A 144179-nucleotide genomic window follows, 5' to 3' on the forward strand; every position below is an offset into this window, starting at 1 on the left:
TTATAAACTATGCTAGAGTATGTGGTACAAATCTAAGTGCTGAACGCACACATGCTTTGTTGTTACATTGTTTAGGGGCGGAGGGGCAGGATGTGTTAGAAAACGTACCTGATCTTCCGCACGCAGAGGCACATGACTTGAATGAATATGAAATTGCGATTACAAAGTTAGATCAGCATTATTTACCACATGTGAGTACAATTTTAGAAAGATATAATTTTGGTTTAAGATGTCAAGGAAAGGATTAATCTGTGTAAGAGTTTGTGACTGCTTTGAGGAAATTGGCATCTAAGTGAAAACTTGGGGGTGCGACAGAAGAAAGGATTAGGGATCAGTTTGGGTTGCGCTGCAACAGTGACAAGTTACGTGAGGAACTTTGGATGAAAGATGAGCTACCTCTTGAGGATGTTCTAATTGTTGCTAAGCAAGTAGAGCATACAATGGAGTGTGTTGGCGAGCTTAAGGCTGGGAAAGAGGGACATACTTCTAATGCTTCAGATACAGATATTACTACAGAAGTTGACGCAGTTAAATCACACAGTGTCAAATCTCAAAGTGTTCCAGAAGTGAAGCAGTTCTTAGAGGTTAGAGGTGCCAGGAGTAAGGAAGATAATCACAACCTAACTAAGCATGGGCGGAAAATCCGTTCCGCTCGCGGATTTTCGGTAAATTCCCAATCCGCGAACTCTCGCGAATTTACCGAAAATCCGCAAATTCGCACGCAGTGGATTTTTTTCTCGGTGATACAATATTGCGGCGTGCGGCGTTCACTTACCGTCATTCAGCGTTTGCCGAGTTGTTTTTCTCGATATTTTGCGAGTGCTGCGCCATTTTGCATCTTGTTGCGGGATCCCGCAGAAGTTTGGCGACGCATCGCGAGAGTTCGCAATTGCGAACATGTAGGTGCGGCGGACAGCAACAATCTCGCACTCGCGAAATTACAAAATTTGCAATTCTGCACAAGAAATCCACTAGCAGGCAGCATAGACCTTTTGAAAATGATGATTTTTATCAGAATAACTCCTCAGGTTGACATTTGCCTGCACTTTTTTGGATTTGAGGCCTTTTGACTTTCTTTGGATCACTTTTGGATTAGAAATCAACTTTCACAAGTAAGTTTGTTTGGGGCATTACAGTTGCTGTTCTGCAGAAAAACGAGTTTTGCAAAACTGAAAGCACTCAGCAGGTGCAAAAGTTCACCCATCATTAGTAACCATTCCCTGTAGTACTTCCTGAGGGGCCCCTCCAGAGTTCAGTTGCCTATGTTTGTTTGGGGCATTACAGTTGCTGTTCTGCAGAAAAACGAGTTTTGCAAAACTGAAAGCACTCAGCAGGTGCAAAAGTTCAAACTCATTAGTAACCATTCCCTCTAGTGCTTCCTGACTGGGGCCCCTCCAGAGTTCAGTTGCAAGTTGCAACAATTCTATGACCCTGCTCTGACCCTCACTGCAGGCTCATAGAATAGCTACAAGTAGGCCACAAAGGTCCTGGAAAAAAAAATTGCACTGCAACAGAAAGCAAATTACAGATAAGGAAGCAGGTGCCAGACTAGAATTTTAAAACAGTGACACATTAATAAATAAACCACAAATTAATTCATGTCAGTTGAAGCAGGGCAGGTGTGCTTGCTTTCCCCCCCCCCATAATCTACAGTGATGAACCAGAGAGTGGCATTGATGTACCAGAGGGTGGCATGGGTGAAATAGGGTGGCAGTGGTGAAATAGAGGGTGCTGTGAACCTGTGATGATGAACAAGACGTAGAAACAACATAGTCGCGACCGTTGCGAGCCGACAAGTAAGTTCGCAATTGCGAACTGGTACAAAACCCTCGCAAACTGGCAGAAACCCTTGCGAACACAAAAAAAATAAATCCGCGAATTCGCGAGAATGTGCGGATTTTGCAGATTGCGAGTTCGCAAATACGCAAATTCGCGAACGCCAGATTCGCAAAATTCGCCCATGCTTAATCCTAACTTGCTTTAGGTGTGGATATGATGGACATAGAGCCAATGCTAAATTTTGTCATGCTTTGTCACAAGTTTGTAACTCCTGTGGTATCAAAGGTCATTTTAGTAAGTGTTATAGGATCAAAAACAAAAGATATAATAAGGGCAGGAACAAGGAACTGTGCCAGGAGATTATGTTGCAAGTTTGCGAGTCCAGAAGCACTTATCCATCATAAATAGTATTGATGGGAAGGACATCATAATTAAATTTGATTCTTGTTCCCGCATCACCATCATCTCTAGGCAAACACTTTTGAGTTTGTTCCCGGAAGATAAGTCTCTCACCGAAATGGATATTCAACCGGGAGGGTATGGTGGGAGCAAAATTGAAATGATGGGTTGTTTTGAAGCAACTATAGGTGTGTGTGTGGAAAAAGTATGTGTGGAAAAACGTATGTTTCTTGCAAAGGTGATGATCTTTTGGGTTGGTGTCATTAGAAGGAGTTAGGTGTTAGTTTACATCCAGGGGAAAACCCACAGACACAAGTTGACAAAGTAAATTATAATGATAACAAGTTTGTCAAGGAATTCAATGACTTGTTCAAAAACAAACTTGGTAAGTTATTAGGTTATAAACACAAGATCAGACTAAAGGACTGTGCCACTCCTGTTGTGGCAAGGGTGAGGAAGATTCCCATACATCTGCAAGAAGCGGTTGACAACGAACACAAGAGGTTGGTAGAGTGTGGAGTCATCGAAGAGATTGAAGCGACAGACTGGTTGGCTCCTATTTTCGTTGCACTTAAGGGCAATTGAGACATTCGCCTTTGCGTGGACTTGAGGGCATTGAGTAAAGAGGTTGTGGTTGACAGATTTATGTTACTCAACATAGAGGAAATTATCATGACCTTTTCCGATGCCTAAGTATTTAGTACATTAGATCTGATGTCCGCCTACCACCAGGTCGAATTACATGAGAGCTCACAGGATCTTACAGCCTTCACAACTCTTTTTAGCATCTTTTGTTTTAAAAGGATGCCATTTGGATTAATTTCTGCTGCTACAGTTTTCCAGAGTATTATGTCTGTTATTTTGAAAGATCAGCCTGGTGTTAAGTGCTTTCAGGACGACATAATTATTTATGGTTCCAATAGTGAAGAGCATGACCAGCAAGTTTGTGAGGTGTTACGGAAGCTTCAGGATGCTGGTTTAACACTTGAAGCAGAAAAATGCAGGTTTGGCGTCAATGAAGTAAGCTATTTGGTTTATAAAGTTACTTCTTCAGGAATTAGACCTAAGAATGAACTTGTGGATACGATAAGAGCTTTGAAGTAACCCAAGACAAAAGAAGAACTTTCTTCCTTTTTAGGAATGGTTGAGTATTATAATCGCCTCATAAAAGAGTTTGCAAGTAGAACTAGAACCTATTACATGAGGAAACTGTTAAAAAAGAATACCGATTTTGTATGGTGTGTAGAATGCAACAAAGAATTCACAGATGTAAAGAAGGAGTTAAGTAATGCTCCTTCATTGCAATCTTTTGAGGCTTCGTCTGAGACTGTGTGTGATGCAAGTGGTAAAGGGTTAGGTGCTCCACTTATTCAAACCAGGAATGTAAAAGAAAGTCTGATTGTGTGTATATCAAAAACTCTCAGGGATGCAGAACGTAACTATTCTGTAATAAAACGAGAGTAGCTGGCTGTGTTCTGGTCCACAATGAGGTTTAAGCAATTTCTCTGGGACATCAAATTTGTTGTGTAAACTGATCATAAACCTTTATAGGAAATATTCACTAAGAAGGGATTTGATTCCATTTCATCCCTCCGACAAAGAAGGGTGGTAAGTTTGCAGGACTTCACCTTCACTGTCCAGTATGTTCCAGGTGCAACCAACTTTTCTCCTGGCAGTTTATCTAGATGTTGACATGGATGATGCCCATTTTGATGGTAGTGATGAACTGGATCTTGAGGAGGCTGTGAGTGTGTGTGAAGTGACAGAAGGTTCCATTGGTGAAGAGGAGTGGTTGGATGAACTTCAGAAGGAGGTGACTTTGTGCAAAATCAGAGATATTGTCAGTTCGCCTACGAGGTGTAAATCTCAACTCAAGGAGTTTGCAGGATGTTGGGAGAAGATAATGGATGAACTTGCTGTTGACAAAGGGTTCTTGTTGAGAGCAGAAGAGTAATTCCTCCTGTAAAGCTGAGAGGCAAAATATTACGTTTAGCTCATGAAGGTCACATGGGTTTTGTTAAGACTAAAGGGAGGCTTTGGAGAGATTTTTGGTGGCTTTCACTGGATCGTGAGGTTGAATGTTGCATTGAGAGTTGAGTGTGCAGTCTGTGACAAGGGGCTTAAAACCGATCAGCTACCCATGGTTTGCAGAACTCTGCCCAAATATCCTTGGGAAGAGGTAGCAATGGATATTCTTGGGCCTATTAGAGATGAACATGCCACACCTTATGTCATTGTTCTCATGGACTTATATTCCAGGTGGGTTGAAGTTTCATGTGTGCAGGACATTTCTTCTTCGGCAGTTCTCACGTTTCTTAAGGTTGTGTTTAAGAGAGAGAGTTTTCCCAGGTATTTACTTACAGACAACGGAGTGCAACTTTGTTCTTTGAAATGGAGTTGTTTTTGCAGAAGTGTGGTGTTGTTCACAGAAAATCGGCACTTTATCATCCAGAGACCAATGGTGCCATTGAAAGAGTCTTCAAAACTTTAAAGGAAGGCATACAACTGGCAAGAGTGAATGGCCTGGATTGGAAGAAAGAATTGTCTAATAGACTTCATGGCTCTACTAGTAAAACTCCTTTTGAATTATTCAAAGGTAGATCTCCGTCCACTGTTGTGTCCCCTGGATTGATGTGTTGCGGCAAAAGCTGTGTTGGCAATACTCCTGGTTTGCGGAGAGAGAAAGAAATTGCTATTCAAGAGAAAAGAAAACTTTGATTCCCGCAAGTGTGTGGGAAATGTTTTAAGTCAGAGTGGGTGATTTTGTTACAATCAAAGCTCCCATGGGGTGTGAAGTTTGGTCAAAACTCACTAGGGAGTTACATGTCAAAATGTTTTAAAAATGCTGTTAAGACACATGATGGTCGCATATGGGATAAAAGCAGAGTTTCTGTTATAAGACATATGTGAGAAGTTGGCCTGATCTATAGTGCTCACTATTCTAGTGATCACTGTGTATCATACCAAACGACCCTTATTGGTGATTGGTTGTAAGTCAACCTTATAGGCCAGCTATCCTAGTAGCGTGGACAAAAGCAGTCTTTAGGCTAAACTCTAGAGGGCATGTTAAGCCAGCTGTTTTACCATCACATATACCCCTTGAACACCAAGTGAAAGGACACCACACAAGTTGTTATGAAAATAAAGTATATTTATTTATAACAAGTCTACCCTGAACTCTTTATGAGTCAGGGAGCTAAGCACAATACAAAACTCTTACGAAAATACTTCAAGTTGCACAATTTACACAAATGCCCGAGGGGCACGAAAAACCATATACACTAAAAGTGGAATGCGAAATACTAGCAGGTGAGAAACTCGATCCAGAGGCTTCAGGATCGCTAGGGCTACACTACTGAACTCTAAAGTTAGGAGCAGGAGGCCTAGGGAGATCAGGTGCAAAGTGTGCACTCTCACGCAGGATGCGGGACAAAGTCTATGGAGGCTAGTATTTCTAAAGTTACTGTTTTCGGACGAATCCGACTAGGTAGACTTAAAACGAAAAAGGATCTGGACACTTGGATAGTGAACCTGCGTTGGAGCACCGAAATGCTCGGGTTACCTAGCCCAGGGGCTGTGGCTGCATGGGGTTCAAAAGACGTCGGGAATCCTCGTTGTAGTCTATGGAGCCTGAAAGAAGAAGTTGCTGGCAGGCGACCAGTGAAGATGTTCGGTGTGATCCAAGTCTGGATCGGTGATGGAGACGACCTGAAAGCAGAGTGGACTCAGTTCTTAATCACTAGCCAGTGATTGTGTGGGCACCAGGATGGCACCGGATGAGGTCACCGTAATCAGGTGAGTGGGCGAAGCTGGACTCTGCAGCCACACGGGCCAGGAGGCGTTGTCGGCGACCAGGCTGGAGGTGTGAGCTGTCCCACGAGGGTGTCTGCTGTCGGCGATGCTGGATCCGAGATTGGAGCAACAAACCTTGGCAAAGGCAAGCCCACGCGGTGGAGTCAAGATGGCGTCTGGAGTGGACCAGGAGGGTCCGGGGTGCTTCTCTTTTGGAAGGGAGCTAGGGCCAGTCTGGAGCAACCAGACCAGCAGTGGAAATGTCGTGGTACGTCGTCAGGAGGGTCACTGGCCAACGGGCAAGTGACCGAACAACGTGGCAAGCAGCAGAAGAGCAGAAGGGCCCCACGCAGATCTCGTGGATGCTGGGGGGCTGGACTTCGGTGCTGGAGCTGCTCTGGGTCGGGGCTTCTCAAACCCCTGTGCACTCACTCGAGGATCCCTCGGAGGTCGTGCTGGTTAAGCGTCGTGCAGGTTTTGAAGATGGCCGGTCCCTCAGGTCTCGTCACACCCACGAATCTCAGCTGGGCTGATGATGCAGGTAAAGGTCAGAGATGCCAGGGAATCCGGGTCTCGTCGAGCTGGGCAGTCTTGATCCGGAGGATGGACGTGCAGCAAACCGCGATGCTTAGGTGGTGCCTGCGGGTGCAGGGTGGCTACTCCTTAGCCGCAAGGGAGAGTCTTCAGAGAAAGTCAAGACTTCCTTTCGTGGAAAGTAGTTCAAGATTCAAGATTATCTAATTTGGGAAGGGGACCCGCTCCTACCTTTATCCTAAGAAAAGGGTCTGGCACGCGACTAGGTCCTGCCTATGGGTGGGACCAGGAGGGGGGTGGTTACACCCCTCTCCTTTGTCCCGTCTCTCCCCAGCTCAGGGGCTGGGGTGCCCCTGGAACTGGTTTGAGCCGGCATATGCACAGTGAGCACCGGGGTGCCACTTGCAGTCACCTTCCTCTCAGCCCTGCCTACCTGGGATACACAAAACCCTGTCTGGGATGGTGCTAACACCGCCCCCGACAGGAAACCCTTTGTCCGAGCTCTCCTCGCTGGAAGGACTCCCAGTAGCAGGAGGTCACACTTGTGTCTGTGGTGGCAGCATCCATTTTGTGATGCTGAGGCTCGAGTTAACTTTAACCGGGGTTCACTGTTACATACATGTCGTGTCCCTCTAGAAGGGTGGAATGCTAACCCAGTCGCCAGAATTGGCGAGGGGTTAGTATTCCAATTCGTATGACACCTTACTCGACATGTTTTGATAATGCGATACCAAAGTTAGCAAATAACCGCGAGGATTATAATGCACTTAAGAGTATATGGTACGCGTTAGCATGGAACAGCTATTAGGACTTGGTTCCGCAAGCTGCAAACGGGCTCAGCTCATGCCAGAGCACCATCTCACATAATTCCAAGCACTCTGCCTTCAGGAATGATAAGGCCTGCCATAGGAGTGACTGATAGGAATCTATCTGTCCATTTTAGGGTTAGATATAGAGATACTATATCTAAAGCAAAGGGTGATTATACCACCTTGCACCAGCTGTCGTGCATCCAGTTGTGTCAGATTTGGATGGCCAGCCAGGGATGGCATAATACATGCTTCAGCCCCTGGTAGGCCCTGGGTACACCTATGCCCTGGATACCTAAGGTATGCTGTACAGGGACTGATAAGGTGACTCAGTATCCAATTAGATATGTACCTAGAGTACATGGAATACATTTTACAGAGAGAGCAGTAGGCCTGGGGCCCTGAATAGCAGGGTCCCAGGTCAACTAAGTCGAAAAACCAGCAAAACACGAGGCAAAAAGTTGGGGGCAACCATAGTCAGATATCCACCTTCCTACAACATACGTCTAATTCTTCTGACAACTCAACGTTTATATCACAACTTGGCGTAAGTGGATTCTGTAATTCTGGTTTGCGAAAGTCATTTAGTAGTACTCCTTCTGTCCACAGTAGAAGCATTAGAGAGATCAGGAAACCTGCTTATCTCAAGGATTTTGTGGTGTGATATGTTCTACATGCTGAACTTATTTGCTTATGTTGTTTAGATCTACATTCTTGCTCTGTGTTATTTCATTATCTTCTTTAAACAGTTCTTTTCTTTCTTCATTCATTTGTTCATAATGTTCTTTTATATACACTGTTGAATGGGAGGGAGAAGTGTGGCGTGGAATCTCAGGGTTATGAGGTCACTGTCATTACGCTTTGGAAGACTCTTGTGTGTGAGAATTCCAAGAGTTGACAGTTGCTGCACCATCACTGTTGGATGAGGTGTAAAGATTAAACATCTCTTACCTATAACTTTTTTTTATCTCCTTTGTGTCATGACATCACATGAGTCCGTTTGTGATTTTTAAAACGCATAAGCCTCACACTGTTATGAGCCCCCATAGTTGGAAATGTACAGAAGGGATACTGTGTGTTCTGACATTTTAAAGGAACACACACAGGAGAGAGAGATGCTCATGCAAAGGAAGGGAAAGAGAACAAGGATGTTCACAGAGCAGTGAAAACTTTGTGTGTGTTGGAGAGCTGGTAAAGATAAAGTTAGCAGGAAGAGTACATGGAAGAGTAAAATATCCAAGGTAACAAAAGTATTTCCAGTGGTTGCTAAAATGGATGATGGGCACATTTAGAACTTCACAGGATTGTAGTTGTGCATTCCGTCGAATCTATAATTTGTTTTGTTTATTCACCTCCTGCTCCCTTTTCCCTGTTTGGTTATGGGAGGGAGTGTGTGGAAATGTGTAGAAATGTTATGTCATTATTTTTCACATATTCACATTGTATGTTCTTACCTTTATTCTCCTCCAGCTTTTATCTTAGTATTAAGTTCCACATGGAATTTTTATGCTTGATTGTTGAAATGATGAGCAGCAGTTACTGGGGGAACATGAAACAAAGAAAAACTAAGAAAAGAATTGTTGGGTCCAGTGTTTTATGGGAGTACATTGATGCTTAGAGGTAACAGCATTTTTACTGTTTGATACGAGAATGTGCCAAAGCCATGAAAAAAGTGCAGCAAAATGGGGTGTTTCCAGTTTCTACTAGAAAACAAATATTGCCTTCAGTGGTGTTTTATCGGTTACAATTCGTTTTAACTGAAAACAGGAAACCCTATATTTGTCTTAATATGCATAATGATAGACTTAAGAAACTGTGGTTTCCTTTTTACATTACCACTGTATATAGTGAAGCAATAATGTGTGTCTCTTTTGCTCATTCTTCAAATAAATGTGAACAACTTGGAAATTTCTTTTGGGATAGAATTAGTGGTTATGATGTATGTACAAGTGATGATGCTCATGGTATAGGTGGGCGATTTTAACATTCATGTGGATTCCGGGAATACCACTGAAGCTACTCGTCTCAGTGAGACTTTTAGCATGGCTCATCTCACTCAATGGGTGGATGCCCCCACGCATGCGGGAGGTCACGTTCTTGACTTGGTCTGTACCAACTTTGACATCAGTCTGTCCCCCCCGATGCCTATGCTGTGGTCCGACCACTGCTTGATTAAGTTCGCTTGGCAGTTAGATAAGGATCTGAGGAAAACTCCTTCTCTGGTACATCGCCCACGGATTAATCTGGTGTCCCTATCCGAGTCCCTCTCCGGCACCCGTCCGGTTCCAATGACGGAGTTGGAAGCGACGGTTGATGCATTCAATCTCTGGATAGAGAATGGTGCCGCTGCCTCCAATAATGTGGGGGGTGTCCGTCGGATGCGATCGAGACCCTCACAACCATGGTTCACGCATGCTTTGCGGGAACAGAAGTTGGTCTGTAAGAAATTAGAGCGAGTCTGGAGACAAGCTTACCTGCCAACTGAAAAGAAGTCTTTACGTGCAGCTTAAAAGGACTATTACGCTGCGATTATGACAGCAAAAAGCAGGTACTATTCGGATAGAATCGAGAAGGCCGATAACAACAGTAAAGAGATCTTCTCGATCGTCCAAAATTTTCTATCTCCATGTGCTGCCCAACCCCTGCTCCCCTCTTCCGCTCAATGGTGCGAAGAATTGTCTTGTTACTTTACGGACAAAATTGCTAAAATTCAACTGGACTTAGAAGTGGCTCAAAAGTCCTCTGTGATTCCATCTGCCCTTTTATCATCGGATAGACGATGTTTAGAGGATCAGTTTGTTGCTTTCCTGCCGGCCTCGGAATCGGACATACGGCAAATCCTGGCAGCGTTAAAGTCCGGATCCCCTTCAGACCCCTGCCCGGCCAGGGTTTTGGGAGGGATAGCGGATATCATTAATCAAGAGGTGACTCAGATCACCAACCTCTCCCTTTCCACGGCCTTAATTCCGAGAAGTTGGAAGGAGGCAAAACTGCTCCCTCTGTTAAAAAAGGCTGGTCTAGACCCATCAATGCCATCGAGCTATCGGCCCATCTCATTGCTGCCAGCTCTGGCGAAGGTGTGCGAGAAGGTGGTTTTCAAACAGCTGGATAGTTTCATCGAGTCCTCTCACGCCCTACACCCTGCTCAGTCAGGGTTTAGAGCGGCCTACAGTACCGAGACAGCACTAGTCGAGGTCTCCGAGGCAGTTCGAGAGTGCTTGGACGGGGGTGGCAGAGCGGTCCTGATTCTACTGGACCTCTCTACCGCCTTCGATACGGTGCCCCATGCCTTGCTTATTGCAAGACTGCGAGCCGTCGGCATTTCAGGGTTGGCCGTTGACTGGTTGTCATCGTTTTTGAGCGACAGAACTCAACACGTCTGGATGCCCCCCTACTCTTCGGCCCCGAAGAGACTGACTACTGGAGTTCCGCAGGGTTCTACGTTAAGCCCTTTATTGTTTAATGTCTATATGACCCCCTTACTTTATCTGGCGGAACAGCTGGGAGCCAAGATAATAGCCTACGCAGACGGCACACAGCTGCTATTCACACTGGCCTAAGGGTGTGTCCGATCCATCAGCAGTCCAGCATTGTTTGTCGGAAGTATTTCGGTGGCTTGCACAAGTCCAACTTAAGTGCAACGAAGACAAGTCCGAGGTCCTGTTCTTTGGCTCTTTCCCTGACAACTTCAAGGACCAGATTTGGCCCACGGACCTGCCCTGCCCTAGTACGATGGGAGGCCCAGCTAAGAACTTGGGGGTCTGGTTCGGTCAGGACCTGAAGTTCTCGGACCATATTAAAAAATTGACCGGCATCTGCTTTGGTACCTTGCGAGCCTTGAGAAGATTTTTCCCTCTTTTTCCCAGGGCAGCCAAGGAGACTGTTCTTCGAGCCCTGATTTTATCTCGGCTCGATTACGCTAATGCCTTATTTAGTGGCTTGCCTGCGTACATGGTTCATCGCCTTCAGGTGATACAAAACGCTGCAGTACGTCTGCTTTTCTCTCTTCCCAGGAGGTCGAGCGTGTGGAGCCACTTACGAAGTCTGCATTGGCTCCCAGTGCCACACCGAATCTGGTTTAAAATTCTTGTGTTGGCATTCAGAGCCGCTCATGGCCAGGGACCGACGTATTTGCAGAAACGGTTCTCATTTTATACTCCCAACCGTGCCCTACGATCGGCCAACCAATGCCAATTGGCCATTCCCAAGTACAAATACACCCGATTGGGTGGCCAATCTATTTCATTTAAGGCAGCTTCTGCTTGGAATGCCCTCCCCCTGTTCCTTAGAGCCTCTCCGACCATTAATGTTTTTAAGAAAGAACTTAAGACTTATCTGTTTAATGCTCCACTCTAACAGATCTGTTCTCGATCTATCACTCTTGCTGTTAAATCACTTACAGCGCCAGGATACCCCGTGGTAATAGAGCGCGCTATAAAAGTTTTTAATAATAATAATAATAATAATATAGGAATGTGGGGAAAACTCTAATGAAGGCAGTTGTCTTGTGCAACCTCAGATGGAGGTCACCTACTTGTATTACTCTAAACAGGATTACATCTCGTACAATGCTGAAGGAATTTGAGTGGATTACTACATATTTTTGGTGACATGTGTCTATGAAGGGGGCAGACCATATATGGCCGGGATCTCCAACCCTGGATAAATACCAAACTGTGAAGAGAATTTATTTGAACAGCAATTCAACTTAAGTTAAGTGCAACATTGTCTTTAGGCAATTGGTTCAATTAGACTGGAAATTGAGATGGTACTATCACTGTACTGGACAATGCCATTTCTGTGGGATGGTTACTCATGCCTAGAATTTGAACTGGATTACAAGTCCTCTGCTAATGGGATTATGTTGCTGTTATTGTGTTAAGGGGATAAGAAGCGTGAGCCTATAACTGCCCCTCCACCCCCGCTCACCTCTCCTTGTATTTCGGAAATAACTACGAGCGCTGGCAGAAAAGTATGTGAATTCTTTGTTCTCCCTATGCCGCATTTCAAAAGTAAACATGTGGCGCGTACTGAAAGTGTTTTGCGTTAGAGCCTGTATGCGACAGGCCCTTCCCGGAGGTCGATGCTCTATATCAACAAAGGAGCCTGTGGAGAAGCCTGCTAACGTGCTTCCCAAGTAAACAAGACACTTTGATAATTTCGACTCGGGCTGGATTTGTTGGGCCAATACATTTATATAAAGGCTTTACCTTGCTGATTAATTGGCAGTAGAAGTGAACAGCAGGCGCAAGTTAATTCAAGAAAAGTCTTTGTCCAGTATTTCCAGTGACTGGCGGTGAAAACGGATAAAACACTACTTTATTAAAAAATGGAATAAGGCAGGTCTATAAAAGGAATAATAAAGAAGAAGAAAAAAGGAGACTATCATTTTAAATTGTTTTAATTAATTATTTTGTCTCATTGTATTAGTTAATTGTTTTAGCATATAATGTTAGTTTATTGATTTAGTTTCTTGTGGGCATGACTGAACAAAATAAGTATGAGAGGTCACTCCAAATGTCAGAAAGACATTGAACCCCTAAAGTGAACATTGGCTTTGAAAGACACCACTTTTTTGCCATGTGCAAAGACCTGATGAGGATATCATGAGTTATGTAGATACGCTAAGAGAGTTAGCAGAGTCCTGTCACTTGAACATTTTTACTGATTCCTTGATTCGAAATCAGATCGTTAGAGGCACAAACAAGAGAGTAAAGAACATTTTATTACACAAAGATCCAAATTTAGAAGAATCTATTCAGATTACAAGGAGTTTATAGCAGGCTGCAGTCTGGATTTAAAAAAATGGACATGAGTAAAGAAGTTACCAAAAGTATAGAGAAGGAGGAAATGGTAGAATTTAAAGAAGTTAAATTGAAAAAACCTACTACATACATGAATCCCAAAAGTGACAACACTAGTGAACGGAGAAATATTGTGTGTTACAGGTGTGGGTGTACTGGACATATTAGTTCAAAAGTCGCATGCAGAGCAAGAAATGTGATTTGTAGATCTTGTGGTAAAAGCGTGATCTTAGATAAGATCTGCAGGTCTAAAGGGAAGGCACAGGGTACTGGTGTGAAAGCAGTGGATGACCAAAGTGATGATACACAAGAAAGTTATACTTACAGTGAATGGAATATATGGTTCTGAACAGAGGAGGAATGGCAGTAATAGCAAGGGAATAATGAGAGAAACGTTAGAAAAACTGTTGAAACCACATTGTATTACCTTAGGAGACGTGAAGAAAATGATGTTGGCTGACTAAGGAAGCCTTTTCACCCTAATAGCTAAGAATACTTATGAAACTGAATCAAAAGGGGAAATTGAACTGCAACATTCAGGCATGAGGGCTAAGGGACAGGGTGGAAAATGATTAAACATAATAGGCACAAAGTGGATGGACATATTTTTCAAAGGAAATGGCATGTAATGAAGGGTATATGTAACAAGTGAGGGGTCTAATATTTTAGAATGGCATCACCAAAAGGATTTAAACATAATTCTAGATCCCAATGCCAAAGAACATGCAATGGGAGTGGAACTATTCAAAGAAAATCAGATCGAACGATGCACTAGGACTCTTGAATGTGGTGAGAAAATGATAAGATTTCCTCAAGTCTTTACTGATAAGCTGGGACTCTTAAGAAGATTCACTAATAGGGTAATTTTGAAACTTAGAGCTGTAAAGCAAAATCGATACCATTTTTAATGAAAGAACCACTCCAACAGGAATTAAACAAGCTAATTAAAGAAAATAAATAATTAAACCAATCGAATCATGCCCCTCATTATAGTATCTCCAAAGGAGTGGGGGGGGGGGGGGGAAGATTTACCTCTGTATTGATTTAAGAGATCGTAACAGAAACATATGAGTGGAAAGACAACCCCTCCTGAAATCACAGAAATGTTGAGCATTATGGGAGGCAGTAGAGTGTATAGCATGCTAGACATGTCAGCAGCCTACCACCAGGTCAATTTGCATCCCAAATCACAACCATTAACCTTTTTTATTGAGTCATTCAGGGTGTACTGATATTGCAGGATGCCGTTTGGATTAGCGTCGGCATCATCTGTATTCCAAAGGATTATGCAGAAAATCATTAAGGGTGTGATCAGGGTACTGTGTTTCAAAGATGTCATTATAGTGGTGGGTGAGTCATGGGAAGAGCACGATAAGCTGTTGGAGGAAACTGAAAAACATGGATTGACTAATGAAAGAAAAGTACCCGTTGAAAAAGCAACAAGTGGGTTTTAGGGGGTATGAAATCTCTGGGAGTGGCATGAGACCAAAGAAAAGCATTGTGAGAGCCATTGAAGATGCCCCTCAACTACAGAACAAAGGGGGGCTGATGCTAACATCTGCCAGGCTTTGGTCCTCCTGGATCTGTCGGCCGCCTGTGACACGGTCGACCACGACATCTTGGTCAGGGAGGCTGGCATCCAGGGCACTGCCCTGGACTGGGTCGTTCTTTTCTGACCCAACGCCATCAAGCAGTCAGGCTGTCCCAGTTCTCTGCTACACAGGTCGAACTGACCTGTGGTGTACCTCAGGGTTCTTCCCTATCCCCTCTTCTTTTTAATCTGTATCTGTCCCCTCTTATCCGTGCCCTTCGTCAGTTTAATGTCACCGCGTTCAATTACGCGGATGACATACAATTAGTTTTTTCCATCGATTCCTCTGCTGAATCTACTTCCACTTTTCAAAACACCCTCTGTTTTATTAGCAATTGGATGAGCTCAAATCATCTGAAGCTCAACCCCGACAAGACCGAGCTGGTTCTTGTCGGGGGACCTTCCAATCCTTGGGACTCTTCCTTCTGGCCTGCTAGCCTTGGCAGCCCTCCTTGCCCTGTCAACTGTGCCAAAAGCCTCGGAATCGTTATTAGTAGTGACCTTTCTATGACGCCCCAGATAAGTGCGGTAGTTTCCTCAAGCCATTTCCAACTCAGGAAAATGTGCAAAATCTCCCGCCTACTTACATCTGAGGCCCTAACCTTGGCCTTGCTTGGCTAGTCATGTCTAGGCTTGACTATGCCAACGCACTATATGTAGGCATTCCTGCTTACCAACTTAGGAGGCTTCAGTTGATCCAAAATCAGGCTGCCCGCCTGATCCACTTTCAACCTAGAGATCAACATGTCCGCCCTCTCTTAAAAAGTCTCCATTGGCTTCCGGTAGCTGCCCGCTGCAAATTTAAGCTTGGCTGCATCATCTCCAAATCCCTCACAGGCCATGGTCCCCTCTTCATTTCCTTCCTCCCCGTACTCTCCGGTCATCCCAGTTAGCCTTGTTATCAGTCCCTAGATACAAGAGGAAGAAACACGGCGGCCTCAAGTTTTCTTTTTTGGCCCCAACCTTCTGGAACTCCCTCCCCCTCCCTCTTAGGTTGTCCTCTCCTTACCCCAAGTTCAGATCCTCCCTCAAAACTTTTCTTTTCACTGATTCCTATAAATAGCTGTTATTTCTTGTCTCATCTGCTCTCTCCATTATAGCGCCAAGGAACCTAATGGTGTTAGTTGCGCTCAATAAATTCATTTAACATAACATAACAGAACAAAGAACACTTATAATATTTCCTAAGCCTTGCAGATTATTGTTCAAAATTCATATATAACCTATGAGAATGTTATTGAAGAAATAGTGTGTGTTTGAATGAGGAAAGGAATGTGACTCTGTATTCAACAAAATAAATAAAAAAAAACATTATCCAGGCACCCACATTAGGTTATTAGGATGTCAATACAAAAACCATTGTCACAACTGATCCTAGCAATGTTGGCTTGGAGCAGTATTGTCTCAAAGGATTAATGAGGGAGAGAATAATTGATCTTGCTTCTTGCCGACAACAGGGGGCAGAGCGGTCTTATGCATGGAATTACCATAAAGCCCATGATAAAAATTGGCAGTTGACTTCATATGTTCAGTTAATATACTAGGCAGAAGAGATAGTTTGTTGGTAGCTCTGGTGGACTATCATAGTAAGAAGTTTGTGGTCAGATCGATGGTACAAATTACCACCACTAATGTCATCAAATTATTGAGAGAGGTGTTCTTGGAGGAAAGAATACCAAAGGTTTTGGTTACCAACAACAAGGTGCAATTCAGTTCTATGTCCATGTCTGAATTCTTGTTAGGGGTAGACATCAGACTGTCAAGTGGTCCATAGGGGCATTGTGGTCTTCCCTAACTTAGCACGCTGCAGCCTGCCTGCTGCTTTGCGCACGTTACTACAAGTCTTCATTTTTGCAATCATTTCAAGGACTATTTTCACATGAGAACTCATCACTGTGTTCACTCTCTGCATGTTCCTGGGATTTTGACTGAACATTATGTGCAAGGTTGAACAACAATGCCCCTTGTTCATTTTGTTCTGGCCAGGCCTTAGCCCTTAAACAAAACATACTGATGCAGCTGTTGTTTGGACAAAACCTACTTGGGTTTTATTAGAATACACAAATACGTAGCACACACTTGGAGGGACCTTTCCAGGTAGAAGAGCGAGACAGCACATATGATGAAGATCTACCATCTACAGGTTAAGGTATGGTGTAAAATTTTAATTTTTAAAATATTTAGTCCTCATTTATACGATCTTTGTGATAGTGGCAACAGGGTCACCTCTTAATCGTGCACAGAGGAACGCCCAGGGATGCAAGGTTAAGCCATGTCATAAGAACCAGCAAATTCCATTAAGTTTGAGCGAACAGTGTCCCACCATAGAAAAACTCAAGAACTTGCTTGATCGTGTTGTTTTAAATTATTGGACTTCCCTTCCTACCCTACCACCTAGCCCTGTCCCAAAGTTCCTAATATTTTGTGTGTTTGCTGTTACCTCTCAGTTCATCCAACTTTCTAAACTTGTTCACTGCCCTAACCCAATCATCTACTTTAGGAGGTGATGGAAGAATCCAATTTTTACACACCTCACGTCTAGGTAGTAACAGATATGAATAAAAAATGGTTCTGATTTTTACTTAAATTAATGCTAAAATCAGCAGTGTCTGAAATGCCAAATATGATAGTGAAAGAGCTTACCTTGACGTTGGTATCTACAACTTTATCAATAATCTTACCAACTGCGTGCCAGTAAGCGTCAAGGTGAGTGCATGTATAGAACATGTGCATGTCGTTAGCCTTCATCTCTCCGCATTTATAACATTTTTGCATCACCTGTGTATTCATCTTTGACAATTTTTCGGGTGTACAATAAAACCTGTGCAAAGTAAAAAGATGATTTTTCCTAAGAGGTGCAGAAACAATAATATGCCATAATAAAGTGCAAAATACTTGCCAAGAATGTTGCAAATCTTGAACCGGAAAGGTTTTCTTCCAAACGTCTTCCGGTATGTCAAAATCGGCCTTGTTTCCCTCAATCAGGTACCAGTACCACATCGAAACTTCCTTTCGAGTTGGGTTTTTCTGCAAATCCTCCTCTAGCTTACTGCAAGGGTCCAGTAGTATCATTTGTCCTCTAGCCCAGCTGGCCATCTGGTAGTATTTAAATCTTGATATTTCATTATTAGTTCTTTCCGCTAAAACGTCCCAGTGTCTAAGATTCCCGTTTTCGAGAAGGTCCCCCCACTTCTCTATTCCTACTTTTTTCAGAGGACCAGCTAGGGTGTCTTTTGGACCGTCTGGAGTGCCCAGCGAGTTCCATATCGGAGACTGAGCACTATAACACGAAAACTTTCGTATTTTCCTCATCTCTGACCAAATTTTATATGCTGATCTTAATACCTTCAGTCTGATCTTTTTAAAGTATTTAGGGTGGCCGAATTTATAAAGACATTGGTCATGGTCGGTTACAGCTTTCCAGTAGGCAGGATAGGACTTACGGGCACGAAATAAAATGCTGATGTTTTTAAAATGAAAGACTTTATAATACGTGGTTAAATCTGGGCTGGCAATCTCCCTCCCCCTCTCCTCCCCCTCTCCTCCCCCCCCCCGGGCATTTGTTCTGGCAAAGCTTTCTCCAGGCTATTCTTATCCCTTTAGATGCCCAAATAAAAGTATTGATTTCACTCTGTATCGTTCTTATACCCACTGAGTTAAACTCCAGAGGGATTGAGTTAAATATAAATGTGAACTTTGGTAGAATGGCCATTTTGATGATGTTTGATCTTCCCAAGAAAGTGAGATGTAGACAGCTCCATAATTTTAACAGTTTCCTAATTTCTTTGATTTTAAGATCAAGATTGACTTGAGCAGCTTCTTCAATATTTCTTGGGACTTCGATACCCAGATATTTCATTTTGTTTTTGGACTCTGTTAGGAGCGTCGTTATGTTCCAATGCATAACCTCAGTTTTTTGGTGGTTAATTTGGTAGCTGGATATCCTCCCAAAATCCGATAAGCAATTTATGCTAACAAGAGATTCGTTCAGGCTACTCGTATAAATCATTAAGTCGTCAGCGAATAACGCCACTTTCAGGGCCCAACCATTAAAATTAAAAGGTATGATTTCTTCAGAAGACCTTATCATATTGGCTAAAGGTTCTATGTACAGGTTAAAAAGATGTGGGGAGAGTGGGCAACCCTGCCTGGTGCCGCTTTTGATCTGAAAGCTTTTTGATGCCCTACCATTTGCAAGTATTTTCCCCACTGGGCCGGAGCATATATTTGCGATGACCTTTGAGAAATTCCCCCCTAGATCAAAGTGTTGGATAACCTTCTGCAGGTATGACCAGTTTACGCGGTCGAACGCTTTTGCTGCGTCGAATGTAAAAACCGCAAGGGGGACTTTTTCCTGAGCTGCTATGTCAATGGCTCCAATAAGTTGGTGGGTCAGATCACATAGCCGTCTCCCCCTCATTAAGCCCTTCTGGTCTTGATGTATTAAATTATTGGTGATGAAAGACCCTAACCTTTGTGCCAGAATCTGAGTAAATATTTTATAATCATTGTTGAGGAGTGATATGGGCCTGTATGATTCACATTTTAAAGGTTCTTTCCCAGGTTTTAAAATCAGACAGATAGTTGCTTCATTCCACGTTTTAGGGATCTGAGAACCCTCTAAATAAATTGAGGTAAATAGGTCTGCTAGTTTAGCAGTGAAACATGTCGGCACTGTAGGTAATGGTATGCATGACTAGCTACCAGCCTTTTTAATACTCAAGAGCACGCAATCACCACCCTACGAATAAAAGTGGATAAGGGATTGATGTGTTGTGTGTGGTTTTAGGCACTCTATTATTATGTTCGTGTGTGTTTGTCACTAGCAGAATTTTCTGCACTTCACTGTAGCACTTTATACGTTGTTTGTTTTGGACACGTCTTCTTTTCTATCACCTTTATTTTCCCGAGGAGCGAGTGACCACCGATGATGAGACAGGGGCCTGTCTGGAAATTGCATACCAGTTACCCCGCTTGGTGGTGTTTCCGTGAGGGGTCACTTGCTTCTCGCACATTTTTCCTCTATTTAGAGTAAAGTCCAATGTGTGGTGTGGACTGTTGTGAACAACCAAGATTGGGGTCACTCTGAGAGCTTTGCTCTGTTGGTTGTCTTGGAGAACAGATATTTTAAATAAGGCAGAGCACAGTGCATTATCTTATTATAATGTGGATAAGAGAGTAGTGGGGAGTGGGATGTATTGGACCCCCCTTATGTCACTGATAGATTTACTCGCCATTTGGATTGGGTCTCATTGTATATTATTACTGCTAGTTTAGGGGCCAGCAGTTCCTTCAAAACTGAGTAGATCTCATTGGGGATTGCATCAGGCCCAGCCGCGTTTCCTCTTTTCAAGCTCTCAGTTACTTGCAAGACCTCTTCCACCATGATAGCTGCATTTAAAGATTCACGGGAGTCAACATCCAACTTCAAAAGTTGTGACTTGTTTAAGTATGTGTCCACCAAAGAAGGTGAAGGGGAGAGGTCTTCGTCGTACAAAAGCTGGAAGAAGTCAACAAAAGCCTCTTCTATATCAACCCTTTCTTTTACATTTTCCTTCCATTGGCCTTATAGACTGTCAAAATCCTATTTCTATTGGACTCAGTTTAAAAAAAAAATGTTTAACTTTGTTTATTGATTATGATCACATTAGTACACTACATGATTGAACGACATATTGCATATTTTCATCAAGGTGTTACAGATAACAGTAATCAAGTATTGAACTCAGTTTTAAGCTTCCATGCTACAAGTTTACCACTGGTTTCTCTGAATTCATAATTCAATAGGGAACTAGCCTGCCATCTCTTCCAGACCCTATCATCCAGATAAGAAGCTAATTCTGGTTTCTTTCTTAATATATCTTCCTTTATTTTGTTCTGATCGTCCTCATTAAGAACAGTCTCCAACCTCCCTTGTTTCTCTAGTATGTGAGCCTCTAGCTGTGCTAGTTTAATTTTCTTCTCTTTATTCTTAAATGCTGCGAGGCTGATTAAGGCTCCTCTGAAAACTGATTTAAATGCGTCCCAAATTATAGTCTTGGAGAGTTCCCCCTCAATATTATCTATAAAGTAATTTAACATGGTAGCATTTACCTTATCTATTACTTCAGGATCCAGTAAAAGTGTGCAATCTAAAGTCCACATTTTCTCTCCCTGCATGTCCTTTGTGACTAAATCAAAGTGTACTAGAGGGTGGTCTGAAAGATGAGCTGGTGTATGGGACACCTTTTTAACATTGTTGCCTAAAGTCTTGTCGATTAGAAAAAAAATCAATCCTCGATGCAGGACCGTACTTATAAGTAAAATTATTAATCATGTCTACTTTAACTCTCCAACTATCAGTTAACCCAAAGTCATCTTTAAGTCTATTCAGACATTCTCTCATTTTGGGAAGGTTCGAGGCCCTGCCAGGGGGGTGCCTATCCTTTCTGGGATCTAATAGAATATTAAAATCTCCACCTAGTATGATCGGAAGAGATACATTTATCAATTTATCATAGAGAGATTGAAGGGGCGCTGGGTTGTCTGTGCTAGGACCGTAGTACCCAACCACCGATAAGAAAATGTCGCCCGACTTTATGTTGGGTATGGCCCAAATACCCCTTGAGTCTACACTCTCCCATAGTAATGTTAGGTTCGCTGACTTTTTCATAATGATTGCTGCTCCTTTGGTGTTGCAGGATTGATTTGTACAGACACTCTCACCAACCCATTTTTCGCGTTTTATAATTTCGATCCATTCTTCCTTAAGGTGAGTTTCTTCATCTAGCCAAAGGTTTGTCATTGTGGCTTTCACCTTGACCCTGATTGCTATTAGTTTGTATATCGGACTGTTATTTTTTTGTTTTTTTCCCAAATGCTCACCACCCAAAAACATGTTTAAAGTGCACAAAAATAAAGTGAAATTCCTGAAACCCCCCTGCCAACCCAACCCCTACCCCTGCCCTGGAGAACCCTCGCTAGTGCCATTTGGGTAAGATTAATTGCCCTATTTGAGGTCCACAGTTGGGGATTATTATCTTAAAAGTTATCCGTCATGGCTCTGTAGTTTATACTATTTACTGCTTTTTATTATGTGCCCTCATTTGCTCTAGGAACAACTCTACTTCTGTCGGCTCTCTAATGTTGTATGATTTATTGTTCCACATTATTCGCAAGAGAGCTGGAAATTTCAGTTGAACAGTAGCACCTTCTTCCCTCAGATCTTGCATATATTTACCCGCCCATTGACTGTCGGCCGTGGCCTTAGAAATATCTGAGCAGATCTTGTAGTTAAAGCCATCTTTTGAGAGTGCCAGATTTTAGGGCCTTATTCAAAATATGCTCCTTTAAGGTGTAAGATTTAAAGTTAACAAGCACTCTCCGGGGATTTTTCCTATCCTCATTAAGCCTGAAGAGGTCTCTATGTACCTGTTGTACATCTTCGTCCAATGCTTTTTCATCCAGTTCAGGAGTAAACTCCTTCTAATGTTCTGATCTTCTTAACCTTTGGGATATTCAACAGGCGTAGGTTATTTCTTCTGGAGTTATTTACTAATGTCTCGACTTTGTCCCGGAGTTCCTTTTCGGCTCATGACAGCTTATCAATACCTAACTGGCAGTGTTTCACTTCCTCCCTAGTCTGTTCCAGGGTGGTCTCAACTGCCACAACTCTATCAACTAAAGCGTTGACCTTAGATTCCATGGCTTCGCAGGTGGCCTGAATGTTTTCTTGATTTCTTTCAGATTTTGCGAAACTGAGCTTCATTTCCTTTAACAGTGAGCCTACCAAATGACTAACCCCCCCCTCCGAGGATACTTCTAGGTCTTTTAGGTCTCGCTCCTTGTTGTTTAAACACTGTTGCTGGTTTCCTGCTCTCTCAGGCGTCTCCTCGACTTCAGTAACCCAGATATAATTCTCTTCATTAAGTCTTGTATCTAAGCCAGGGAGTACTTGGTATCGGTTAATGGATTCCATTATTGCTGGTGTTGGTGGGGGCCCTCCCGATTGAACACTCATTGTGGTGCTCTCGCTCTCCGTAGCTCTCCGGAGCTCTCTAATTTGGGCAACTCGTGTCTTAGGACAGATTTCTCCTGCACCTTAAAAAAAGAGCATAGTGAAGGGGTCACTTTCAGATTGGATCCTCTCTTTAACTGCTCTTTTTTGAACGTCTTAGCTGCTCTTGTTGAGATTACCGCTGATGTTCTCCCCTTATTTTTCTGGCCTCTCTGTTTTTTATTTGTGAGTTTACCTTTGCCGCCGACCTCTATCGCTGTTTGCACTCCGCACAGCTGGCCCAACTGGTCCAGTTCTTGTTCTCTTGTCAATATGATTTCTAATGGGGGGTAAATGCTAGGGGGGGCAGGGTCCCCGATCAGGCGCTTACTTCTTAAATCACTTGCTGCTTCTTGGGTTTAGTAGTGCTAACCTCGAGTATCTTAGTGCCTGTGCAAGCGTGAGACAATGGTAACAATGGAGCTAATTTGTCTTGTCAGGACCCCTCCAAAGTTGTAGCTGAAGTGGAGGCCCCCCTACGTCTACCTCTGCCCTCCTTCTTTGTGGAATTCATACAGATGGCACAATAGTCAGTTATTACTACGCTGGCTTTACAAGTTTTAACAAAGAAGTTGGATTCCAGCGCCAGGTTTCCCTTACTAACCATCCTCTGCGAATATGTGGCACTCCTAACTCCCCTGGTTGTATCAGGTGCTACTGAAATCGGCTGTAGTGGGACAGGCGAGTCACACCAAGGGCCTCTGAAACTTACCCTCAGTATAGCCCCACGCTGATGTCGAAATTCAGCCGCAGCGGTCCCCCAGAAGATTTCGGTCTCCTCCGGTGCTTTCCGCGATGTTTTCCACGCCGCAAGAGGCTCGAGCTTCTGCCTCCAGGCCAGCCACGCATCCTGCCTCGATCCGAGCATCACTACTGCCTCCGTTGTGCTGTGCTCAGCAGCCCAAACGTCGCCTCCGTCCACGCCGAGAAACACTCTCTCAGCAGCTCTCTCAGCCATTACTCCGCCCTCCGATCTCCCCGATCTCAGAGGGAAAGTCACAGAGACTCGAAGCCTCCGAGCCGCACCCCCTTAAGTTTCCTTACTTAGTAAATTATTGCTTTAAGAATTTTGCCGACAGAAGTGCTTCATCCAAGCACTCCATATCGTGCCCCAACTGCGGAGCTCGCGACCTAGGCTCTCAGCCAGCCGCCATGCTCTCCTCACTTCCTCCGCGAAGGTATGGTGTCTAATGACCGCCCATAGATCTTCTAATATAAAATAATGCCGCTTCTTAGCAAGGAGAGGGAGGTTATGCTGTTTTGTCTTCTCCTGATAACATCTCCCTTCATGATTTATGGACTAGCTGCTATGCTGACTGTATTTGTACTATGCATTTTCCAGCTTGATGTAGCATGTATACTGCATGTTAGGGCATGTAGGTTAAAATAAATATTTTAAACTATTTTGTGTCAGATCTTATTGTGGACAAGTACAAGAGTGAGCGAAAGGGTGGGTCTTGTTACTGCAATTCCTAGTGTTCTGGGGTGTCTAATCATTTGTTTCTCAGTGACTGAGGAGGGGAGCAAGTGAGACACTATAGCTAGTCGAGCCTGGGATCGTGGGTACTAAGGTGGTAGGAAGACTCAGTCCTTATACACCAAGGTCCCATAATTCTGCGCATAGTAATGTATTTGTACAGAATCCCTGCAACATGGCACCACCAACGTTTGATCTGGTACTTATTCATGAGACCCCCGAGTAGCGCTTGTCCACACTTTCCCTCTCGCCAGATACCGGAGATGTCGGTGGGGAGGAGGCTTATCCTCCTATATTTGTATATTTATAGGTTTTTCAAGCTTTAAGTTGAAAAGATTTTTCTTTACCCATTTTTGCGCCACCGTTTTCTTTGTCTTTTTCTTCCTGTCATTATAGTCATGGCACAACCGGTCGCTAATGTGGCACCTAATCGCGCAGCAGTAACAGCACATTTGCCTCATCACGGAGTTCCCAATGCAGGGGCCAACATTATTTTTGTTGTTGAGGCGAACCCGGCTTATCGCTTCAAAGTTTTTTATTCCTGGGTTACATTCCCCACGAATGATGGGAATGATAATTTGTTTCATGAATATACGAGGGCGGCTGCTCCAGCGGCTAATCGTCCTTATGCATTACTTGAATTTCCATTGACATCCTGGGAGCATACGATTTGGTTTAATGGCACACTTCCTCACCCGCTCTCTATTGTTTGCATGGCCCCTTATCAGTCGATGGGGCCGCTTGGCCGGTCTTGGCTTTTTTGACTCCACATCCTAATCATCTCAGTGTTCCTGTCGCAGAGCTACGACTGTTATATACAAAGTTGATTCATATTCATAGAAGTGTCACACAGTATATGTCACGTGCACTTCAGATGGCTCTGGCTGGAGCTATTCCTCCACCACTGGGACATGGTAGCGGTCTGAGGAAACAACCTTCACAACGCAGTCATTACATCGCACTACCTTTACATAGCAGTCATTACATCGCAACATCCTTTACATAGCATGTCATTACAACACAGCCATTACATTGCATGTCACTACAAAGCATGTCATTACAAGGCATGCCACTACAAGGCAAGCATTACATCCCAAGTCATTACAATGCATACTATTAAAACACATAGGACCCTTACACTATCCAACACTTACCCTACTGTTGCACTCACTGGAGTTAGAAAAGTAATTTTTACCCCTACACTATCCAACACTTACCCTACTGTTGCACTCACTGGAGTTAGAATAGTAATTATTACCCCAATACTATCCAACACTTACCTTAAATGCAATGTAATGGTATGCATTGTAATGGTATGCGTTGTAAAGGTATAACGTGATGTAATGGAATGCGTTGAAAAGGTAGTTTCTGAAAATAAGATATAATGGCATGCAATGTAAAAGAATGCGTTGTAAAGGATGTTGCGATGTAAAAACTTTGTTGTAAAGGCATGCATTGTAAATGTATGCGTTGTAAAGTCATACATTCGGCGGTCTGGTCATAAGTCCCTTCATGATTAATTTATGGATGGGCAAAAGTCCTCAAAATCATGAAGACATGCCATTTTGGCTTGCACAACTTGAAGCTGTTTTTCCACACACAACTCCTGTTGAAATACGCAGGATCCTTACAATGAGTTTGCAGAGTGGTCCAATTCCTGCTTTAGCTGACTGCACCACCTGAGGGATGGTGTTTGCTTTAGTGTATACACTGTGCTTTGGCACCCCCTCCAAGAGCGTTCTACCGAGTGTTCTAAAAAAGGTACACTATGAACACAGGGCTGGTCCAGCCCTGGATTTGGGGATGAAGTTAGTGGGAATGTTCCCTATTGCCTCTGATATGATTCTGACCAACATTAAAGGTGAAGCGGTTTGCTTACAAGTACGTCAACGCCAAGAGGCGGTGCCGGATGTGGATCGGCAGCATCAGTTACCGATTATTATTGCAGATGTGTATACCTCTTTAGGTCGCAATAGCTTGGGGATGCGATCATTTGCACAGGCACAAAATAAACCCCCTCCTGAAAAGGAGGGTTGTCCAGCCTTTCCTAAAAAGGCTTGGACCAAGATGAAGTGGCAGCAGCAACAGAAGCCTGGTTCATGTGCAGTTTCGCCTCTACCGGATGCTTCTGAACGTAGATATTATTTGCGTGACTGCTCGAAAATTAAGACACCTGAGAGGTTCCAGGTTCCTGATCCTCGTTCTCCTCATTCCTTTCAGGAATCGTTGGGTCAACACTTCAGCGGAGAAGGACGTCAGGATCGCAGTCAAGGTGAATCTGCACAAGCTAGACGTGACCCGCAGCGTCAGTTTGATCAAAAAGTTATCGCCTGCAGTTTCAGAAGAAAAAAGTTGCAGCTTTGACTGCTAAATATGCCTCAGACGGTGAGAACCCAGCTCCTTGACAAGAGTTGGGCGGTAACCCTCCTCAACAGTGCAGTGTAACAGTGGTTTCCATAGTGCGGTAGACACTCGACCAGCATCTGGAGGCAAAAGATACTTTCTTTACAGTAGAAACAGCTGACACTCAAGTTGCCCCTCTCGATAGGCTTTTTGAAGTGATTCTCCAAATTGAATGTGATATTAAATGCCTGAGTCAGAGTCTTTTGGGAAAATCTCACTTCCTATGATATTTTGTTGGCAGAGGTTGATTGGCCTCCCCCTTTTGTCCTAGCATCCTCTAAAGTAGGGGATGTTATTTTACCCAGTTTTTCGCAATATGTTTCTGATGACGATAAATTGGCTTATGCTTCAAAGTGAGCTTTATTTTTATCCCCGGAATTATATCGCAATCAGGCAAGTTGGGACCAGGATTCCACGGTTCATGTTATTCCTTTGCGTTCTACACCCCAACCCCAACCACAGTATTCAATCAAATGGGATGCTAAAGCGTCCGTGACATCTTGACTCAGATGGAATATGCAGTACGGCCAAACCCAAACTCGAACTGTTATCAAAGATTTGCATGTCTTTGTAGGGACATTTGCCTGTGGCACCTTCCATTCTGACCATGGTCCTGCGTTTGCCTCTAAGGCTTAACAAGATGCGAAGAAGTTTCTGGGGGTGCAGGTGCAATTCTTGTCTCCATATCGGCCTGAGGGTAATTTTGTTGTGGAACGGATGAACCATGACGTAAAGCAATACTTAACAGCAAGTATTTTAGGTACTGGCAGGGGCTGGCTGAGTCATCTTTATGGAGTCCTGCATGCACTTAATATTCTCCCGAGATCATCTCTGAGTGGGCGGACCCACAAGGCATTAAATGTTTGTTAATGTCAAAGTGACTGCTGTTCCTCTAATAATGGAACCTAGTAAAGTAGAGATATGTGTAACATCCACCAACAAAAAGATGGTGGTGGTGGTGGTGGAGGGGTACTAGGAGGGGGAGGGATTTGCAGGGGATCTCGCTATTGGGGAACTAGGGTCCTCACACACCCAGCAAGCTAGGTGTCATGCTTCATCATCTGGACCTGCTCCTCGTTGGGTCAGCACTGCAATACCCGACAGGCAGCGGCAAAGGAGCTATTTGTCAGAGATCTTTTGTTCCTTTTGCCGTTTGATGAAGTGGGGGTATCCGGCCTGTGAAAGTGTAGATACAGTGAATTGCAGTGAGTGCGTTAAAAAAGTTAGATATTCCAAATAATATGTTTATTCAGGTTGGTTATCCACCTCATTAAAAGTATGAAGAGTGGCCGCTCCCCTGACGTGAGGGTTCAGTTGAAGCTATGCTCATCTCTTGGGGTCAACATGTTTCTTGCCTTGTGGTTGCTCAATACCGTGGCAATTCTTCAGGACCGCAGCTGATCACCTACCCTCTTCGCCTGTACCGGGATGAGTGTTTTCGCCTCCGGGCGGAGCTAAAGTCTCATTTCCGGATCATGTGCGGGCTGGGGAGGGAGGCGGCGTCCGGCCCAGGTCACAGACTGCAACTCGAGGTAAAAGAGGCACATTATCGGGTCACAGTGGCGGCAATCTTGGGGTGTGTTAGGTAGCCTACTCAGTAATAGGTGCCGGTGGATCATGGCTCGACTACTGGGTGTGTAGGGCATGTTCCTAAAGCGGACAGAATTGTAGTTCCACCAGGGATTACAAAGTAGAGGCCAAGGTACCTGAAGACAATCTTAAACAGAGAGGCTATCCCGTTATATTGGTCAAAAACTCTGCCAACAGAGCTCTGAACAACCCCAGCGAGGTACTCTTTCAAAACACACAAAAAGGGCCCACGGAGTCACTTACATGTGTCACATCATACACACCAAATTCCACACACATCAAAGAGATCATCAAAAAACACTGGGACATCCTCAACACTGGTGAGATGGAGTTTCCCCCCACCTAGATTTGCCTTCAAGAGAACAAGCAATCTGAAAGATGTGATTGTGCACACTAGACCCCACACTAAGCAGAATGAGACACAAAGAACACTCTGGGGCCTCCCCTCTGTCACTGGGCACTACCCCTGTGGCGGCTGTACGGTCTGTGACCAGACAAAAGTGGTGAAAACATTAGCCCTATCAGACACCTTCACATGGACCATGAGGAAATACACCAATTGTAACACACCAAGATGCATCTATTTGGTCAAGCGAAGTGCCGGGAGAGGCATGAACTGCTTCAGGGGCGGAGACCCCTCACGGACACAAACGGAGGAAGGACAGAGCGCTGCGGAAGATGAACCGACCTCTAATGGGGGCAGAATCGGCAAGGCGACCCAGAATCAACTGAGGTGGAGATGGAAGTGGGGGGAACACCATCGCGTACCACCGCACTGGAGACGCCTTTCTCCAAAATGGCTACCCTCCCGATCTAAACCCGGCAAACTCTATGCTCACCTTGCCAGAGACTGTCTAAAAGCACCGGTGTATTGCTGACAGGAGGGGTGACCCCCGCATCGTGCTAGAGGGACGTTAAAAACAGGAAACCCTCAACTGATGTAGAGCCCCAGCTCGCACTATTGAGAAGGGCCCGCCTGACCCCAAAATGGCCACCAAAAAAAGACACAAACTCAGAAACCAAGGACACGCTTATGCCAGCGTTCTCATCTACTCGGAGATGAGCAGAGTCTTACTGCCTGCATTCTCCAACTAGACAATACAGCCCCAAGGCAGGAGACACGTGCCTCTGTTTGTTCAAACTACAAGGCCTATTTTAGAGTGAAACTCCCTAAGAAGGCCATAAGGAAGGAGGGGTGTCAAAAACTTGAAACCCCCATAGGACGCAGAGCCCCAGCTCGCACTACTGCAAAGGGGCCGCCAGACCCCAAAATTGCCACCCAAAAAGACACAAACATAGAAACCATAGATGTGCTGGTGCCAGGTATCCTATCCACTCGGATGTGAGCATAGTCCTACTGCCCGCATTCCCCAACAGGATAGCACAGCTCCCTGGCAGGAGGTTTGTGCCTCTGTTTGATCTAACTAGCAGGCCTCATTCTAGAGGGAATCATCGCAAGTTGGCCACAAGAAGGAGCTGCCTGGCTGAGCTCCTCACCTGGAAGCACTGCGCAAGACCGGGAATATCCACAGAAAGCAGGATCACCCCGACCCAGCAACACCAGGTTAGTGGGACCCTCAACACGCTGTGCACCCCAAACGGGCGAGCCTGGGGTAACATCACACTAGGAACAACATCCCCTAGAGAGTCTTCCCCTTTAACTACCCCACCTTGCACCCAGTCAAGCAGCTCTCACCCCCATGGCACAGCACTCACCCCCCCCTACACACCAGAGAATCACCTCCTCTTTCAGCCTAGCCAAGATGCCACCGGTCATGCAAATGGACTCCTACCCTCGCCCTACCCCTAACTGCCTAACACCCCATGGTCAGAATGCATTTGCTATAACGTTTCCCCACAGACTCTCTATTAAAGCAAAAAAACTCTTTAAACACAGAGTAATCGGACAACACCCCGAAACCCTAATCGTAGATACATACCACTGCTCATCTAGAGGGCAGCTGAAAATGGACTTCATCTTCCACACCGACAGACCCGACCACTGGGTCAACACCCTCAACTCACACCTCCTCGTCTCCAAAACCACCATCAAAACTCACAGCCGCAAACTAACTATCTCCCTACAGAAACACCAACCAGACCCTTACCGGCTGCATCTCCATAACCATTTTCGAGAATGACACCATCCTGATACAGGCAAAAAACGAGAACCTCGAGTTCTTGGATTCCCTTTTCCACATCACACCCCTCTAGCGGACCCCCCCCACCCTGGGAACCTTCAACAACCATCAAGACATAGGACCCCCATGCGCCTTCTACCCGAGCCCCTACCCCGCCTTCCAACAACATCTACCGCCAACTGTCCCCCGCAATGAAGATTCCATCAACCGCCCAACCCTGCTTCTCCACCAACCATAGACAGCCCACCAGAGAGGAGCCCTGCTCCCATTCACAACGGTTCCACCGACCCCCCCCCCTCAACCAGCACTATCGTAGCTAGACACTCGGCCATAGATGGCTCCCCCACTTCCCCTGAACCCTATTAGAAATAACGATACATGCGGTTCGCCCACCATCATCCAAAAAGACAGGATCGCACCTCCTCCCCAGCGCAGAGCACCATCCATCTTCCCCTTCCAACCCACACAAATAATCTGTTGCATCGCCTCAACCTTCTTGAAGCTCAGCTCTAAACCCTGGTCCGAGGCCTGAACGAAACCCTATCCTTCCTAGCTAAAATCCGAATGCCCACCCAACATTCCGCTGCCCCTCCTACCCCCTCTCTTCCCAGAAGGAGCAAATCGCCTCCCTCCAATTTGACACCCCACCCCCGCCCAGATACCGTTTGCCAGACTCTAAACCAGGGACCGAGATGCGAGCAGACAGACCAAGAAGAACTAAACCCACCCTCTCCCCACAGGAAGCGACCGCACTCGCCTCATCTTATGACCACCCCGCTATCCCCGACCCCAATTCCACACCTCCCTCACAGAAAGTGACTCCACTTGCCTTAGCACAGGACCCCCCATTGAACTCCTCACCCAAGTCCGCGATTCAAGTAATCACAGGAGTTGGGAGGGAACACCCCCCCCCCCTTAGAATCCCTAGACCCCCAGCACACCTAACCTCCCTAACCAGAGCCCAACCAAGCAAGGAGAGGTCCGAAGAAGAACCCCTCATTAAATGCAAGCTCATCAACAGCAGATCTGCTTCCAAACATGCAACAGAATTAGCAGAAGCTATCCTCTCCCATGACCTAGATGTAGCTTTCATCACGGAAACCTGGCTCAACACCTTGTCCGTTCCCATCATGGACATGCTGGTGCCGCCCGGATTTACAATCACCCACAAAGATAGACATGAGCAGAGAGACGGAGGCTTAGCTATCATTCATAAAAGTAACTTCTCTATCAAGGAAAGCTCACCGTGCCTTTATAGCTCCTTCGAATGCCTTTCAGTCAACATCAAATCACGCACGAGCAGATCGATACTTTACCATCTCTTGCACCACCCTCCAGGCAATTCTAACAAATTTGGAGAGCAGCTCTCTGACTTAAACCCCCTCTGCACGCTCAACATCGCCAACAGCATAACTCTGGGCGACCTCAACATAAGATGGAATGAAACAAAAAACCCAATCATTCAATCTCTTAACAGCCTCCTGCTAGAAAACGATCGGACAACACTGCTCAGATAAAAACTCACCACAGAGAAGCGATCCTTTCGGACAGAAACACTATCACTATGACTATATCATTCCAGTAGACTGGTCAGATCATAACATTATTCTTTTCCTTATCAGCCAACCGGCCCTAACAACCCCCTAAACAAGCTCCTCCCAAATGGGTCAGGAACACACCTCAAGTCCTGCGGGCCAACCTTGAAGAAGGACTAAGCACGCTCCTCCCAAGCACGACGGAGCACCTCTCAACCACAGAACTCACCTCTCTACCATTCCAACATGACGCTCACCTTGGACTGCCTGGCGCCCTTGAAATTAAAAAAACACAGAAGCATTCCCTCTAGGTCTTAGTTCACCTCTGACATCAATGATGAAAGAAGACATCTTGGATCCCTAGAAAGAATCTGGAGGAACAATCCCTCCTCCCTCCACCGTGATCAACTCAAGGCAGCACGCAGAAAGTACAATAAGCATATCAAGAACAAAAAGACAAGACAACTTTCTTCTGCTCCGCTTTAAACAATGCAAAAAAACAACCCAAAGAACTCTTTAACATCATTAGAAGCCAAACATCCAAACCGATGACGTCAGATTTAGTGGTTTCCAAAGATCAATGCGAAAACTTTACCAGCTTTTTCAATGAAAAAAAAAAAAATCGCCAAAATTGATCTCTCTCTCTCAGCACAAATCCCTCCTCTCACAGGGAGACCAAGACACCAGCATTTAAGGCCAGCGTCCCAGTGAGCGCACCCATTCACTGGTCCGCCTTCACCCCCATTCAGGAAGCAGGGATAGTCAATCTGATCGCCAAACCGTCATCCCACTCCCTAGATCAGCTTCCCACAAGCCTGGCCAAAGACCTGAAACCTATCTTAGTCCCAATTTGGTGCAAGATCATCAACAGCTCTCTGAGCTTGGGAACTATCCTAGATTGCCTCAAGGTAGGCCAAGTCACGCCGCTAACTAAAAAATACCAGGGAAAACACTGAGGATATGAACAACTTTAGACCTGTATCAAACCTACTTCTCTTATCTAAAATTCTGGAAAGATGTGTTCTTCCACAGCTAACCCAACACTTGGAGAACATCAAGCTCCTAGACCCACACCAATCGGGGTTCAGAAAGGGATGCAGCACCGAAACCGCAATCCTAAACGTCATAGACGATCTACACAAGTCACTTGACTCAGACCAATGCTGCCTTCTCATTCTCCTAGATTTATCTGCTGCTTTCGATACAGTTGATCACACCCTGCTCCTCAAAGTCCTTCAAGAAAGAGCAGGCATTGAAATGACGGTCCTAAACTGGTTTACCTCCTTTCTACACAACCGCTCCAAAGAATAAAAATTTTAAAAACTTTGAATCTGACCTACTGCCCGTCATCAGAGGAGTTCCACAAGGGTCAGCACTCTCTCCCCAACTCTTCAACATCTACATGGAACCCCTCACCACACTACTCAGGAATTCCAACATACCCTTCCACCTCTATGCGGATGACACTCCGCTTTATCTGGAAACCACCTCCATTAAAGACATGCACAGACTAAATGTCACGCTCAAAGAGGTCCAACAATGGCTCTCATTGAACCACCTTAAACTTAAATCAAGAGAAAACAGAAGTTCTACTCATCTCCAACAGAGACGAAAACCCCCAAATCGAAGAATGGCTTAAAGCCATGGACGCCCTCAACGGCACCCTCACGCGAACAGACTCGGTGAAATCTCTAGGTATCACCCTAGACCTCAAACTGGACATGAAAAAACACATCTCAAGATCCACCAAAAGCACATTTCTCTATCTGAAACTTCTATACAAAATAAAGCCCTTCCTTCCCCCGAAAGACCTTAAACAGGCCACCCAGGCACTGGTGCTCTCCAGAATTGATTATGAATTCGCAGCCTTGACCGGGACAGCTAAATCTCACCCAGGTCCCCTGAAAATCACCCTCAATGCCGCAGCAAGAATGGTTACTAGAACCAAGAAATTCAATCACATCTCTCCTGCACTCAAGGAGCTGAAATGGCTCCCAATTGAACAACGAGCCAGCTTCCGAACAGCATGCCTTACGCACAAAGCCCTTCACACAGGCAAACCAGAATACCTGGCCGCCAAACTTAAAAGGGCCGACCAGTCCAGGAATCCCAGAAGTTCCAACACGCTCCTTCTCATTCCATTGAAATCTCGGAAACACAAAACCGCAACTAAATCCTTTGCGGGAAATGCACCTAAGATCTTCCCACCCCACATCAGAACGACCACCTCTTTCCCAAAATTGAAGACCCTACTCAAAGCCCTCTTCCTGGAGAGCTCTTGAACTTAACGAGAAGAAATCAAGAGCCTACAGAAAGAGTTTGACACAGCACCACAACCTCGATGAGATCGAAAAACAGTTGTCTCAGAACTAGAATCGCCAGGATATCCGCCACACCTCGTCCTGTCTGATAGACACCCATCTCGCTATCAGCAAACTAACTGCTCTGTATCAAACCCCTCAACCGCAACCCTCCTGTTTGACCACAAGAACTGTATGGTAACTATGTATATAATGCTCTCAAGTTTATAAGCTGTAGATTCTGCCTCTGCCGGTAAGGAGCAAAATTGTACTTGCTGTGAAGCGCTCTGATACCCTCGGGTCCCGCTAGCGCTATACAACACTTATAAATAAATAAAAAAATAAATAAAAATATGATGGTGGGAAACTAAATAACCCCATTATGACAAACCCTTTGAGTATACACGTCATGACACCCTTTGACCACGGGTAGTAGTGGATACGTAATCCCTCTGGTACCACTATAGAAATCTGTCTACAGTCTACCTACTGCGGACATTATTTATCCCTTGAAACATTTAATATTCACACCCTGCTTCCGCTTTAGGAACATGCCCTACACACCCAGTAGTCGAGCCATGATCCACCGACTCCTATTACGGAGTAGGCTACCTAGCACACTCCGAGATGGCCGCCACTGCGACCAAATAGTGTGCCTCTTTTACCTCAAGTTGCAGTCTGTGACGTGGACCGGACGCCGCCCGCCTCCCCAGCCCGCATGTGATCCGGAAATGAGACTTTAACTCCGCCCAGAGGCAAAAACACTCACCCCAGTACAGGCGAAGAGGGTAGGTGATACGCTGTGGTCCCACGCAGGACATGTAAGTACTGTAGAGACTTAGGGGTAATGGCCCGGGACCAACCGGTTCGCTAATGTTGCACTGTCTGCAGGGCGCCGACAAGTTTGCCACTTGGACCGAGCTCCCCGTTCCCACTATCTCACTTGATGCACTCTGTGGGGCTGACCAGGTATTGTGCGATGTGATCACTCGGTCTGCCATGTGGTTTCAACGAGGGAAGTGACAACATACACATGCAGTGCCTGGCCAGAACCTCCATTTGCAGGTGGGTTACAATACAGTGGAGACGGTTTCACCTCGTGGCGACTGTCCGCCTGCAGAGAGGAGTGGACTGTTTTGACAACACAGTGGTTTTACCTTTGCTCCACTAACCCGTACCCTATGCATTTTTTACAATTGACTTTACAGGACGCCATACTCTGTGGTGTCTGATTGACTCGCCTTACCGGCAGAGGAGACCTACCCGAAATAGGGAGGAGAGTTTCATTGTGACAGTTGGCACGTTTCCTCCATTATACAGGTGCCTGACCATGCTGACAGAACTAGCCTTGCCTACATCACAGTGTTTGTTTGCCTGCTGGCTCTATGCCTGATTATAAGTACTACTACCCACAGTGACCACCAGTTCCGGACTATAGACCAGTCTTCCTGTATATGGTGGATAATTTCCGACAGTACATTTTTTATCATGTTGCCTAGTCCGAGTTTGGACTTTCTTACGTATGCAAGGAGAATACTGGGAGGTCGGATGGGAACACCAGGCGACTACTACAAGGATGTTTACAATATTTTACAGGAGAACGTATGTACAATTTTCATATTCTTTTCTCTAGGTCATCGAACAGCACTACTGGAGAGACTTGATGTAGTGTTTTTCAGTGGTAAATAGCAATTAGCTGCACCATTAAGTGTAGATAGATTTTATTCTCACATTTAAGGTCCTGAAGAATAGCCATGGTATTTAGCAACCATGAGGCAAGAAACATGTTGACCCCAAGAGATGAGCATAGCTTCAACTGAACCCTCATGTCAGGGGAGCTGCCACTCTTCACACTTTTAATGAGGTGGATAACCAACCTGAATAAAAATATTATTCGGAATATCTAACCTTTTTTAACACACTCACTGCACTTCACTGTATCTACACTTTCACAGGCCACACACCCCCACTTCATCAAACGGTAAAGGAACAAAATATCTCCAACAAAGAGACCCTTCGCGGGTGCCCGTTGGGTATTGCAGCGCCAACCCAACAAGGAGCAGGTTCAGATGATGAAGCATGACACCTATCTTGCTGGTTGTGTAAGGGCCCTAGTTCCGCAATAGTGGGATCCCCTGGGAATCCCTCCCCCTCCTAGTACCGCTCCACCACCACCATCTTCTTGTTGGTGGATGGTACACAACACATATCTCTACTTTACGGCTCCACTATTAGAGTAACATCATTCACTTTGACATTAATGATCTGACAGGGCACTTTTGCTGGACCTCTTTAAATAGCCCAACAGGCCCCCTCTTTGAGATAGAATTAAAATTTTTGAGCCAAAACCTTGAAGCTCTAGACATTGTGGCGGCTGCCACAACCTTTGACGTAGATAACCATTTGCTGTCTTACAGGAACTACAAAAATCTCACGATTCAGAAGCGAAAGCCTATTTGCTCTCTTCCACGGATGCAGCGGTACTGATTCCAGTGTCTGGCTGGCTTCCTAAAGTTGGAGATCTGGTCAGATAAAAGGTGCAGAACAAAAAATAATTTAGTCTCTCAGATCATGCACTGGTCAGAGTCCTTGGTTTGAAAGGCACCCGTACTGTGATTCTGCCTCTATACCTGGTCGTAAGGAGAATCGTTACATTTCCATCAAACATGTCAAGCTACACCATTTGGACAATACTGAATAGTATGCCTCCAAGCATCCCACGCCGAGATCTTTCACTGAATTCGATGGCTTCTGTTTCTTCAACTAGTCCCCAACAAATGGAAGGGCAGATGGAATCTTCAATTGAGTTGTTGCCCGTTGTACCTTCAACATCCACAACTGTGAGTACGGAGTATGCTTCTCCTCCAGTAGATGCTATCATTGACATTCCTGAAAGTACAATTCGTTCACAGTCTACCGAAGAACAGCTCCCATTGTTTCAGCTGGGGTGCAATGGTTAGAACATAGACCGTAACAGCTTTTCTTCAGATACATCTTCTTTGTCATCATCTGTGGCAGAGCCCCCTAAATGCACCAGTCTTTTCATCTCTTGGTTAAAAAAAAACTTACCTAGTCCCACCCTGGACATATGTCTGGTTGGTGCAGACGATGGAGTTCCTATTCATGTGTATTGGGTTTGTGACTGGTTTTGCTGCTGATAAATGGCCATTTTTTACCTGAACGCTCTGCTATTAACTTGGTTGATGGTGTTCTGGCCCCATACATGTCTTCTCATAAAATGAACCAAGATCAAGCCCTAGTTCATATTTAATCAAAGAAGAAGGGTGGCTGGGCCCAAGGGGAAGGAGGATAGGCAGGGCCACACAATATGAAATAGAAGTATTTGCCTATGCCTCCATGCTGTTTCAAGTACACACTGGTTTATGTACAAGTAAACCACACCTGTTAGTTTACAAAAAACAGTTTATGTTTTCAATCTTATACTTAGTTTACAGAAACAATTCGCAAAAAAGAAAATCAGAACTAAGACCACTATCAACCGCACGTCTTAGCCATGCGAAATTCCAAAACATTTACTATACATGTGCAATAAACCAAACGTGTGATGAACAAGTAGAAAAACAGTGATTTTGGACATTTAAAAAAACATTAACATGAATACATGGACCATACAATCTTGTGCATTAATGAAAAGGGTGCTTTCACAAACACTTTAGAACACAGGGAGAAGGTAAAACACAACTTTCTATACAGTTACACTCCCACGACCTGAACATGAGCTAATCAATTATTTATCAGGAGCATTGCCAGTGTCAGCAAAAAATAACAATGGCCAACTGGCCAGACACAACAAAAGGGGATGCCGACGCGTTTCGAATCCTGATTAGCGACTTGCAGAATTCTCGTCAGGGCAGACTGAATCTAGTCCATGGGAACTGTTAAAATGAAAAAAAAAAATAGGGTATTTACTATCTAGCAGGTTCTCTTCCCACTACTCTCCGAACAGTGAGTTTATGAAATTCATACCTTGTGTAAATCCTGCCCACTGTCAATCCTGTTTAGGTGGGAAATGTCGTCTATGCATTGGTGGCCTACGCTGCAACAGAGTGATAGGATGGGTAAGAACCTTCGAAGGTCCACGGGGAGGAATTGCTTACTGAAAGAAGTCTCCTATTGCTCATTTACCTGTCTTAATTCTGGAAGCTAAGCCACGTCTTCGCCACGTGTGGTGAAGTTCTTATGTTTTCTGAAACAAGGTAACAAGATGCAACTTAGAACCCTGCTCGCTCGATACCACGCTAATCGCGTGTACATTTAGAGGCTTGAAAAAATGCACTTACTTAGACACCGATCTGCGGTGGCCTCAATGGGGGTTCCGATTTCAGGGCCGCTTATCTCCACACTGGGAGCAGTTTAGAAAATTTTCTGTAAGGGTAAGGAAGGGGGATTGTGTTACCGCGTACCGTTTCTGTACTTTCAATGTAACCAGTGGCAACAACAGCGCTAGTCGCGTGTGGGTAATTTACAGAAAAAGCACTTACATAAACACCGGTCCGCGGTGGCCTTAGTGGGGGTTCCAATTTTAAGTCCGCATTTCACCACACAGAGGCCAGTAACTGTGGGGGTAGGAAAAGGAGGGAAAACTTGTTACCGCGTTATTCTTTCTGTGCTTAAAACCATTATGTGGCAGTTTGAAAATGACCACTCCCGTGCTTACCGCAAGTTGTTTAGAAAGTCTCCGATCAGTGTACTCGCTCCACCACGACAAACCTAGGGGTATGAGTGTCCCTGGGCGTCGCCGGTCTTGAAGCTCAGAACGTATGGTTGGAGAAGGAGCCAATCAGACCGCCGGCCAGGTGCTGATGTATTATGGGACCTGTAGTCTCAGAAAAATATTCCAGAAGTTTTTAGGACCAATATGGTGCATTATGGGACATGTAGTGTCCGCCAACAGGCGCGAAGTGATTTTACGCCCTATTTATTTCACTGAGGCTGTTTAGACCCTTATTAACGCTGTCAAATTTTAGGATTAGGTACGCCTCCTTGCGCAACAGCATTGTCTCCACATCTTGGAAGTGTTTGGGGTCAATCCATGCCAGTGTGGTCCATTTAAAGTCATTCTCAGAATGGCCATGAGACATAAAATGTTCCACCATTGGGGCAGTCTGGACTTTTTTCTTAAGCCGGGAGCGATGTTGGGTAATCCGAACATTAATGGGCTGATTTGTTTTGCCTATATATACTCTGTTACACGGGCAAACCACCGCATAGACGACATTCCGAGTCTTGCAATTCGTGAAGCAATCATGCTTCCATCTAATGCCATTGTGTACAAAAGTGTCACCCTCTATGGTGCTGGAACATGAAACACAATTGCCACATTTGTGGTGTCCGCATATGGGTTTCAATTTCCACTGAGTGGCGAGGTCGCTTTTAGGTGCTGTGATATGACTATCAGCTTTGATGAGGTGTTGCCCTATGCTTCTGTTCTTGCGCATAGCGAAGATGGGCTTAGAGAGGGGATGCTCCAAAGTCTCAAGGAGATGCCAATTGTTTCGAATTATGTTTTTGAATTGATTCGTATGTTGGCCAAATGTTGTCACACAAACCAATTGATCCAGATCTTTCTTTTCTTTCTTTTCGAGGAGTGTGTCTCTTGGGGTAAATTTGGCCCTATTTTTCGAGTGCTTGAGCAGTTTTTTTGGGTAACCCCTCTCTGCCATCTCACTGCAGAATCTATTTGCATGGGAGTCAAAATCACAAAGATTAGTACAATTTCGCCGTATCCTCAGCAATTGCCCAAAAGGCAAATTGTTTTTCAGGGATTGAGGATGCGAACTGCTGTAATGCAGGATGGTATTCCGGTCAGTTTCCTTCTTGTGCAAGGAGGTAGTCAACTTGCCATCGCAGGAGCCTACAGTGACGTCCAGGAAAGTCATTTCTTTTGGACTGTAGTTAAGAGTGAATTGAATGTCTGGATGCCTGGAGTTCAACCATAAATGGAACTGCTCGAGGTCCGCCTGGCTCCCCTGCCACAGGAGCCAGACGTCATCGATATATCTAAGCCACTGAGTGATATGTCCAGAAAAAGGATTGTCATTAAGGACAAATCGCTCCTCATATTGTGCCATGTACAGCACGGCCAACTCCGGTGCATAGGGACAACCCATGGCTGTCCCCTTGACTTGAACAAAAAAACTATTTTCGAACTTGAAATAATTACTGCGAAGAGTGATCTCAGCTAATGCCACAATGAAGTTGGTAGGCACCCGGTGGGGTCTGTCCCTTTGTTCTAAATACAGTTCAATGACCTCTAGAGCTTCGTCCTGCGGTATTTGTGTGTAGAGCGAAGCCACATCTAGAGTCACCATCAACTCGGTCTGGTCATTGAATGCGCGCCCCTCAATTTGTTTAATGAAGGCTGTTGTGTCACCGAGATGCGATCGGACTTTTGCAATGACCAGACCGAGTTGATGGTGACTCTAGATGTGGCTTCGCTCTACACACAAATACCGCAGGACGAAGCTCTAGAGGTCATTGAACTGTATTTAGAACAAAGGGACAGACCCCACCGGGTGCCTACCAACTTCATTGTGGCATTAGCTGAGATCACTCTTCGCAGTAATTATTTCAAGTTCGAAAATAGTTTTTTTGTTCAAGTCAAGGGGACAGCCATGGGTTGTCCCTATGCACCGGAGTTGGCCGTGCTGTACATGGCACAATATGAGGAGCGATTTGTCCTTAATGACAATCCTTTTTCTGGACACATCACTCAGTGGCTTAGATATATCGATGACGTCTGGCTCCTGTGGCAGGGGAGCCAGGCGGACCTCGAGCAGTTCCATTTATGGTTGAACTCCAGGCATCCAGACATTCAATTCACTCTTAACTACAGTCCAAAAGAAATGACTTTCCTGGACGTCACTGTAGGCTCCTGCGATGGCAAGTTGACTACCTCCTTGCACAAGAAGGAAACTGACCGGAATACCATCCTGCATTACAGCAGTTCGCATCCTCAATCCCTGAAAAACAATTTGCCTTTTGGGCAATTGCTGAGGATACGGCGAAATTGTACTAATCTTTGTGATTTTGACTCCCATGCAAATAGATTCTGCAGTGAGATGGCAGAGAGGGGTTACCCAAAAAAACTGCTCAAGCACTCGAAAAATAGGGCCAAATTTACCCCAAGAGACACACTCCTCGAAAAGAAAGAAAAGAAAGATCTGGATCAATTGGTTTGTGTGACAACATTTGGCAAACATACGAATCAATTCAAAAACATAATTCGAAACAATTGGCATCTCCTTGAGACTTTGGAGCATCCCCTCTCTAAGCCCATCTTCGCTATGCGCAAGAACAGAAGCATAGGGCAACACCTCATCAAAGCTGATAGTCATATCACAGCACCTAAAAGCGACCTCGTCACTCAGTGGAAATTGAAACCCATATGCGGACACCACAAATGTGGCAATTGTGTTTCATGTTCCAGCACCATAGAGGGTGACACTTTTGTACACAATGGCATTAGATGGAAGCATGATTGCTTCACGAATTGCAAGACTCGGAATGTCGTCTATGCGGTGGTTTGCCCGTGTAACAGAGTATATATAGGCAAAACAAATCAGCCCATTAATGTTCGGATTACCCAACATCGCTCCCGGCTTAAGAAAAAAGTCCAGACTGCCCCAATGGTGGAACATTTTATGTCTCATGGCCATTCTGAGAATGACTTTAAATGGACCACACTGGCATGGATTGACCCCAAACACTTCCAAGATGTGGAGACAATGCTGTTGCGCAAGGAGGCGTACCTAATCCTAAAATTTGACAGCGTTAATAAGGGTCTAAACAGCCTGAGTGAAATAAATAGGGCGTAAAATCACTTCGCCTGTTGGCGGACACTACATGTCCCATAATGCACCATATTGGTCCTAAAAACTTCTGGAATATTTTTCTGAGACTACAGGTCCCATAATACATCAGCACCTGGCCGGCGGTCTGATTGGCTCCTTCTCCAACCATACGTTCTGAGCTTCAAGACCGGCGACGCCCAGGGACACTCATACCCCTAGGTTTGTCGTGGTGGAGCGAGTACACTGATCGGAGACTTTCTAAACAACTTGCGGTAAGCACGGGAGTGGTCATTTTCAAACTGCCACATAATGGTTTTAAGCACAGAAAGAATAACGCGGTAACACGTTTCCCCTCCTTTTCCTACCCCCACAGTTACTGGCCTCTGTGTGGTGAAATGCGGACTTAAAATTGGAACCCCCACTAAGGCCACCGCGGACCGGTGTTTATGTAAGTGCTTTTTCTGTAAATTACCCACACGCGACTAGCGCTGTTGTTGCCACTGGTTACATTGAAAGTACAGAAACGGTACGCGGTAACACAATCCCCCTTCCTTACCCTTACAGAAAATTTTCTAAACTGCTCCCAGTGTGGAGATAAGCGGCCCTGAAATCGGAACCCCCATTGAGGCCACCGCAGATCGGTGTCTAAGTAAGTGCATTTTTTCAAGCCTCTAAATGTACACGCGATTAGCGTGGTATCGAGCGAGCAGGGTTCTAAGTTGCATCTTGTTACCTTGTTTCAGAAAACATAAGAACTTCACCACACGTGGCGAAGACGTGGCTTAGCTTCCAGAATTAAGACAGGTAAATGAGCAATAGGAGACTTCTTTCAGTAAGCAATTCCTCCCCGTGGACCTTCGAAGGTACTTACCCATCCTATTACTCTGTTGCTGCGTAGGCCACCAATGCATAGACGACATTTCCCACCTAAACAGGATTGACAGTGGGCAGGATTTACACAAGGTATGAATTTCATAAACTCACTGTTCGGAGAGTAGTGGGAAGAGGACCTGCTAGATAGTAAATACCCTATTTTGTTTTTCATTTTAACAGTTCCCATGGACTAGATTCAGTCTGCCCTGACGAGAATTCTGCAAGTCGCTAATCAGGATTCGAAACGCGTCGGCATCCCCTTTTGTTGTGTCTGGCCAGTTGGCCATTGTTATTTTTTGCTGACACTGGCAATGCTCCTGATAAATAATTGATTAGCTCATGTTCAGGTCGTGGGAGTGTAACTGTATAGAAAGTTGTGTTTTACCTTCTCCCTGTGTTCTAAAGTGTTTGTGAAAGCACCTTTTTCATTAATGCACAAGATTGTATGGTCCATGTATTCATGGTAATGTTTTTTTAAATGTCCAAAATCACTGTTTTTCTACTTGTTCATCACACGTTTGGTTTATTGCACATGTATAGTAAATGTTTTGGAATTTCGCATGGCTAAGACGTGCGGTTGATAGTGGTCTTAGTTCTGATTTTCTTTTTTGCGAATTGTTTCTGTAAACTAAGTATAAAATTGAAAACATAAACTGTTTTTTGTAAACTAACAGGTGTGGTTTACTTGTACATAAACCAGTGTGTACTTGAAACAGCATGGAGGCATAGGCAAATACTTCTATTCCTAGTTCATATTTAAGCATTCCCAGTTGTTGATAGCATTGTTTGGGATAAGGTAGCATTCGATATCCATGGCTCGACCGAACCTTTGAACATTCCATACATTTCCGCATTTCCTCAGGAGAAGTAGTTTTGCCCGGCATACATGGATGACTGAGATATTCAAATTGGCAGGTGCGGGGCACAGAGTCATTGCATCATGCATGTCTGATACGTCTCAGATCATATTTATAAAGGAAACGGCGCAACAGAATACTTGTTTTGGTTTAGCTATGGCCAAAAATCTAAATATTCTGTCCATTCCGTTATTGGCTCCTTATGAAACATGGCATGAAACACATACCAACTACACAATTGAAGACTTAGCTGTCATGTTTCAGAATGGCACACTTCATTCTTCTACTATTGACCCCATAGAATGGTTAAGGTGGTCAAGGAGCTCCAATGCATGTCAGGTGCGTTTTCTGAATACCACACAAGAGTTTACACAAAGTAGACCTAATCCACGTTTCCCACATTCCCATACAGTAACCACATATTCAGTGGGTAAATTATGTCAGCAATGGTTGGAGAAACTCATCTGCGAAACACCTTTCTCTCGTCGGTTGACATAGATGTGGCAGAGTTTCTTTTTGGTCCAAAGTCTTCTTGAGCATAACGTTTTGTTTATGCAGCATATAATGAATTTTGGTAGCTATTGCAGATGGAAGCAGCAGTGTATCTGCACCAAATTGACCAAGCTAATTTAGAAAAAGTTCTTGCAGTTGGCGATAACAGAATTAATAAACTGTTATTGTATATATACTTTGGATAATATTGTATCATCAGTTATTGACATTGTTCAACATGAAGTGTCTGTTTCCTATCATGGTCTAAATCAGTTACATTCTGTAATGTAATTTGCATGGCCCTTACTAACGCTTAAAAGTGGAAAAGTACAGTGGGATTACCTGAATGCTTCTGCACTGTTTTTATCATCAAATTCGACCGATATAGAGAAATTAATGTAAATGAAAGACGCCACATAAACATTGTTACATATTGAACAATTAGAACAGTTACCATTTTCTGTAGCATAAACTGATTCAACTGTGTGGTTAATACACAAGGTTATTTCACTGACAAGCTCCCTTTTTCAGTTTACAGCCTGCATGAAACATTATCCGGTTGGTAGATGGAGGCCCTCGGCAGTAGCTATATTCATGAATTATGGCAGTTGCTTTCACATTTAGATGTCAACGCGCGGAAAAGGACGGGTTCCTTACAGGGGAGGATTGTGATTCCACAGTAGGACACTGCCTAGTCTGTAAACAAGTTAAACATAACAGCGCCTGGAACATTTTGGCCCCTAATCTGGCTTGTTTTTTTAAAAGGTACACCTGTCCCGGCTATTATTCCCGCATTAACTTTGCTTTCTAATGGTAGTTATCTTATTTTGAATAACCACGATTGCTGCGGCTTACGGGCTGGCATCCTGTATACAGTAGTTTCTCAACGATTTACATGTTGCAGCAATGTCCTGTTCCCACCCCCGCATGGGATTGTGGATAGTTCGCTTTGGTCTTCTATTCCAACTTTGAAAACAAATTTCAATAAACTAAGCGGACTAAAAGCGCTATTGTTTCAGCAAGAAGTGGTTCTCACATCAGCTCTAGAAACCTTTGAATTGCAAGTAGCGAAAACCGCAAGTGAGATTCACTCACTGCTAATCTCGAATCTCCCACTCCATTTTGGAGAATTAATTCACCAAATATTTAATGCGTCTGATACAGAGGGCTTAGCCCACTTTTTTAAAGTTGTGAGATCCAGCCTTGTCACTTTCTATCAGATTATTTTTGGCGTAATACCGCTTTTATTCATTCCATTTTTTTCCAGCGCCTTCGGAAGGTTTCCCCTGGTGCTCCTGCCAATTTGTGGCATGCTTGTATTGTTATTGCTACTTCACAATGGCTGCTCGATTTGTGGAGCTTCCAAACCTGGTCCAGTTGCAGCTGTATCATGAACAAATGCCTTCCACCATGCCTAATTCACCTGCGTGCAACCTGTGTTCCACTGCCTCCGGTGCCCTTTGCTATTGGCCCTGGATGTCTGACTCTCCAATACAACCCACGATTACGAACAGTTAATGGATCAGTTAGAGGCCCATGACCAGGAATGTTCCACGGGTAGGCGCCTGGTGTGCGATCCTCTACTTGGACCAACGGACGACTTGAGTACCTGTGCTCGTGCGCAGCATCTCATAGACCGGAGTTTCATCGAAGTAACGCAGGTTGCCCTGATATGCTACTAACAGCTTCTGGATAGGGCATGTGTGCTTGTATGACTTGCTCAATTTGATGGCATACCTCTTTACTATGGAAGGTTCAGACAATATACTGGAGTTTATGGCATACTGATTTTCCTGTGACATTTCTGAATCTGAAGATTCGCTATCAACGGATATGTTTTTAAGTACATTTTTTACATTTGCAACCATAATTTTTTTTGGTTGGGTTTTTTGGTTTACAAAAATCCAACTTCAGATACCACTAAGAAACTTTGCCTCTGCTTACCTCTGATTCATGTCTTAGCATGGTGCTACCGACCTGGCCAAGGGGAGGGTGTCACGTGGCCCATAGGGACATTGTCGTCTTCACTAACTTAGCATGAGCATGCTGCAGCCTGCCTGCTGCTTTGCACACGTTACTACATGTCTGTTTTGTCAATAATTTCAATGACTATTTTCACTTGAGAACTGATCACTGTGTTCACTCTCTGCATGTTCTTGGGATTTTGACTGAACATTATGTGCAAAGTCGAACAACAATGCCCCTTCTGGCCAGGCCTTAGCCCTTAAACAAAACATACAGCTGCAGCTGTTTGGACAAAACGCACTTGGGTTTTATTAGAATACACGAATAGGTAGCACACACTTGGAGAGGAACCTTTCCAGGGAGAAGAACGAGAAAGCACCTAAGATGTAGATCTATCATCAATAGATGGAAGGTATGGGGTCTGCTGATAAAGCCCAGAGATCTTTGAATATATAATACTGCTTCTTAGCAAGGGAAGTGAGGTTAGGCTCTATAGTCTTCTCATGATGACATATCCCATCATGATTTATGGACTAGCTGCTATGCAGACTGTATTTGTACTATGCATTTTCCTGCTTGTTGGGGGCAAGTATACTGCAGGTTAGGGTACGTTAGTTAAAATAAATATTTTAAACTATTTTGTGTGTCTGTCAGATCTACCACCTTAGTGCCACGAGCCCTAGGACCGACTCGCTATAAAGTCTCACTTGCTCCCCTACTCGCTCACAGAGAAACAAATGATTAGACACCCCAGAACACAACACACCACACCCACTGGTACACCCACTGGTACACTGGGGCGGGGCGGAGCCGAGGCGGAGGTGATCCGTCTCGGCTCCCGACCTGTGTCCCCTATTCGGGGGGATAACGCTGTCATTCAGCCTACAGACTGCGCCATAGAGGGGACTTCTACTGTCCGATACCCCAGAGCATGTCTGGCTCGAGTCTCAGGGCAAGTGGAGCAGTGGTGTCTGTAACGGAGGGTGATATCTGTGGACGCCGTGGACAAAGACCGCCATCTTGGCAGCAACGGCAGGGAATGGCCGCAACGGACCGCGCCTGAGGTAATCGGCGTAACAAGCAGCCCTCGCTATAAAATAACCGGAGCACCGGAGGGACCCTGACCTCTGAGGGTCATCAGGAGGGCATAGTCAGCAGAGCGGTGTGTGTCCCAACGCGTGTGCACAGGGAGCGCACCGGCGGACTACGGCGATCCTCCGCGGAGGCGATCTGGGAAGAGAACGCCCGTCGGGTGCTGGAACGGAGCGCACACCAGCTGCAGCGGTGAGCCAGACTTGGAGGGCAGTTGCGGGGCGGACCGGGGCACCGGAGTATTGCCGTTATTGTAAAAAGGAGAGAGTTTTCCCAAACAAACCCAGAAAGGACTGGGAAATATCACAACAAAAGGGGGGTGGTTCCTTTCTGTGGTTACCAAAATTAAAGCACGAAGTGCTTGCTGAGATTAGACACCAAAAAACTTTTTACCTCAATGACATTTCGATGTACAAGGGGCCTGTTCATAACTTGTCTGTTTTCATGAAAAAGACTAACTGCAAAACATATTCATGTGTGCATACAGGTCACAAGTCAGTTTTTAAAGGAAAGAAATTGAAAGAGAACAGTGGATAAGAATTTTCTATCCCCAGGATTTATGCTGCCGCACATTGAATAATGCGAATCATGTAAGATTTGATGTACCTTAGACACTGCAAATCCCTGAAAAAAACTTTTTGTTAATTCAAGAAAATCCTCTTTGAATGTACACTAACTGACTGTTCCATATACTTTTTAGAATGAAGAATTCATTGTAGTCCTGAGGAAGGTGTACCATCTACCCTAAAACACCGAAACGCGTCGACACTCTTGCTATTTTTAATTACTGTTTTATGCTTTGAAGTTGAATGTAATGTGTTTATGTTTTTATATACTGCCTATATGTAAAACTGTTATGAATTTCATGCTATTATCAGAAGCTTTTTAATAAATATGAATTTTTAAGAAAAATATGTTTATATAATAATTCTGGGACTGACTAGGGTACATGTCATTGAGGTAAAAAGTTTTTTGGTGTCTAATCTCAGCAAGCACTTCGTGCTTTAATTTTGGTAACCACAGAAAGGAACCACCCCCCTTTTGTTGTGATGTTTACCGGAGTATTGCCCCCACACAGTGCCTGACTTTAAGATGGCGGGCGGTGGCTGACATTGCAACAAAGGCACTCTTGGGCTGAATACTGATTGAAGCGGAGGTCACGCACAGCACGGAGCATACAGGGAGCCCGCTCCGGTGATCACACTGAGGATTGACATAGCACTGCAAGGGGGGACACCGGAGGCTCAAAGGCAGATGACACAAGGTCTGCCTGCTTCCAAGATGGCCGAGACCACACATGATGAGCTCGATTTCATGTAGCACCAGAGTGCACCTTTACAAGCAGGCATCAGGCCGGACAGGGCACCTTATTTTGATTAGGGGCACTCCTATAAGACGCTTTGGAGAATTGTATGACCATAATTACAGCTCCCGACGCAGGCTACGGGAACACGAACGCAGAGGATAGTGCCCTGGTGGACTCTGGAGGACTTTTTCGTTGAACTAGTCCCTCCCTCCATACCCTGCATCCTACCCACCCTTCCTCTATGCGGTGAATGCTGCTGTTTTTCTCTTGGACAGTTCTCGCTGGACTCTAGCCCTTCCTTCCCTCCAGACCTTTGCATCCCACCCACCCCTCCTCTATGCTGGTACTCGTGTAGTGTTTGCAGCGGTCCTTTGTACTCTCTACCACCCCTATATTACCCCTAGAGTGTTTCCAGTCACATCCCTCCTGTCAAGATAGAAGATAACTCTAATGACTAGTATACTATTTGATTTTTAGATTGTGTCCATGTGTATCCCCTCCCTGTGTTAGAATCATAGCTTTTACGACTAATCGCCGGTGGAACTGTTGGAATATAGCCAGGTGTACCCCTTCCCCCGTGTGAAGAGATAACCCTATCCACTAGAGCAAAAAGAAAGGTGTTCCTGAAATGTGTAACATAACTGATTTTATGTAAAGTGCCTTGTAAAGGGGCAGCTGAAATTCCAGGAGCCTAGTCCCGACAGCTCGACGACTTCGGAGGGCTGGAAGTGGTCCCCCGCTACACGGCGGAGGAGGGCACTGGACATCGAATGCTGTCTTATGTAAAGCGCTCTGATAACCTAATCGGTTCAAGATCCTGAAATGTGCAACGTAACTGATTCTATGTAAACTGCTGTGATAACATGTAACGGAACTGGTGCTATGTAAAGCGCTCTGATAACCTAATCGGTTCAAGTTCGCGCTATAGAAAACTCTAAAAATAAATAAAATAAATATTGTGAACAAGTACAAGAGTGAGAGTGAAAGGTTGTGTCTTGTTACCGCGATTCCTGAGAGATCTGGGTGTGGTGTGTTGTGTTCTGGGGTGTCTAATCATTTGTTTCTCTGTGAGCGAGTAGGGGAGCAAGTGAGACTTTATAGCGAGTCGGTCCTAGGGCTCATGGCACTAAGGTGGTAGGAAGACTCAGTCCTTATACACCAAGGCCCCCCAATCCTGGCATAGTTCTGCATTTGTGCAGAATCCTTCAACAAGACATGCGAAGATAGCATTGTTCAGGCCACAAGCCAATGGTCTGGTCGATAGAGTGAATCATATTATAACATTAAACATACAACTGCCTTCGGCAAATGGTTTGCTGTGGAGGAAGGAGTGACAAGAAGATTTGGGCCCTTAGAGTGACTCCTCATTCCATGAGCTCTCAAGGGAAGGAAACCAGCTACAGAAAGACCAAATATAATTTGACTGTGAAGGTATGAAATAGAGAGTGAAAGGTTTGCAATGGGGTTGGGTAAGAAATGATGACAACAGAGAGGGTTCAAAGAATCTGAATTTGAAATGAGGAGATTGGGTGGTAGTGAAGAGAGCAGGGTTTGCGAACTAAGGAGAAAGTAAATTCTCTCATTAGCAAAATAATGAAGGTAAAGAGTTCAGGGATTACACTAGATGATGGGAAGGAGCGAATGCTTGGACATTTGTGTAAAGTAATGGAAGCAAGGCAGTCATTTTATGCTAATGTGTCTTTCGATTTATTGTCATCTTTGACTGTCAACATGTCATAAGTTACTGTGTGTGTGCTATTATTTTAGGCAGTCAGTTTCAGTTCGTTATTGTAGTTAGTTTATAAGGAACCTTCAATGATTTGATGTTTTTTCCCTGTAATTTTCTATCTATGTATGTATAAAGAGGAAATGTTATGGGGGATAGAATTAGTGATTATGGTGTATGTACAAGAGATGATGCACATTGAATGGGAATGTGGGGGAAACGCTAACGAAGGTAGTTGTCTTTTGCATCTCAGCTGGAGATCACCTACTTGTATTACTCTGAAAGAGAATACATCTACTACAATACTGAAGGAAATTGAGTGGGGAACTACATATTTCTAAAGGCATGGGGATGCCTGTGGATCCTTATACTAGTCTCTTCAATAGCAAACCATACTCCTGCTCTGCAGCTCTCAGTGGCAGCTGCTGATTCACTTACTGTATCGCTCTATCCAGCTGGCTTCTCTTTCGTTCCACTCTTGCTTTACCTTTCCTAAGGTTGGTTTCTCTAAACACCATAGTTATCATCCACAGAGGCATAACAAAGGGAATCATGCATTTTATATTTTTTTGACTTGTGTATTTGGGAATGCCTGGACGTTGGGATACAAAGCAAAGACATTAAACATGTGCTAAACTTTCCAAACTGGTCAAGACAGTAACCTAAAAGGTGACGTTTCTGAGGCAACTCGTCTGGTAGCAAGCATTTCTAGTGCATAAACATACATTTAGGGCTTTCAGCGGCACTGCCGACACCACATCCCAGTCACAGAACTCTGATGTGTGGCTAGTCTGAAGTGCTGTGTCACTAGGCTGTGCAGAACCTTAAATCAAGTTTTTCTGAGGAGAACAAAATAATCAAATAACCAAATGATCCAAATTGCCTGGTTGGTAAAATCCACTGAAAGCTCATATTAGGGACTTTGCAGTGCTAGTGTCAAAATAAGAGAATCCCCCACAGCTTGTATTTTGCAGGAGGGGCGTTCCAGCTTCACCCACATCGAATGAATTACAAACAAGCCACTCCTCCCAAAGAAAAAAAGCAAGGAGTTTTCAATCGATATTCAGCTCTTATTTTTTATAAATCTTCCTTTTTCTGCTTCATGTTCAAACATGATTTACTGGTCATATGGCCATCCTGTAGTCCCAGCCAACTCCCTTCTATTTCAATACATCATTGAATAATAAGATAAGCACAATTCTGATATATGACACAGAGGACCTTTGTTTATCCATCATGAAAAGGCGTTCAGAGTAGATGTAATGAAAGAATGACAGGCTGCGCACCTTCCACACTCGAATGTTAATTCAAATAAAATAAATTAAATAAAAAAGGGGAAGCAGCTAAGCCAGTAAAATAGTCGCATTCCACTTCATTTCAAAAAGACTTTAAGTTATGGTGTCAGGGACTTTCCTGATGTAGTCGGTGACAAAGACTCGACATAAACTACAAAGTTCAATGGAACACTACAGAGTAGCATCTATATATTATTTACAAAATAAATTAGGCAGACAGCTTCTAAGTAAACCTTCAAAAAAACAAAAACATGAATAAAAAGATCAAATGTTGAGGTCTGAGGCACATGACTCATATCTAAGTGACAACATTCGAAGAGGGGGTGGGAGGGATTTCTGTAGTTGCATATTTCCTGGCCACAAAGCCTCAAATTACCTCACTGCCAATGTTCTTTTTATGTTCCCCTACACACCTCACAGCATCAGAAGGCTCAACAAGAGATTTAGAACCAACTAGAATCATCTCACCTACCACACAAAAGTGGACAATCTCTTTTCCAACTTCAATCAGCAGATACAAGGCACTCCGCACTTCAGAGAGGAAGAAATAATGAATAATCTAGGAGAAAAAATGTGTCTTCGGTTTGCACAGATATGATAACCAGAAATAAAAATATTACTAAAGCGAAAATCCACCCCAGAGTAATTAACTCATTTTCCTCACACACACACACACTAATGTGGAGCTGCAATATTCAGTTAAGAAAACAGAGGTGTCTTTCAACCCCTTCGGAGGCTTCTACACTACTAGATTTTTTTTCATTGTGCTAAATCTTTCTGCAGTGCTGCAGCCCTTCTACACTTCATCATTCTCTCCTGGACACCTCGACTGCATACACTACAGCAGTAGTATGCTTCACAATGTGCTTCCCTGTGATATATAGGCTCTCCAGTCCATAGGTGGAATCTACAGGGAAGGGGGCAGTCTAAACAACCCGCCCCTTCAGCAGATCCAGACAATCCTCTCACTCATTCGACGAATTAACAAAAATAAATATGTTTTCCCAAAAAGATAAAGCTATTTGTACCGAACTTGGCAAATCACTGAACACACTCAAATACAAATAATCAAAATCTGCCAATAGTGCTGCTCCAATCAAAACCAGTGGTTTCCAGTGATAAAGAGATTCTCAACCATCATGCCTACAATTGGGTCAATGACATAGCCAGGACTGGGCACCTGTGTCACTGCTGCCAAGAGGCTATCGGCCAAGCCATCTTTGATTCCTTTCCTTTGTGTACCTTCACGATTCTCCACAAATTTGAAAAATGCAGTGCCCATCAGGTGCGTTCACAGCGCACAAACGTCTATCACTGTCCTCCATGTGCCCAATCGACCAATACTGTGTGTCGTATTTGTGTAAAATCTTAGGACTGACTGAAAAGCGGTGGTGCAGTTTGAATGTAACACAGCAGGGCTGGGTAGTTCCGAAGAAGTAAAATACTAACTGTAAAATCCACACATCTCCGAGAGCAAGGCGACCCTCTTGGCAAGCACGACTCATTCAGAATGATAACCTATGAATGGCACTCCAGAATTAGGGCCCTGGGGAGAGCATAAGGACAGAAGGCAAGCCGTTAGAAATACAATTCGTCCAACATAAAAAGGGGTGATAGAAAAAGATTCAGTGGCGCGAAGAGTGCGCCAGGAGTGAACGGAGGAGACCCCCGTGGCTCCCAGCAGTCAGTGCAGCTAGGCCTTGGTGTCCAGTAAGGAGGTGCGCCTGTACTGAGGAGAGGCGCTTCTCCAGCCGCGCACAACCTGATAAAAGAAAAAAAACAAGCATTAGAAATGCAAACGGTCTCGCATTTGCTTAAGTTACAGCGATTTGCGTTGTAAATGGCGTAGTTAACGACAATGTATTTTATCACATACAAACATTTGAAATGAAAGACCATGACGATTAACCCTTCGCTGTCAAGCTCTTCCCAAAGTACAACGTTTAAAATTTGGCCTACTTGTAAAACGTTGTGTGTTAGATCGCCCAGTGGGTTTGTGTGCCTGCTACAGAGGTGTGTTTGTAATTTGAAGAGCACAGGGCACAATCTTGACAATTTACTCTGCCTTTCTTCTTCCCCAGTAAATAAAAGGAGTACCACTGAGCTGGTAAAATGGCATGATAAAGTCTACACACCATGCAAGTCCAAGTATTCACTTCTCTTCCTCAGACTCCGATTTTCCCAGGCCGGTAGATGGTCACATGGTCGTTTGCAGGCTTCATTGTGCAGCAGGCGAGCTGGGCTCGGCCTGCACAGACCCTGTTGGAAACGGTGTGTGCTTGGCGCAGTCAGTCCTAGATCTAAACCACTTCAAGGCCATGCGCGGAGCTGCACCGCGTTTGCAGACTGCAACGCAACACAATCATTTGCAATGCAATAGGTCTCGCATTAGGAAAGTTTGAGCTATTGGTATTGTAAATGATTTTTTTAAATTTATATGTTGGTTTTGAAAATAGTGAAATAATAGCTTTGTCATTTACAATGCCAATAGTTTTAACTTTCGCAAATGTGACACCTATAGCATTTGTAATGCAATAGGTGTTGTATTTACGTGACTTAGATGTATTGATATTACAAATAACAATGGCTTTAATTTTTTTTTAAATAATTAATACTTAAATAAAAGCTATTGCAATTTATAATGGCAATAGCTTAAACTTTTGTAAATAACTTTTGGGAAGATTATGTTCAGTGTATTTTATTGTGACGAAAATCTAAGAACAGAAGTGAAATATTAACATCTTTTGTGACATTTGTAATAAAGCTTGAAACATTGAGAGAACATATTTGAACCAGTTGCTGTTGAATGGTTGCGCAGATTGATGCGAATAGATAGATAGATAGATAGATAGATGGCGAGTGAAGTGGCCTCGTGGTGGAGGCCGTGGTGGTGGACATGGTGGTGGAGGTGGTGGTGGTGGTGGTGGACATGGTGGTGGTGGACATGGTGGTGGTGGTGGACATGGTGGTGGCGGAGGCCGTGGTGGTGGACATGGTGGTGGCGGAGGCCGTGGTGGTGGACATGGTGGTGGTGGTGGAGGCCGTGGTGGTGGACATGGTGGTGGAGGCCGTGGTGGTGGACATGGTGGTGGTGGTGGAGGCCGTGGTGGTGGACATGGTGGTGGTGGTGGAGGCCGTGGTGGTGGACGTGGTGGTGCTGGTGGACGTGGTGGTGCTGGTGGACGTGGTGGTGCTGGTGGACGTGGTGGACGTGGTGGTGCTGGTGGACGTGGTGGTGGGTGTGGACGTGGTGGTGGGTGTGGACATGGTGGTGGTGGGTGTGGACATGGTGGTGGTGGGTGTGGACATGGTGGTGGTGGGTGTGGACATGGTGGCTGGTGGACGTGGTGGTGCTGGTGGACGTGGTGGTGCATGTGGACGTGGTGGTGCGTGTGGACGTGGTGGTGCGTGTGGACGTGGTGGTGGTGGGTGTGGACATGGTGGTGGTGGGTGTGGACATGGTGGTGGTGGGTGTGGACATGGTGGTGGTGGTGGGTGTGGACATGGTGGTGGTGGGTGTGGACATGGTGGTGGTGGTGGAGGCCGTGGTGGTGGACGTGGTGGTGGATGTGTTGGACGTGGTGGTGCTGGTGGACGTGGTGGTGCTGGTGGACGTGGTGGTGCTGGTGGACGTGGTGGTGCTGGTGGACGTGGTGGTGCTGGTGGGTGTGGACGTGGTGGTGGTGGGTGTGGACATGGTGGTGGTGGGTGTGGACATGGTGGTGGTGGGTGTGGACATGGTGGTGGATGTGGTGGTTCCCAATGTTCAGAGGGGACTGGCCCCTTCAAGCAACAATAGTTGTGTTTACACAACAGAGCTGTCGGTTGCTCCGTCAGTTGTTGTCAAAGATTGTTTGGGTTTAGAAACCGGTTCCGCGGCACTTCAAACAAGTTGTGCCTTGTTAGAAATTACGATACATATGAAGGGGTCAGTGTCATTAGCTTTAAGGACATCAAATGACAAAGAAATTTTTACATTATATAGATGAAATCTTAGCCAATCCAATCTATTAAATGCACAATTTATTAAGTACAATAATTGGTGGAGAAAAAGCATCCATCAATAAATTCCAAACATCATGTATTCAGCGTCATACATAATGAAATCATAAATCAATTAGACACAAAATTATAAACACTTGTGTCCATCTAAATTTGAACATAATATTTTCATTGGTGCACTCTCAGTGATAAAGAGAAAAGGTAATCAGGTGGGATAGGTGTGATGGGATAAGTGTGGGGACTGGGTAAAGGTGTTGTGACCATAAAACAATCGCAATAAAACTGTATAAAACCTTTACAGTCTGAATTAGATCAAAAAGTTCCATATAGCTCTCGTTACATAGGATGAGTTTAATTCCATCTATTGTCTTCCTATGTGTGGAAAAGTAAAGAAGTTCGGTCGACGTTTCGACCCCGTAGGTTGTAAGGGTTGGTTGAAACCTCATTTTGGGGTCTTCATCAGGACACAGTAGAGGAGAGAGTGCTTATCGTTGGGCCATTCACTGGCCATTAGATTATGACCATCATTGGTTCCTGTGATGAGAAAATTCAACTAGGATAGTGCATCCATCCAATCCAAATACTCGTCAGAGGTTGGAAGGTCGTGGGGGGAGCAGGCAAAACGTCACCGTTCCCTGATGATTCTATTATCCAAGCTGCGTGTCTGACGGCATGTTAGCAGGTCAGAGTCGACCTGCTAACATGCCGTCAGACATGCACGAAGGTTTTAATGACGGCGTAATGGCCAGAGCTGCCGACTTCGGGAACCAGGCTCGAGCATCGGCACTGGATCAACATAGTGTGATTCCGGGCAATTCACTTAATTTCCCCGTGCTGCCTACCAAAAATGAATGTGTCCTTGTGCAACGTAAAGGGGTGCTCATGTAAAGCGCTATAATTCGTGCTATATAAAACTGCACAAAATAAAAATAAAAAAGCACGCAAGTCTTGTACCTCAAAGCCCCAGCCAAAGGAATTTAGAGAGAAAGAGCGGCTTATGTGACACGGGGACAGAAGGTCAGCACTGCCGGCTCTCACCTTCCCCGAGGCCTGATGAGGTTTTCAGAAGCGGTGTCCTTGCAATGGTGGCAGCATGGAGGCTCCGGCGCCTAGGTCATTCTGATCCTGCAGGCCTTGGAGCCATCTTCGGATTGCAAGGTATGCGAGACAGTGGGCAGCAGTGCAGTAAGATGGCCAGCGCTGTGGTGACGCAACTTTGTTTGGACGTTTCAGCACCGTGTCCGCTAACAATCTATGAACGGATGCTCTTGTAAAGCGCTATATTTCGTGCTAGATCAAACTGCAAAACGTACAAATAAACAAGCAACACAAGGGAGGCGAGGGTAAAAAGTTATACAACACAGATTGGGCGGTTGGAGAGAAGGTAAACAAGCGATGAGCGCTCTGTGGTGGGGAGGGGGAGGGCGAGGGCCATTAGCCTGAGAGAAGTCACGGTGAGATCAAAGGAACGGTGGGAGGGACATTGGTGAGCGAGGGGTGAGGGGGTGTGCAGCCTGGTGAGCTGAAGTGGCAGCAGAGGCGGAATGCGCGTGGTTGTGCACACATGCACTGTACCCGATCTGCAGTTTGGGTAGACTTTTGAAAGCCTTACTATAATCTCGCCAACAAGCATTGCTAAAGCAATGCCTTAGGCTCGACCTAAAAAAGGAGAGGATGGTGGCGGGTTCCATCACAGGCCCAGAATCCCACAATCACTGGAGAAATAAAATAAATCAAAGATCCATACCAGCACCATCCTGCAACTATTGAGGAAGGGCCTTGGAAAAGCAGAACTACACCTTGTGTGTGATGAGCAAGGGAGTATAAGAGGTACAAGTTGCTTTAAAATGAGTTGTAGGAATACGATGTGCCAGCTAGGTCGCTTTCTTCACCGCCATGACTGTGTACTGTGCACCCCCCCGATCTTTGCACTCAGCCGGGATTACGGTTTGTGCACCAAAAAAGAGATGCAGTGCACAGCATCACTAGCAGAGAGCTGTACACAGAGGGGTCCAAAGAATCATTGACGGAGGTGGGCCACTGTGCCACAACTCTTTGCGTTAGAAGGCAGTATTGAGGACTTCATCCCTCTATTCCGAAACACCGCACGAAAAGGGGGCTGATGACAGCTGCCCTCGCTTTACTGCACTCTGGCCCTACAGCTGCTTGGCTCAGCATCCCATCGGCGGTAGGATAGAACTAACCACCTCAGCATCTTGTGTCACTACCACCACTTTCAAAAGCAAGGGCTGAGTACACTTTTCAAACCCTCGGACCACCCTATCAACAGTTCCTGCAGCATCCAACCCGGCGTTCAAGTATAAAAGTAAAAGGAAGGGACCCCACACCCTGGGGCAGTGGTGATGAGAGGTAGCAGCAGACTGTCAGACACAACTCCTTCACACACCCTCACACCAGTAGGCCTGGCGCCTAATTGCAGGTGCCGGTGTTGCTCGGCGGCTGCAGCAGGGCGGGGGCCAGCACTCCTGTGGCTGTGTCGGGCTGCTGTTTCCAAGGCTCCTGGGGGTTCCCAGGGACCGTCGGGGATTTGGCCGGTCGCTGCCACCAGGAGGGAGGACGCACAATGCCGCTCAGCTTCACCGGAGCTGCCACCGCTGGCAGGCAGGGGCGGCTCTAGGCTGATGGCTACCCTGAGAAGCGAGCGTAGGTAGGGGGCCCTTGAAGAGGGGGTCGGGCCGAGTCCCTCGGAGCTCAGGTCGGGGGTCAGGGTGTTTGGAAGTGGAACAGAGATGGAGGCCGCCAAATCCCTGCCAGGGGCCACCACGCAAATATGTATCCATCCTCAGAGGATTATATTATTAAGGATATATATTGGCGTTGCAGCCCCTGGGGTTTGGCGGCCCCTGGGGTTAGGCGGGCCTGTGCAGGTGCACAGCTTGTACATGCCTAAGGACGCCCCTGCAGGGGGAGGCGTGGACAGCCTGGGGCTCCAGCTCATGTGGGAGCACCGGGGCTCGGGAGGCACCGCTCCAGGGATGGATGTCGGGGTGAGAGGGAGAACGGTCACCGGAGCGAGGCTACAGGGGGGCGGGGGCTCGGCTGAAAGCGATTTCAGAACAGCAAATGTAAAAGCAGCACGCACAATTCGGAGCCCACAACGCCAGCTCAAAGCGATCCCAGAACAGACAATATAAAAGCGGCACACACGATTCGGAGCCCACAAAGCAGCAAAAATATCAATAAAGTGAGCGCGGTGTCCCTAGCGGGCGCCACGCTCATTAAAGTAATTTAAAAAACAAAACATACAACTTAGAGCATAGCGCTTCGCAGCCGGAATGACAAAAAGAAAGTGCTCACCCAGTAATTAAAGGAGACAGTATAACGCCGCAAGTAAAGGATCCAGTCCAGGTGGGCGGGGCCAAAAGTGGACAGGGCGGTAACAAGGAGGGACTAAGAAGCCTCCTTTACACTAGAAAGCCAGCGTTTAGCCCGAACTATGACACAAGCCAATGGGAAGAAGGGGCGCGGTTTCAAGTCCTCTTAGGAAAGCGAAAGGATTACAAAAAGCCCTTGCAGAACGTGGAGCGCATGCGCGCTCCAGCGCTAGGTCTGCGAGACCTAAAAACAGAGAAAGCGGTGTGAGGACACCGGACAGGAGAGCATGCATTTCTTAACGGAACAAGTAGATAGTCAGATGTAATACTGCATTTATATTATTCTGAGCCTCAATCTACAGATTACTATTTAATCACAGAGCACATATACAATGGAAGAAACAGGGCAAGCTTATGTGTACAAATGAATATGTAAAGTACAGAAAGATGCAACACACACGCACACAGATTCGAGCGCGCGCCCAGGAAAATCAAGGAACCTGGGGGAGCAAAGGCAATCTCCCTTCCAGGTGTCTTTGTGCAAGTGGCACAGGACACACAGTCAAGGGCAGGGGATGGGTTAGGGACAATCAGCGGGCAGGGACCAGAAGGAATTTAGGGACAGCGAGATGAGGCGTTCAGCCAGTTGCGGACCATCACCACGTGAGAAGGCAGGTAACGTTCTGAGGGAAGGGGAGTGGGGTAGTGGTTAGTTTTCAAATAAAGTATCAGTGAAGATGAAGTAAAATAATTTGTAGAGAAACCGACACGGTTAGGGAAGCACTGTACGCATTATGTGCAGCGGGGCACGAAGATTTAATTAAACCTGGCGTGATGAGCCAGGCTCTGAGGCTGGTAGGGGGAGGCCCCAGAAGAGCAGCAGCGGACGGGCATGGAGCAGCAGTGGCGGCGTGTTCCCCACCACGGGGAATATGTAGATGTGTAGGGAGTGAAGCAGCAGCGAGTAGGAAGGCGCATGAAGAATCACCTGTTACTGTTATCACTGCATAAAAGGAGGGGGGGGGGGGAATACCAGTAACAGAGGGGGGCAGAAGCGGAAGAAGTTCTGCAGGTGCATGGGGGTAGGAGAAACGCATTTCCAATTAAATCAGCGCTGTGCCGTCTGAGGCACCGAGCATGTATGCAATGGCTGCAGGGGACAGAAGAAAGGAGAACGCGGGTGGGCATGGTGGCAGAGCTTCAATGGGCAGCAGAGTGGAGCCGTCACAGAGGCTGGTGGAGACAGCACTAGCTTGATGTGGCTGGGTGGTGGTGAATAGGTCGCGCATGGCGACCTGTGTAGAAGAGGGAGATATGCAGTTGAACAAGACAGGATCTATCATGGGGGTTGGGGACAAAGCAGGAACACAGACAAACATGTAATGTTCAAGGTAAAAATATAGTGAGCAAAGAATCACTTCAGAAATAATGGAGGCAAATTGGACAGAGTTATGAGAAAGCTCGGGAGAGGACAGCAGGGCAAGGCAGCAGGTGACTAATTTAAGCAGAACAAATATAGCAGACTCTAATCTTAGATCACAAAGAGTCATGGTTTGAAGCTAATATGCCAAGAAGAATAGAGACAAATGGATTTGGGTGTCCAAAGAGGAGTAGCGGGAAACATGTTTTCAGAAAGCTGGAATGACTTCTGGGTCACATGGTGATGAGGGAGCTTCAGGTTGGAGCAACAGGGATGCAAATCAAGATGCAATGCTGGCAAAAGAGGCCAATGACAAATTGGATGGAGGTGCCAGCTGGGCTTGAGGCAGCTCCTGAGTGTTGGTCAGAAGAGGTGATGAGGCCACTGGCTGCCATGTCTACATTGATGGAAAGAAAATGTGCGGTCTTGCTCACTAAAATGCCCATGAAAGATTGGAAAACATATAATGCAGGTGTTCAGGGATGATGAATGTCTAGGGTCTAGTGGTATGGATGCAGAGGATGAATTTGCGTTGTATGATGATGATGGAATGCGATGAATGGGTAGAGAGAAATAAAAAAAGTGCAGAAAGCAATCAAAGAGGGAGAAGGGAATTTAAGGAGAATCAAGAGGAACTGGCTGAAGAAAGTCAGGGTATTGGTGCTCTTCAGAGGTTGACAGTGTACAAGCACACAAATATGGATTTGGAGGAAAGGACACAAGAGGTGAATTGGAAGGATCATGGAAAGCAAACGCTACAGTGAATGAGGTACCAGTGGTGGTCACTCTTGATGTGGGCAGGGGAGAAGGATAAGAGAAAACATTGAAACCAATTGGAGTAGGAGAAGGGCTAACTGAGAAGGAAAAATTCAACCATGTTTAAGGCACAAGAGACAAGGTTCATGAAGGGAGTATATCTGATGGTAATAAAACAGATGAAAAGGAAATATTTAACAAAAGTACAAATATTGGAAAAAAGGCTAAATAAAATGAGGAAAGTGAAATGGAGAAACGGGAGGGAGTGAAAAAGCTAAAGTGAATAATAAAAAGAAGTTTTCCGGTTTGAGAATTACTATGCCATTGGTCTAACCTTTATCCAAGTATAGGATTTGCAAGAATGTATTTGTAGAGGTTTTTAAATTGTTACAAAGAGATGTGCAATCAAAAGTCAAATAGTGGGAGCTGGCAAGACATCCAAGGGTTCCCATCACAATTCAGAACTGGACAACGGTCTTTTTAATTTATGCCTGGGTGTATTGTAATTAACATGCAGAATGAGCAGAAACATTTTCTAATATATAGATTTGATCAGAAAAGCTCAAATGCTCTTTGAAGGTTACACTTGGCAAAGTTTAGATGAGGAATTAAGGTCTGGGTGGAGTTCAAACCCAGATAAACCACGTGGAGAAGTACATTCCAAAATATGGCTGCAATGGATGTCATCTACACAGCTGCCACCAACAACACACATGGCTAGCGAATTGCAAGTAACAGAGGTACTTTATATATTGCTTTGTCCATCAAGGGATGGGGAAAATGCAAGAGGATAAGTAAGCATTAGGAGTTCTTGCTGGAATTTCAACACCAGTTTCTGCTCCTGTCAGTTTTGCAGTTTAAAACATAAATGTCAACTGTGGGGGTACGCCTCCAATAAAACAGTATATTGCAATGGCAAACATGGGAGAGCTATGATGGCCAGCAAGAGGGGGCCAGGCAGGACACCCTTCACCAAAAGGCTCATACACCGGTAAATTTACATATCCTGAGTGTATGCTGCAAGATTACCCGGAAAGAGAAGTTGCAGTAAAATTTAAATGGGCGTTTGGAGAAGGTTTTTGTTGGGGGTTACAAGGACCTAGGGGGCAACAGTCGGCAGACAAAATAGAGTTCAGCTAAAGGCTTAATATATTTTGGCAGGAAAACTGAGTAAATTAAGTTTGTAAGTTAGAACTGCTGGGCCACAATTTCATTGGCCTTTAACAAACTTAATGATATCTGCTTTGGGAGGAATTCTTAAAAAAAAGAAGGGTAAATACCGTTTGATACATCACTTATCGTGGCCAGAAGGGGCATCTGTAAATTAAAAAACATGAAAAAAGATAAAAGGCAGTGGGGGCTTATAGTTCACCACACAAATCGGCAGTTCCAGAATTCCACAAATGTGGAGCTCAACCCCCTGAGGTACCACCGCCTACAGACCCCCTGACATGTATTTGTTGAGCATCAGTATATTACTTTATAGGAATGGAAGATGTGTTAAGTATACAATGGTGGATGGTGCAATAAAGTTGGTAACAGAGGGAGAGGTAGCAGCCAAGTAACAGTCTACTTTCAGTTTATTACTAGTCTATCCAGTTGATTTTTCTTTGTTAGAGGCTATTTATGTAGATAGGGTGTTCCATATGGGTTGCGCTGCCACTTGTTCAATATTTGAATATTTGAGACATTTAGCACTTTTTGGTTTTGTTTAAAGAAAATCCGGACGCAATATAAGTGTCATTATCTTGATTTATTGTTTATAGGGAGACCTTATACAGGAGAATGTACAAGGGCATTAAAAAAAATTTCAAGAAACAACAGCTGAACTTGGAGTATTATTGGCTCCTGATAAAACTGAAAGGCGAAGTCAATTGTTGACTTTTCTAGGTATCAAACTAAACACCAAGAAGATGGTAGCACGGCTAACTGAAATTAAATTTGCAGAAATCAAGACCATTTTGGAACAGGTGGTAAGGAAATATGTATTCAATTTAGGTATTTACAGAGGTTTTTAGGCCATTTGAATTTATTTGACTTTTCATGTGGAGAAGGCCAGGAGAATTTTCTGTAGAAGGTTAGGGTTAACAATATTAAGAGTTGTGTTACCACATCATAGAGTGAGGATAATAATGGTAGAAAGAGCAAATTTTTGTGACATTCTTGGAGAATATGAATGATGTTTCTATGTATTTTTTGGCAGCAGACACAGTTTGACAACTCTTTTCGGATGCTTTGGTATCAAGTGGTTTTGGCCTATTTTGGGAGGGAGATGATGGAGTAGCCCTATCGTTGGTTAAAACAAGGAAGGAGTATAGCTTTCTTAAGAGTATTTTTATGTGGAAAAAGCTTTAAAAAAAAATAAGAGTACTATTTAATGTAGGCAACATGACAGTGGTTGAACTGGTGAATAAAACGAAAGCTCATGGCCTGAGGATTTTGCGATTAAGTAATTTCTTGTTAAAATGCTTACAATTGAGCATTGTAGGTAAGGCAAGACAGTGCCAGGTGCAAGGTGCAAACAAAAATTTAGTGGCTGCTTATTCTCGTTATCATTGGTAACGAATTTGCAAGCTGGCACCAGGAGCAGAGGCTGCGAAGACTCAATTACTGGACAATATTTGGGCCTAGGGAGAGAGAGTTGTCGAATTGGTTGAGAAGTAAACTGCTGAGTCCACTAATTAAACATATTTGCTGGAATTTAAACATTATATTAACACTGAATTGAGAAAAGAAGTTTTTAAAAGAGTGATCCGAGTGTTCTGTTAGAATTTGTTATGCATTTAATAGGCAAAAAGGTACGTCACATTCTAAAATATCTGGAAATGAGCAGCCACTTAATTCTGTGGACAATTGTGGTGGAGTTATAACCCTATTGAAAGCGAACAGGTACGGAGAGTGTGGAGGGATTCTGAGAGAGAGAGCAAGAGAGCAAGAGAGCGATCCAAAGAAAAATTTTAGGGAACCTGTGACAATACCAGCTCCGCTGCACTTGCAGGCGTGGTAGCACACAGGTGGGGATAGTCGGCCCCACCTGTGACCGAACCCCATGATGAAGCATGTCACCTCTAGGGTGAGTGAGGGTTGTTTTAGAAAATAATACATTTTTCTATCTTCACTGCCTCTCTTATTGTTTAATGACCACTTAAATTAAGGTAGATTTAACTTTTTTCACTGTGACATAGGGTTTCACTCGTGTCGTATTGGCGCTCTTTTGTTGATAATAGAACCTGTGACAATTGCAATTTTGCAAAGTTAGTTGACAGTTTTACCCGAAGCCTGTTATATTGATTTTGAGCCTAGTATTTTTAGATTATATATGTTTTGGATGCTAGGGTCTAGTTTAAAGGCAGTCTCACATCATCAAGAGGTAATACTTGATAGACGGAGATTAAGAACTTGGTCGAGGACATTAAAATGGATATGGTTGAAAAGCAGTGAACAGGAGCATCCATGCCCTGTGATAGAATCAAAGAGTTTCACATGGACAGAGGGAAAATGTTTTGACTTTTTTGTCATGCGAATGATTTTTGGATGACTGCTTTCGATTTGATGGCAGTGATGAGGACATCATTGATCAAAATAGGTTTGGAAACTCACTCTTTCCGAAGAGGGGCAGCCACTGAAGCAGCAAGGGTAGGTACTAACTGGAATGAGATTAACCGCATAGGTAGATGGAAATCAAAATGTGAGAAAGTAGGCAGAGATTGATTATCTATCCAACGGAATTTGTTTTAAATTTTATGTTTTAATTAATTACAGGTTGTGTTAAGGGCCCATCAGCAAGCTAGGTTACGCGAATAGTTGGATATTCATTTGGTTGTTGGTCTACAAAATGTGTGATATATGCAGCAATAAGGCCACTCTCTCGGGTTGCCTAGCAGCAGGCATGAAGTGATATGGTGGGGAAAGAGGAATCAGATGGGGCAAGCTTTTACAGTTGCTCAGAAGTTTATGTGAATAGTCCATGGGTACTCGCAAACATTTTCCCAGTGGCCAAATCATTTGGTTTGTAATGTTATCGAGGTGCCAGCAGGGTGGCAGTGGGAGGTTTGGAGATAAGAGGGGTTGGCGGTAAGGTGGGTATAGGGAATTGAAGCATGCACATCTAGTGGCTGAACAGCGCAATGTGATACCAGAAAACATGGTATTAATCCGGCTTCCCCACTAAAAAAAAATTGCCTAGGATCACACAATTTGGTTGTCTCTTTCCATCATTTTTCTTCATTATCACATATAAGAGGACCGCAAAATACATGAATTTAGGATGTGCACTGTAGAAAACCTTCTCCTGTGCTTCTTTTAATGACCTATAATATTGTTTGTATATGATAGGAACCTTGGCCACCAAAAGAGTGCATTCAACAACCGACTTGAGTGAATGTAATATTTCATTTTAAAAAAACTCCTCAATGCACGGATAATCTGATATACTAAGATGAAATGGTTATGCAAGTTAATGAAATACACTTTTTAAATTCTGAAGAGTCTTTACCATGTTTTTTTTATACTTTTGCTGCAAGAGGTCTTTAAAAATGAAGGCTATCCTAACGTTAAGGGGTGCAGGGCACCCTGTTTGCTTCTTTTCTTTACGTTTAATTATCTGCAAAACAAAAGCTTGCCTGTTTATTGAACATGTGTAATAGTGCTGAGACAAATAAACAGCAGCCCAGTGCTGCCGTTGTCCAGGGGGCAGCATGTGAAGATAAGGAGGGCCACATGCAGTCCCTGGGCCATACTTGGAGTATCACTGGAATAGAGGATGCCCAGATATGTTGGCGATACATCCTGAAGAGAACAATCTAGTAGTCATCTGGTTGTACTTTATTGAAACAAATGAAGGAAGATTTGGAGCTGCTGTCTAAGCGAAGGGAACATGTTTAGTTTGGACGGAATTAGAGCCAAGGAGACAGAAGAAGGGAGCTAAGAAACACATGGTAATGGACAAGGCAAGGAGAAGTTGAACAGGGCAATGAGGGCGTTTTACAAACGTACTTGTATTAATGTTTTATCACATATCAATATTAGGGAGGAAGACAAATACATAGACAGGATTGTGTTTTTTGTCACGATTTTAAAATGCATATTGGCCTGCCCGCCTGAGAATTGGCACGGATGGGGCCTGCAAGATTTTCAACAACCTGAGGGCTTCCATGGAACATGCTACATCATTGAAAAAGCGTTGCAGTGAAACCGCTAGGAATCCAGATGAGGAGGAACAGTGAGTCTCTGTCTGTGTCTACAAAATGTAACTGTATGGTTGCAGCCTGGATGTCATCACCTGATCGCTTTGGGGGGGTGGGATGTTTGCTGGCGCTGGACAACATCATGTGAAATATCATATGCCGAGGTGGTTACATCTTGGTCCCACAATCTGTTGTTCATGCAAGTACTGCTAAAGGTCGTGATGCTGTGCCCTCATGGGCATTGAACACTGACTGGGATGTCATGTCACGTTATTACTATGGACAAGTTGGGCCACCTCCCTTTTCACTGGGAGGCTGTATGCACTCTAGTGCTCTCTAATGGGTGTACCCCGACTATTTCTCTTGGTTATGATCTCATGGGGGCCTTGTTTGTATTTCATTGGGATGTCATTAGCATGTTGGGGTTGCTGAATTGGGTGTGGAGATTGGGTGGGAAGGGGGATGATTTGGCAGGCACCGTGTAATGCAACTGCAGTTTATTTGTTAAGACAATGGTCCTATCTAGGAAGTTCACAATGTGGGATCTTGCAAGTTATGATGGGTAAATGCATGTCCGGGTGGTACTGTTACGTTAATAACATGGAATGTACGCAGGCTTAACAAACCCAAAAAGATCTGTAATGTGCTAGCGTTTCTGGATAGGCAGAATGTGCAGGTCGCGTTTCTTCAGGAGACGCATCTCACTACACATACAGAGCAAAATCTGGGGGCTCGTTGGGTTGTGGTGCATGTGACCGCATCATATTCCTCCTATTCTAGAGGAGTGTGTGTTCTGGTCAAGAAAGGTACCCTGTTCACTTTACTTAAGTCTGAGGCTGATGAGCAGGGAAGGGTGATTCTGGTTTTGGGAAAATTGGGTGGCATTGCTGTTCTATTTGGTAATACCTATGGGCCTAACATAAACGATCCCGCATTTTTCAATGATGTCTGGAGGTGCATCTCCTCCTTCCCTCCCTCTGTAGTAATATGGGGTGGGGATCTAAATGTGTGTCTGGATCCTCTACTCGACTGCTCTGTAATGTGGTGGGGCGGGGGAAACAGGCTACTCATGTGCTGGTAGAGCTGATGGAGGCTGAGGGACTTCTAGATGTGAAGAGGTCCCAAAATCCGCTGGGAGAGAGGGTACATTTGTGTCCACGGTGCATTGTTCCCGGTCCAGGTTGGACTACTGGTTGGTCTCCGGGGGAAGTGTGCCCCTAGACTGTCTCTATTAAGCACCTGGCAAAAACGCTCTGACCACTCTCCTGTGCTCCTAGAACTGAATGTGCCTGTATTAGGCCGCCGTTTCAGTGGCAGCTACAGCAGTCTTCTCTGCTAGACCCAGTGTTTTGGTCCACGATTGGTGATGCCATTTCTAACTTTTTCACTAAAAATGAGGGCTCAGTTGACAGTTTGGGAGGTCTTTAAAGTCACCATTAGGTGGGAATGTATCAGGGCACAGGCTGGTGTATTAAAGGATCTCCGGAATAGGATCAGTGGTTTAGCTGATAAGATTAGTGCGCTGGAGCGCGAGTATGAGCAGTGTCCATCGCCCACACTCCTGGTTCAAATCAGGGAACCGATATCTGAACACAATCGCGTAGCAGATCAGGATGTACTGCATAGGTCAAGGAGATGTAAGGTGTGCTATTATGGAGAGGGTGTTACACCCAGTCGATCGATGGCACATAAATGGTCTCTTCCTAAGGATCAGGGGCATGTTGTTGAGATGGTGGATGAGGACTCCATTGCTCGAAACTCCACCCCAGAGTTAGCAAAGTGTTTCTTGACTTGTTCACCAATTTATATGGAACCAGGCCGTCAGCTAGTGATGGCGAGATCGCAAGCTACTTGGATGATATCACTCTGGGGTGGCTCTCTCATGGCCAGCGTGAATATTTGACTCAGCCCTTTGATGTGGAGGATGTCAAAGAAGCTATAATGGCCCTGCCGTCCAGCAAGGCATTGGGTCTGGATGGGCTGCCCAGTGAGTTTTACAAGGCATATATTGAAGTTCTGGCCCTGCGGCTTTTGGAGGTCTTTACTGAGGACTACAAGACTGGTATTCTGCCCCCCACCCTTAGGGAAGCTCTGATTGTCACACTCCTAAAGCAGGATAAAGTTGCAACTAAGTGAGTTGTATAGGCCACTGTCCCTAATAAATATGGACACAAAAATGTTGGCAAAAATAGACTACAGCCCCTGATCCTAAATTTGATCCTCACTGACCATTCGGGATTTGATCCCAAGCGAACGGCCATACATAACCTACAGACTATTTTTGCTGTGCGGCACCAGTTGGACCCAGACCTCCTTGCTGCGACGGTGCTTCTGGATGTGGCGAAAGCCTTTGATTCATTACTATGGGGGTACATGTTCGTCATCTTGCAAAGAATGGGAATGCTGCCGTTTTTCTTCAAGTGAGTGCAGCTCTTGTGTACAGGCACGGTTGCCAGATTGTGCGTTAATGGGTGGGTATCTGGTACAGTCTCAATTTGCAGGGGCCCCAGGCAAGGCTGCCCCCTTTCCCTGATGCTCTTTTCTCTGGAGCTCGAGTCATTAGCGTGTAAAATCCGACAAAAGCGTGCTGATGCCGCTTTGGGCTTTTGGCTGCATCCGCTGGCTATCTTGCTTTATGCGAACGATATGATGCTATACATCCGTGAGCCGGCCACGCATTTTGCATCCCTACTACGTGAATACGTTCTATTTGATAGACATTCAGGGTTGGGAATAAATTGGGCAACGTCTACGGTCCTCCTATTAACGGACTATACTCAAGAGACTGCCCTGGAGCATTTGCTCTACTGCTCAATGGACCCGGTTAAGTACTTGGGGATCTGGGTGCACAGGGACCCTGATACGGTGCTAAGTATGAATTATGGGTTTGTCATTACCAAAATTACTGAACAAGTCTCCCGATGGACTTGCCTACCATTGCCATATAGGATTGCTGTAGTGAAGATGACTATTCTTCCCAAACTCCTCCATTAGTTTGTGAACTTTCCAATAACGCTGATTGTAGTACTTTTTAAAACTTTGCAGTCCTGCCTGCTGGCTCTGGTGTGGGCTGGCAAGCAGCCTAGATGCAGCTGGAACACTCTGGCTCTACCGTTTGAGCAAGGTCGGGTTGAAGCGTCTGATTTGCGTTTGTACTACATGTGCGCTCAGGCGTAATTTGCACACTATTGGCATTTCCCACAGCGATATCTAGCAAACTTAGCTGTGCAGGTGGACACTGCATTTCCAACACCCTTAACCTCCTATGATCCTGCATGGCGAAGAGGATGGCACCAGGAAGGAGCTTAATCCGGTCAGGTGCACTGTCTGGGCATGGAGGGCCCTTGCTACTAGAGTGGGGAGGGACTATATGTACGCGCCAGACATGCAGATTGCTGCACACCCGGGTCTCTCTACGGCGCAGGAGCGTGGGGCTCTGAATGTCCTGCAACACGCAGGTTTTACTAACCTTGGGGACATGTACCCGAATGGATCATTTTTATCCTTGGGCGGTTTTCTGGCCGGTCAAACATACAAAGCAAAGCACTGTTTCAAGTACACTAGACTGCGCTTGGCAGAGCGTACTCTATACCCAGATTTCCCTCTTGAGCCCAGATTGCTGAAAGCGCTACATATGGTTTTAAGGGGGGGGGGGGACATAAGGAGCTGATTACCAGATTATAGAATACTTCCCAAATGGAAAATTGCTGGTCTGGCTACTCCTCATTCGATAAATGGAACAATGAGCTTCATGTGTCCATGACCTGGGAAAACAGAGTCCTGCTGTAAGTTGACTGGGCGCCTGACTGCCAATTGCAATCTTCGCATTACAGATTTTAAATATCTGCATCAGATATATTACACCCCAGCGCAACTGTTGAAATTGGATTGCGGTAGATGCGAGCTGTACTACATGTGGGCAGGATGGGGCTAATTTTATGCACCTGTTGTGGGGCTGTGTTACTATACATCGCTTCTGGCAGCGTGTTGTGAAGATACTTACCGACATGACACTAAATAGGATTGAATGTACACCAGAATTGTGTCTGCTAGAGCTACTGGAGAAGGTTAAACCATGCAATAGATGCACTGTTGCTATCTCTACTCTGTTTGCTAAACGTGTTGTTGCAATGCATTGGGGTGATAAAACGGTGCCAACCTTGGGGAAGTGGATCAGAGACCTTGTTTACTGCAAAGAACAAAAGGAGGTATATGCTGAGGAGCTGCCTAAGGACTTTTGGTCCCCACTGACTGCATACCTGTTGGAACATCCGGACATGTCATAATCGCCTGTAGTCAGACAAAAATACTTTTATTTGATCTCGTTTAAATCATAAAAGAATGGAGAAAATTCAATAATACAAACATGTTAAAAAAAACAGTTACTTAATTGGATAAAATGTTGAGGGTTAAAAAGGAGCTAACAGAAAAGAAATGAAAACACAATGCTGTCATGACCAGAATAATCGTCCATAGAGAATACATTAAGTAAAACTTTCATGTTAAAAGAAGTTTTGAACAGAGAGAGGCGGTGCTGTACACCAGGGGCCCAGAATTTGTGTTAATGCAGGAGAAGAACAAGGGTCCAAGTGGTCTAAACTGAACCACTCCAGTTCATTCTTGTTTGTTGTCTAATTCTTTGGCTGCCATTTTCCAAAGCATAATGGCTTTGCAAGAAAGTTCAATGGAGTGGCCTCCAAGACAATGTATGACTGCCGCTCTGCATGTCCGTAGCTGATTTTTTATCAGCAACTTGCGGAGGACCCTTTTCCGAATTTCTAGTAGTGTAGGGCAGATGCATAGTAGATGTAAGAGACTCTCTTCTCCTTGTCCACACAGCCGGCATTCTTTTGTTGACCATACTGGTTTCCATTTTGGGGTTAGGTCCTTCGTAGGGAATGACCCCAGCCGTAGCATGGTCAGATAGTGTTTTTTATGTTGTGAAAAATGGTCTAACAAGTATGGTTGTGGTTTGAGCGACTGGTAAGAACTAATCACTGCCCAGAGGTGTTTTTTCTTTGAGAATGCAGTTTTATCCATTAGCTGTGAAATTTGTTTGGTTGCGCTGTTTACTGCCTTTTTGAAGCCAGAAAAAGGGGTGTTTGTATGCCATGCCCCTTCGAGGTGTAAGTCCTTGAGTGAACCTTTTAGGACCGTGACGATGGAATTATTTAACATCGCTTGCTTTTCGATTTCTTCCCAGCAGGAGTGGGCTAATGTGTTATCTTCTGCTTGCCTCATCCGCCAGTAGTATTTAATGACCGCCCCTTGTCTGGCTGGTTTCTGGTTTTTTAGCCCGTATTCCAGTCGAATCTGGGCTTGAGAAATGTGCTGGGGGATTAAGAACAACCTCTTGAAAAAGCTTGATTGGGCTTGATTAAGGGCGGCTGCGTCTATTGTATGCATTATTTCTGACCCGTATGATATGGTTGGTATAAATTTGGCTGCAATTACCTTCAACACATGGCCTGTTGAGCTGCCTTTTAATTTCCTATGTAAAGTTTTAAAGGCGTAGAGAAGTTGTTTTGCTTTCGTTCTCACTTGATTCAGCTGGTGTTTGAAGTTAAGGTTTTGGTCAAGTTGAAACCCTAGATATTTGTAAGATTCCACCTGGGTTATTGGTTTGTCACCCAGGTTCCAGATGAATTTGCCTTTTGACCCTTTTTTATGATGTTTTGAGAAGCACAGCACCTTAGTTTTCTTGCGATTGATTGTTAATTGGGATGCAATGGTGTATGCTCCTAGTTGGGTCATTGATCGTTGAAGGCCTATCGGTGTTTGTGATAGAAGGACGATATCATCTGCGTATTGAAGGCTGGTGATTGGTATTTTGCCCAGTTTTGGGGGGGTCGGTTTGGACTTGTTGAAGGTATTTCTCGAGGTCGGCGGTGTAGATGTTAAAGAGGCAGGGGGCCAGCACGAAACGGTGCCCACCTTGGGGAAGTGGATCAGAGACCTTGTTTACTGCAAAGAACAAAAGGAGGTATATGCCGAGGAGCTGCCAATGTCTTCTAGGCCTAAGGACTTTTGGTCCCCACTGACTGCATACCTGTTGGAACATCCGGACATGTCATAATCGCCTGTAGATAAACTGCCTACATGGGTTGTATGGCTTTTGTAAGATCCGTTACTGTACACTGATTTCAACTGTGATGCAAATGTGCTATCCTGCTTTGCACGGTCTGCCTTCTATTTTTGGGTGGTAAAATGACTGCATCCTATTTGTCACTCTGTTTTTTGTGTGGCGTGGGCTCCTCTGCACACTTTTTGATGTACCTTGCAGTACAATAAATACAAATTAAATTTATTAAAAAAAATAGATGCCACTTGCTCTCCCGCCTGGACATCTAGTGGTATAACAGGGAGTCTACAATGAGCTCATAGCAGGCCATCAGCCAGATGTCTTGATAGACTCGGGCACAATTATCACCTGGACGCAGCTATCCCTGGCTGCACATGACACCGGCTGTATGTAGCAAGGAGAATGCCAATGGCTGGCTGAGCCCGCAGCAGCCAGTGTGCCACTATCGTCCATCTCTGTAATAGGAGTAGGGTGATGCATTACATGGGTCGTCAAGAATGGGCACCCCACCCCACAAAGTAGGGAAAAATAGATGTATATGCGACATTAACCTGCCGAGACACAGAGGCAGACACCAATTATGGCTCCTCCGAGGGCACATGCCTTTTCGTTACTGAATAAAACCGTGCGCATTTCATTTAAAATTTAAATACTGAACAAAGCAGTATGTATTCCATTCCATTACTGAAGAAACAGTGCACAGCCATGTTATTTCAGGAGCAAAACAGCGCACATGCCACTCCATCTCACAACTGTGTCTGTTCCTTGTCTTTAATGTATAAAAGCTGTCTGTGCTCCTCTTCCAACAATGAATACAACAGTGAAGGTTTCCTATTTCATAAACCTGTCAAAACTGAAGAGTGCTATCGCCCCTAGTGGACACCCGCCTCTCTAACGTGCTCTTTACTGAAGTAGAGTGCATGGTTCGCGCATTCAGTAACAAATAACACACGCCCAATTAATGATGTTGCACCTAGGACTATCCCCATACAGAGAGAGGTTGACGTCGTTTGCCATCGTCCCAACAGAGAGCATGTTGGACACAGGACTGAACAATACGATTGTCAACATATACGGTTTCATCTTCACCAATAATCAGCGGTAGAAGTGGGCGGGGACGGAAGGGCACGGCGTGCCCCTACTTCTAAAAATGATTTCAATCCGTTCCCCTACTTCTTTCTTTTAAAAAAGCATCCCGGGACGGCAGAATAGTCCTACTTAACCCCTTCCACACTCATGACGAGCTGGGCTCGTCATGGTGTAGCCTCCTCAAACACTGATGACGAGCCCAGCTCGTCAAAAAACAATGTAAAAAAAGAATTTTCAGCACAGAGGGGGAAAACGCATAGCAGCCATGGAGTTAAAAACAAGAACTTTTTTTTCAGCTTCCAGGGGCTGCTCGCACTTCTCTGATGAACTCTAGAGGCTGCAGGAGCCCCTCCCTGAACTCGCACAGACTGCAGGCAGACCCATTGTCATTCCGATTGAGGCTGATTATCCCCTTTGGAATGACAATGCGCCCGCCCGCTGCCTGCCGTTAGCATATGCCAGGGAGATCTGCATGAGGAGTCTCTGGTATCTGGGTGCAGGCCATGACTCGTTGTGCAACAAATATACCAATGTACACTCAACTGTGATTGGAACCAAAACAAGGGCTTTTTTCCAGTGACTCTGTAGGAAGGCAAGAGATTGAGAGCGAAAAGGGGAATAAATCAACTCCTAGGCAAAAACAAATATTGGGAATTTCTGCTGTGTGTATATGTGCTGTGGTGTGTATGCTGCTGCTGTGTGTGCTTGGTGTGTCTGTGTGTGTGCTGTGTACATTTGTATGTGTGTGTGTGTGTGTTTTTATTTTGTGAAACATGATGCGTGTGTTGTGTTTATATGTGTGCACATTCTGGTTTTTATTGTGGGTGTATTTGCGTTGTTTATGTTGTGATTTGTGTGCGAGAGTGGATTGTGTGCATTTGTGTGTGCGTAGCACATTATACAGCGGTACAAAATGATGTGGGGCTCCTACTGCCCCCACCTTCCTCTTCACCAGCATCAAGCTATGAATAATGAACATCGACCAACTTTTGCTCCTTCTGCTCCCAGGACTCCACTTCTGCCTTCCCTTTTGGGTGGGCACGGCTCAACCTTAAATGCCCCTTTCATGCAGCATGAATGAACTTAATTTTCCCAAAAATAACTTTGTATTGATGGGGAGAAAAAAGGCACGTTGTTTGGCAAGGAAGCACAGACAATTGGGACAAAATGAAGAGGTTTCTATTTTCATTAGGAGCAGATCGCTCCTTTATTCTCTATTGTTTATACATTCCCAGCACAATGATGCCTCTTTGCAGTAATATGCTTTCCCTTTTACACTAGGAGCATTCTCATGCCCTCCCATCATGACCATGGCAATAAAATACTAAATGTGGGTATAATGTCGATTTGCATTCGGCGAAAACGCTCAAGGTACACATAGACAGGCAAAAAAAATATTCTGCTAATACACATTTATCATTCGCATGAGGAAAACCAGAGTATACCTGTGAAAGGAAAAAACGAGAAGCAGACTATAATGATGAAAGCAGGCGCAGCGCTAGCCTTAAACTATAGTGCAGAGCCCGTGCATTTTTTAGATATGTGCATGGCGACCCATGAAGGGGGCGCCATGTTGATAGATTAAAAAAAAAAGAAAATAACATGAAACCGGGTGCAACGTTTGGCGCTGTCGTGATAAAATCCTGCAAGTACAAAACAGAATAAATAGTCCCAAACGAAAGACCTAGACACTGAACTGCGTAACAAAACCGTAGTTGGTCGGTGCTGCTTCCGATACAACGGTAGTGATGTATCCCAACAGCCAACCTATTCAGAGCCAAGAAAGAAGAGCATCGGAGGAGTTAGCCAACAGCAAGCAGTAGGCGGGATTCCACGCCAGTATACTGCTTACTCCAGGTCTTGCAACAGCGCACTGTTTAGCCTCGACCTAAAAAAGTACCTGTACGTTGCCAAACATAAGTGGCAGCCCTCGCATATGTCTAACTCGAAGTCATCAGCATGGACTCGGTGCTGCTCCCAAGGCTGTTCCTGCTAGAAGGTTACCTTCGGAAAGTCAAAAATGTAAAGTCCAAATGCAAAAACAATCTATGAAGTAGGATTCAACCCTACTACATCACTGTTCAAAGAGAAGGTACATGGGCGCCACAATGTCAAGTCAGTCTACCTTAAGGACATGGGTCGTGAAGCAGATTCCCCAGCCGATTCCGATGCGCCCCGAGTTTTCTGGGCTATCGATAATGGCTCAACAAATTGATGCCTTAAAGAAGGCTATGCTGCAGATTTTTGGCAGCCTCTGTTGGGCATGCATTCAGACCCCAAGGAACATCAGGAGCCTCCAGTTGGGTTTCTATCAGCAGATTTGTCTTCAGCAGCAACCGACATTTTGGAAGCCACGTCAGGCCACGTACTAACTTAATTAAAAACCTCAAATCCTTCTCCAAGACCTGCACCAGGCTATCATGAACGACTCTGGTGCCTTTGTGGCCAGCGTCGGGAGAGAATCTGGTGCTATTTCTGATGTCAAACACTGTACTGATTCCAGTTTGATTCAGCAGACGTCTCAATTTAAGATTTCAAAAGAGCTCTACATACAGCTTGACTCTGAACCAGTGTATGTACCAAGGCGGACGCAACAGCAGAGGCTTCATTAGCTTTTTTGGCTGTCATTCCGTGTCCCAAGATGGAGATGATAATGGGGATGTTTTTGATAGGCACTTGGTGAAAGCCCTGTTTCTGCTCACAGATAGATAGGGAGGTGGTATGTTATGTTATAATTTTATTTGTATAGGCGCACGGCTACTCAGTGAGAGTGTCCTGGCGCTTTATATAGGCTGCTCAGTGTGAAAAAAACATAACACCATAAAACAGAGACAGATAAGGAAAGGAAAGAGGTCCTAAAGGTTAAAAAGCCAGGTCTTGAGGCTCTTCCTAAACAGGACAGATTGGGAGTACGCCGCAAGGCCAGAGGTAAGGTGTTCCACAACTGAGGGGCCCCAAGACCAAAGGAGCGACCCCCGGTGCGGGCCTTCCTCACTCGAGGGACCACGGCCAAGAACAGAGATTCCGACCGAAGAGATCGAGCCGGGCGATAAAAGGCGAGCCTTCGCTGTAGGTACCTTGCTCCCGAGCCAAAAAGTGCTTTGTGAGTCAGAGTCAGAGCTTTAAACATGATCAACTTCCGGATGGGCAGCCAGTGAAGCGACTGCACTAACCCTGATGCTCTAGCTCGCCTATGAAGGCCGAAGATGGCGCGAGCCGCAGAGTTCTGCACCACCTGCAGCCGCTGAACAAGATAGTCCGGAAGCCCTAAATATAGGACGTTGGCATAGTCCAGTCTGGAGCCTATTAAGGCTTGTGGCCTGTGGTGTCCAGGCATCACAGACCAGTTACTGACAAGCCTGATTTTTTTTTTTTCACTAAACATACTATTCCAGAGGAGAGGCTTCAGTCAGCAAGAAGAATCGTATTTCATTCCCTACAACTTCTCTGGACTGGGTGAATTGGGAGTCTGAGATGAAAGCAGCTCTCCGAAAACATGTTATCTTCTGCTAGCCAGGCATTGATATCAGTCAATGTTGTTTGTTTATAAGGTCGCTACACACATGTTCTCTGGGACATGGCCATTGGAATCTTACTGGATGTCATGGAAAACCTTAGGACCCCTCTTGCTCAGACGAATCATTGCTGACGAGACGCAGGCAAGTATGTGATTCATGCCGTCCTAGATACTTCTGATAACGGACTCTCTTGAAATGTTTTCTTGTAACTGATGTAATTTGTAACTGATGTAATTTTGTGGAACCTTATGTAAAGCGCTCTGATACCTCCGGGTCTAGCCAGCGCTATATAAAACTCAAAATAATAAAAATAAAAAAAAAATCCTAGTTAGTGATTACAGAGCTTTCCCCAAGCAGAGTACTGTGTGAAACTTGCCACCTTGTGTAATTTGTCAATGTTGTACACAGAGTGAACTGGGCAGGAGCAGTGATGGGAAAGAAGAGGCGACCGGGACAGGAGAGGAGACAGGAAAGGAGCAGTGAACGGGCAGGAGCAGTGACGGGGCAGCAGAAATGACAGGGAAGCAGCGGTGACAGGGTAGGAGAAGTGACCGGGCAGGAGAAAGTGACAGGGCAGGAGAAAGTGACTTGTACTTATGTTCCTTGCCTATTTATTTATATACTATTGCATGACATCTACTGATGTGTTTGCAAAGCATACCTGTTGCCCCAAATTTTTGTCCTGAATGTTTACCCCTTGTCCTGAACTCTTACACTCACCATCCTGAATTTGCACCCATGCCAGTTGGCCACCCTAGTCTGGAGTGCCCACAACCTCCTCTTCCTTCCCTTCTATCTACAGGCAAACAAACTAGTTTATTTTAACAAACGGACTACACTGAACTGAGTAACTGTGCGTCCTAAACTGGAAACACATTGAATAACACAAGAGACTTGGGATTAGACAGTGCTCCCAAATCTGGGACTAGTAGAAAGGCCATGAAGAGGCAGAACACACGGCTCCTATTCTAAAGAGCTGAGTGATCCTCTGCCTTGACAAAGCACCATCTGGGTCCCGCTGCTTCCAATCCACTATTGGCAAGCGTGTCTCTGAACCAGCAAGAGGAGAGCTTAGCCTGTGGCGCAACACAGGAACCTCTGCCTCAGTAAGGGTTCGGCTGGAAGTTTCCCCGGCCTGGACCCAAACCCATCTCTGCACAATACAACTTCTCTTCAACTCACAGTCACAGGACTGCAGATGCCATGAATGCATTCTGCCTTTACTTCTGTTCTGTTCGGCATGGCCCTAAAAAATTCACAAAATTGGCTAGAAGTTAAAAAACATTATATTGCTGGTTAGAAAAATTATGTTTAAGGTGCAAACTTTAAAACATCTGCCAAAAGATTATGCATAGTTAAGCACAGGCAGGAATTGTACAGGAAGATCAAAAGGGTAAGTGGTCCTGTGCGAGGGTCCTTATGAATAACATTAATGTGCTTACCTCAGAGGTCTACCCAGATACCTTCTTTTGTGTACCAAACATGCTCATGTGCATCATTCAGGCAGGAACCCAATTCAAAGGTTATACAGGAAGAATCTGTATCTTACATCAACAGTGATCCATGATGTTTATATCTAATAAGTATACATATCTACAGTATTGCGTTGAAGAAGGTAACTATGCAGGACTGGCCGTTCCAGGCATCAGGCGTTTCCCAGGGCTACTGGAAGGGTAGGGGCCAGTTTAGTTTGGGGGACCGGTTTTGTACAAGTGCAGGAGTTTTAGAAACACAGCAAAGTTCTTTGTATATTCAGCAGGTTTTGGTCAATAATACAAGTGCCAAGATAACTTTGGTGATCAATGTACCTGCTGGATAGAGATGGGAGTGTGTTTTGTCTAGTGGCTGTTTTACTCATCTAAGGTAGCGCAGAGGGTAATATGCCTGCTGCAAACAACATGTACCATGCATATCGAAGAGCAATATTTTATGTGCATAGTTCAGTGGGTACTGCTTTGTGTTCACTTCTCGAATGAAAGGACATTTGAATACATATGACCTGGCAGTTTGGGCTGGACTGGTCCCATTGGGTGCAGGATCAAGACTGATTTGCATATGGCTGGGTCCAAACTGGAATGGCGAGCAAAAAACAATGGATTTAGGTCCAGATCTCTGTACTGGGGTGAATGTATGACATTGTTCTGCATTTAAAACTCATGCCAAAAAGACTGCTGGCGTGTGCTTTGGCCTGCTCCGCGCAGCCCAGAAGATTCTGCCTCTGCTCCCAGTGGCCACCCGTAGGCTTCTCATCCAGGGACTTATCATCTCGCGGCTGGATTTCAGCAATGCGTTATTCCTGGGCGCACCCGAATCTACCCTGAACAAACTGCAGCAAGTGCAGAACGCGGCGGCCAGGCTTTTGACGGGTCTCCCCAGGCGTCAATCTGCTCGCCCGGCGTTGAGGGCACTGCACTGGCTCCCTGTGAGGGACAGGGTGAAATTCAAGTCACTGTGTATCGCCCACAAAGTTCTGCACGGGGTAGGCCCACCTATTCTGGAGGAGATGGTCCAGCCTTACAAGGCCCCTCGTTCTCTTCGCTCTGACCATCAACATCTCCTCCAGGTTGGCAGGGTGAAAAAGGCAAGAACGGGTGGCAGAAGGTTTTCAATAAATGTGGCCTCCTTGTGGAACTCATTGCCCCTACAACTGCGCTCGGAAGCTAGTCTTCTTCGGTTCCGTAAACTTTTAAAAACTTTTTTGTTCTCCGTTTAATCCCTTCATTCTTTAGTAGTGTTATGTTCTGGTAAGCGCTGGGATGCCTATTGGTAACCAGGCGCTATACAAAACTCAGAATATTAATAATAATAATAATTATGTCCATCAGTTGTTCTTTTTGCTTATGTCACCACAAGTGGGACGGGTATGCCCAGACGTGGGTCTCGTGCTCTCCATGCCACTGGAATCAAGCTATCCTGGCTTATGAGGGCTGAAAGCCCGAAACCGCTCCCAAGATGCTTGTTTCCAGTCCAGGGAGGACCTGGTCTGGCAGTTTGGGCTGGACTGCTCCCATTGGGCGCAGGATCAAGACTGATTTGCATATGTTGCACGCTTTACATAAACCTGCATTCTCTATGAGTATTTGCTTTTTCCTGCATTAAACCCCATTTGATTCCTTGAAACTGAGCTGACTCCTCCTCCCCCTCGTGGATGGCGGCTGCTAGCGGCTGGCATTCCTGATACCTCCGTGCTGAGTTTTGCTCTGCCTACGAACTTTGCCTCAGTTCGGCGTGTGAACTCGGCGGGGGCTGCTGTGGTTTCTTATCCTTCGGCAGAGCTGTATGGGGCCCTCATTCTGACGGGCTGAAGAGCTATGGCTGATCGGTGTCTGCTCCGGTGAAAAGACAGCGGCTTGGTCCGGCTCGTGAAATCATTTGGTTGCCTTCGCTGGTTTCTGCCTCAGGGGCTCACGGATTCCGGTCTAAGGAAGATACTGTTTTTGGTCTTGGCAGCTGCAATCACACCTGGTGAATTCCTCTCCCCCTGGAAGTTTCCTCTTTTGGACTTCAGTTACCTATTATTCACGGGCTGCAGGTGGTTTCTCCGTCTGTTCAGGTGCTTCAGGGCAAGTTACGGACTTCATTATCCAGAGTCCTTTGCCTGCTTGTCGCTTGTACTTTGGACTTGATTTGGGGGGCAGCACAAATCAGCGGACACGCCGTGAGAGGAACGGCTCTGACATCTCTGTTGCTGGTCACGCCGTTAGGGAACGGCTTCCGGACTACCACTCCCAGCAGCACGAGGGAGAAGCGCTGCGACCGCGTCACGCCAACAGCGCGCCCGGAGGCGCATAAGTGAACGGAGCGACTCTTGCAGCGCGAGACACGCGCGGGAGAAGCCCGGGACAAGGGCGGGACAGTCTGCGACAGTCAGGGACTGGGCTTGGCCAGTGACCCTGACTCCCGTAAACTGGAAATATTTGATGTGTGAATTGATTATTTTATTTTAACCTGAGACTATACCAATCGGTGGTGTGATATATTTGTCTTTTCATTTCTGTGTGAAATCTAAGAAGCTTAATATTGGTACTTTTAAATAGCGTGTGATGTCTAAACTAAAAGTTACCCAGGCACCTCACACCATAGACAACTATCTGGTGAAGGTTGTCAGTAAAATTAATAATGAGAGGCGGCAGTCCTTGGGCATAGTTAGCCCTCCCATACAAACCAACATGGAAACAGGGCCGGTTTCATTAGTACTGGGTGAAAGTAACCACAGCAATGATCTTGAGGTTTCTGCTAAAGATACATCTGAGCAGGACATCCCTAATCTGGTTGACTTGGACGATTTTATTGATACTGCATCTCAGCACCTACCTACCCCAGTCCCTAGAGTGGTGAGGGCATGCAAAAAAGGTCAGATTAAACGGGGAGTGCCACGGACAACCAGGAAAAGAGCAGTAACCCCTCCTAATAGTATGAATAAGGATGATAGCACCATGGCTAACGACGATGCTGTTAGTCTGAATGCCTAACTAATTAACAGTCTAGTGAGTATTTTTGACTCTAAGATTAAGGGCATTGTTAAACCCCTCATGATTAAAATGGAGCAGTTAACTGCTGAAGTCAATAGACTAGGGGGACTACTTAAGAATTCGGTAGAATCAGTGGGTAGCCAAACGACATTACCACCAAGCAGTTGTGAAAATGTTGCCCCTCAGAGTGACGTAGGCCCCAGTGATAACTGGTAGTGGCAATCCTCTAACTCCTGCGCCTCTAGCCAGTAATAATAGTCAGGCTGTAATTAAAGCCGACGGTAACGAACACTGGACCGAGGTAGGATATAGGCGCACTACTAATCTTCCTCCTGAATGTGCCCCATACGTGGTAGTTTTAACTAATGTCCCCCCAGTTGAGCAGGGCAAATACCAAGAATCACATGAAACTCTTAAAACGAAAACGGTTTCCTGGCTGCACAGATACTGTGGCTTCCCAACTTCTTTTGCTGACCAGGTTTTGACGTCCAGAAGGGTGCACTGGATTGGGAGCTCCAGGAAAAGTTTTAGGGGTGACTGTATTATAATCAATTTTAAGCATCCTCAACACGCAGCCACCGTACTACTGAGGGCGGCATCTCTACCAATAACTGATGGCAATGTGTGTGCTCGTTCACTTGGGTTTTTCTATAGTCCACTAGGTATCCCCCCCCCCAACGATGGTTGAAGAGGTAAACCCTGGCCGGCTGTGCAAAGGCCACACCCAGATCTTGTGATGCAAAATCGATTTCAGATTCTAAAAATTCTATGGATGCCAACGATTGACCCGAGCAGACAGGGAAATCTCGGTTCCAGGAGCCTATTAATTCTCTTATGGCGGTCTGAAAAGGGCAATAGAGTGGCCCAGGAATCTATAGTCTGTACGGCGCCAGAGTCTATAACTAGTTCAGATATCGATCTGGAGTTGGGTGACAGTGTTGTAACCGTACGTGGGGACTTAAAGTAATTCGGACAGAGTGTGGCGTGAGAAACGCTAGCCTGGTGTATAACACTGATTGTATTATGACAAAAGACACAAAAATGATTTGTTGGAATGTGGCGGGACTGAAGTCTATGGAGAAAGACCCGGGTTGGACAGATTTCATCAATGCCTAGGATATCATATGTTTTCAGGAGACGTGGAGTACGACTGAAGTTAATTATGATGGATTTGTGTCCTACAACTTGCTAGCAATGTGAGGGGGACCAGGTAGACCCAAAAGGGGTCTCCTTACACTTGTAACTATCTCACGCCCTATCCTGGTTAAAAAGTATATATCTGTAAATGATCTTGTACAGATCCTATGGCTAACAGAGGGTAAAGAGCATAATATTCTGTTGATCAATTATTACAACAATGTTTTTGATGGCACTAGGACTAAATTAGTGATAGATTTGGCCACAACTATTGACAATCTGTGCCAGGAAGCCAATGTTGTATTTGATTTTATCTGGGTGGGGGATTTTAATATTGGACTATGTGAAATGTCAGCACAGAAGGTATGTGGGGTTACCAATAATGCGGGGTTTTATATTCTGCATTTTGGACACAGTGGTTCTGGCGAAGAACTGCATAAGCTTATGGCCTGTTATGGTCTGGAAATAATGGAGTGCTGTAAAGACGATAATGGACTGGCAATTCCTACTTTCAAAAACTGGCATGCCACTTCTGTCATTGACCATGTGATCGTTCATCAAATATAATCCCTTATTGTGCCCCCCCCCCCCGCAAATATAAGCTACTACACTAAGCGATCATAATCAAATTATCATGAATACCAGTTTTTGGGAAGGTAGTTCGGTTGCTGTAGGTAATACAATTACTGATGTAGAACCTCATAGGAACAATGGGGTTAGGCTAAGATGGGTAGGGGGAAAGGCCGACGAACTATCTAGTTCTATAATCAAGGAGAGCCTGCCGAATATTATTTATATTTTAGAAAATAGATTTGACCTTGAAAGAGTACTACTACTTTTTAACGTAATCAACAAAGCTATTCATGCCAAATTTACTGGACGTAATAACAGACGATGTATTAGTGGACCGGGTTGGTTCAACCATCAATGCACTGCCGCATTAACTAAACTCAAGCAGGCATTAGGAGACAAGCCCAAGGACAAAAATGTAATAATTAATTTGAGAATGGAGTATAAGCGTGAGCTCAAATTGAGGAAACGTGAATTACAGCAATTGGCTTGGGAATCTTTGAACCAAGCGGCAGAACTCTCAAACTGTACCCTATTTTGGGCCACTGTTAATTCCCCCTTCCTAAAAGAAGACAAAACTCTAGAGTTAACATCTAATGTATCGAGTGAAGGGTGGATTGCCCATTTCTCTTATATTTTTGATACCAATAGACCTTTAGTGAACGATCAGAATCAGTGGGCAGTCTTGCCGCTTGACATTTCAGTCCAGGAGGTTTAATGCGGAATACGTAACAGTAAAGGAGGGAAAGCCCAGGGCCCTGACGGAGTCCCTATAGAATAGATGTTTATAAGGCAGCACCAGAAGTATGGGGACCTCTTCTTACTACTGTTTTTAATGCAGCTGTGTGTACCAAGCCACCTGCAACCTGGGGTGAATCAATTATAGTACCAATTTATAAAAAGGGTACGAGGTCTGACGCAAAGATTTATTGCCCAATCTCTCTCCTTGACTCTTCTGTCAAGGTGATGAGTAGAGTCATGCTCGTAAGATTGGAGGATTGGGTTGAGCAGAATGGAATACTAGCTGATAGTCAGTTTGGATTCAGAAAGGGTCGCGGTACGCTCGATCAATGTGTCAATCTTGACCTATTGATCGGGAAGTATACCGAAGCCAGACAAGGTTCAATGTATCTCTGCTTTGCAGACCTGAGTAGTGCTTTCGATATGGTGGACCATGCACCACTGTGGCCTACGCTGCTGAAACTAGGCACACCCGAAAGGTATAATTTTTTTCCTGGCCAGGTTATACGAGAAGCTGAAAACCAGTGTGCGCTTCGGTACTAGAGGAGAATGCACCCAAAAATTTAGTGTCAGAAGAGGAATTAGACAGGGCTGCGTTTTGGCTCCCCTTTTATTTATTTTATTCATTAATGAAATTGATGTCATTTTAAAAAAAGTTAATGCTGATGCCCCTCAGATCAACGGTGTACCTGTGCTTTTATACGCCGATGACGCTGTTTTATTATCAAGAACTCCGGTAGGACTACAGCGATTAATGGACTGTTTTTCTTCCTTCATTAAAGAAAGAAAGCTGGTAATCAATAAAGGGAAGACATACACAATGACCTGTGGAGCTAAAGCTAGAGTTTTAAAGACATTTTTCATAGATAGAGAGAAGGTGCAACAGGTGGAAAAATGTTGTTACCTAGGTATTACTTTTTCTAACGACAGGAAATGGAAAAATGAATTTACTAATATCCGAAATAAAATGGCAAAAAATGCCCACGTTATTTACAGATTTGCCGCTAAGATAGGGGATCGTCGTTCAAGGGATATGTTAAAAATTTACCAGGCTAGATGTGCTACAATAGCTCTGTATGGGGCAGGAGTTTGGGGTCACAGTAGCGCCTCTGATTTACAACTGGAGGAAAATCTATTTTTAAAAAGGCTACTCTGTTTGCCCAAGTCAGCCTCGACTGAGTTAATCCATCGAGAGCTTGCAGTCAATCACTTAACTGATCTATTAGGCCTTAGGCCTTTGATGACTTGGCGGTTTATTTGGCTGGAGGATGAAAAGCAATTTAATAGATCTATCGTTGAAGATTGCTTACGCCTGGATAATTATCAAAACATTCCCTGGCTAAAATATGTCGTTGGCTGTTTTTCGGCCATTTTTAACCTCAATCTTTTAGATGATCCTGGTGCTGCATCTATGATCTCTAAATCTGAAAGGAAAACTATCTTCCTGACATTTATGGGGAGAAAGCGGGCAATTGCAGCCGGATCTTTGTCTACCGTCATTTTCTACAACAAATATACCACTGTTATAGGTTTTCCTTTCTATTTAACCATGGTGACTAGGTATTCCCACAAATTTGTATTAACCAGACTCTGATTCGGAATGGCTCACTGTCTGGTGGCCCATCCTAATATCAAGAATCATCTGACTGGGCCCTGTATGTGTGATAATGTATCCACCCAAAGCACTGTACATTTTCTGTTGTTCTGCAAACTGAACACTTACTTTCGTATTGCTTTCCTGAAACCTATGTTTATTAAGTACGGAGTACGAACAGTTGCACATGCTATGAACTTAATTTTTAATTTGGAATCAGCTGACATCTGTTTTTATACTGCAACGTTTTTAAATTGGTGCATCAATGCTAGGAAAAGCATGATTTTTTAGAAATATAATTGTTTTTCTGGTTAATTGATTAGATATGCCTTTTTAACATAAATAACTACACCGTATCTGATGTGATGATTATGAATTATGTATTAACTGTATTTATTATTTTATTTTTATCATGTTGTTGTATGTGCTTTTATGGTCATCTATTTGAACCAAATAAAGCCTCATGAAATTATGAAATGACCTGGCAGGTTGGGCTGGACTGGTCCCATTGGGTGCAGGATCAAGGATGATTTGCATAAGGCTGGGTCCAAACTGGAATGGCATGGTGAGCAAAAAACAATGGATTTAGGTCCAGATCTCTGTACTGGGGTGAATGTATGACATTGTTCTGCATTCTGTCCATCAGTTGTTCTTTTTGCTTATGTCACCACAAGTGGGACGGGTATGCCCAGACGTGGGTCTCGTGCTCTCCATGCCACTGGAATCAAGCTACCTTGGCTGATGAGGGCTGAAAGCCCGAAACCGGTCCCAAGATGCTAGTTTCCAGTCCAGGGAGGACCTGGCCTGGCAGTTGGGGCTGGACTGCTCCCATTGGGCGCAGGATCAAGACTGATTTGCATATGTTGCACGCTTTACATAAACCTGCATTCTCTAGGAGTGCTTGCTTTTTCCTGCATTAAACCTAAAATAAACAGGTTTATCCATTGTTTCAATTAAATAACGTTATAAGCTGTAACTGGTCAGTGAAATGCTAAACGTACTACAAATTGGAATGTTTTGCTATTTCTAGCCACACCCCTGACTCCGCCCACTGATCCAATCTTCGGTTATTCCCGCCCCGTAATTCTCCACACACAGTTCCCCTGCTTTTTTTCCCCCACTTCGACCACTGGCAATAATATAATAAAAAACGTTCAAACAATTGATTTGTATGTTGTTAATTATGGCATCATAGAACGAGTATGTTAGAAGAGGAAACTAGGTTTTGTTACGGTGCATAAGAAATCCAGGAGAGCGGCAGTTCATTACACAGATGCTGGTTACTTCTGAAATGCCTACCATTGCATGGACAAAGCTGCTGGGCTCCACCTAACACGCTGAAAACATGGCGCTAGCACACAGAGACGTCACGGCGAAAAACTTAGCAGCTGTGATTTGGTTGAATTCCCAGTCCCGTCCACCAGGGGGTGCAAATGGGCAAACAATGCCAACCCAGAGTGTAGTGATCTTCTCTCTCCACTGTGCTTAGTTAGTATTAGAGTGCTTTATTATATCTCACCTTTGTCTCCTCGGTGTCCACCAAGAGCTCCTGCTCCGCCTCTTGGAGCTCCTCTGCGGGGTCATAACTGTACACTGGTAGCAGGTGGTGCCGCAACCGATCCACCCTGAGGCAAACCAAAGGAGAGTGTCACAGGCTGCTCTGACAAAACAGTACGAGACGCTGCACGTTCAGTCCGAGGCGGACTGGGGTGGCAGTAGTGGTGCAGGGCAGGTGCACTTGACTGGTAGCAGCGGAAGTACACTGGGGTGCCGCAGTCTAGATCACTGTGCTGGCCTGGGTGCTTAACATTAGATTCACCGACGAATCAGGGGTGCTAAGGGTCAGGTCTAAAGGTGCCCTGGAGAGCAATGGGCCCTGCCGTTCATTGTGAGCTACACTTCAAAGCAGGAGACGGTGCACTGGTATTTGCAGCAGCGCACGTTTACACAACTGGGAGATGCAGAGGGAACGGTGCGCGCTACTGCACACTAGGCCCAAGGCGCTGCAGGTTAACAGTGCAGCGCACTGCACTGGAATCCAGGCTAGATCGCAAATGGATTACGCCTGGTGTTCAAGGTTATTTCCCGAGCACACTGTGAAAGAAGGGCTGTAGGGATACAAAGGGGGGTTGAAAGTCAATTCTCAGGTTTCTTAAGATCTCGGTGGTAATGGAAGTCAGGAACAGCAGAAGATCGTGCAGAGTAATGATCATTGTTCTTCCCCTCTACCCACAGTTCTTTTCCTTCAGCCTTCAAAATGTTACTCAGATCCTTTCACCCCCTACACAATCTGTTACTCATCTTCCCTCATTCTGTACCCTGCAGCTCACACTTTTCCATTCCACTACAACTAGTAATAGGAGCTGGTCAATTAAGTTAGCCGCCTTCTCACCCAATGAGAAATTAGCTCACCTTTTCCTCTTCTGGACATACATGAACTGTAAAAAAAACAAATAAAATAGTTAAAAAATGACACATGGCAAAACAGTCTTTACCACAGGATAAAGAGGCCGGATCTAAACAACAAGAGTGCCCCGTCATATTTACTAATAATCAAACCATCTGCATCATCTCTCCAGAGGCAGACACCTGCCCGCAGCATCCCTACCATGCCCCCACTCACACCAGCAATAGTTTGGAGAGGGTAGTCCAAGCAATATAAAGTATTATAACCTTGAGTCTCAATGTGGCCTATTGCTTATCATGAATACAGAGAGTTCCGAATTACATATTTTTAGAAGCCATCACAGTATTTTATTTAAGTTATTATTTTAGACCTCTTTAGCCTTGGCCAGGCCTGCACACCACTGAGGGGGTGGATCACGTGCTCGCTGACCCATGCCTCTTTTTGTGATGGTCACTAAAAATCTCTAATTCGGTTGACCGTATTAATGAGAAGCAATAGACAGCATTGACATTATATGTTTAATGCTACTTTAAATAGCTTACCCTACCCTGTTCAAACTGCTTCTGCGTTGGGGGCACAAGGGTATTGCCCTTCTTGGGGTAAACAATCAGCATGGTATATTGAGTCAATATAAGTCAGGATTCCTACCCCGACCGACAGTTCTACACACCAGCAATAGGTGTCCTCTCCATGGATGCTAGGGTGAAACCAGCACACTAACTCCATTTCCAAGTGGCAACATCATGGGAAAAGGTCCCTCCCTCCACTACCGCTAAAAAGAGATGAGCCCCCCTCATTACTCTGAGGAAGTTGTGAAAGCGGTTCTTAGATCTCACCATAAGGGGGTGCTGCTGAACACCATGCACAAGTTTTCCCTGCCCCTCTTTCCCACATCTACCTCCTGCAGTGATGCCATCCACCCACTTCCCGTGCCCCACACGGAGAGGTATGGTCTGTCTGACCCACCACCCTTCACCACATCACCAGGACCCTCAGGCGAAGGGGGTGGGGGCACCTCCCCTCCTGGTCACCCAGTCCTGTCTCGAGGAGAGTTGGGCAGGCAGATCCAGGCTCTGTCCCCGGAATGCCAACCCCCGCCCCAGGTGAGGTGGTCACTGGTGTCCTATGGGAACTAGTGTCGGCTTCTGCTGTGACAGCTTCAACTCAGGACTTTTGTTTCTGGAACGAAGAGTCTGCCCTACACCACACCCAGACCCCGCAGAGGGCTCTTACCACGGCCACGACGACGCCGACGACGGTGAAGAGGAAGAATGGCACCAGGATGAAGCCGCCCATGGAGTCCCCAGCAGCCTCCCCCGCGGCTGGGGTGGTGGTGTTACTCATGGCGCCGGGGAGCGCGGCCTCCAGTGGGTCTCCGAGTGCCAGAGACGGCTCCTCATGGGCCCAGGTCCCGCACTGTCCTCGGCGTCCACAAGGCCGCTCTTCCCGGGAGGAGGCGTCTCCGTTCTTGGGAGGGGCTGCAGGAGTATCGTTTGATCTGGGAATGAGCACACAAGTCATGGGTCAATCCGTGAACAGCCACAAGACCACGCACACAGGCTGCCTTTCATGTCCCACGCGGGCAGGTCACGCGCTCATTCTCTCCTAGTTACCGAGCCCTACAGGGTCTCGGAGATTGCTCTTACAGGGAAAACACAAAACATCCTCTAATGACACAGAATGGTTACTGGCCTGAACCATCAAGTAAACATTACCACCAGATACCCCTCCTTTATGGTCTGCTGACTTCTATCATTAGCCACCCACGAACAAATTAAGGGTCAATGTAAGCACCGCCTGGGTAAAGTCCCTGGTGCACTGAGAATAAACTGATCTCCGGTGACGCTGGGGTTAGTAGATGGATTTACTAACAAACGACTCACGAGCGTAAAGACAAACCGCCATCTAAAGGTATACTGCAGTAAACGCAAAAAAAAACATAAAGCCCATACTATGTAAGGGGAGCTCTTAAGACCCCTTCCTACTTACAAAGTTGTCAATCAGCTCAAAGTTATAAAGGTAACGGAGTGATTCCTGGTTACTCAGCCCACAACGCTAAGCATGCTGGGATCTAAGTATTTTACACACACTAGGATTCGCAAGTCTATGCCTTCAATGGGAAAATAAAACTACAGGTCCCAGACAGCCTAACGGTGTTGGCTGAAAAACCAGCTTGACTCAAAGTAACCATCAAGACATGTGGCCAGGTGACACTTACCCCAAATTCAATACTTAACTAACATATTGTATAACTAATCTACAATAGGTACTGCAGCAAAATACCGACTGGGTTTCAATAATAAATATATAAATTATTATCACGAGGCCCAGGAACAGATTGAACCTGCGACCCCCTATAGCACCATTAGCCCTAGATGGACATGGTCATTTAGGTGTAACTCCGGTCTGAAGCCCCAGTGGACAAAGGCTGTGCCTAGTAGGAATTCAAGTTACAACCTGCTATTTCCACTGCATGCTTTACGTTCTGCCGGGCTTTTTATACAGACACTATATCTGGTCTCATACTGCTACTCTGGCTACAGAGTTCCTTGTATTTTACATTATGCACTTGTACATTCCATTCTTTATTCCAAGATTGGGGATTCCCAGTCTGTGCAGCGCACATCAAAACCAACATCTAGAAGGTTCTTTATCTGTGCAGGGCACGTTTTCCATACCTATTGCTCCCATTCATTTGCGGGGACTTTATAGAAGTGTGTCCGCTGTCTGTGCAGTCTATCCCCGCATATTACACTATCTCTGTATGCGAAGGCACCGTCAGCTGTGGGAACTCAACAGTAATCACTCGGCTTGGCTGCAGAACAGTTCTGACAGGAGACGGGGGGGAGGGAGTAGCAACATATCGTCCTGCCCTAGCATTTCTCGAGGAGCACAATATCAGGATAGTTAGCTCTCCATCACACCCTGCTCCCCCCAGTTGTCACGCCTCAGTTGGCCTCGAGATGGATCCAGCAAATATATTAGTGTAAACCCGAAGGGCCTTTATAGCTCCGTTCTTATGAATAAATAATAACGTTCTCCATTTTCATGATTGTGGTACTGTTTTCCCTTGAAAAACTTGCGAGAAAATGGCTTTAGTCATAAATGATCACTATAAAGGTTTATTCTACAGTATGTTTACACAGGAGCTTTAGATTTTTTTACCATACCAAAAATGAGGAACACGGGATGCAAAGGCAAAATCACATTGTTTCCCCATTTACTCTTCTGGGAATATGCTACCTTTTTTCAGAGAGGATGGCAGTTACGAAGTGGTTGGTAGGGGTTAGGGGGGCTGAATAACATTCATGGCAACAGACCCTATACAGATGGGCGACTACCGATTTTTATAGCAAAATTGCTTTATTTTTAGCAGACGCACGCCTGAAATGCACACTGCTTCGATATAAGTCAACGGGGAAAATACATTTCCCCCAATTTTTTATTTCAAAATCACCCACTTTCCTTTTCTAAAATGTTACCATGTATGGAATATGCAGAGCATACACACTTCAACGTCCACTCCAAAGTACACAGGTTCATCTTACCGGGTTGATTAGGGTAGATACGCTGGTAATTACGCGCCCCCAGACTTCCTCTAAGCACTATAACGCACTCATGCACCCAACCTAGCGCCAATAAGTTAAGAAGTCCCCAGACTTCAGCCTTACCTCCAGACAAGGAACCTTACATCGGGTGGTACTTCGGCCGAGTCCGATATATGAAACCTTAAATTAAATGTATACTAAAACAGAGAAGTGGTCGCAAGTTTATTCTGACTGACAAGCTCTGGGCGGTTCTGGGAGTGTCCTCGGTGTTGTAGTGTCTTGTAAAACCTGCGATTGGTGTTAAATAAATAAATTACAAACCCCGGAAAAAGATGCCCCGCCCACTCCGGAAGAAGCTGTTGCTGCTGCCCCGGAAGAAACTACAATAGAGCTAGAAACTGCTCCCGCTGCCCCGGAAGTAATTACTCCGCTGTTTTGCTGTTGTTACTTTAGTACTGTTCTCGCTGCCGATTTTAGGGAACGGGGATGTGCGGATTAACGGTAGGGGATTTCTGAAAAATGGCTTTCGTAAAGTGAGCTTCACCGGTTGCAGACAGCAGCTGTCAGACTGAGCGGCAGCAGAGAGGGGAAGGTAGAGCGTGAATAGGTTAGAGTCTCGGGGCTTGTCAGCCCGAGGCGGGGCAGCAGAACTCAGGTACAGCAGGGTCCCACTGGTGATCCGAGACACGTGGAAGAATCAATCAGAATTTGTTGAGCGCCGCACTTTCACCCCTGGGAATAACTATGCGTCATCTTTGTTAAGAACTCCGACACAGAAATGTAGTCAAGTTCTATTTATTTCTTTAGACCAACACGAGTGCTCCTACAGTGGCTGGAGCGAACTGCCGCCGGTTCGTGATCAGCTGATAACTGCATACATGCCAACATTTCAGGAGAGCAGAGTTAAAATGGGAGATGTTAAAAAGAATATCGGGAGAAGGGGACTTTGAATCGGGTTCTTGGGATGTATGGGCTTTGGAAGTGTGCTGCTGTAGGCTCGGACATTTGAAACGTAAATGCACGTTTTTTTCTTACCTTTCAGAAGCATGGAGCGCAATGGCAGGCAGAGAGGGTGATGCAACTGTTGGGCACTGTCCTGGCAGGTTGTTGGCAGTGCATGCACCCCCCAGTACTTCGCAGGTTTTTAAGAGACAATTCCCTTGTTAATGATGCTTTGTTGGTTTTTCACCCCTTCGAGATCCCCTGCATCGCCACTCTTTGTTGGAAGAATGAGCACTTTACACAATACCAAGCCCTGTCAGCTGAAACCCCCGAGGAATCGGGTTTTTGCTTGTAGGAATCGGGAGGCACGAGACTAGCCTTCAAATCGGTAGTCTCACGCCTGAATCGGGAGGGTTGGCATGTCTGTAACTGTCCGCCGCCGGCTCGGTGATCAGCTGATAACTGTCAGAAGTGACAGTTCCCAGCTGATGACCTCACTGCCGTATGGTGTCGCCACAGGGACACTAACCTGCACACTTGATACGGTGTCCCGGGAGGGACACAAGTATCATAAACATAACACATCCTCCCCCTTAGGGAACAAGAACCAACAAAAACAAGAAAGAGCTTTAAGCTTTTTTTTTTTTTTTTTGTGTCCTCATATTTGCCACCAGTTAATGTATGCTCTAAAATAGGCGCTCTTCAAGCCACTGTCACAAACTGTCCTTTCCAGCCCTCGTGTTTTTGGATAGCTGTAGAAGATTGCCCAGAGGAATGGTCGTTACCCGTCCAACTTCCTTTCGAATTGGTACTTGCTGCTAAGGAAGGACAGGACCACTTACCTCTGGCATAATCATTGGACTATTATTACTTTTCGATCCAGGCATTCAATGCTGACCACAACCTGACAGCTTTATCACCCCCACATAAAATATCAAATTTACTCACCGCAACGATGTATTTAAGACAATCTGCATATTTCGGGGGGGGGATACAGACTTCTATGCTTTGCAGATCTCTCTTCTAGCAATGGCCATTACATAAAAAATAAACTGTGACAAGTTACTGTTTAACACGTAATCAGGCATTAGGCCAAAGAAAACCAATCTGGATGTACATTGAATTGGGACCGACAGTACCTCTTCTAAAACCTTACACAATTGTTCCCAAAAATTAGCTATGTTAGGACATTCAAAAAACATGTGAATATCATTTGCGCTCCTTAGATTACACCTAGGGCAAAAGTATTGCACCCCAGAGATCCTAGAAAGTTTCGCTGGGGTCCAATACACTCTGTGCAATGTGTATAAGTGATTTCTTCTTAGATTAGAAGGTTTGATTATCTTTTGGGATAATGAGAAAGAATCTATCCATAATTTCTCTACTTCCTCGGCTATCTGGACTGAGGAAGGGTCCCATGTATTCGCAATCTCTGTTTCCAAATGGTCTTTATTGTTCAGTAATATATTATACCATTGTGCCGTTTCCCTTTTCATTTCTCTAGAATTACTAAATAACTCTAAGAACGATTCCTCATCATTTATGTCCCAATTTTGACTTCCCCACCAGGCCGATAGTTGATAAAACTTGAACCTTGTTAACGTCCGTCCAGTTACGCCCTCTAGAAATTCCCACTTTAAATCTTTCGATGCATCACATAAGTCCCCCCATTTCAGGAGACCTGCTCTTTTTAAGGGTAGAGCCAGTTGGTCCCTTAAACACTCCGGGGTGCCCGGTGAGTCCCAAATTGGGGAGTATTGGTGGTAATATTGAATACACAGCAACCTACATATCTGCGACCAATAGTATAAAGCAGCCTTTAAAACTTTCAGCCTGACTTTAAAAAAAAAAAATTTTGTCACCAAATTTAAACAGAAAATAATCAGTACCAAAAGGGAGATCCTGCAGCATAGCCTGGAATAGTAAACTATTTGAAGTAAAATCCAATTTATTAGCTAATATCCTAAAGTTTTTAAGCTGGAAAGCGTAACAGTAAAATAATAAGTCAGGGAGAGCTAAACCACCTGATTTTAATCCTCTCCTTAGCTTCTTCCAAGCTATCCTCAGAGATTTTGTTGCCCAAATAAAAGACCCTATTCTACCTTGCAAATTAAGAATATCTTTTCTACTAAAAACTAAGGGAATGGAATTAAACAAAAACGTAACCTTAGGTAGGATGATCATTTTGACAAGATTCACTCTGCCATAGATGTTTAAATGCAGAGTGTTCCATCTAGACAGAAGTTTTTTGATCTCCTTTATCACAGTTTCCCAACTAACCTTCGGAGTATCATCTATATTCTGGGTCAAATAAATACCTAAATATCTCATCTTACATTTAGCTTCTGGAATAGGGAGTAATTTATTCCAACACATTGCCTCGGTTTTCTCCTTGTTAATAGTGTAACCTGAGACCGAGCCAAAACTCTCCGCAAGCATAAATAACTTAGGAATTGCTACAAGGGGGTTTGAAGTATACAACAGAAGATCATCTGCATAGAGCGCTGTCCTGATTGATAATTCCCCAATTTTAAACGAAGAAATAATAGAATCTTGCCTTAAAGAACAGACAAAAGGCTCAATGTAGACATCAAATAACAGTGGAGACAAGGGGCATCCTTGCCTTGTTCCTCTGCCAACACTGAACCATTCTGACAGTCCTCCGTTAACCAGAATCTTGGCTCTGGGACCTCTATATAAAGACACCACACTTTTAATATAAATTTCAGGAAAACCAAATTTCTTCATCGTTGACCATAAATATTTCCAGTTTACTTGGTCAAAAGCTTTCGCAGCGTCTATTGCGACTATGGCCAATGGTTTTTTATTTTGAACTGCATAGTCAATAGCTCCAATTGCCTGAAATGTGAGTTCATTTAATTGTCTGCCCGGGATAAATCCGCGTTGGTCTGGATGTATAATGGTTTTAATCACCTTAGCGAGCCTGTTTGCCAAGATACCTGAATAAACTTTTAAGTCCGAGTTCAGTAAAGATATGGGTCGGTATGATTCTATCCTTTGTGGGTCTTTGTTCGGCTTCGCTATTAATGAAATGGTTGCGTCCAGTCAAGAAGACGGGATTTGCTGACCTTGGATGAAAATTTCATTGAAAAGTTTAAGCATTGGAACAATGAATTCATCCAAATTATCCTTGTAGATTTCTGTTGGGAGCCCATCCGGACCTGCAGCTTTCTTTCTTGCCATTTTCTCGACTTGAGATCTGATTTCCCCCTCAGTGATTTCTTTTCCTAAAAAAGATATTTCTTCATTGCTCAGACGAGTTAGATTTCTCAGAATATCTAGATTTTCTATTTCATCCGATGAGCTATTCACTTTTTCACGATAAAGATCTTCATAGAAAGATCTGGCCTCCTCTTTAATATCTTCATCCTCAGATAGGACAGCGCCAGTTCCTCGTTGTATTAGAGTTTTAATGTTGTTTCTGGACCTGTCAGATCTGGCTTTCCAGGCAAGTAATGATCCACATTTCTCCCCATATTCAAAATTACGCAACTTGCTTACCTCCCACTTATCTCTTAGTATTTTTTCAGAACATAGTCTGTGGTGAATTTGTAAGTCATCCAATTCTTTTTCCAACCTCAATATTTCTGTTCGATCATTAGAGATGGCATGTAAAAGTTGCTGCTCTTTTATTTTAATTAAATTGAGATTGTTTACATCTTTTTCTTTAATTAGCTTTCTATTCAATTCCATTTGGGAACCGTATATGCCTCTTAGAAAAGATTTAAGAGTGTCCCATATGATCCGGTTCGGGGCTGAATCATTATTAAATAGGAAAAACTCTCCTATACTTTTCTTAGTGCTAGTATTGAAATCTGCTTTCAGTAGAATAGTCCTATCCAAAGTCCACCTATATTCTAAAGGGTTCCTTTTTTGAATGCTAATGCACAACTTAACCACGGAGTGGTCTGATAATCCATTCGGGATATATGCAATAGAATGTATATTTGATAACATCGCTCTATCAAGCAAAAAATAATCTATCCTAGAAAACTGGTGTTTTTTTTTGCTGTAGAACGAATACTCTCTCTGGGAGCCATGTTTAACTCTCCAGACATCGCACAACACATACTCCTTAAGAATATTTTGCAGCGTACCAATCGATTTTTTTGGGCAATTGTATCTAGCCTTTGAAGTGCGGTCTAGTTCTGCATCCAGTAACAAGTTAAAGTCTCCCCCTAACACTATAGGGATAGAAAATTGTAGTAAATAGCTTGCTAGTTTATGAAGGAAACATGGATTATCTTCATTTGGGCCATAATAAACCCCACATAAAAGTTTAACAGTGCCCACTGATACCACTACCGCCAACCACGCCCTGACTGATCTGTAGCCCAATCATGGACAACTATTCCTTTATTGGCACAAATAATGATTGCCACCCCTCTCGTGGTACCCGATTGTTTGGAGCAAAAAATTTCCTGAACCCACTTGTGTTTTATAAAGACATCTCTACATTTATTTGCTTCCAAGTGAGTCTCCTGCAGAAAGATTAATGACGCTCCGGCATTTTCTAAGAAGTGAGATACATTAAATTGTTTCTTATAACTCCCTAATCCATTCACATTCCAGGAGAGGATTATAGTTTGGCTAGCTTGAGTCATACTCAAATTTTAAATTTTGAATGTGGCTGATAGCAAAACGTAGTACCTTATAAGAATAATAATTAACAAAAAGGAAAAACTTTTTTATGGTGCATGAGGACATTTTTTGTTTTTTTTACCCCTTCCCCTGGACCACCCACCCACCCACCCACCCTGCGGGGAACCCTTCCCTCCTGATTGGCTAGAATACGCCCTAGGAGGCCCTGTTTCGTGATTGCCCCACTCTGAAGTAAAGAAAGCATATGTACGGGTCTCATTTCCCTGTCTTACCTATTTATTTCATGCAAACTCTTAAAAAAACTCTTAACTAAGTATGTGTAGTGAATTTTTTTTTTTTTGTGTTCTTCTTTTTTTTCCCGTGTTTATTTATTTATTTTTCCCTGCACCCCACTCACAAACATACTCTACCCTCCGCTGAATGCGGAGAAGATAGATTTGAGAAATCCAAACCATCTCTAATTATGCTATTCCTCCTGGGCCTTCATTCTATCAAGAACAGCATCTACTTCCTCTGGAAATTGGCACGTGTACATTTTATTGTTCCACATGATTTTAAGAAGTGCTGGAAATTTCATCTGTACATTTGCCCCCATGGAACGTAATTCTGGCATTCTAGACCCTAACTCCCACTGCCTTTGAGCAGTTTTACCACCTATATCAGATCTGATATGGTATGGATTAGCTCGAAAATGTAGGGAAGTGCGTGATAAACATCTATTCAGGATCAGTTCTTTCACACTATATGTTTGGAAGTATACCAAAATCTTCCTGGTGGCCTTCCTGTCTGGATGCAACCTATATGGGTCTCTATGTACCCTCTGAATTTCCGTTTCTAGGTCGATATCCGGACGGTCCTTGAGAATATCTTCACGTAATAATCTGCAAACAAAACCTTTTATATCCTCCACCTCGGCCCCTTCCGGAATTTTTAGAATCCTCAAATTGTTCCGGCGAGATTGGGTTTCCAGTCTCTCCAGATCCATAGCCAGAGATCGATTCTGGGCCTTCAAGGCTGTTAAATCTTTAGAATTCATGTTTGAGGTCTCTGAAAGTGTTGAAACCTTCCCTTCCAGTGTACTAGTTCTAGTACTGATACCTTCAATTTTTGCCTCTAGTAGATCAAATCTATCATGCAGACGCTGTTGATTTTTTTCAGAAGTCTCAAATCTGCTTAGTAGATCTCCTCTTAAGGACTGCAGTAAGGATCCGAGGCTTTTATCTGAAAAATCACTACCTCCACAAGCCCCTTCTTCCTCTGTGTGGAGAAGTTGGGGTACAGCATCCTGCGTAATATTTTCTGACAAGTCACTTCCATGACTGGTTTCTTGGTTAATGACTCTAGTAAGGCTAACTGAAGACTGTGCAGTTGCATCAATTACCTTGGTTGCGGAGACTACTTCAACTGTTATCGCTGAAATGTTAGCTGATTCCAAAGCCCCATATTTATTACTCAAGGGAAAAGAGGCCAAAAGCGGGGAAACTGCTACCTGAGTCAGATTATTTAAATTCCGTTCCCCTCCACCCCCTCCATCCATTCCTATGTTGTCCGTTTTAGAGGACAGTGCATGCTCCATTATCTTGAAATAACTCTTAAGTGACGAGTACCTTTAAGCGAATTAGATTTGGATTGTTTTAAGTCTTTAGCCTTACCCCTCTTCGCACCCCCTTTTCTACTTTGTTTGCCAGGTGAAATTGGCTCTGGACCCTTACTTCCAGCCTCGACCAAGTCAGCAGTATTTAGGACCCCCTTTATCTTAAGTTCCTTTCTAGAGCGAAGTTGGTATCTATTTTTGATAGCACTCTTTTGCTCGCCAATAGTTACTCCTGCCTTGGGAGGTTGTACAGGTACATTTGCTGAAATGAGCCCTTTCGCTGTATCCCCCTTCCTAGAGGGGCTTGTGTTCCCCAAGGTAAATTGCTGTGTTGCAGGAATTCCCCTGTCTGCATCCATACAAACTATAGAGTCCCAACAAGATACAGACACAGGGAAATGTAAGAAGTATTCGCGGCTTATGACCCCTGTTAACCGATACCATAGGGCTGCTCTCGTGCGGAGCCCGATATTATTACAGCTTACCCTAGGTTTCACGCGGACTATAGTCTGCTCTGCCTGGGATCGTACAACGCTACCACTGCATCCATTCTCGATACGCTGAAGTCCCGCTCCTGATGCCGACAGTAACGCTCCACCAGAGACGCGATACAGCTGACCGGTAGCCGGCTCCCTGGCGTACCGCCGTTCGCGAGTCCAATCGTGTTGCTCTCTCATCCGACCTGCCAAGTGGTCCGCGTTGGTCCTAGAGCCTTCTCCTTCCGTTTCAGCGCTCCCTGCTTCGCGCTCGTAGTCTCAGCGTTTGTTTCTCCGCAGTCACCCTCGGTCCGTGAGCGCGGGGGGAAAGGTAAGAGAGAGAACTAAGTTGCCGTACGTCTGAAGAGAAAACAAAGTACGACTTCTCACTCACCTATACAACCAGCATAATGATCCGTTGTTAATCCGCTTGAAAAGTAGAGGGAAGAGACCCGTAGTAACTCGAACTAGGGCTTCAGGATCGGAGCCTCGCAGCAGCCGCTAGCCTGCCGCCGCCATGTTCCCCTAACTCCACCCAAAGTGAATGAAGAGAGCTTCTGTGTGCTCAAGCTTTACTATTCACAAACATAGTCCTTTAGTTTGGCAGGTGGTCCCAACAGTCTTCCTGCCCTGCTTCTGTCGATAGGTTGTGCAGGCTCACACTGCGGAATGGTAGGTAACATGCGTCTGGTGCCTTCTGGTCAGACCCGTTCAGTTGCAAAGTTCTCTGGCTTGGTGTCCTCAAGCATACAGCTTCCACTCCTCTCTTCTGAAGGTGCTGGCCATTCACAGTCCGAATCCGTGTCTGAAAAGTATTGTTTGACAACACTATCTCCTCGCACTCCAGGTTGTACTCCAGTAGATACGATAGGTGTGTTATCTTCCGTCTCAGCCGGGGGATGTTTGTAGGCAGAAAGAGCTGAGAAGTGCCAGACTTTACCATCGCTTAAGCATGCGGAATTACAGTACACCTCCTGTACAGTCAAGGGTTTGGTATACCTTTCTTGACCCTTGCCAATGTGTCCGCTCTTCTTCACCTTGACAACATCTCCTGCCTTGATAGCTACATCCTTGCTTCCGTGCTTTTTATCATATATGCTCTTGCTCCTGGATTGTTCTTGAGTTAGCCTCTCCTTCACTATCTTTGATGACCAATGTACCCTGCGAGCAGCCTTAACCCAGCCTACATTGTCTTTTGTGAGTAGAGTCCGCCCCGCATGAGTTCAAACGGACTGTGACCTGTAGTTTCACATGGTGTTATTCTATAGGCCCATACTGTCTTCAGTATTTCCTTCTTCCAGTCCAGCTGGTTAGAATTGGATATTTGGATGACACCTTTGAGGACTCTAATAAATCTTTCCACTGCTCCATTTCCTGCGGGATGGTAGAGTGACGTTGTTTTATGCTCAATGTTGTGCTTCAACATGTAATCCTTGAATAAATCAGACGTGAACTGCACTCCATTGTCGCTCACCACCTGTTTGGGCAGTCCCTCGCGTGTGAAGGTATCTTCCAGGAATTGGACTACAAGCCGTGTGTCTGCTTTCTTTGTAATTCTTATTTCTGGCCACTTGGTGTAATGATCAATGATGACAATTACATATTGTTGTTCATCGTCACTGTGCACAGGTCCCATTATGTCAATGCCTATTCTCTCCCATGGCATGGACGGACTTGGTATGGGATGTAGTGGTGGCTTGAATGTTACTTGGGTCTTGTCAGGATCCATGCATAACCTGCAATTTCTTATTTTCCTCTCCACGTCCAGACTAACCCCTGGCCACCAATACATGTTCTTTACTCTGCTTTTGGTTTTTGCTATGCCTAAGTGTCCCTCATGGCATATCTCCAGTATTGCCTTCCTGAGGGCGGTAGGTGGTACAAACCTTCCGCTCCTCACTAGCAGTCCTTCCTCCATTTATAACTCGTCTTTCACTTCCCAGAAATGCATCAATTGTTCATTTAACTTGTTTTTGCTTATCCAGACTTCTTTGATCATTTTAATTACTGTTTCCACCTCCTTGTCTTTACTCTGTTCCATCAGCCACCTCTCCTTCGTTATTCCGCTAGTACACTCCCATATGTTTGCTACACATGGTTCATCTACTTCTTTGGTCTCAGTGTTGTTTTCCAATTCTAATGGCATTCTGCTTAAAAAATCAGCCACCACATTCTTTACGCCTGGTACATATTGTGTGTCATAGATGTAGTCAAACGGACGCATCGAAATCCTCGCCAACCGTGGTGATAATCCGTTAGTGGTGAGCACCTTTGGTAAGGGTTTCTGGTCCGTGCAAAGTTTGACTTTTCTTCCCCATATGTACTTTCGGGAGTGCTCGAGCGTCCAGACGCAAGCCAGAGCCTCCCGTTCTATCACAGATAATTTTTCCTCTGCTGTCGTTAGTGATCTTGATGCAAATGCAATTCTGTACTCCACTCCTTTAGTATCTTTCTATGTGAGTACAGCTCCTATGCCCTTGTTGCTGGCGTCGGTTGTTACAAAGTTTTGGAGATTGGGGTCAAATCCCTGTAGAGGCAGTGTTTTGCACATTTCGTTTTTCAGGTCCTGAAAGGTTTGTTCACATTCTTCATTCCATTCAAATTTGTTCTTGAGTTTCAATTGCTGTCTCAATGTATATGTTTTTGTTGAAAATTTTCTGATGACATTAGAGTAGCATTCCACTAGCCCGATGAATGATCTTAGCTCATCTCTGTTGGTGGGTACAGGTGAGTCCTTTATGGCTTGGATCAGTTCGTTCTTTGGGCTGATGCCCTCTCCAGTTATGTGATGGCCTAGATAATTCACTGAGTTGCTTGCAAACTTGCATTTTGAGTGCTCTGCAGTTAATCCTTTTCCGTTCAATGTTTCCAGAACCTGCTCCACTCGGCTGTCATGTTCCTCTCTCGTCTTACCCATCACTAGGATGTCATCCTGGAACAATAATATACCGGTGACGCCCTCAAATAAGTTGTTCATTAATCGTTGGAACATTGCGGCCGCAGAAGCCAAACCGAACGGCACTCTAGTGAATCTAAAGCGCCCAAACGGCGTCACAAAGGTTGTCCGTGATTTGCTTTCACGATGAAGCTGTACCTGATGGTATGCCGATTTTAGATCGATGGTGGTAAACCATTTGACACCCTTGGTCGTTGACAACATCTCATTAATTTTTGGGAGAGGGTACTGTTCCACTATGATGTTTTGGTTCAAGTCACGAAGGTCTATGCAGGGTCTCAGCTTGCCATTGGGACGTTTTGCGACGAAAAGCGGTGCAACCCACTCTGATGCCTCCACTCTTTCTATTATTCCATCAATCAGTAGCTTGTCTAGTTGGTTTCTGACTTACTCCCTTATAGCAAATGGTATGTTCCTTGCTTAGCACACTGTAGGTGTGGAGATAGGTTTCACTTTTATTTTGTATTGGTACCCCTTCAACACACCCACATTTCCACTGAATACTTTAGGGTATTTTGTTTGTATTTTACTAGCATAGTCGCTGGTGTCTGATACGCTCAGCACTGGTTCGCTACTGTTCGCAGTCGTAACCTCGTACCCCAGCGCCCGCTGAATCGCTACACATACTACATTTATGAAAGATCAATATGATCAGCGTTTTACTAAGTCGTGGGCTTCGTTCCCTTTCATAATGACCGACGTGCCCAATGAAGAGAGAACAGAGATTTCCAATTTCACCCATTAGTAGCCTATTCATTGTGGTAGCGAGCCTGTTTGCCAAGATACCTGAATAAACTTTTAAGTCCGAGTTCAGTAAAGATATGGGTCGGTATGATTCTATCCTTTGTGGGTCTTTGTTCGGCTTCGCTATTAATGAAATGGTTGCGTCCAGTCAAGAAGACGGGATTTGCTGACCTTGGATGAAAATTTCATTGAAAAGTTTAAGCATTGGAACAATGAATTCATCCAAATTATCCTTGTAGATTTCTGTTGGGAGCCCATCCGGACCTGCAGCTTTCTTTCTTGCCATTTTCTCGACTTGAGATCTGATTTCCCCCTCAGTGATTTCTTTTCCTAAAAAAGATATTTCTTCATTGCTCAGACGAGTTAGATTTCTCAGAATATCTAGATTTTCTATTTCATCCGATGAGCTATTCACTTTTTCACGATAAAGATCTTCATAGAAAGATCTGGCCTCCTCTTTAATATCTTCATCCTCAGATAGGACAGCGCCAGTTCCTCGTTGTATTAGAGTTTTAATGTTGTTTCTGGACCTGTCAGATCTGGCTTTCCAGGCAAGTAATGATCCACATTTCTCCCCATATTCAAAATTGCGCAACTTGCTTACCTCCCACTTATCTCTTAGTATTTTTTCAGAACATAGTCTGTGGTGAATTTGTAAGTCATCCAATTCTTTTTCCAACCTCAATATTTCTGTTCGATCATTAGAGATGGCATGTAAAAGTTGCTGCTCTTTTATTTTAATTAAATTGAGATTGTTTACATCTTTTTCTTTAATTAGCTTTCTATTCAATTCCATTTGGGAACCGTATATGCCTCTTAGAAAAGATTTAAGAGTGTCCCATATGATCCGGTTCGGGGCTGAATCATTATTAAATAGGAAAAACTCTCCTATACTTTTCTTTTTTTTTTTTTTTTAATTTTTGAAAACCTTTATTGTGCACATGAAGGAAACAAATACGGGCCTACAACCATCAGGCCGGCCACGTGACATTGAGCACCAGTGCTAGTAATACGGTCCCCTAGCGGCATCAGGTGGCATAGCATTACATATCAACGGTTACACTGGTAAAGTCATGCCGTCTAGGAGAAGGAGCGCTGAAGGTTAAATTTTAAAGTTTTTTCCCGATTCAAAAAATCAATGAAGAATAGATACAAGGAGAGCTGAGTCCGTACAATAATTCCCCAACATGAGTAGGCAGCAGAAATAATAGCAACATTTGGGTTAAACTTCTCGTCAGAGTGACAATACAATAGAAAAACAAACCGAAGCTGGAATCATGTATGTGCCACCCCCCGCGCCACCCACTCCCCACTAGCCCCTATCGCAGACCCAGAACAGAAAATAGGAAAAGAAAGCGCAGAGAATTGAGAAAAAGGCCCATAGAACTAAAAAGAAAAATAAAATCTACCCCCCCCACCCTACACCAACGCGGAGGCTACGGCCTACCCCCCCCCCGACAATGTGCCTGTCGCCCATTAACGAACCCGAAATGCAGTCCAAGAGAAGAAAGAGAAGAAAAGGAAAAAGAAGAGAAAAATAAAGAAAAATTGACTCTTATATATAGAGAGTGAGAAAAGGCCATCCTAATCTACAACTCTCACAAAATACGAATAAAGCGGGAGGAGGAGCACTTCCGAACATTCCCAGCCCCCAGCCAAAGGCACTATCCCCACACAGTATACTACAGATCTGAAATAGGATAATACGAAAGCAGTGGGGAAAAGGCATCACAACGTGTATAACTGAACAATATTACAGGTCCTAATCCCACCCAATTACCATATTACATACACAGCAGTAAATGCGAGAAAACATTGCTTCAGGTGAGAGTCGGAAGAATGTGCCCCCGGACCCCCCATACCGCACAGAACCGCCCTCCCAACCACAAAAGAACAACAGCCTGACCCCTTACTTTTTATCCGTAAAGAGGAGAAAACTGCGCACACATCACAATCAACATTTGCAGGATGTAGTCAAGCCTGGGTCCCCCCTCGTCGAGTGGAGGGCAGGAGACGCCACTACCACATACTATCGGTAACACCGGTTGCGAAGGCATCCACTACCCCAACCATCATCCTATACTTTTCTTAGTGCTAGTATTGAAATCTGCTTTCAGTAGAATAGTCCTATCCAAAGTCCACCTATATTCTAAAGGGTTCCTTTTTTGAATGCTAATGCACAACTTAACCACGGAGTGGTCTGATAATCCATTCGGGATATATGCAATAGAATGTATATTTGATAACATCGCTCTATCAAGCAAAAAATAATCTATCCTAGAAAACTGGTGGTTTTTTTTTGCTGTAGAACGAATACTCTCTCTGGGAGCCATGTTTAACTCTCCAGACATCGCACAACACATACTCCTTAATAATATTTTGCAGCGTACCAATCGATTTTTTTGGGCAATTGTATCTAGCCTTTGAAGTGCGGTCTAGTTCTGCATCCAGTAACAAGTTAAAGTCTCCCCCTAACACTATAGGGATAGAAAATTGTAGTAAATAGCTTGCTAGTTTATGAAGGAAACATGGATTATCTTCATTTGGGCCATAATAAACCCCACATAAAAGTTTAACAGTGCCCACTGATACCACTACCGCCAACCACGCCCTGACTGATCTGTAGCCCAATCATGGACAACTATTCCTTTATTGGCACAAATAATGATTGCCACCCCTCTCGTGGTACCCGATTGTTTGGAGCAAAAAATTTCCTGAACCCACTTGTGTTTTATAAAGACATCTCTACATTTATTTGCTTCCAAGTGAGTCTCCTGCAGAAAGATTAATGACGCTCCGGCATTTTCTAAGAAGTGAGATACATTAAATTGTTTCTTATAACTCCCTAATCCATTCACATTCCAGGAGAGGATTATAGTTTGGCTAGCTTGAGTCATACTCAAATTTTAAATTTTGAATGTGGCTGATAGCAAAACGTAGTACCTTATAAGAATAATAATTAACAAAAAGGAAAAACTTTTTTATGGTGCATGAGGACATTTTTTGTTTTTTTTACCCCTTCCCCTGGACCAAAGGGGAACCCTTCCCTCCTGATTGGCTAGAATACGCCCTAGGAGGCCCTGTTTCGTGATTGCCCCACTCTGAAGTAAAGAAAGCATATGTACGGGTCTCATTTCCCTGTCTTACCTATTTATTTCATGCAAACTCTTAAAAAAACTCTTAACTAAGTATGTGTAGTGAATTTTTTTTTTGTGTTCTTTTTTTTTTCCGTGTTTATTTATTTATTTATTTATTTATTTTTCCCTGCACCCCACTCACAAACATACTCTACCCTCCGCTGAATGCGGAGAAGATAGATTTGAGAAATCTAAACCATCTCTAATTATGCTATTCCTCCTGGGCCTTCATTCTATCAAGAACAGCATCTACTTCCTCTGGAAATTGGCACGCGTACATTTTATTGTTCCACATGATTTTAAGAAGTGCTGGAAATTTCATCTGTACATTTGCCCCCATGGAATGTAATTCTGGCATTCTAGACCCTAACTCCCACTGCCTTTGAGCAGTTTTACCACCTATATCAGATCTGATATGGTATGGATTAGCTCGAAAATGTAGGGAAGTGCGTGATAAACATCTATTCAGGATCAGTTCTTTCACACTATATGTTTGGAAGTATACCAAAATCTTCCTGGGGGCCTTCCTGTCTGGATGCAACCTATATGGGTCTCTATGTACCCTCTGAATTTCCGTTTCTAGGTCGATATCCGGACGGTCCTTGAGAATATCTTCACGTAATAATCTGCAAACAAAACCTTTTATATCCTCCACCTCGGCCCCTTCCGGAATTTTTAGAATCCTCAAATTGTTCCGGCGAGATTGGGTTTCCAGTCTCTCCAGATCCATAGCCAGAGATCGATTCTGGGCCTTCAAGGCTGTTATATCTTTAGAATTCATGTTTGAGGTCTCTGAAAGTGTTGAAACCTTCCCTTCCAGTGTACTAGTTCTAGTACTGATACCTTCAATTTTTGCCTCTAGTAGATCAAATCTATCATGCAGACGCTGTTGATTTTTTTCAGAAGTCTCAAATCTGCTTAGTAGATCTCCTCTTAAGGACTGCAGTAAGGATCCGAGGCTTTTATCTGAAAAATCACTACCTCCACAAGCCCCTTCTTCCTCGGTGTGGAGAAGTTGGGGTACAGCATCCTGCGTAATATTTTCTGACAAGTCACTTCCATGACTGGTTTCTTGGTTAATGACTCTAGTAAGGCTAACTGAAGACTGTGCAGTTGCATCAATTACCTTGGTTGCGGAGACTACTTCAATTGTTATCGCTGAAATGTTAGCTGATTCCAAAGCCCCATATTTATTACTCAAGGGAAAAGAGGCCAAAAGCGGGGAAACTGCTACCTGAGTCAGATTATTTAAATTCCGTTCCCCTCCACCCCCTCCATCCATTCCTATGTTGTCCGTTTTAGAGGACAGTGCATGCTCCATTATCTTGAAATAACTCTTAAGTGACGGAGTACCTTTAAGCGAATTAGATTTGGATTGTTTTAAGTCTTTAGCCTTACCCCTCTTCGCACCCCCTTTTCTACTTTGTTTGCCAGGTGAAATTGGCTCTGGACCCTTACTTCCAGCCTCGACCAAGTCAGCAGTATTTAGGACCCCCTTTATCTTAAGTTCCTTTCTAGAGCGAAGTTGGTATCTATTTTTGATAGCACTCTTTTGCTCGCCAATAGTTACTCCTGCCTTGGGAGGTTGTACAGGTACATTTGCTGAAATGAGCCCTTTCGCTGTATCCCCCTTCCTAGATGGGCTTGTGTTCCCCAAGGTAAATTGCTGTGTTGCAGGAATTCCCCTGTCTGCATCCATACAAACTATAGAGTCCCAACAAGATACAGACACAGGGAAATGTAAGAAGTATTCGCGGCTTATGACCCCTGTTAACCGATACCATAGGGCTGCTCTCGTGCGGAGCCCGATATTATTACAGCTTACCCTAGGTTTCACGCGGACTATAGTCTGCTCTGCCTGGGATCGTACAACGCTACCACTGCATCCATTCTCGATACGCTGAAGTCCCGCTCCTGATGCCGACAGTAACGCTCCACCAGAGACGCGATACAGCTGACCGGTAGCCGGCTCCCTGGCGTACCGCCGTTCGCGAGTCCAATCGTGTTGCTCTCTCATCCGACCTGCCAAGTGGTCCGCGTGGGTCCTAGAGCCTTCTCCTTCTGTTTCAGCGCTCCCTGCTTCGCGCTCGTAGCCTCAGCGTTTGTTTCTCCGCAGTCACCCTCGGTCCGTGAGCGCGGGGGGAAAGGTAAGAGAGAGAACTAAGTTGCCGTACGTCTGAAGAGAAAACAAAGTACGACTTCTCACTCACCTATACAACCAGCATAATGATCCGTTGTTAATCCGCTTGAAAAGTAGAGGGAAGAGACCCGTAGTAACTCTAACTAGGGCTTCAGGATCGGAGCCTCGCAGCAGCCGCTAGCCTGCCGCCGCCATGTTCCCCTAACTCCACCCAAAGTGAATGAAGAGAGCTTCTGTGTGCTCAAGCTTTACTATTCACAAACATAGTCCTTTAGTTTGGCAGGTGGTCCCAACAGTCTTCCTGCCCTGCTTCTGTCGATAGGTTGTGCAGGCTCACACTGCGGAATGGTAGGTAACATGCGTCTGGTGCCTTCTGGTCAGACCCGTTCAGTTGCAAAGTTCTCTGGCTTGGTGTCCTCAAGCATACAGCTTCCACTCCTCTCTTCTGAAGGTGCTGGCCATTCACAGTCCGAATCCGTGTCTGAAAAGTATTGTTTGACAACACTATCTCCTCGCACTCCAGGTTGTACTCCAGTAGATACGATAGGTGTGTTATCTTCCGTCTCAGCCGGGGGATGTTTGTAGGCAGAAAGAGCTGAGAAGTGCCAGACTTTACCATCGCTTAAGCGTGCGGAATTACAGTACACCTCCTGTACAGTCAAGGGTTTGGTATACCTTTCTTGACCCTTGCCAATGTGTCCGCTCTTCTTCACCTTGACAACATCTCCTGCCTTGATAGCTACATCCTTGCATCCGTGCTTTTTATCATATATGCTCTTGCTCCTGGATTGCTCTTGAGTTAGCCTCTCCTTCACTATCTTTGATGACCAGTGTACCCTGCGAGCAGCCTTAACCCAGCCTACATTGTCTTTTGTGAGTAGAGTCCGCCCCGCATGAGTTCAAACGGACTGTGGGGCGTGGCTAAGCACGCAATGGCGGAGGACGCGTTAGGGTAGAGCTCCGTGCCAAGCTCCCCTTCCCTGAGCCGTTTCTCCGCCAAGTTAAATCCTAGCCGCCCGAAACTGCTGGCGGACCCTCCCGGAGCTCTCCTCGGCAATCTGGCCGACTTTCATTTCGGGGCTCCGACGAGGCTGACCCCGACCTATCCTGCGGACCTCCTGCGGGATCCGCTGACACCTGGCCGGCGGGGCAACTGCGGGAGTCCGAGGCTTGGGCCCAGCTCACAGGCCCCAACTGGTAGGCCACGCCACACTGTCCGTGGCCCCCTGGCCGGCTGCTGCCGCGCTGAGAGCAACCTCCGGTGGCCCGGCGATCACCTTGACCTGCAGCAGGACTCCAGCGGAGGGCCCGGACCAAGCGGGAAGTGGGCCCCCAGCCCCCACATCGCGGCCGTCGCGCGACTGCTGCCCTGCTCCTTGGACCTCCGGAGGACACACCTGGGGCACATCTGGGGCAGGCGAGGCGTGGAGATCTGCCCCGGAGAGGCGCCGGTGACGTGGCGGCCCCGACCAGCGGGGGCCCCTCTACGAGACGCAGTGCAGCCATCGGAGCCACCCGGTGAGTCCCTCCTGCGCCCGCCAGCATAGAGGAGCCCACGCGGAGCGACGGCCCGGGCATTGCGGCCCCAAGACCCGCAGCACAGCAGACCGTCCCTCCCCTCGCCTGGACGCCACACCACTGCCGGAGACAGGCTGACCGCCCCCCCCTGAGGCGGAGACACGCGACGGTGTGCCTCACGCCGGGCCCGCCTGCGGAGCCCCCCCGCGGGGACACTCACTGCCTGAAGGTCGGCGAGGCACACGAGAGGCTGTGACCCGGGCCGGAACCGGTGGTCGGACCCGTTCACGACGCCTGGACCCCTCGGACTCACGCACAGTGCCGGCCCCCCCGGCCCCCACTACAACTGGGGCGGAGTGACTGGGCCACGACCCGCTAGCAATCCGGGGGGCAGTCGGCGCGGCCGCGGACCGCCAGGGACGAGCACGGGCGAAGGAGGGGACAGGGCACCCCCGCCTGCGCCGAGGCCCCGCGCAAGGCCGCCCGCTGGAGGACCCCCCCCCCTAGGGGACAACAATGACGGCCTAACCAAAGGGACCTGCCAGCACTCGCGGGGCCCCAACCCAGGGACGTAGCGCCTCAGGGGACACCGTCACTGGAGCAGCGCCAGGGGCCGACCCCGCAGGACAGGCGCCACCCGCACATGTCCGGGGGAGTGCGGACCCGCACCGGGACCGGAGGGGCCCTGCCGAAGGGGAAGACGGACAAGCGGGCACACAAAATGGCCGCCGAGCAACTGGCTGCGAGGCTTGACAGCGTGCTGGCAGCGGTGGAACGGATGGAGCAGTCACTCCAGCAAACTAGAACCTCCCTGGAGTCCAAAATTGATGGGGTCGCAGTGGACCTGACCCTCCTGCGTGATGACCATAGGAAATTGTCCGACCGAACCAAGACCCTGGAAGGCGCAGTGAAGGAGATCGAGCCCAAGGTCACCCAGACTGACAGACACGTACAGGACCTCCTGAACAGAGTGGAGTTCCTGGAGGACAGGGCTGAGGACGCGGAAGGGAGGGCGAGACGCAACAACATTAGACTTGTGGGGGTTCCGGAGAAATGGGAAGGGAACCGCCCGGCCGAACATGTGGAAGAATGGCTACGGACACTTTTGCCCGAAGGCTCGCTGTCACCGCACTTCGTCGTGGAGCGCGCACATCGGGTGCCAACGAGACCCTACACCACCGGCACCAACCCGAGGCCGCTGCTCTTCAGGATACTGAACTATAGGGACAGAGACACGGTGCTGCGTGAGGCACGGCGACTGGGCGAGGTGCGCATTGATAACGCGTCGATCATGTTCTTCCCCGACTACACCATCCAGGTGCAGCGCCAGAGGCACGACTTCATGGCAGTGAAGAGGAGACTGCGCACCGCGGGCCTCAAGTACTCCCTACTATTCCCTGCCAAGCTGAGAGTGGTGGCGGGAGCTAGCACTTACTTCTTCAACACACCCGAGGAGGCCGACGAGTGGCTGGACGGAGGCACGGACACGGCACCGAAACACTCTCGCGGAGGCGAGACGAGGACCAGGCCACGAGCACCACGACGACGCCGCAGGCACAGGACCCAACAGTCCCAACGCGCGGAGGAGGGGGCGGGACTCTCCCCCACACTGGACCAGATGCTCCGAGAACAACGCGATGCACTGCAGAAGGTCTCCCAAATAAGTAACTCATCCTCCCATGAGACGGCCCAGGAGGACGGCCGACAGCCGGTACCCAGCGACGACGACGAGGCCATATACGGGATCCCGAACTCACAGATCTCGATGGAACTGCCCATCGTCACGCCGCAAACATCAGACCTGATCCACTGACCCTACGGGGGATGTCTGCATTGGCCTTGCCATGACGAGGGAGGGGTTGGCAGTGGTCGCCTGGACGATGGTGCGCAATCGGCGCCCGCCACTGCTGGGGCCGCCCCCCCCCCCCCCCCCCCCCCCCTGCCAGCTGATCGAACTGTGGACACCTGGAACAGTGAGTAATGCCCTTATGGCACTAGTGGTAGGCTGGGAGGGCGCTGAAGGGGTGGTCCTTTAGCGCGCATCTGCGCCTGGTCGCATACAGGATGGGCGATTTGGAGCATTGGACCGCAGTGGGCGGCCACTATTGTCCTGTATTGTATGGCTCAGGGAAGCGGCCTGCTTCCCCTAAAACTGACTATACATACATCCTGTCGAACTTGTGCTTAGCACACACTGCCCCTTGAACAAAGCGAGACTGTTCCTCTCTCTTGAGAGTATGGACGGTGGCCCGTTCCGCCACTGCCCTTTTGGTATTTTAGTGGGGTTAGCCCGCTGTTGGTTGTTGTTCTTTACTGTTTTTTTTCCCTGTCCTTATGTTTACCCAAACTTTGCTGAGTGTAATGTGGGGGGTGGGAACGGAAGAGCTGGGGGAGCCACTGCTGGGGCCTTTGGTGATGCCGCTGCTATTGGGAGGGTCAGGGGGGAATGTATATTGCTGCAATGTCTGCCATAAAAATATGCACGTGGAACATTAGAGGTATGCACACACCCGCGCGCAGGTACCAAATCTACTCCTACTTGAAGAGGCAGAACGTGCAGGTCGCGCTATTGCAGGAAACACACCTGAGTGGGGCGGAGGTGACAGCGCTGAGGCGGAGATGGAGGGGACAACTGTATGCCACTGAATACTCCTCGTACGCCCGCGGGGCGCTGCTATGGGTAAAACCGGGAACCCCCTTCGTGATGTCGGACGTACACATAGATGCGGAGGGGAGGTATGTCCTGGTGAAGGGTCGCATAGACGGGCAACCAGTGGTCCTGGCGTCCATTTACGCCCCTAACACGGATCAGGGCACCTTCCTGGCGCGTATCTCAGGGAAATTAGCGCCCTGGCACGGCGTCCCATGGATCCTGGGGGGCGACTATAACGCGGTACTAGACCCAGTGCTGGACCGTTCGGTCCCGCCGAGGCCAGAGGCGACACCCCAGGGGGCCACGAGGGCACTCACACAGTGGGCGACCCAGTGGGGTCTGAAAGATGCATGGCGTGCGCACAATCCGAACACTAGGGTGTACTCGTACTTCTCAGGAGCACATGCATTACATGTCCGCCTCGACAGATACATGGTGTCAGCGGACATGTTGCCCCATATCACTGACTCACAATACCTGGGTAGGACACACTCCGACCACAACCCCCATACACTGCACATGGCCTGGGAACGCCCGCGCCCGCCAATCCCCACGTGGCGACTGCAACCTGCATTACTGCTAGACGCCCCCTTTAGAGATTCCCTACAGGCCAGCGTAGCGCAATACTTCGAAGATAACTCAGATACAGCATCATCCCCGAGAGTAGAGTGGGACGCATTCAAGGTGGTGGTACGGGGACATTGCCTGAGCACTCAGGGGAGCATACGGTGGAAGTTGGAGGAGGACTTGCGCAGGGTGGAGGCGGACCTACTCGGCGGGGAGCAGGAGGCGGTGGAGGGTGCAGGTGACCGGCTGCAGGCGGCCCGGGCGGAGCACGAAACGCTACTGGAACGGCTGCGGCACGTCAACTTTGCGGCCCATTCGGCGCGAGTACACCAGCACGGTGACAAGCCCGGCAGGCTATTGGCCTGGTTAGTCAGGCAGGAGGAACGCACGGAGCCGGTCTCCGTCATCCGCACAGCTGAGGGAGACCTAGTGTACACCCAAAATAGGATACACCAAGCGTTTGTGGGACACTACCGGGCCCTATACAAGTCGCAACTGAGAGTAACTGCGGCCTACATAGCAGAATACCTGTCGGACATCCCGCTGCCCTCCCTTATAGGCCCGCAACAGGACGCCCTGGGAGCGCCATTCTCCGCGGATGAAATACGCGAGGCCATCTTCGCACTGTCCAACGGCAAGTCACCTGGCCCGGATGGACTGCCCGCCGAATTTTTTAAGGCGTGTTCAGACACGCTGGTTCCGGAGTTGCTCAAGTTGTACAACACAGCAATGGAAGAATCAACACTCCCAGACTCGCTTAACGAGGCAAACTTGGTCTCGCTGCTGAAGCCAGGCAGGGATGGCGCACTCATGGGGTCCTACAGACCGTTGGCCATGCTAAATACCGATTATAAAATTTTCACCTCACTCCTGGCCCGCCGCCTGGCCCTGGAGGCACCTACTCTGATACACGCCGATCAAAATGGCTTCATGCCGGCGCGGAGCACGTCTCGTAATCTACGCCGCCTCTTCCGGATTCAGGAAGCGGCTCTGACGCATTGGCCTAGATCGGGGTGCCTGGTCCTGGACCTGGAGAAGGCCTTCGATTCGGTGGAGTGGCCATACCTGGGAGCCGTGCTGGACAGATTTGAGGTGGGAGATGCATATGCCGACATGGTCGGTCTGCTCTACCAGAGACCCAGTGTCCGAGTGCGGACGGGAAGGCTGCTGTCGGAGAAGATCGAGGTGCGCAGAGGCACCAGGCAAGGCTGCCCCCTGTCCCCCCTCCTCTTCTCCTTAGCCATCGAACCACTAGCAGCTCTGCTACGGGACAGAGGAGCGGAATGGGGGATCCCATTGGCTGACGGAACGCACATAGTCTCACTCTACGCAGACGACCTGCTGCTTTATGTGCGGGACCTCACCGCGGTGCCAGCCGAGCTATCGGACGTCTTCCAGAACTTCGCAGAGGTCTCGGGCCTCAGGGTCAACTGGGCCAAGTCCGGGGCATACTCGTTTAACCGTGATCAGGAGGAATGCGATGTGCATCTTGGAGGGGCCAGGCTCGCTTGGTACCCGACCACGTTTAAATACCTAGGACTGCACATCTACAGAGACCCACAGGATTTACTAGAGGGCAACCTGGTGCGCGCCATTTCTTCTCTGCGAGCCCAGATGTCCTTCTGGAAAACCCTTCCGCTGAACGTGCCCAGCCGCATCGCTCTTACTAAAATGATAGCGCTCCCTAGGCTGCTATACTACTTCGCGAATATCCCCACGTATGTCCCCACGCGGATATTCCGCGATCTGGAATCAATGCTCCGTGGCTTGATCTGGAACACGGGGCGACCTCGAGTGGCGCTGGCTAAACTGTACTCCCCGACCGCGGAGGGCGGACTGGCTGTCCCCAACATGGAGCTGTATTACCTGGCCGCGCAGCTCCAATGGGTGACGTACTGGCTCAGCGATGCACATCTGGACGATACGGCCACTGCGGACTACCAGTGGACACATCCCCAGACCTGCGCCCTGTTTCACCCATTGACCAAGGGACCCCGTCCCCTGCCCATGCATGTGGCCGTGGCCCGCAAATGCTTTCTCCGCAGCCTGAAGCTGACGCACAATACCAGGCCATATGCTCCTGCCCTCCCCCTGCTGGGCACCCCCAGGAGGAGCGGGATGGTTACGCAGCGCAAACTGGACCACTGGGTCGCGGCTGGAGTAGAGACCATGGGTGACCTGTATTCTGACGGAGCCCTGCTCTCATTTGCGGAGTTATCTGACACCACGGGACTCCCGGCCGGGCAGTTCCTACTCCATGCATCGGTACTGCGGGCATACACTGACTCCTGGGGTGACATCCAGGATGAACCGCCAATGCACCACCTGGTCCAATATCTACATGTAATGGGCAGAGGCTCGCACATCACGCATTGGTTGGCGCAGGCGCTTCTTATCCACACGCAAAAACCCACGCAGCAGATTAGGGCTAAATGGGCGGCGCACCGTGGGAGGGACTGGACGGACAAGGAGTGGAACCTAGTACTGGCTAGCCCCGTGAACATCCCCCGCAATTCCCGCTTCCGTGTCATCCAACTATACATCTTGCACCAGGCATACCTAACGCCAGACAGAATAAACAGATACTTCGCAGTCGACACTGCTGCTTGTCCCAGATGTGACCTGTTAGGCGCAGACATCCTGCACATGCTTTGGCACTGCCCAACCCTGACCGCGTACTGGGGGGAGGTGACCTCACTCCTGAATCACAGCACGGGCCCGGGCCTGCCGGACACGTGGGAGGCGTGCATCCTCGGCCTCTATAAAAGAACCAAGCTAAACAAAACGCAGGCACGGTTCTGGGATCTGGGCCTCGTTACGGCCAAACGGCTGATTACGCGACACTGGAAGCGACGGGAACCACCCACCCCAAAACACTGGTTCGCATCCTTTACCAACTGGGCCGGGGCGGAAGGCACGGCGCTCCGCCGGGAAGAAATAGCGGGCCTGCGGCAGTTCCCAATAGCTCAGCTCTGGGATGGCATCCTGGGGTCCCTGAAGGGGGAGGGCACTGTCAGAGGGCTCACGTAGACTAGGTGAAGCCGGAGGTGGGTCACAGGGGCTAATGCTGTATCGCAGGAATCATCGCAAGCGGCGCCACCCCCCCCCCACCCTACCCCCCCCCCCTGACGCAGACAAGAAACAGCCAGCGCGTAAACCTCGGATACGACCCAACGCCCACGCAGGCGCCCGTCAGCGGCCATTGCCCAGCAGCGCGCCCCAAGCATAAAACTGCTGACATCGCCCCCGCAAGCACACTCCACCCCCCCCCCACCCACTATCACATATATGTTTACATGTTTGTAGTATCGGACCCCTGCTCACGGACGGTGGCCTCTCTGCCCCCTCGTGTTGAAGTGGGCAGGAGCCGCTGACGGCGCTACGGATGGCGACTGCAGGCGTGGACGCTGATAGCCACACCGGCAGCGAGGCTCCTCCACCTGAACGCCACATGCTCCACTAACAAGGCCGGCGACCGATGGCACATCATGGCCCGCAGGGGCTATCCCACTCCAAGTTCAGGCACACTTGCGCGCGCACACCTCTGACCTCCAGTTGCACTGTAACAGCATCGGCAAACGACACACCGTACAGAGGTGGCACCTACTAACACCGTGCCTGTGGGACAGACTTCGAGTGGGGAAGCCGCGATAGGAACATTGGGACGCACCGATACGAACTGTTTTGTTTAGTTTGCCGATTTTATGGCTCAGTTCTAGGAAAAATGAAAAATGAGGCGTCATTTATGGACTTTCCCTTTCTTGACCTAAGAAATTGTGATTATCTTCTCCATGTCCTAGCACACCGGGGACACAAGGGACGCAATGACATGCCCTTTTTGTGATGGCCCACACACCCACGATTTACCGTTCATTTGCAGCCGGCCCGCAGGGTTGTAGGCTTTGCTATGTGTACTGTACCTTTGAACATTAATAAACGTCTTCAAAAAAAAAAAAAAAAAAAAAAAAAAATGAGTTCAAACGGACTGTGACCTGTAGTTTCACATGGTGTTATTCTATAGGCCCATACTGTCTTCAGTGTTTCCTTCTTCCAGTCCAGCTGGTTAGAATTGGATATTTGGATGACACCTTTGAGGACTCTATTAAATCTTTCCACTGCTCCATTTCCTGCGGGATGGTAGAGTGACGTTGTTTTATGCTCAATGTTGTGCTTCAACATGTAATCCTTGAATAAATCAGACGTGAACTGCACTCCATTGTCGCTCACCACCTGTTTGGGCAGTCCCTCGCGTGTGAAGGTATCTTCCAGGAATTGGACTACAAGCCGTGTGTCTGCTTTCTTTGTAATTCTTATTTCTGGCCACTTGGTGTAATGATCAATGATGACAATTACATATTGTTGTTCATCGTCACTGTGCACAGGTCCCATTATGTCAATGCCTATTCTCTCCCATGGCATGGACGGACTTGGTATGGGATGTAGTGGTGGCTTGAATGTTACTTGGGTCTTGTCAGGATCCATGCATAACCTGCAATTTCTTATTTTCCTCTCCACGTCCAGACTAACCCCTGGCCACCAATACATGTTCTTTACTCTGCTTTTGGTTTTTGCTATGCCTAAGTGTCCCTCATGGCATATCTCCAGTATTGCCTTCCTGAGGGCGGTAGGTGGTACAAACCTTCCGCTCCTCACTAGCAGTCCTTCCTCCATTTATAACTCGTCTTTCACTTCCCAGAAATGCATCAATTGTTCATTTAACTTGTTTTTGCTTATCCAGACTTCTTTGATCATTTTAATGACTGTTTCCACCTCCTTGTCTTTACTCTGTTCCATCAGCCACCTCTCCTTCGTTATTCCGCTAGTACACTCCCATATGTTTGCTACACATGGTTCATCTACTTCTTTGGTCTCAGTGTTGTTTTCCAATTCTAATGGCATTCTGCTTAAAAAATCAGCCACCACATTCTTTACGCCTGGTACATATTGTGTGTCATAGATGTAGTCAAACGGACGCATCGAAATCCTCGCCAACCGTGGTGATGCTGTGTATAATCCGTTAGTGGTGAGCACCTTTGGTAAGGGTTTCTGGTCCGTGCAAAGTTTGACTTTTCTTCCCCATATGTACTTTCGGGAGTGCTCGAGCGTCCAGACGCAAGCCAGAGCCTCCCGTTCTATCACAGATAATTTTTCCTCTGCTGTCGTTAGTGATCTTGATGCAAATGCAATTGTGTACTCCACTCCTTTAGTATCTTTCTATGTGAGTACAGCTCCTATGCCCTTGTTGCTGGCGTCGGTTGTTACAAAGTTTTGGAGATTGGGGTCAAATCCCTGTAGAGGCAGTGTTTTGCACATTTCGTTTTTCAGGTCCTGAAAGGTTTGTTCACATTCTTCATTCCATTCAAATTTGTTCTTGAGTTTCAATTGCTGTCTCAATGTATATGTTTTTGTTGAAAAATTTCTGATGACATTCGAGTAGCATTCCACTAGCCCGAGGAATGATCTTAGCTCATCTCTGTTGGTGGGTACAGGTGAGTCCTTTATGGCTTGGATCAGTTTGTTCTTTGGGCTGATGCCCTCTCCAGTTATGTGATGGCCTAGATAATTCACTGAGTTGCCTGCAAACTTAAATTTTGAGTGCTCTGCAGTTAATCCTTTTCCGTTCAATGTTTCCAGAACCTGCTCCACTCGGCTGTCATGTTCCTCTCTCGTCTTACCCATCACTAGGATGTCATCCTGGAACAATAATATACCGGTGACGCCCTCAAATAAGTTGTTCATTAATCGTTGGAACATTGCGGCCGCAGAAGCCAAACCGAACGGCACTCTAGTGAATCTAAAGCGCCCAAACGGCGTCACAAAGGTTGTCCGTGATTTGCTTTCACGATGAAGCTGTACCTGATGGTATGCCGATTTTAGATCGATGGTGGTAAACCATTTGACACCCTTGGTCGTTGACAACATCTCATTAATTTTTGGGGGAGGGTACTGTTCCACTATGATGTTTTGGTTCAAGTCACGAAGGTCTATGCAGGGTCTCAGCTTGCCATTGGGACGTTTTGCGACGAAAAGCGGTGCAACCCACTCTGATGCCTCCACTCTTTCTATTATTCCATCAATCAGTAGCTTGTCTAGTTGGTTTCTGACTTACTCCCTTATAGCAAATGGTATGTTCCTTGCTTAGTACACTGTAGGTGTGGAGATAGGTTTCACTTTTATTTTGTATTGGTACCCCTTCAACACACCCACATTTCCACTGAATACTTTAGGGTATTTTGTTAGTATTTTACTAGCATAGTCGCTGGTGTCTGATACGCTCAGCACTGGTTCGCTACTGTTCGCAGTCGTAACCTCGTACCCCAGCGCCCGCTGAATCGCTACACATACTACATTTATGAAAGATCAATATGATCAGCGTTTTACTAAGTCGTGGGCTTCGTTCCCTTTCATAATGACCGACGTGCCCAATGAAGAGAGAACAGAGATTTCCAATTTCACCCATTAGTAGCCTATTCATTGTGGGTTTTGTATGCCGGGGTGTTTAGTGTTGCTATTTGTAGTAATGCAAAAACATAAATGTTAGAAACCAAATGATTACAAGCATTGGCCAAGACAACAGTGTAGTGTCATGCTGGACACGTTCTACAATCTCAGCAGGCTCTTAGTTTGCCTGCCACTCCCTGTGCTGAAAGCTCACAAAGCAACAGTGGTTATATGTTAAGTAATCTGGATAATGTTGCATCTGATCCTGTTGTTGACAGTCGTAGGGAGGTGCGTGGTGGTGATGCCTGTAATGCTAGCAGCATTGTCCACAACACTCTTGTGCCCTTAATGATCAGAAGTTCGAGGTCTCGCAGAGCCCCTGCCTATTTAAATGATTACTGTTGTTAACACTGTATAAAATTACTCCATACTCTCAAGGATGTAGAGTTATGTTCTTCATTTCAGGAAGAAACACCACCCACGAAAGGAGCGGCTGTCCAGCAACCAGCAAGGAAAGCAACTGACATCCCCCAATATTCCAAATGGAATCAACCCACGTAGATCTGTGCAGCTCGAGCCTACCCGCAAAGTACAAGGCAGGTCGAGCTGAGTAACACTAAAAACCCACAACACTACACCCCTTCCATCTCCATGCACAAAAGAAAACAAAACAAAATAAGAAATGTAATCAGACATTAATTAAGGTGTCTTTTTGACTCTCTTACCTAAGGAAGTAGACACATCACAATTGACCTCAGTAAGACCAAAGTTGAAGGATGTAGACTCCTCGGGAGGAGGACGAGAAGAGGAAGTCTTTTGAGGACTTTACTGTAGTTTAGTTTATTAGTCAATTAAAACCATAAACAAAAAATCACACGGTTAAAAAGTACATAACGAATAAAAAGTAAAATGGATGTAAAACAGGGCTGTCATACAGCTAGTACAACCTCGACTCTTCACGCTACATACCATTTGCTTTCTTCAACATTCCTTCCTAGAAATTTTAGTCAGGATGCCACACTAGTCTATGTTAGATAAAAAGAGACTAAACAGGAATCGTTTGTTACCCTAATGCATGGGTACTCACAAACTTTCTCTCGGGGGCCAAATTTACAGTGTGGTTTGTGTCTGAGGGCCGCACCAGTAGGGTCAGTGGGGGAGGGGGCGGGGCTAGAGCAACAAAAAAAACTGTGACCATGAGGTTGATCACAGGTCCCTGCAGCGGAAACCTTCGTCCACTGAGCCACCAGACTCGGCATACACACATCTCTCTCTCTCTCTTTCTTTATCTCTATCTCGCTCCATCTCTCTCTCCCTCCCTCTCTCTCTCTCTCTAGCTCTCACTCCCTCTCTCTCCTTCTGTCTCACTCTGACTGTCTCACTCCCTCTCGCTCCCTCTATCACACTCAGTCCGACTGTCTCACTCCTTCCCTCTCCGTCTCCCTCTGTCTGTCTCCCTCTTTCTCTCTGTCTCCCTCCCTCCCCCTCTCTCTGTCTCCCTCCCTCCATCTGTCTGTCTCCCTTTCCCTCCCTCCACCTGTCTGTCTCGCTCTGTCACCCTCTGCCTCCCTCCCTCTGTCTCCATATGCCCGTCTCCTTCCCTCTGTCTCCACATGCCTGTCTCCCTCCCTGTCTCCTTCCCTGTCTCTCTTCTCCCTCCATCTGTCTCCCTCCGTCTGTCTCCCTTCTCCCTCCATCTGTCTCCCTCCCTCTTTCTGTCACCCTCCCTCTGTCTCCCTCTCCCTCCCTCCCTCTGTCTCCCTTCTCCCTCCATCTGTCTCCCTCCATCTGTCACCCTCCTCCCTCTGTCTGTCTCCCTGTCAGTCTCCCTCACACTGTTTGTCTCCCTCCCTCTGTCTGTCTCCCTCTTTCTGTCTGTCTCCCTCTTTCTGTCTGTCTCCCTCGCCCTCCCTCCCTCCCCCTCTCACTGTCTGTCTCCCTACCCCCTCTCTGTCTGTCTGTCTCCCTCTCTATTCCTTTCCCTCCTTCTCCTTCTGTCTCCCTTCCTTTTCCTCCCTCCCAGTGCCCCAGCACATGTATCTGTGAGGGGCTGGCATTACCATAATTCCCCTAAAAGGGAGCGCCAGCATCTTGTTCATTGTGACACCGGGACTGAGAAACGTTGCCTGTTTTAAAAACAATGTGGTTTCTAAAGACACTGCCCTAAGCACTAGTGCTGCTTGTCTGAAGGACCGCAATAATTTGGCAGTTTCCATTGCTTACCTGCATTGGACTGAGTGGTCCCAATACTCCTGCACTGCAGGAATTGCCAGCAATAACATAATTACTCGAACGGAAGCGCACCAGCGCCTCAACATGCACTGACTGCAGGCAAGTTTGGAATGCGTCTATGTAACTAAGAAACCTTTTTGATTTGAACAACAGACGGTGTTTCTGGATTCTGCACTTGCTGCTGCTCTTGCCAAGCATGTGCTATTTGATCAGTGTAATTAAGATTAACAGTAAAGTAATCTCGATATAAGCTCTGTCATTAAATAAACACTTGATGACTACATTAGAGACAGCAGGCGAGATACACATAGGTGGTGTATATCTACCTAAAGTATCTATGTTAAACTGTTTTCATTAGCTCATGGTACAAGCCCCGATGTTTCTTTCTGTCTCCTTTCCCTCCCTCCCTCTCCCTCTCTCCGTCCCACTACCTCCCTTTGTCACCCTGCGTGTGTCAACCTGGGCCGAGACAGCCTCCTGGCACACACAGCCCCACCCAGCACTTCACAGGTCTTTAGAAAGACCATTTGTATGTTAATGAGGCCTTGCTGTACTTAACCTCTTCTTAGGCCCCTGCAGCTCCACTATCATTGGAATCACCCGGCGGCCAGCCCCCACAGAGCAGCAGAGTCTCCCAGACTCGCGCTGCAGCAACCAGCAGTGTTTGAAGACACGATTACATTTTCATTTAAATACAACACGGGTACGATGTCAGGAAGGTCAGCGGGCCGCCAGGGAAGGCTTGCCGGGCCGCCACTGGCCCGCGGGCCGTACTATGAGTACCCGTGCCCTAATGTATAAAAAAAGTAAGCTTTTTACACAGATAACTAAAATGTCTCTTAAGTACAATAATATATATAATTAAAATGCCTATAAGTGGTACTAAGAATGGTATGAATATGGTGCCAGATGGACTGTGAAACCCACTATTAAAACAATTATACAAATATTCACATCATTAAAAATACAGAAATAAAGTAGTTATCTGAGTCTAATGGGATGAGGAACTACTAGTTTCAGTCCATAGCAGCCCGTCCTTCTCAGTTACTGTGCATGCTCGGTTAACATTAAGGGTTTCGGAGTTATCACAATTTAGGATTACGTTCAGGGACCACCTTCAGATTACACATCACATATCCTGTTAGTTGATAATTTTCTTAAAACAGATCAATAACTGAGTCCGTCTAATGGTCAGCATGGTGTTGATTGGGTCCATGGACTCCACCAGTGCATGCCTGCAGGACCTAATTCCCCTTTCAGGGAACTCCCGTTGTTAGAAAGGCGGGCTTAGGGGGGAGGCAGAGGCTATCTGGCCGACCACCCCGAGACCCACCTCTCCTTATGGAACTGGCCGAGCGCCGTCGAGAGGCCTCCTGGCGAGGTTCCTCTCCTAGGATCGTACAGGTGAACAATCACACCACTACAGAAGGACACTACACAAGGATAGATTCTTAACGTCTTTATCAGCAATCCAGGGAGGTTATCTCAGCAATATGTACAAATAGATCGAGAGATCTTCAAAGTCTTAGTAACTGTGGGAAGGGGGTAGCGGGACAGTCTTAGTACCAGCCGGGTACAGGGATACCCTACGCTCAGCTCTCAATCCTCGAGCTGGGGGATTCTTCGGGGTCGGGCCGCGGCAGCGCCAACAGGGCTCCGAAGGTGGTTTCAGCGAGGTTGGGCCGCAGCAGCGCCAGCAGGGCTCCAAAGAGGATTTCAGTGAGGTCGGGCCTCGGCAGCGCCAGCAGGGCTCCAAAGATGGTTTCAGCGAGGTTGGGCCACGGCAGCGCCAGCAGGGCCCCAAAGATAGTTTCAGCGTTCAAAGTAGGCGAGTTCTTCTCAGGGTCTCTCGACTCCAGGATACAACTCCCGACCCATTTCAGAGCTGCCCCAGATATAGGTCTGAAGTCCTTTGATGTTCGGACCCTCGCACCTGGGGGGTCAGAGGGGCCGGGATGAGTGTCCAGACACCCAGACGGGGGGTGGAGCCAGCTCCCAAGGAGGCCGGAGGCGATCAAAACCAGGCATCCGGGGACGGCTGGAGAGCCATCGAAACTCCCCTCCTTCCTTGATCCGTCAAGTGGCCGCTTTACCACCTGGTCGGATCTTGGTGCCTCGATGTCGGGGCTTAGCTGGGGCCGCGGGCGAGGTCGGGTTGAGGCCATGGGGCCCGGACGTGGAAGGCCCAAGATGGAGTCGGGGCCTGAGAGAGTGGACCGGGATAGGGATCGGACCAGCAGCGTGGGGCGAGTAGGGGTCGCCATGAGTGGCGGCTCTCGTGAAGGTTGGAAGGGGTAGCCTCAGGCCGGAGGACAGGGGTCGATGTCGTCCAGGGCCCGCCATGCGGGAGGAGGTGAACCACGCCATGAGGCCGGGTCCAACACACGTCCCCCCCAGCTGAAGGCAGGGAGAGTCACCCATCTTCTTGGGGGTTCTCCTCGCTGAGGCGGCAGAAGCGGGACAGGCCGTCAGCGTTGGCGTGGTCGCTGCCGGGGCGATGCTCCACAGTGAAGTCCATCCCTTGTAGGGAGATGGACCATCGTAGCAACTTCGGGCTCTCCCCTCGCATCTGCATCAACCACCGCAGGGGGCGGTGGTCCGTTTGCACCCGGAAGTGGGTGCCGAAGAGATAGGGTCGGAGTTTCTTGAGGGCCCACACCACGGCGAAGGCCTCTCGTTCAATGGTGCTCCAGCGTCGCTCTCGGGCCAGCAGACGTCGGCTGATGAAGGCCACCAGCTGATCAACTCCTTCGGCGTTGATTTGGGACAGGACCGCCCCTACACCGTGATTGGAGGCATCTGTTTGGACTACGAACTCCCGGCTGTAGTCAGGGGCTTGGAGCATGGGGGCGGTACACATCGCTGTCTTAACGGTCTCAAAGGCGACCTGACACTCTGGTGTCCAGTGTACCTCCTGTGGCTGCTTCTTGGAAGTGAGTGCAGTGAGGGGGCCCACAATGCTGCCATAATCCGTTACAAAGCGCCGGTAATACCCAGTGAGCCCCAGGAAGGCTCGGACCTCTGTCTGGGTGACCGGGGGCTCCCAGGCCAAGATGGCGTCGATCTTGGGTTGGAGGGGGGCCACCTGGCCGCTCCCCACTTGGTGTCCCAGATAGGTCACAGAACCTTGACCGATCAGGTATTTTTGCTGGCTTTTATGGTCAATCCGGCCTGGCAGAGGGCCGCCAAGACCTCCCGGAGGTGCTGGAGGTGTTCGGCCCAGTGGAGGCTGTACACCGCGATATCGTCCAGATTTGCGGCGCTGAACTCTTCTAGCCCCACCAGTACCCTATTCACCAGCCTCTGGAACGTTGCGGGGGCGTTTTTCATCCCGAAGTGCATCACCCTGAAGTGGTAGTGGCCATCGGGGGTTGAGAAAGCGGAGCGCTCTTGGGCGCCTGGTGTGAGTCCGATCTGCCAGTAGCCGAAGGTTAGGTCGAATGTGCTCAGGTAGCGGGCCGCCCCCAGGCGGTCGATCAGTTCATCAGCCCGGGGAATGGGGTGGGCGTCGGTCCGGGTGATGGCGTTCAATCCCCGGTAGTCTACACAAAACCTTAGTTCGGGCGAAGCGCCAGGGACGGCGGCTTTGGGGACCAGGACGACAGGGCTGGCCCATGGACTGTCAGAGGGTTCGACCACCCCCAGAGCCAGCATCTGGAGACCTCCGATTGAATGCAGGTCCGAACTCGATCGGGAACTCGGTAGGCCCGGTGTCGCACAGGCGGGCTGTCCCCGGTGTCGACATCGTGGACGCACCACGGGGTGACTCCGGGGGTGAGAGAAAACAAGTCTGCAAATTGTCCCAACAGCTTTTGGCGGTCTCTGCGTTGTTCTGGGGTCAAGGCGGAGGAGAGGTTGACTCCCTCCATGGAGCCGTCTTTCTCGGAGGCGTTCAGGAGGTCCGGTAGGGGCTCGGAGTCGTCTTCGGCCCCGCTGTCCGTAGCCAACAGGAGGCTAAGTTCCGTCCGGACAAAGTGAGGTTTGAGCCTGTTGGCGTGGAGGACCCGGAGGATGTTCCTGGGGGACTCCATGTCCACCAGGTATGTGACAGGGCTCTTGCGCTCCACCACTTTGAAGGGGCCCGTCCACTTGTCCTGGAGGGCGCAGGGTTCGACCGGGGACATGACCCAGACCTGTTGGCCTGGCTCGAATTCAATGGAAGAGACGTTTTGATCATACCAGCATTTCATCTCTTCTTGGCTGGCCTCGAGGTTGTTTTTGGCGAGCTCCCGGAACCGGCAAATCTGGTTACGGAGGGTCAGGAGGTACCGGTATACGCCTGGGGGAGCATCTTGTGCGGCGACCTCCCAGCCTTCTTTGACCAGGCTTAGGGGACCCCGGACGGGGTGCCCGTACAATAGTTCGAAGGGGCTGAACCCCAGGGACTTCTGAGGGACTTCCCGGTAGGGGAAGATGAGGCAGGGCAGCAGCACGTCCCATTGGCCTCGAAAGGGCTCTTCCAGGCCTTTGATCATCCCCTTGAGGGTTCGATTGAAACGTTCCACCAGTCCGTTCCCTTGGGGGTGGTAGGGAGTCGTAAATTTGTACGTGACCCCGTATTGTTGCCACAGGGACTTCATGTAGCGGGAAATGAAGTTTGTGCCCTGGTCACTGACGCCTTCTCGGGGGAAGCCCACCCGGGAGAAAATCCCCATTAGCGCCCGGCCCACCACGGGAGCCGTCACGGTCCAGAGAGGGATGGCTTCGGGATAACGGGTTGCATGGTCCACCAGGACGAGAATAAAACTGTGACCGTGAGATGTTCGGGGCTCCAGGGGTCCCACGATGTCGATCCCCACTCACTCGAAGGGGGTGTTGACGACGGGGAATGGTTGCAGGGGGACCTTGTGCTTCCCGCCGCTCTTCCCGCTGGCTTGGCAGGTGGGGCAAGTCCGGCAGTGATTGCTTACATCATTCCTCATCTTGGGCCAGTAGAAATGGGTCACCAGGTATGTCTTGTCCTGCCCCAGGTGCCCGGCGAGGGGCACATCGTGTGCCAGATTCAGGAGGAAGTCTCGGAACCGGAGGGGGACCACCAGCACCCGGCTGGCCCCCAGCTCGGCAATCTTTTGTTCACTGTAGAGGAGATCGTTGTCCCAATAGACCCAGTGGGACCCCGAGGGGTCTCCAGCGGTTTGAGCGGCAGCTTGCTGTTGGATCCCCTCGAGGGAGGGACACGTTTTCTGTTCTTGTCGGAACTGCTCCCGTGTGGGGCCACCTTCTTGCCGCCATTGGGCCAGTTCCGGGAGGTCGCTGAGTGGGGCGATTTCTTCACGGTTGGGCCCCAGGGGACCGGGCTCAGGGTCGGAGTCTTCGGAGACGGCGGCCGGTGGAGGCTCGGGCCACTCGGGTTCTTCGGTTGGGGTGGTGTCTCGGGTGGCCATGGATCGGGTGGTCGCACAGGCCCACTCAGGGAGGCCTAGCATCCCCAGATGCTCTCTCCGCTCGACTTCGGCCCAGGGAGAACTTTCCAGGTCGTTCCCGAGGAGGCAGTCTACGGGGGCATCGTCCCGGACGGTCACTTTCAGCATGCCCGACACTCTCTCCCCCCCCCCCCCCCCCCCCCTCTCAAACAAAGGGGATTCGGGCCATCTGGCACAGGCTCTCTGAATTGTCCGCAGACCGCACGGGGCATAGTACATTGGGCAGGATTTGGTCAGGGGTCACCAGGTGGCAACGGACGGCCGTCACGCTGGCTCCCGTGTCGCGGAGGGCCTCGGCCCGGTGCCCATTAATGGTGACCCACTGGCAGTACTTCTGAGTGTTGGCCGGGATTGGGGCCCGAGGGCCCATGTCTCTTTCGCCCAGACATACCAGGGACATGGCGGCGGGCTCCCACTCGGTCTGGTCTTGGTCATAGTCCTCTTCTTCGCCTCTCTCCTCTCCCAGGGAGGCGGCGGCGGTTTGGCGCACCGGTGAGGCTGGATCGCTGGTTCATGGGGCAGTTGGGGTCATTGGCATAGTGACCGGGTCGCTGGCATTTGTGGCAGATAACGTTCGAGCGGGGCCCCGGCTGTGCTGGAGGGGCCCCTCTTCTGGCCAGGGAGGGCGAAGTGTTGGTCGGGGGAGGTACCGCAGGGGCGTCCCGGTCCCGGTTCCGGTTCTGGCCGCCTCGCGGACGGTGGAGCCCCGGGGTAGCTCGGCCGTGGTCTCCCATCGAGTTCCGGGGGACCCGGGTGCTCTCCCAACGATCGGCCTTAACGGCGAGTTTCCGTGGCTCGGTCAGCTTGCTGTCGAGGAGATGTTGCCTGAGTTCGACAAAACAGTTGTTGGAGAGGTGCTCCCACACAATGAGGTCGAACAGCTTCTCGTAGGTGGTGACTTGGCTGCCTTTGATCCACCCCTCTAGGGCTCTACTATAGAAGTTCACATACTCCACGCATGTAGTACCGGGGATTCTCTTACAGTCTCAGAATCGCTGCCGGTACATCTCGGGGGTGAGCCCATAGCGGGTAAGGAGGGCAGCTTTCATGTGTTCGTAAGAGGTCATCTTGGCGTCGGGGAGCTGCAGCAGGGCGTCTCTCCCCTCGTTGACGAACTTCCCCCACAAGCCGGCACCCCAGTCTTTTTGCGGCACCCGGTGCGAGGTCATAGCTACCTCGTAGGCCTTAAACCATTGTTGGATGTCGTCGTTTTTATAGTACTCTCTGACGACATCTTTGGGGATGTGGACCTTTGTGTCCACAGGAGGAGTTGGGCTCCGGTACCCGGAGGCGCTGGCCTCCCCGCTTTTAGCCTTGATTTCAAGATCTTTTAAACCACGCTCGTGCTCGTACGTGAGCTTCTTCTCCTCTAAGTCCCTCTGCCTTCATTTCTCCTCCAGGTCCCCTTGTAGCCGTAGTTGCTTAAGGGCTATCTTTTTCTCGGCCAGCTGTAGTTCTCCATCCAGACGGAGTCGGGCCAGCTCCAATTCGTAGAGCCGGCTCTTTTCTCGCTCTCTGGCGTCTTCGTGGGAGAGGCCCATGTTTATATTGGTATTTCTTTCCTCTGCTGTGGTTGTGATGGTTTCCGGATGCCTATCTGGGATTGCGATATCCTTGTTCTGGGGCGTTGTTGCTCCTGTCTCTACCCATGTTTGCAGGGCCTGCTTGAAATCGTTTTTGGTGCTTAGTCCAGTGGTAGCGATGCCCAGGTCCTTGCAGAACTGTTTCAATTCTTTGTGGTTATAGTCTTCCAACCGTTCCTTCTGGAACTTTGCGGTCGGTCTGGTTTCCTTGGTAGTCATGGTCGTAGTGTGTTTCTGTCAGTAGTGGGTGAGTCACTCTCTGTACGATTTGCGTTGGCTCAGATCGCACCGCCTTCCACCAATGTTAGAAAGGCGGGCTTAGGGGGGAGGCAGAGGCGTTCTGGCCGACCACCCCGAGACCCACCTCTCCTTATGGAACTGGCCGAGCGCCGTCTAGAGGCCCTGGCGAGGTTCCTCTCCTAGGATCGTACAGGTGAACAATCACACCACTACAGAAGGACACTACTCAAGGATAGATTCTTAACGTCTTTATCAGCAATCAAGGCATGTTATCTCAGCAATATGTACAAATAGATCGAGAGATCTTCAAAGTCTTAGTAGCTGTGGAAAGGGGGTAGCGGGGCAGTCTTAGTACCAGCCGGGTACAGGGATACCCTACGCTCAGCTCTCAATCCTCGAGGTGGGGGGTTCCTCGGGGTCGGGCTGCGGCAGCGCCAGCAGGGCTCCGAAGGTGGTTTCAGCGAGGTTAGGCCGCGGCAGCGCCAGCAAGGCTCCAAAGATGATTTCAGCGAGTTCGGGCCGCGGCAGCGCCAGCAGGGCCCCAAAGATAGTTTCAGCGTTCGAAGTAGGAGAGTTCTTCTCAGGGTCTCTCGACTCCAGGATACAACACCTGACCCATTTCAGAGCTGCCCCAGATATAGGTCTGAAGTCATTTGATGTCCGGACCCTCGCACCTTGGGGGTCAGAGGGGCCGGGATGAGAGTGTCCAGACACCCAGCAGGGGGGTGGAGCCAGCGCCCAGGGAGGCCGGAGGCGATCGAAACCAGGCGTCCGGGGACGGCTGGAGGGCCATCGAAACTCCCCTCCTTCCTTGATCCGTCAAGTGGCTGCTTTACCACCTAGTCCGATCTTGGTGCCTCGATGTCGGGGCTTAGCTGGGGCCGCGGCAGAGGTCGGGCCGAGGCCACGGGGCCCGGACGTGGAAGGCCCAAGATGGAGTCGGGCCTGAGAGAGTGGACCGGGATAGGGATCGGACCAGCAGCGTGGGGCGAGTAGGGGTCGCCATGAGTGGTGGCTCTCGTGAAGGTTGGAATGGGTAGCCTCAGGCCGAAGGACAGGGGTCGATGTCGTCCAGGGCCCGCCATGCGGGAGGAGGTGGACCACGCCACGAGGCCGGGTCCAACACCCGTCTTAATAGAACTCTTCGTTGAACCATCAAAGAGGGACAAACACAGACAATGTGAAGCATAGACTCAGGCCACTGGTGGCATAGACGGCAAGACTGTTCTTCACTTTGACCGGACATCCTCCATTTTGGCACGAGGTCTAGCGTGGGTATTTCTCCAAATCTTGGGGCCAAAAACAACTGTTTGATTCTTTTGAGGACTTGCTAAATCTCCACAGGAAAAGTGCACTTCATTCAAACAATTGCCCTTTATAGGAGTGGAAGAGTCAAGAAAAATATTTTTGTCACTTTTAAGAACAGCAATGCGTTTAAGGTTCCAAATGTTGCCATCTTTTAACATAACAGCATTTTTCAAAACTTTAGGGACTTCGAAAAGACCGAAAAACTGACTAACACCCTTTTTCACTTTACAAGGTTTCTTAACTTTAACTAAAGTACCAATTGAAATGTCAGTAAAGTGTTTTAAATCTCTTTTGCAATCAAAGGAACACTTATACTTGTTATGAGTACCCAGAATGTTTTGTTTAACAACATCCGAATCTAGGTAGGAAGATGTACTCGGAGCCAGCCATGAGGGGTTAATTTTGGTCCTAGCTAATCTGACCCTCATAATTTCAAAAGGAGAACATCCAGTCATGTCATTAAAAGTGGTGCGATAAGTCCAAACAGTTTTAAGAACCTGCCACTCCCATTTACTACCCTCAGTACCAACAGATTGTATGGCACCCTTGAGCACTCTATTAAAGCGCTCAATCATGCCATTGCTACGAGGATTGTAAAGAGAAGTTGTGCAATGTTTAATGCCTAATCTTTAAAACAATTGAGCTTAGTAAAAAAGAAACTATACACCATTGTCAGTAATCACCTGGATAGCTAAACCCTCCTCAGTAAAAATAGAGTCCAGAAAAAACAAAACTGTATCAGTGTCAATCTTGTCCACAACTTGATGGAAGACCACATAGAAAAATAACAATGGCAGAAATAATGTACTTCGATTCCTGTTCTATGGGACATATGATGTCAACAGCAATAGTTTCCCAGGGACCATTTGGTATACAAGGAATAGACCTATTAGGCCGCAAAGTTTTGAGAGACTTGTCAGCATTGGCACAAATTACACAATTCCTAACAATAGGCTCCACAAAAAAATCGAGACCAGGCCACCAGAAACTATTCTTAACAGTTTTTTTAGTCTTAACGATGCCACAATGCCCCTCATGGTATAATTTATTAATGGAATCTCTAAGCTTGGCAGGAGGAAAGGCTTTATCACCCCTCCAAAGAATACCATCCGTAAAAGAAAGCTCATTGCGAACTTCCCAGAAACGCCTTAAATCAGGACTCAGAAAACTTTAAAATGTCCACTCATTGTTGATAAAGGTCAAAACTCTCTGTACCACTAGATCCTCGGAATAAGAATCCAACCAAACTTGCTTACTGAAACAGGGAATACCTTCATCATGGACTAAAGCAATGTGGTAGTCATCACAAGAATTGGTAGAAATTTCTTTCATTCTCAAAGGCATCCTAGATAAAAAAAAAATCAGCCGAAACATTGTCCTTGCCTGGATCATAAAAAATCTTGTAAACAAAATCTTGAAGACACAGACATTCTGGCAATGTGTGCAGACGCTTTAATCATGCCATTAGTAGTAAGATGATTAACTAAAGGTTTGTGATCACTTCTGATGTGGCACTCTTTACACCACACAAAAGCTCTGAAATGTTCCAAGGCCCAGACACCAGCCAAAGTATCCCTCTCAATAATGGAAACGTTTTCTTCAGCTGAAGTAAGAGATCTTGAATCATAGGCAATGGTGGCTTCACCACCCTCGACTTGTTTCTGAGACAAAACTGCGCCCAAACCCTTTGAGCTAGCATCCGTAGTGAGAATACTTAACAGATTGGGGTTAAAACCTAATAGGGTAGTAGATTCAGCAATGGCGGATTTGACATCTTTGAGTTCTTTTTCACAATCACAACACTAAAAGAACTTGGATTTATTTTTTAGAAGTTGTCTGATTTGAAAAACCCTGCATGAAAAGTTTATAATGTACTTAGCGTAAAATTCAGTGAGACCTAAAACAGAACAAACATCATCTTTACTTTTAGGAGCTGGCGCTGAAAGAATGGCATCAACTAGCTCAGACTTGGGTCAGAATATAGAACATGGCGAAGATAAGACACGGAGGTTTCAGCAAACTTGCATTTAGAAAAGTTAACAGTGAGACCCCTGGATTCTAAAATTTCCAAAACCGTGTAGAGAATTGTGTGGTGTTCAACTTTATCTTTACCCTACAAAATAATGTCATCTTGAAAGCACTGTACATTATTGTGATGGCCAAATAAAGAGTGCATTAAGCACTGAAAAACTGCAGCGGCAGACGCAAGTCCAAAAGGCATTCTTTTGTACTGATAACCCCCTACAAGAGTGATAAAAGCTGTCAACATTTTGCATTTATCATGTAAAACAATTTGGTGATAAGCTGCAGATAGATCAATGGATGAGAAAAACTTAGCACCCTTGACAGATGAAAGCATCTCAGAGATGCGAGGCAATGTAAACTGATCAACCAGAATGTTATTAAGATGTCTTAAATCAATGCATAAACAAATATTGCCATTAGCACGTCTGGCAATAATAACAGGTGAAACCCACTCAGAGGATTCAATTTCTTCAATAATATCCTCAGAGAACAAATTATCAAATTATTTCTGGACATCACTCCTGACAGTAATGGGGATATTCCTAGCTTTAAGAACTTTAGGGCAAGCATCATTTTTTAGAACAATTTTGTGAACACATTCAGTCAATTTGCTTATCTTCTCATTGAAAACATTTGGGAACCTTTTAAGCATGCTTTGGCAGTAATTTCACTATCGGCAAGGCCCATAACAGATTCAGGGCTGTTGGGGTCTAAAAGAATGCCAAGTTCACATTGGTCGAACCACCCCAACTCAGAAGGACCTTTTTTTGAAACATATAACTTACCAAGGCTTTCACGGTTCTTGAACCTAAAAACAAAACTTATGAAAACCAATAAATCAATTCTTTCCCCAGAATACCCCTCATGAGAAATGTCAGGTTCTTCCAGGTCAGCATCAAGTTTTGTAGACTATAAAGTATTCGAAACATTTTCGTTAACTATGCAGGGCTCGAAAATGCACTTGACCGCTCGCATAGTCGAGCTAAATTTAACATGGTCGAGCTGTTTTTAGGTCCTACTTGCCCTTTCTGGCGAGTAGGAAAACGGAGCAAATGTGACAAGATAATAAGATTTAAAAGCATTTTTATTGCTCATAAAGTTAATGAGCAATAAAGATGCCTTTAAATCTTGCTATCTTGTCACATTTGCTCCGCTTTCACAGACGGAGGTCAAATAGGTTGCAGTTAGGTCGAGGACATTTTTTAAGGTACTAGTCCTGCAGGACTAGTACATTTTTTTTTATTTTTCGAGCCCTGCTATGGAATGAGGAGATCTAGAATCAGCATAGATTTGAATACTAATGTAGGGGAGTAGGATCTGCTTACTATGGTTACCCCCACTTTTTGCTGGTGTTTCACTGTTTCTCAACTTTAGTCTGGCTGGGGCCCTGCTATTCAGAACCCCAGCCTATCTGCCTACTTTTTAAAATGATTGCATGTACTTTAGGTACACTCCAGATTGGTTACTGGGTTACCCTTGTGAGTCCCTGGTATATGGTACCTTGGGTACTAAGGGCATAGGTATCCCAGAGGCCTACCGAAACTCTGGAACACCTTGACACACGCATTCAAAACAAGCACCTCCCTATGGTCTTTCCGTAAGCAACTTAAGACCTGGCTTTTTAATCAATGAACTCCAGCCACCCTTGTTGGTTAAACACTGCAGTAACTTCAACGCCGAGATGCCTAAGGGCCTTCGTTCGCGCTTTATAAGTGTTTTTATAAATAAATAAATATAAATAAATACCAGGGGCTGAAGCATGTATTATGCCACCCCTGGGAAGTCTTCCAAAATGGCACCACAGGTCTGCTACTGCAGCCTGGGTAAGGTGGTGCATGCACCCCTTACTAAGATATAGGTTACCTATACCTACCTTTAATCACTGATGCATATAAACCTATAAGTCACTCCTATGGCAGGCCATATCAATCCTGAAGGCAGAGTGCTTGGTTTTGTGTGAGAGTGTGCCCATGCATGAGCAGGACCCCTCTGCAGCTTTCGGAATCTATTCTCTGAAGCTGTTCTGTGATACAGCCAGACCATATACTCTTAAGTGCATTATAACCTTGCGGTAAATGCTAACTTTGGAATGGCTGCATGGAAACATGTCGTGTTTGGTGTCAAACACTTTGGAATCCTACCCCTCTACCAGCCCTGGCGGTGGGGGTAGAATTCCACCCTTGTAGAGGGAGAGACATGTACACATTGACCTAACCTAATAGTTTAAAAGAACCCTAGAATCACAAAATGGATGCTGCAGCCACAGACACAAATCTGACCTCCTGCTGCTGGACGAAATTCCGTCCGGGGAGGCCTGGACAATAGGTTTCCTGTCACAGGCTTTAGTGTATTGGGGCTGGGTGGGTGCATTCAGAGAATGCTTTTCAGACAGTGCTGGGAGCACACTTGGTGTTCCTGTGCATACCCCAGTTCAAACCGGTTGTAGGGGCACTCAGCCCCTGCTCTCGTGTGAAACTGGACAAATGGAAAGGGGTGTACCCACCCCTCTACCCAGACCCTCCCATATGTGGGTCCCCTAGTATGTCCAACCCCCTTTCTTAGTAAAAGTATGGGACCCCAGTCCTTAGGACTTCAGATTACACCTGGACGAAACTGATACATATTTCCTGGAACTTCGGCATTCTACACGACTAGAAGACGGAAGAATCCCCTTCGGGTCAAGGAGTGACTCCCCTGTTCAAACAGGCACCAAAGAAGCAACTTGCCGGTCTGCATTTCCGAGGCTCCTGCCGGATCCCAAAGTATTTGCGACCCAGGACACGGACTTCCAGACTTCTCTGAGACCTGCAGCCCTCATGAGTGATGTAGGACCGGAACTCCTGGACACCGTGCACATTTGTTAGTGCAGACAGACAAGGCAGACAGACAAGGCAGACAAATGGGTCAGAACCAGGGTGAAGCAGAAGGTACAGAACCAAGGTGGTGACCAGAAGAAACAAGATCCTAATAAGGGTGGGGAGAATGGTAAAGATCAGGGACCAGATGTAGGTGGCCATTTACCGGCCGGTAACGGCCGATTTCCGCCGTTACCGACCGGTAAATGGGTTTTTGGGATGTAGGGGGCCAATTTTACTGATTCAGTAAATTTACTTATTCAGTAAAATACACCGATTCGGTAAAATACCGAATCGGTATTTCTACCGATTCGGTAACTTCTAGATTTAGGTGGTACTCTTCTGAGTCCCAAAGGCCTTTCAGATTCGGTATTTTACTAGCCAATCCAATTGGGTGGTAAAATACCGAATCCAGGTGTGCATGCACATGTGTGCATGCACACCTATGCCATGTGACAGACAGGCATGCCCTTAGGGCATGTCTGTGTGCCACATGGCACACATGCCTGTATTTGGGGTGCTGGAGGGTGTCAAAATGACACCCCCTGCACCCTTGCTGGAATCGGTATTTACCGAATCGGTAACTACCGATACGGTAATGCCCATTGATTCCTATGGGCTTCAATGCCCATAGGAATCAATGGGCATTATCGAATCGGTATTTACAGAATCGGTAAATACCGAATCTTAGCGATTCGGCATTGACCGATTCTGTAATACCTACATCCCCTCCCCCCCACCCTCCCCCTCTATTTTACCACTTCTTAAATACAGAATCGGTACAATTCGGTATTTAAGAAGTGGTAAAATAAAATTACCTACATATAGGCCCAGAAGTCTTCACAAGGCCCCCAAAAAGCTTCTAATGGTGTGGATTTCCAATCTTCCAAAAAGAAAGGCCAAAAGAAACCATGGTGTGAAGTCTGTAAACAGAACAGCCATTGGACTATTGATTGCAATAGAAATAAAGACTCAACTCCAGCCACCATTGCCCCTAAGGCAACTGTTCCCCCTAGTTCAGCTCCAGGTGGTGGTACTCAGCAAAAGGGTGTAGTAGGGTTAACCTTGGGTACTGAGGTGGACTCTGGCCTAGTCAGAGTACCAACTCAGGCTGTCCTGATCTGTGATGGAGGCATGGATATGTCCTCCTTTGTGAGTCCCAGTAACATGGGCAAATACAGACAGCAGCCTTTGATAAATGCAGCGACGGTCCTCTCCCTCACTGTCGGGCCATGCACTACGCTGGTGGGTGGCAGCTGTCTAGTTCACACATGGACTTCAGGTGCCAAGAGTCACTTTGAGCCAGTGAGGCCAGGCAGTTTGTCTTCTACCAGTCTTAACCCTGGTCGGCGCCGCCACACACACGTCACCCTGGTAAGTGGTGCCTCTTTAAGTGTAGGTCATGGCAGCCTTCCTAGTGATGTGGGCTGTGCCTTACAATGCAGGAGCTGTCCTTCTCACCGTGGGGGTGAGTCACTAATTTTCGACGCTGCAGTCTGTCTGCACTTCCTTCATCTGTGGGGGCATTTTCTCGCTGTGGCAGATGACTATGTGCAGACACCTCGGATGCAGCCCTGGCCGTGACACGTATGCAAATTTCTCTTCGCTTGGTGCATACAGTTCTAACTGCAGGGCTGTGGTTGAACACAGCTATCGGTCTGCTTCTGCTTTACAGGGGTCTTGGCAGGCAGACGACTGCAGAGCAGGGATACTGGATGCCAACTTGTGGCTCATGGGGTGGCAGTCATGCTGGCAGCAGGTCCGGGTTGCCATAGGCAAAGGCTATACTCCCTCCACGAGGAACTGTGTTGTGGCTGCTGTCTCACACGCGGATAAGATCCACCCATTGCCAGGGTAGTGATGTGGGCCCTAGGCCCACACACTACTAAAATAATGCATACCGGCACATGAAGTGTACTTCGTTAACCAGCCACTAGAACGTGCACTTGGGCCCTTTTATTTGCAGGATCACGTCACTCATGACGTCTGTGGTGGATGGGTGTGGGGTGCAAGTGTGTCCAGTGTCGTAAATAGAGGTAGCAGACTGGAGACTCTATAAGGTAAGGCACGCTGGTTTATTGACAGAAACAGCTGAGCAAACACTTCACCAGCTGACCAGACCGGCATCTGACATTCATGGAACCAAGATCACAAGGTGCTAGAATACTCGCAGGTATTCTAGAAGGGGAAAGGAACGGGTAACATAGAGGAAAGGCTTTACAGTGGCTGTAGACCAAGCTGAAATAGGTGAAGATGTACAACACATCTTCCTCCTTTACACACAAAAGAAAAATAGAGACAAAAGGAATTAACACTGCAGAGTGTGGTGTTATGGGTTTCTAGTGTTACTCGGCTTGAGCTGCCTTGTAATTTGTGGGTAGGCTCGAGCTGCACTGTTCTACGTGGGTTGATTCCTTTTGGAATATTGGGTATTTGTCAGTTGCTTTCCTTCACTGTTACTGGACAGCCGCTCCTTTCGTGGGTGGTGTTTCTTTCTGAAATAAAGAACCTAACTCTACATCCAGGAGAGTATGGATTAACTTTACAAAGTTCTCAACTTGGCAAAGTGGAGAAGTGTGGCTCACTGGTTAGAGGAGGCAGACCTGGAAGCAGAGGTCAGCCCAGGACCAGGGTTCAATTCCTGGCTCGGCGGGGTCTTGAGTCCTAAAATGTCCATGGACTCGACAATTCTCGCTCCAGTGCCTACTCGATTCACGGGTTCACACTCTGCGACTCTGGGCAATAGCTTGCTTAATCTCCACAACGGCCCCTCGCGGCGGGATGCCTGGCTTTCACCTTGCGGATACCCTGTCGGGGTTATCTCACAGGGGAATACCAGGACGGGTTCCCTAAGCAAGCGCTTAGAAACCGGTTGGTGATTTGCGCTATATAAATTCCTGTACAAATTCCTGTACAACGAGTTGCCACACCCTCCGACGGACCTCGCAGTTCCGGATACCTGTTTTCTGCTACCTTTCTTGTTACGGTGTCTGGATTCCTGTTCTTCAAGTCTTTCGTCCGCTGATACTGGCAGTGGTTTTCTCCGCTTCCTGGCAGTCTGCAATCATAAGTTAGACATTTTCACACAATTCTGCTGATTTTAAGTCCAACGAAGTCTTTCCTCTCTCCATTGTCGTGACGTCAGCACTGCTTTGTCTTCTTCCCTTCCTGCGGATGATGTCAGACGTCCAACGTTGTAACCCTGCTTACAACTAACTCTTCCAACTTGATTTACGTCGTAGCATGCTTACGACCAACGTCCTGGTTTCCCTTTGAGGCTACTGTTCTAGTCCTTCTTGCACACGCATCACATTACATGACTCCATTTTGGGGTTTTTTCTCCTTCACTTTCGGGACAAACTTACAGTTGGAGTTTCTTTGTGAGTGGTTCTCCTGCACAGTAAGCTCGTTTTTTCTTTTACTTATTCTGCTAACTATTCAAAGTAAATGTGTGTCATCCTGGGAGCATTATACTTTTTGAGGGTGTAGTTAAGAAACTTTATTTGATGCATTTTCTTCCGGTAATACTGTGAACTGCCTTCTTTTGGTTTTCTTCATTTCCACCATGTGTGCACAAAATTACTCACTTAATCTTTCACAATTGTTCTGGACAGCTGGAGGAGTCCCATGTATGAAATGGGTTGAATGGAAGGCTTTCTTCATCAATTATATTGAAACTATGGATGATCAAAGTAAAATGTCTCCTGAACAAAAGAAATTGATTTTCTTGCATTGTCTCAGTCCGGAAGGTTTGAAAGCTTTCAGTCAACTGTCCAAAGCTATTGGTGGTGAAGGAGACACTAACATTTTTGATTGTGCTATTGCCGATTTTGATAGACATTTTTCGCCTAAAGTGTGCATTGGCATTACCAGATACAAGTTCTACCATAGGAAACAAGAGCCCAATGAAACTGTTGATAACTATGTTGCCGCTTTAAGAACTTTATCACTTGATTGTCAATTTGGTTCCCTTCAAGAAGATCTTATTAGAGATCAAGTGGTCATGCATGCTAATGATTCATCTATTCAAGAAAGACTATGGGTTAATGGAGATTTGTTCCTACAACCTATTTTTTTTTGATAATCAACTTTATTGATTTTACATAAACGAACAAAATTCATTGGTTGCAGCTCAATAATTAGCACATGTATTAGGTCAATGGTAGTAAATGATACAGATAGGGTCAGTCCATTCCAGTCCAGCACCACACCTTGCATAGCAGTTGCAGCATAGCGTAGAACCTACAACATATTTTAGCTTTAGTTAGAAAGACTGAAATGTCCAGTAGAAGTGCCAAAGTAATTCAAGGTGCTTCTGCACCTAAACAGATTGATGTTGTAGTAAAGTTAACCATAGTCCTCGCCCTGTAAAAAATAAGAATAAAGTAGATCCTAAAGCAGATGCTACTAAAGAAAAAGATAAGGCTTGCACAAAAGAGAATTTTAAATGCTACAGGTGTGGTAGTTCCTCACATCTTCCTAACAACAAATTTGGTCCTGCTCTCAAGCAGAAATGTTTCACATGTCAATTAATTGACCATTGTTTGAAGGTCTGTAATAGGAAAACCAAACCTAAGGTCAAATGTGTTGAAGAGGGTGAATACAGTGATGAGGAGCGTAATTCTATTGCTAATGAAAGATTTGTTCTCAATGTTAAGGATAAAGAGGTTGAGAACGTTTATAGTGTTTCCAACAAAAAGAAACCTATTTGTGATATGACTATTGGTGGTGTTAGTTGTGAGAAGTTGGCCAGGCATATACTGTCCACTATTCTAGTGAGCACTTTGCACCAGTTCAAACGACCCTTATTGATGGTAGGTTTAAAGACAACCTATATAGAAAGCTATCCTGGTGGTAGCTGTGGAGAGCAGCCTTCAGGCTAAGTCTTGAAGGAATATAAAGCAGCTTGTTTTACCAGTCTATGATCTCATAAATGACCAAATGAAATGAGAACCGCACCGGGTATATATATAAAATATATGTATTTATTCTAAACACATCCGTCTAGTCTCTTTATGAGGCTGGAGGCAAAAGTACATTCAGTAAACTTAATTCTATGTCAGGACCGGAGGCTTCAGATTATGCTATATCTTCCTTCGCTTTATTAACATAAAGAAACCACAGCAGCTTAGGAAAAGATATAATAAGAACAAAAAATGCTTTAAACATAAAGCATTGACGTAATGTTCAACAAAAAATCAACAACAACTCCCAAGAGTCTCTTTGTTATAATCATAGTCCACAGTCCTTTGTCACTGTTCATCATCCCTATATAACCGGACTTCCCATCATCTTCCTCCTCTTTCTTCGCTGCTCCCGCAGCCAGATAAGTGCTTTTCTATTTGTCTTCTTTTATTGTGATTGATTGTCTTGCGGTCTTTGGGGACTCCTTGCATGGTTTATTTCCTTTCAGAGTCCCCTGGTTGCGGGAACGTTCTACCGTTCCTACGCGACTTTTTTCCCACTTGTGTGCGGTGTGTACATAGACCGCAAGGGGGCGGCCTGTCGCCTCGCCGACCCTCCGGCGCGCCTCCGCGATACGAGGAGCCGCGCCGTGGGGTCTGCTTGCGCAGGGGCCGACCCTCGCGTACCCCTCTGACACCTGGTGACCCGGGTCTGTACTTTCACAAACTTGACGCCCTTTGGGGTCTGTATGGCGGTTTTGACCGCGTGAATCGCCTTCGGGCGAGATCTGTGCACCTCTTTATTCGTGTGTGGCCTAGCGCGCTTGAGGGGTACGTAGACCCGGTCCCGGCGTGGAGGGTCTGCGCGCTTGGGGGTTGGTGCAGCCCACCTGCCACGTCAGCTGGCCCAAAACGTGATCGCAGCCGCTGGGCCTGCCCACATTCGAGAACTTTCTCAGTTGCCGCCCTCCTGGGTGCCCCGCATTTGCCCTTGGTTCCGAGATGGAAGGGGAGTATGAGGAGGAGGCCTGCCCCTATCTGCAGGATGATGAGTTTTATCAGGCGGTGGACAACTCCATCTATCGTTGTGTGACGGAGGTGGTAGGGCCCATGGAGGACCGCCTTTCGGCCCGCATCGTGGAGGAGTGTGCCAAGCTGGCAGCGGCGCAGGTGCCGCCGTCCCCCGAGCTCCCGGGGACGTCCGGCGGGTTGCCGCCCGCTCCGAAGAGACCCAGGGGTGAGGGGCCCTCATCGGAGGCCCAAGGCGTGGATAAGGGCGCCTTCGAGCGTCTTCGTGACGCCTTCCTGGCCAAGGCGACGGCGGTGCCTCCGACACCCTTGGTGGACCCTGGCACTTCGGGCGGCCTGTCGACGGCGCCCGCCTCCCCGATCTACGACTCTCCGGACACGGACGACGACGGGGAGTCGACCCGGTCTTGGCTCCCGGCGCCTTCGGGACAGGAGATGCCCCGAGATGAGTCGGGCATGCTGGACCCGGACGAGATCGTCCACCCCCGATCCGCGGCCTGGGCCCCGGGGGAGACGGTGGCGAAGTTTGTCGCGGGCCGACTGCGCAAGCCCCTGGAGAAGGAGGCGAGGGGTTGCCTGCGCGGGGAATGCCCTCGGCCTACTTTGTAGGGGAAGGTGGCCATGACACCAGAATTGGACCCCAAGATGGCCACCTTCCTGGCGAAATTCATGAAGGACCCCAGGAAGGGGATCGATCGGTCCTGGCGGGCCTGCCAGGACAAGCTGTTGGATGCGGTCGGGCCCGCCACGAAGATCCTCGATATGGCGGAGGAGGCTCGAGCAAATGGCACCGCCATTTCACCGGAGGTGCTCTCCAACTGGGCCCAGAGGGTGATCGTCTTCCTGGGCAACGCCAACTGCGCCCTGTCCACGGAGCGGCGGCGGTCGCTCCTTATTAAGCTGGACCCGAAGCTGGGGGACCTGGCCTCGTCGGAGGCAGGTGCCGTGGCCCAGGGTGGCCTCTTCGGTGAGCCTTTCATCCGCGAGCTTGGGAAGTTCGTGAACACGTTCACGTCGCTGGACAAGGCACAGTCCAGCATCAAGAGGGTGTTCCACCAGCGTTTTTCTGGAGGGGCCGGTCGCGGCAGGGGCCGCGCGATCGGCCGTGGTCAGCAGACCAACAACCGTGGACAAGGCTCCGGAAGAGGTCAGTACCAGACCTCGGCCAACTACACCAATTTCTACCCCACCAGGGGACAACGCTATGGTGGAAGAGGATTCCAAAAGAGGTCCGGACAAGGAAATGCCCCCGGTAAGTGTACTTTGCTTGGATCAAGTTCCGATTGGGGGGCGGCTGGCAAGCTTTTACGGGGAGTGGGAGTTGCTCACTGCCGATGCTTGGGTTTTGCAAACTGTGAGAGGTTTCCATATAGAGTTTCACGACCAGCCAACTCAGGTGAGGCCCCCGCGCCCGATGGTTTTCTCAGATTCCGACGCGCGATTGATAGACGGAGAGGTCTCGGACTTGCTGCGCAAGGGAGCCATCCGCCTATCAACACGCCACCCGCATGGGTTCCTCAGCAACGTCTTCTTGGTAGACAAGACGGATGGGGGCAAGAGGCCTGTGATCAATCTCAAGGAATTCAATGGGTGGTTGGTCTACCGTCACTTCAAGATGGAGGGGATCCACCTCCTTCGGGACGTGCTCCTCCCTCGAGATTGGATGGTGCGACTGGACCTCAAGGATGCCTACTTGGTCGTTCCCATCCACCCCCCTCATCGTCGTTTCCTACAATTCCTGTGGGGCGGCCAGGTGTTCGAATTCACCGCCCTGCCGTTCGGCCTTTCTTCGGCCCCGTGGTGCTTCACGAAGGTCCTTCACCCGGTAGTGGAGTTTCTCAGAAGCCAAGGGGTCCGTATGATAGTATCCTTGGACGATATCCTCCTCATGGGGCAGTGCCCGGAGGTGCTGGCAGGACAGCTGCGTCAAGCGGTCGGCCTGCTTCAGAGACTGGGGTTCGTCGTCAACGGCTCCAAGTCAGTCTTGGTTCCCACTCAGCAGATCACCTTTTTAGGTTTCGTGGTGGACTCGGTGCAGGCGGTTTTGAGCCTGCCGAGCCGGAAGGTCGCAAAGATACGACACCTGCTTCGGCAGACGATCGCGAGGGATCGTACGTCACTGCGCCATGTCGCCAAGGTGATGGGTCTTCTGTCGTCCTCCATCCAGGCGATTTTTCCAGGCCCACTGCACTACAGGGCTCTTCAGCGCCTGAAAGCGCAGCATTTGCGCCGTGGGATGTGTTACGATCAGTGGGTTCCCCTCACGGACGAAGTGAAGGAGGAGATGTCATGGTGGCTGTCTCACATGGAGGCATGGAATGGGCGAGCGATCTTCGGGTCGGCCCCGGACTTAATAATAGAGTCCGACGCCAGCAGGTCGGGCTGGGGCGCCCGGTGCGGGGATTTTTCCACCGGCGGCGCCTGGTCGTCAGAAGAACAACAATTGCATATCAATTGTTTGGAGCTCCTTGCGGGCTCCTTCGCGGTTCGCTGCTGGACCAAAGGTTCGGTCAAGGCTTGTGTCCTGCTACGGATGGACAATGTCTCGGCGGTCCGATATGTGAACCACCTGGGAGGTCCTCGGTCCCGCGCATTGGCGGATTTAGCGAAGGACTTCTGGGATTATTGCCTGTCTCGTCAAATTGCGGTGACGGCGGAGTATCTACCGGGCCAGTCCAATCAGGTGGCGGTTTGGCACTCTCGACATCTCAGGGATGCCAGCCAGTGGAAACTGGATCCGGGAGTCTTCCGGTGGCTACACTCCCTTTGGGGCCCCTTCTCGGTGGACCTCTTCGCGTCCCGTCTCGACCACCAGCTGCCGCGGTTTTACAGCTGGAGGCCGGACCCTCTGGCGGAGGCCACGGACGCGTTCTTGCAGGATTGGAGTCGGGAACAGCCGTTTGCGTTTCCCCCGTTCTCCATGATCATGCGAACGGTGGCTCAAATACGCCGCCAGGGTGCGGACCTGGTGTTGGTTGCACCGCTGTGGAGGTCTCAAGTTTGGTTTCCGGTTCTTCTGGAACTTTCCTGGGATTTTCCAATCCTACTCCCCCTGTTTCCTCTGCTCCTGACGAGCCCGGATCGGGAACCTCACCCTCTCGTCATGCAGAACACTCTCCGCCTCGTGGCGTGGAGGCTCTCAGGAGACGCTGGACGCTCCCGGGCCTTTCGGGGTCAGCTGAGCACTTGCTCTCCAAAGCATGGGCCGATAGTACGACGAAGCGTTACAGATCCGCTTGGCTTAAGTGGATGCGTTGGTGTTTACGAAGGGATTTGGATCCCATGGTCGCCGGCCTTGTTCCCGTGCTGAATTTCCTGGCTCA

At 46.8% G+C, this 144179-nt stretch overlaps 1 protein-coding gene across 1 annotated transcript; it reads right to left on the reverse strand.

Moving 5' to 3' along the window:
* Positions 1-50871: 50871 nt before the first annotated feature.
* On the reverse strand, positions 50872-91824 carry SMIM29 (small integral membrane protein 29). Its single transcript, XM_086923197.1, has 5 exons — positions 91590-91824; positions 89152-89416; positions 87924-87949; positions 87031-87136; positions 50872-53371 (listed from the first exon to the last, which is right to left on the reverse strand). Exons 2-5 carry the CDS (start codon positions 89260-89262, stop codon positions 53303-53305), a joined length of 312 nt encoding a protein of 103 aa, XP_086779323.1. The 5' UTR covers positions 89263-89416; positions 91590-91824; the 3' UTR covers positions 50872-53302.
* Between the last annotated feature and the right edge of the window lie 52355 nt (positions 91825-144179).

The sequence above is a fragment of the Lissotriton vulgaris genome, chromosome 5 (assembly GCF_964263255.1).
Source record: "Lissotriton vulgaris chromosome 5, aLisVul1.2, whole genome shotgun sequence".
Classification (NCBI taxonomy): Eukaryota; Metazoa; Chordata; class Amphibia; order Caudata; family Salamandridae; genus Lissotriton; species Lissotriton vulgaris.

Coding starts and splice junctions, on each gene's coding strand:
- SMIM29 (XM_086923197.1), bottom strand. CDS start 89,262: ATGAGTAACACCACCACCCCAGCCGCGGGGGAGGCTGCTGGGGACTCC. Junction 87,137..87,923: donor TATGTCCAGAAGAGGAAAAG/GTGAGCTAATTT, acceptor GGTTTGCCTCAG/GGTGGATCGGTTGCGGCACC. Junction 53,372..87,030: donor TGGACACCGAGGAGACAAAG/GTGAGATATAAT, acceptor TTCTTTTATCAG/GTTGTGCGCGGCTGGAGAAG.